We start from the raw sequence: 144,179 nt of genomic DNA, 5'->3' as shown, positions 1-144,179 counted from the left end.
AATGAGATAATTTAAGTTAAAAATAATTACATCAAGACTTCTTTTCCTTTTCATGTACTTGCATTACATTAAGCTGTAATGCAAAATTTTGGCAAAGGTGAAAAACATATTTTTTTCAGACTACTAAATTACAAATTATCTCTACCATCCTTTCATGTATTCTCTCTTCTTCTTATTAATAACTGAAATAATCCCTGCCAAATATATTAACTTCTGAATAAATGCTCATTACACTGAAAAGATTTGTCAGAATTTCACTTAAAAAATGTGATCTTTATCCTTTCATATGTTATTGCCTAAAAATTGGTAATGAATTTGGAATTACTTGCAAGACAGTTGTAGAGGCACATGGATAGACTAGCTGTAAGAAGCTATTTGATATTTAAGTAAGAGATTGGGCTCAGGCCTCTAGTACCATTTCTGTCATTAAACACCTGGGTGATTTATTTCAGGTGCTCCATTGCTCAGTGGCATTTCTTCTCTTAATGAAAGGGTTTCGATCAGAGTATCTTCACATTCCATTACATTGTAATAACACTGTGGTTAATAATTTACCTCTTGAAATTTTTGAACATTAAATTAATGAGAAATTTTTGAAAAGGATAATGACAAGTAAAGATGTCTTATTAATAATAAGGAAGACTCTCTGCTGAAATGAGAGTTATGAGATGCATTTATTTCTGTTCATCAGACTGATCATAAATGAGAAATATTCAAGTGTAAACATTTGTTTTATTATAAATACACAATATATAATATTTCAATTTTAAGACCCAGTATAATTTTCAAGTTATTTCATGAAAATGAAACACAATAGTACTATTTTGGTTGCCTGGTATTAGCTGTGCATTATCTGGGATCTTCATATAAACTATCTTTGCTCTATTAGAGTTATGCATTATTCTCCTTATTTTACAGTTTGTAAAACTAATGTTTACACAGTTTATAAACTAAAATCCAGCCAGGCATGGTGGCACAGGCCTGTAATCCTGGCTGCTCAGGAGGCTGAGCCAGGAGGATACCAAGTTTGAGGCCAGCCTGGAAAATTTAGCAAAACCCTGTCTCAAAAAGAGGAAAAAAAAATGCTGGGAAAGTAGCTCAGAATTAAAGCATATCTGGGTTAAATACCCATTAACACCCTGCAAAAGACACACAGAACAAAAACCACATTAACAAAATAAAAGGCCTATAGATTTGGCTAAATAGTGGAGAACCCTTCAAACCCCCATACTACAAACCCCCAAACACTAAAGATCACAAGGCTGTCAAGCATTTTGAACTCAGGCTTACTGATTCCACAATTCCTCTAAGATGTGTTATGTGTAAGGATTTGGAAGAAGTACAGTGGAAAGAACATACATGCAATGATGCATCCTTCTTTTGAGAATCTGCAAAAACTTACAAATCACAGTTTTAAAGATGTGGTGAGGGTAAAAGACCATAGATAGGTATATGGTATTGCACAGTTATTAAACACCTCATGACCACAGTAATCCCATTTGCAAAATAAGGATTTTAGGTTGAGAGAGTTCCATGGTTCTATACAGCTCTATAATTCAATAAGGCAGTTTCAAAGCAAGGCTGTGCATATTCACATAACAGTGAGATTTCTAAGTATAGGGAGTGTGATGGATATAGAGAAGATTTTCCAAGACTATAATTTATTGATACCAAATGTTATACCTTCATCATTTTTCCTAGGAAGATATAAAATAACAAATTTTTAGAAACTTAATTAGATTTTTTTCACACTTATTATCCACAGAAAAATACAGGTTGTTTAAATCACTAGTATATTTTTGTGTGTTTATTGGCCAATAAATTTTTAACAAAAACTCCAATCTGTCATAAAAGAAGAACAAGGAAAACAATAGCATGTAAGAGCAGTTTTAGGAATCTTTCAAGAAAAGCATCTCATATTTGAGGATAGGCTTTTTATCCACTATTTCCCAGGAATATATTTTCCACATGTTAAAGTGAATCTTACAATTTTTTATTGAGGAGAAAGCACTTAAAACTCAATCTTCAGTAAGAATTTACAAATTTTTATGTCCTTTCTGTATGTGCTAAATTGAGATGATTTGTTGGAAAGCTCACAGGTTTTAATAAATGTTAAACTTCAAGTATTCTCAATTGTCATGGGCCTGACCGTGTAGACTGCTGGCCCACCTGGTCCAGCATTTCAGGAGAAGCCCAGATCGATGAACATCAGCAGGTAGATAGGGAAAACTGGGCAAAAAATTGGCTTTCTAATCAGGCTTTATCCTCAAAGTAATTCTCAAGTTATCTCAAGTCTCAGTCCATGGTCATGGAGTACAATTACAGGGATGATTGATTTCAGAACTTGTAGCAATTTTGCATAGTCGGCACAGCATCTCAAAAGACTATGTACAGAAAATTTACACACAGGGTACTATAGTTTAGATTTTAAATGTTCACCAAAGGCCTTTGGTTAAAGATTTGGCTCTCAGCCTGGTGCTATTGGGAGGTACTAGAACCTTTAAGATGCAGGGGACTATAGGAAGTCTTTAGGTCAGCTGAAGGGTGCCTTCCAAAGAGCCCCTTCTCTCTACATCTTCCCCCCTTCCTTTGGATGAGAGGCAAGTGGTATTGCTTTGTTATAGATTTCTGCCATGATGTGCTACCTCACCACAGGTCCAAAGCAACAGGTCAAATGATCATGGTCTGGATCCTCTAAAAGTTTGAGCCACAATAAACTTTTTAGTTTTAGAAGTTTATTATCTCAGTTATTTGTTACAGTAACAGAAAACTAACAAAGAAAGAGTGCTAAGGGAGGAATTAGACCCAGAGAGAAAAAAATCATTCTGTATTCCCAACGCCTTTGTCAGGGCCTAGAAAATAACCATTGTCAGAACATGAGAAATAAGTTTGGTTTTCCAGAAGGTTTGGGTATAGCACAGTCATGTTCGAAAGTGTGGTCACAGAATCTGGTCTCAAAAAATACGAATGTAGTGTAGCTTATACTCTCAGAACAGCAAGAACTTGAATGTTACTGTCTATTTCCTAGCTCTGATTGCTCATTGCACAAACCATCATCTGTGTAATTATATTTCAGTGTCTGTGACCCTACCCCATTTCCACACCTGACTTATTATCACAAGGACAAATGCTTTGACTTCTTTTTCAGTATAGTCTGCTGTGCTTGATGAATACTGAATCTGTCTATAAGTATTTCTTGAGTAAATTGATGAATACTTGAATAAATGATGGATGAATGAATGCATGAAAGAATCAATGAGGCCCACACCAGCCCGCATGAGACTCAGGCTCTCAGTAGGCCTAGGTCCACCCCTCCACCAGCAGGACAGACCCCTGCCAGAGCCTCTGGAACAGAACTGCCCCTTCCAACCAGCAGACTACTGCAGGAGGTCAAGCCCTGTGGCCCAGATCCACCCACAACAACCTGTGCAGGACCCAGGCTCACAGTAGGCTCAGGTCCACCCCTTCACTGGCAGGGCAGACACCTGCCAGAGTCTAGCCTCTGGCACAGGACCAACCCCTTCTGACCAGCAGACTACTGTGGGAGTTCAGGCTCTGCCCAGATCTATCCACACTGACTTGCACAGAACCTCGATCCAGGAATCAATAGCATATATTGAGAGACATCAGCAGGGTCTGGAAACATAACATCAAGGTAAGGTATAGACATCTACATGGGTACTACAAGAATATAGGGAGGAAAGTGTAATATGTCAGATCCATACTGCAAGAAAGGAAGACACATAGACAACATGAAAAACAAGGGAGGAAAGTGCCCAAAACAAACCAGGACATTATAATAACAGAACCCAGAGACAGTGAAGTTGATGAAATGTCAGAGAAGGAGTTCAGAAGATTCATAATTAAAACAATCTGTGAATTAAGGAATGATGTAAATGAGCAAATACAGGCAAAAATTGATCACTCCAACAAAGACTTAAGAGAGCAAGTACAGGTAGCAAAAGATTACTTCTAAATAGAGATAGAGACTCTGAAAAAAAAAATCCTTAAAGTGAAGGATACAATAAATCAAATAAAAAACTCAATAGAAATCATAACCAACAGACTAGATTACTTAGAAGAAAAAACATCAAATAATAAAGACAAAGTATACAATCTGGAAAATAAAGTTGATCAAACAGTGAAGATAGTAAGAAACCATGAATAGAACACCCAAGAATTATAGGACAGCATCAAAAGATCAAATCTAATAGTTATTGGGATAGAGGAAGGCACAGAGTTTCAAACCAAAGGAATGCACCATCTCTTCAATGAGATAATATCAGAAAATTTCCAAAGCATGAAGAATGAATTAGAAAACCAAACATAAGAGGCTTACAGGACACCAAATGTACAAAATCACAACAGATCTACACCAAGGCACATTATAATGAAAATGCCTAGTATACAGAATAAGGATAGAATCTTAAAAGCCGCAAGAGGGAGGAATCAGATCACACATGGGGGAGACCAATTTGTATCTCAGCAGATTTTTCAACCCAGACCCTCAAAGCCAGGAGATCATGGAACAACCTGTACCAAACTCTGAAAGAAAATGGATGCCAACCAAGAATCTTATATCCAGCAAAATTAAGCTTTATATTTCATGATGCAATAAAAACCTTCTATGATAAACAAAAGTTAAAAGAATTTACGAGAAAGCCTGCACTACAGAACATCCTCAGCAAAATATTCTATGAAGAAAAAATGACAATGATGAAAATCAGCAGAGGGAGGAATTAAACTGAAGGAAAATCTAATCAGAGGAGAAACCAAGTCACATTAAATAGCAAAAATAAACAAATATGGCTGGGAATACAAATCATGTCTCAATAATAACCCTGAATGTTAATGGTCTAAACTCACCAATCAAAAGATATAGACTAGAAAATTGAATTAAAAAAAAAAACAATAATATACTTCCTCCAAGATACTTGTCTCATAGAGAAAGACATCCACAGACTGAAGGTTCAGAGTTGGGGAAAATCATACTACTCACAGGCACTGCGGAAGCAAGTAGGGGTTTCCATCATATCAAATAAAGTAGACTTCAAACTAAAGTTAATCAGAAGGTATAAAGAAGGACAGTACATACTGCTCAAGGGAACCATACACCAATAAGACTTAACAATTATAAACATATATGCCCCAAACAATGGAGCATCTACATTCATCAAACAAACTCTTTTCAAGTTCAAGAGTCAAATAGACTGAAACACAATAATTTTGGGTGACTTTAACACACCTCTTTCATTACTAGATACATCTTCCAAACAAAAGCTGAACAAAGAAACTATAGAACTCAATAATACAATTAGTAACTTAGGCTTAACTGACATATTTAGAATATCTCATCCTTCAAAAAGAGAATACACTTTCTTCTCAGCAGCACATGGATCCTGGTCTAAAATAGACCATATATTTGCCACAAAGCAACTCTTAGCAAATATAAAAACTAGAGATACTACTCTGCATTCTATCAGATCATAATGAAATTAAATTAGAAATCAATGATAAAATAATAACTAAAATCCACTCAAACACCTGGAGACTAAATATATGCTACTGAATGAAAAATGGATTACAGAAGACATCAAGGAGGAGATTAAAAAATTTTTAGAGGTGAATAAGAACACAGATACAACATATCAAAATCTCCGGGACACTATGAAAGCAGTTTTAAGAGGAAAGTTCATTGCATGGAGTTCATTCATTAAAAGAAAAAAAAAGTCAACAAATAAATGACTTAACATTACACTTCAAAACCATAGGAAAAAAAGAACAAATAACAACAAAAACAGTAGAAGGCAGGAAATAATTAAAATCAGAGCTGAAATCAATGACATTAAAACAAAAGAAACAGTTGAAAAAAATTGACAGAACAAAAAGTGTTTTTTTAAAAAAATAAATAAATTTGACAGGCTCTTAGCCATGATAAATAAAGAGAAGGAGAGAGAAAACTCAAATTACTAACATCCATGATGAAAAATGAAATATTACAATAGACACTATAGAAATGCAGACGATAATTAGAAATTATTTTGAAAACATGCACTCCAACAAAATAGAAAATATCAAATGTATCAACAAATTTCTAAAATCATATAATCTGCCCAAATTGAGTCAGGATAATATACACAATTTAAACAGATCAATTTCAAGGAACAAAACAGAAGACACCATCAAAAGTCTACCAACAAAGAAAAGCCCAGGACCAGATGGATACACAGCTGAGTTTTATAAGACCTTTAAAGAAGAACTAATACCAATACTCTTCAATTTATTTCAAGAAATAGAAAAAGAGGCTGCACTTCCAAACTAATTCTATGAGGTCATTATCACCTGGATTCCAAAACCAAGCAAAGACACATAAAGAAAGAAAACTTCAGAAAAATATTTCTAATGAACATAGATGCAAAAATTCTCAATAAAATTCTGGAAAATCAAATGCAAATCATATCAAAAAGATTGTGTACCATGATCAAGTGGGATTCATCACAAGGATGCAAGGTTGGTTCAACATACAGAAATCAATAAATGTAATTCATCAATAGACTTAAAAATAAGAATCATGTGATCATCTCAATAAATGCAGAAAAAAAAAACATTTGACAAAATACATCACCCCTTTATTTTCAAAACACTAGAAAAATTAGGAATAATAGGAACATATCTCAACATCATAAAGACTATCTATGCTAATACTCAGGCCAACATTATTCTAAATGGAGAAAAATTGGAGGCATTCCCTCTAAAAACTGGAAATAGACAGGGATGCCCTCTTTCACCACTTCTATTTAGCATAGTTCTTGAAACACTGACTAGAGCATTTTGACAGATTAAAAATTAAAGGGATACACATAGGAAAAGAAGAACTCAAATTGGCACTATTTGTTGATGATATTCTATACCTAGAAGACCCTAAAAGTTCCACCAGAAAACTTCTAGAACTAGTAAATGAATTCAGCAAAGTAGCAGTATATAAAATCAACACCCATAAATCAATTGCATTTCTGTATATCAGTGACAAATCCTCAGAAAGGGAAACAAGGAAAACTACCCCATTTACAATAGCCTCAGATAAATAAATAAATAAACAAAAAATCTTGGGAATCAACAAAACAGGTGAAAGATCTCTATGATGAAAATTACAGAACCTAAAGAAAGAAGTCAAAGAAAACCTTAGAAGATGGAAATACCTACATTGTTCTTGGCTAGGCAGAATTAATATTATTAAAATGACTATACTTTCAAAAGCACTGTACAGATTTAATGCAAATTTCAATAAAAATTCAAATGACATTCCTCATAGAAATAAAAAAGCAATCATGAAATTCATCTGGAAAAATAAGAGACCCATAATAGCTAAAGCAATCCTTAGTAAGAAGATTAAAGCAGGTGGTATCACTATACCAGACCTTAAACTACTACAGAGCAATAGTAACAAAAATAGCATGGTATTGGCACCAAAATAGACTGGTAGGCAAATGGTATAGAATAAAGGACACAGAGACTAACCCCCCCCAAAATTACAGTTATTTTATACTAGACAAAGTTACCAAAAACATACATTGGGGAAAAGATAGCTTCTTCAACAAATGGTGCTGGGAAAACTGGAAATCCATATGCAACAAAATGAAATTAAACCCCTATCTCTCACCATTCACAAAACTCAACTCAAAATGGATCAAGGATTTAGAACTGAAACCAGAAACCCTGCATCTCATAGAAGAAAAAGTAAGCCCTAGTCTTCAGCATGTGGGATTAGGCCCCAACTTGCTTAATAAAATTCCTTTGACACAAGAAATTAAAACCAAAAATCAATAAATGGGATGGACTCAAACTAAAAAGATTCTTCTCAGCAAAAGAAACAATCTGTGAGGTAAGTAGAGAGCCTACATCTTGGTAGCAAATCATTACCCCTCACCCATCACATAGAGTACTAATCTCTAGGGTATATGAAGAACTCAAAAAGCTAAGCACCAGAAAAACAAATAACCCATTCAATAAATGGGCCAAGGACCTGAACAGACACTTCTCAGAAGATGATATACAATCAATCAACAAATATATGAAAAAATGTTCATCATCACTAGGAATTAGAGAAATGCAAATCAAAACTACTCTAAGATTTCATCTCATTTCAGTCAGAATGGCAACTATTATGAAGATAAACAGCAATAAGTGTTGGGGAGAATGTGGGGAAAAAGGTACACTTATACACTGCTGCTGGGACTGCAAATTGGTGCAGCCAATATGGAAAGCAGTATGGAGAGTCCTTGGAAAACTGGGAATGGAACCACCATTTGACCCAGCTATGCCTCTCCTTGGTCTAAATCCAAAGAACTTAAAAACAGCATACTACAGGGACATAGCCACATCAATGTTTATAGAAGCACAATTCACAATAGTTAAAGTGTGGAACCAACCTAGATGATCTTCAATAGATGAATGGATAAAAAAAAAAGTGGCATACATACACAATGGAATAATACTCAGCAATAAAAGAGAATAAAATCATGGCATTTGCAGGTAAACGGATGAAGTTGGAGAAGATAATGCTAAGTGAAGTTAGCCAATCCCCAAAAAACAAATGCTGAATGTTTTCTTTGATATATGGAGGGTGATTCATAATGGAATAGGGAGAGGGAGCATGGGAGGAATAGAAGAACTCTAGATAGGGCAGAGAGGTTGGAGGGCAAAGGAGGGGGCATGGGGTTAAAAATGATGGTGGAAAGTGATAACCATTATTATCCAGAGTACATGTATGAAGACACAAATTGGTGTGAATATTCTTTGTATACATCCAGAGATATGAAAAATTGTGCTCTATATGTGTAATAAGAATTGTAATGCATTCCACTGTCATATATTAAAAAAAAAGTCAATCTGAATCAGGGGAGATGTTCAAAGAAAGCCCTAGAACCCTAGACCTAATTCCAAGTTAGAACCAATTCAGAAACTCCTGACTTCAGGCATATTATGTAGCAACACCTATGTGTGAAGAAATATATAGAGATGTTCTTAATAATAAATAAAGTAGCTTAGCATTTAAAGCACTTTAACATGTACCATGTGCTTTTATGTCTTTACTTAATTAGCATTGCTGTTCTATGGGGGTAGGTATTATTATTCCCATTTTAAAGATGAAATTACAAATAAGAACTCTGTGTGACAAAGTTTAAATGTACATTAAGTCTGTTTTCACACTTCATGATTCTTTCCCGTGCATGTGATAACCTTATTATGAAAATGTACATAGAGTTGACTGTGGTTGGGGACATATAAGAATCCAAGATTTGAACTGAGAGTGTAGGTTTCTCTTCTTTTCTAGGTCACCAGACCCCAGTGCAGATGTTTTAATAACTGTTCACTTAACAATCCCTATTTCCTAAACCTCTACTCATCCTGACCTTCTCTTTCAGAAATAATAATTCTATGTATGCTAGAATTATTTAAATGAAAAGTAAGTCATTCCCAGGTGTGATCATTTTTATGCATAAATATATGATTGACTTAAAATTGTTTCCCAACCTTCTACACCAATTTTATGTCCTGTATGTCAGGCAATAAAGCATAAGAGAAAATAATTTAGACTACCTGATGTGTGGCAGCATGTAATCATATATCCTATATAACATGTCATTGTCATTTAATGTTTAGTGATTTATACTGCCAACCACATGAAGCCCAAATTCTTGGTCATGATATATTAGGCTTTCTGAATTATAACCTTGCCCATTGTTCTGTCTTTTATCTTTCACCTCCTCATCTCACACACACACATAAGTATTCCTTTACCTCCCATAGGCTTTTCCTTGACTCAAGTCTTCCCGTCTAAATTTTTAAAGTTCTTAAAGAAAGTTTCAAAATCTTGTTTACTTTTATAACCTCAGTTTTAATGTAATACCCATAAATAATATGGATTCAGAAAATATTTACAATATCATTCATTCGTCTTTGTATAAGAATGTAGAATATTTTCTATTTGATGTACTTGGCTTAAATATTGACTATGAAAAAATGAATAGAGCATGGTTCTTGATTCAAAGATGTTTCAAATGCTTTTTATTTTTTTTTTAATTAGGAAAACAGGAAATGGAGCACATGCGTGATACAATTTATAAGGATATGTACCGGTTATTAAGAGGGTGGTGAAGTAGCCTCTATGGCGAAGGGTTCCTGAAGGAAGCGATGTCTAATTTAATTATATCAGTGGTTTTTTAGAGACAGATTTCAACAGCTAACTGAAGCCAAGTCTACCTACCCCCAGAGAAGTCACATTGGTGAATTGAAGTAAACCATATAGGGAATATGTATTGCATTGATATGGGGGGAAAAAAAAAACCCTGCATAGTGGAATTTGTGTCTCCCACCTCTTTGAGAAAGAGTGGGAACCATTTACCAGGATAGTATTGATGAAACTGTATAAGAATAAAATAAAATAGAGGAAAGACACACACACACACACACACACACACACACACACACACACACACACAAAGGGTAGGAGGGTAGGAATACAGAGGCACTGCAGACCGCTGTTGCTGGGCATTCTATTTGGACAAGAAATCTTTAGAGAAACAAATAAAGAAGCAGATGAATGTCCCACAATTAAAACTAAGCATTTTGGACTCCAATGATGAGCTATGGAGAGACATTGTTAATGTAAAAGGAATAATATAATTAGAGGAGTATTAATTGTTCTTCCTTACTTGCAATTTTACCTTTCAGTATTGTCAGTTACCATAGTAAACCATGGTGAAAAAAATGTTAAATGGAAATTCCATAAAAAATAAATCAAATTAAATTTCACTGCATTCTGAGTAGCATATTTAAATCTCACACTGTTCCACTCATCCCACAGAGGATGTGAATCATCCCTTCATTCATCATATCCACACTGTATACACTACCCTCGAATTAGTTACTTGGTGGCCATTTTGATTGGGATTGGTCATGATGGACCAACTGTTTGATATTGCAGTGACTACTTTGAAGTCATAACTATATCTGTGTATTGGATAAGGCTCAGTATGTATAGGGTTTGCCATTACCTAGTTTCAGGCATTCCCTGAAGGTCTATAAAATGTCATTTGCAGATAAGGGGGGTTAGATTTCAGATCTGTCAGCCTTGTTTTGTTTGGAAAATGTAGTAGAGAGGAGGTAGAAAAACAGGTGGTATGCTGAGGAATGTGACATATTTCATCCACTTAGGCCACGCAGGGCTGCAGTGTCATGTCCTAGGTGAAATGATAAGGAGCAGAATCAAGAAGAAAGTAGTAGCCAGACAGAAGAAGGGGTTGAGTAGAAAGAAGCAAAAAAAAAAAAAAAGGTGTTATGGGATAGACAGATGAAGATGGTGGGAACACAGATTAACACAATAATTCTATAAAATGAATTCACTGTGATGACACCCACATTCTTTCTTTTCCAAGAAGCAATTTACCTGCAGCCCTGCCTGGCCTTAATGGACAGTATATGTCACATTCCTCAGCAAACTGCCTATTAACTTCACAAGAATGCAGGACCAAGATAATATTAATAAGAAGAAACTAAGTTACCCCCCAAAAGAGGAGACATTTGTGACCAGATCCTGAAACTCTGGGAGATGAAGATAGTTTTTCCTAACCATAAAATATGTAAGAACCTGTCAGCATGGGCCAAGGTACCTAGAGTTCCCATGGCAGTGGTGAGTTAAGTCTTACGTCATCCTGCTATCAGTCAAAAGTCAAGAGGTAGACTTGGATGGGATACTCTCTGAAAATCTCTTTGGGATCTTCAATAAAACTGGAGTTCAGGAGAGGTCCATTGTCTTTCTTTTCTCTGAGAGAATCCACTCTCCCTTGAGAGTGTCCCCTTTTCCCTCATATAACAGCAGTCTCTTAAAGTATGGTATTATAGTTTATGTTTCCCTTCAGAGACTGTTTTTCTATTCTCCCAGTTGGTAATCAGGCTAGGTGGATGCAGAAAATTATTAGGCATCTCCTTTAACTCAACTGTGATTAGGTTATCTCCTGGTTATAACTTTTGAGGATGAGGCCCCCTCTGAACAAAAACAAATGAATGAAAGAGAACAGAACATGGGAACCTGCACCAAGAAAACTGTCTCTTTGTCTAGGGAATGTCTTCCCTAACCTGGAGCCTCTAGTGGTCAGCAGCTCCCACCCTCCTTCCACGACCTCAGGTTTAACTGGTGCTTTACCAGCATGGTCATAACTTCTCTGCTCCTTTATGGGTGGCCATGAAAAAGGTGCAAGCTTCCAGACTATCCACCATTACTGGTAACTCTGGGAGACCATGAAACCCTTAGACCTGATGAAACCCTTTCTGTGCTGGTCTGTCTGTGCTGAGCCTATCATTAGTTAATAAACTTTCTTGGTGGGGAGAATTGGGCCTCACTCAGAATGAAAGATACTAACTTCTTGATAACTATTTAAGTTAAGGGAGGACATCTGCCAGCTAGATGTGCCTTTAAAATTTATCTTTTATGTTCCTTTTGTCCTTTTGTGTCCTTATAGTCACTCGACCATGATTTCATATCATGCTCCTCATTTTAAAGTGAGAGGCCAGCTTGTGAATGCTCTGGCTGATATTCCTACTAGAGAAAAAGAAAATAAATAATTTGGCATCCTGAACTAGGAAAGATAGGGGGTATTTTACTCTAAGACAGAACTTCTGGTCTTTTTCCTGCCATATGAGGGGAGCACAAAAGAAAAGGTAACTTGTGAGACTGTGTTAGGCAGTCAAATTTAAAAGCAAGAGGAGAGCTATCATTGTAATTTCTCATAATGGATCCCTTTTAAAAGGTTGTCAGCAGGGACAGACTTGGCTTAGAAGCATTTCTAAGAGAGAGAGACTAGTTGGCTTATACTCTGGGGATTAATGGGTACCTCTTTCCCAAAGACACAGGTCAGACAAAGACTTCATCTCAGGATCCAAGATACATTGAGTGAGGGTGCCCTCCACCATTGGGCCAAGTTGATAGGAAACAGAGAGACAGAGAGTGGTTGGTATTTTGTACCCCTGAGGACAGATGGGGTCAGACTCAGGACATGAGACCTTTGTGCAGTGGCCATGGCCAGCAACTTCAGTTGTCTCAAGTCTTCTTCTGTCTCTTATACTAACTTTCTCCCACAGAAAAGAAATGGAAGCAAGTCAGGACCAACATTACCAACACCTGGGTGTCAGAGGATTAAACCCACCTGCCTAGCAAAACTGTCTCCTGAGTCTTAAGTCCAGTAACCATGCTAGTCACTTTTAAATGATTGACAGGTGCCCTATGTTAAAAAGAGTTTGTCCACTAAGGGAAAAAAAAAAAGCACATAGAAAAATGAGAGCTCTCTTGTCCAAAGAACTCACTCTTTTGTAGATCCCCATACAGTACAGGTTGCAGGCCCCACCAATTTTCTTCTAGATTCTTGTCTCACAAATTTGAAGAATAAAATCCATGGACAATGGTGAAAGGGAAGAGTGAACAAAGTACCAAGAACCAGGGACAGAGTTTCAGAAAAGGCTGAACAGAGAAAGCAACCAGAAAAGAATGGGGGTAAATGAAGATAACCAGTAACCACTGATAACTGATGAAAACCAGGTGGAAACACCAAATGTTACAAAGGTGGGATCTTTTGAGAAACTGAGGCAGCATGAAGATGCCCTCTTCGTATCCTGATTCTTGTGGTCAAGTGAGAAAGATTTCAGACATGTCACTCAGATAAACAGTAATGAGTTTTTGAAGGGATAAGACACGGGAGAAGTGGGGGACTCTCAAGGGAGAGAGTATATTCTCTCGGAGAAAAAAAGGGACAATGTGTCTCTCCTGTACTCCAGTTTCATTGTGGATCCCAGAAAAGTTTCCAGAGAGTAAGTTATACCACTTGACTTTTGACTGACAGCAAGATGACTCAGACTATCAAATCACCACTGTACGGCAGCTGTAGGTCATCTTGGCCCATGTCGACTGGTTTTTAGAGATTTTATGGTTAGGAGGAACTATCCTTATCTCTCAGAGTTTTAGGATCTCATCACTAAAGTCTCCCCCTTATCCTTCTATCACCATCATCTAGTTCTGCATTTCTCCTGCTGTAACAAGCAGTTTGCTGAGGAATGTGACATATCCTGTCCCCTTAGGGCAGGCAAGGCTGCAGGTAAACTGCTTCTTGGAAAAGAAAGCATGTGTGTGTCATCACAGTGGATCTATTTTATAGAATTATTCTCTTAACTTCATGTTCCCACCATCCTAAGCTGCCTGCCTCCTAACATGGATATGGGATAAATTCATCAGGACATCAATAACTTGATTCTGATGGAAGAAAAGGAAAGAGTCAAGTGAAATGAACAGGCTTTTAATTTTTGTAAAGCAGGTCATTAAATGTTATGATTTAGATATACAGGTGTGTTACAAGGAAAGAAAATTCAGAGGTGAAAAAATTGGGCTAGGTCTGGGGATGTGGCTCAAGTAGTAACATGCTCGCCTGGCATGTGCCGGGCGCAGGGTTCGATCCTCAGCACCACATAAAAATAAAAAATAAAGATGTTGTGTCCACCTAAAACTAAAAAATAAATATTAAAAAATTCTCTCTCTCTCTCTCTCTCTCTCTCTCTCTCTCTCTCTCTCTCTCTCTTAAAAAAAAATTTGGGCTACAAGAGCCTCAACCTCATCAATCCATTAATCTACTAACAGGGATTAACTAAGTAGTAAGGGCACAGATAGTGTGTGGCTGGAGGAGGTGGGTCACTATGGACATGCCTTGGGGTATATATTTTGTTTCTGATGAGGAGAGCTCTCTTTGCTTCCTTGTTTCCATGTCTTGAGCTGCTTTTGTTCACCACATCCTTCCCCCAAGATATTGTGCCTCACCTTGGCCCCAGAGCCATGGAGTAGTCCTTCAACAGAGTGAGACCTCTAAAGCTCTGAGTGTGAAACATCTTTTCTTCCTCTAATTGTTCTTGTCAGATCTTTTGGTCCCAGTGATAAAAAATTTGAGTAAAATACTAAAGAGCACAAAAAATGCCTTAAATTTATAGTAAAAAGCAAGGACTTTGTTTTTCACATGATAAATTTGAGAAATGTACAATAAGGATGCCCAGCAGAAAAATACAGCTTTTGGTGTGTCATAAACTCAAAGTAGATTTTATTAATCATTTCTTATTGTAGCAAAATAGCATTCTTATTATATAACACTTTCTACTGAGTATATATACATATAAAACGTTCCTAAGCTTCTCTACCAGTTACACATTTGCAAATCAGATACTAATTTTTCAAACCTGGACAGCAAGAGTCAGAGTATCTTAAAGTCAATAAATTAAAGACCAGGGAGTTAAACCTTGAGAAGAACACAAGGCACTCCCCATTTGGACACATTTCAAACTCACCAGGTAAAATGTCACCTCAGAAGCCGACTAGGAGATACCTTCAAGTCTATTTTATAGGGTCAAGAAAACAGAGTTATTTTTGGTTTAAATTTATTCATCCATCATCAATATAACAAGTTATGAAAATTCAATTCTAATGAAACAATGAATGTTACTATTAAAAGCAAAAAAAAAATGACATCAAAGTGGCTACAATATGAAAACATATACTACATTTTTTATAAGTTTTATAATGAACTAAAAATAAGAAAGGCAAAGTTAGGCTAACGATGTGGGGCCAGGAATGGTAATCAGGAATAGCTGTAAACTAAGTGTGTCATTTAAACAAGCTGCTGAATCTGGAGCTTCCCAAGCCACTGTGGCTACGAATTCTGCTTACCTTAAGCAAGAAAGTTAACTCTTCAAACATATTTATTCAGCTGAGAAAGCACATGCTGGCTACAATCAAGAAGGACCTGAGAAGTTTCCCTGCATCTAAGTCAATCAGTTAGACTGTCAAAGTTCTGTGGATGTTATAAGGAGACACCCAATTGCTGAGTCACACACTAAGGACTTTTCTATATAACACTGTAGGCATTGCTGAGTCCACATCCCTGCCAGTTCCCCTTCCCTGGGGTTGAACATGAGCAATGCCTGGGTAGATATTGTGCATCAACTGTTTTTTTCCTCTTAATGTAAGAAATCTCTAGCTCAGTGAGCCTAATTCTTTTACTAAATATAATTGAGTAAATTTTGTCTCAGAAAGATATGTTATTTTTTTTATTGTACTGTACACTATCAAATCTCCTCCCTTCTTCAGAAGGAGACATACTCTGTCTTCCAAGGCTATCCACTAAATAAACAACTTCCAAAAGGCTGCCAGATCCTCTGCTCAAAATATAAATAAAAATATGAGAGACCCAGGGAGAATCATGTCCAAAAATCACCACACGTTTTTACACATTCTTAGTTTCTGGTGATTTTTCCATTTTCTCTGACACTCATTCTTAGGAACAATGTAAGCTAGGACAAAAATCTAATAAATGTGTTTCATATAGTCTTCATTCAAGGAAACATGCAGCAGGGATTTGAACAGCAAGGATAAAGCCATTTTTTTTCATAATAAAAATCACTAAATAAATAGGTATAGAAAAGAACTTTCTCAAGCTGATAAGGGACATATATGAAATTTACAGCTAACATCAGAACAGCAGTCTATCAACAAACAAAAACCAAGGATAGATAGATTTCAGTTGTACAAGACCTTAAAGAAGACAGAGATATTCCTCAAATTATTCCATGAAATAGAATAGGAGGGAACCCTTCCAAACTCATTCTATGAGGCTTGTATTACCCTGATTCCAAAATCAGACAAAGGCATCAAGGAAAAAACATTTCAGAGCAATACTCCTGATGAATATAGGCACAAAAAGTCTTAATAAAATTCTGCCAAATTGCATAAAAAAATACTAAAAAGGTAGTGCACCATCATCAAGTGGGGTTCATCCCACGGATGGAAGATTGGTTCAACATATGGAAATCAAGAAATAAAATTCATCATATCAATAGACTTGAAGACAAGAATATGATCATCTCTGTCACGTCAGATGACTAAACCCATCAGGGGTCACTCAAAGTGAATTTGGGGAGTAAAGACACAGACACAAAAAGTACCTTTTCTTTGGGTTCAGTAACTGCTCCACAGTCACAGTTCCCACAAGGGGGAGCAAGAAAGAGAAAGAGGAGCACATGCTGAACCCTTATGTTGGGGAGGAGCCACTCAAATGAGGCAAAGGCCAGGTTTCAGGGGGTGGAGTCAAGCTACCTGATGTCTTGCTGACAGCATGTTGACTGACATCTAGGAAGGCCACGCCCATCTCATGTGCTGTGTGGGGATCATAGGCAGAGTGAGCAAAAAGACATTTACAAAGCCCACCCAAACAAAGGGGCAATGTCCATTCAGTCCACCCTGTGCGCTCAATGCTCATAGTTCACACACACAAAGCCCATGGCTGGCTTTCCACATCTCCACACTCTCAGAGCTAAGGGGCTCTGATTCCCACATGGCAGCTCAATAGATGCAGAAAAAGCATTTGACAAAGTATAATACCCCTTCTAAACACTAAAAGAACTAGGGATAGTAGGAACATACCTCAACATTGTAAAAGCTATATATGCTAAACCCAAGGGCAACATCATTCTAAACAGAGAAAAATTGAAAGCATTCCCTCTAAAAGCTGGAATAAGACAAGGTTGGCCTCTCCCATCACTTCTATTCAACACAGTCCTGAAAACTCTAGCCAGAGTAATTAGACAGACAAAAGAAATTAAAGGGATTAAAATAGGAAAAGAAGAACTCAAACTATCCCTATTTGCCAACGACATGATTGTGTATTTAGAAGAACAAAAAAATTCCAGTAGAAAACTTCTAGAAGTAATAAATCAATTCAGCAATTAGTAGGACATAAAATCAACACACATAAATCAAACAAATTCTTATACATCAGTAATGGATACATGGAAAGAGAAATTAAGAAAACTATCCCGTTCACAATAGTAGACTCAAAACAAAACAAACAAAAATAAACTTGGGAATCAATTCAACAAAAGAGGTGAAAGACCTCTACAATAAAAACTACAGAACACTAAGGAAAGAAAATTGAAACCTTAGAAGATTGAAAGATCTCCCATACTCTTGGATAAGCAGAATTAATATTGTCAAAATGGCCATACAGGCCGGCTGCAGTGGGACACACCAGTAATACAGCAGCTGGAGGGGGCCTAGGCAGGAGGATTGCAAGTTCAAAGCCAGCTTCAGCAAAGGGAAGGTGTTAAGCAACTCAGTGAGACCCTGTCTCTAAATAAAATACAAAATAGGGCTAGGGATGTAGCTCTGTGTTGGAGAACCTCTGAGTTCAATACCCAGTACCCCTCACCCAAAATGGCCATACTACTAAAAGCTTTATTCAGGATAAGGCCATTCTACATTATTAAGCTCTACTATGTCCTCAGGATAAATAAGTCTTCAGATCATCAAGGATCTACATTAGAAAACCAGGGGGCTTTGACTTTTGATGTCTGGAGGACATTTTCTTGTGGTCTGGGAACAGGATATACTGGTGAGTGTATAGATTCAGCCTTGGGCTCCAAGGCAATTGGTCCTCAGACTCTCGATAGTGAGGTGAGGTTGACCTCAATATTTGACAGGGCCAAAATAAAACCATTCATCACTTGTGTGACTATCATTATAGAAACAATTGTCCAGAGGCTGTGCATAAATTACCAGAAAAAAATCTGTTCCTAAAAGCCCTTCTCAACCTCATTTAACATGAAGATTTCACTTTGAATAGACCTCTGTAGATATCTGAGGACTGTATGACCTAGTGGTGGTATTTACTTAAGTATATAAACATATCTCTTACACACTGGTTCTTACACACAGAACAAATTATAAGGAGCATATTAGTCTCCCAGAAAAATCACAAGACTAATGTGCCCATCTGGGGTGGGAATAGATTCAAATATTCACTTGAGCAGCTAAATTTTAGTGTTCCCTGTTTGTTTTTAATAATTGAGGCTTGTCCTTGTCTTTGAAGGAATTAGCAGAAGGAAATTAGTCCAGTCTGTCCCATCCTGTGCACCCATGCCCTCAGCCAGGTGGCATTCACCAGCCCATAGAGTAACCAAAGGACCACTCTAGGGACAGGGTGTAAACATGCAGATATATTCACAGGTACAGGTTCTGAGGCCATTTCCTGCTGTTTCTAGTAGACTTTCCAACACAGTTAAGAGAGACATGGGTCAAACCTTGGTTAGATGCACTGTCAGGCATTGGCAGGCATGGCAAATCCAATAGTCAGTGGGGATGTACATAATAATTCAAGAGAGTAGTACAGGATATTTTCTTTTGTGAGAAAATCTCTAGAAGAAAATTATGAAATTGTGGCTCATGAGTATCTCTCCTTCCTTCAAATCTTGGGGTGAAAAGTATTCCTTCCCCTTTACCTCTGAAAACTTGGAATGGAACCACCAACTGACCCAGCTATCCCACTCCTGGGTCTATACCTAAAGGACTTAATATCATCACAATTAATGCAACCACCTCAATGTTTATAGTAGCTGAATTCACAATAGCTAACCTGTGGAAACAGCCTAGATGCCCTTCAATACATGAATGGATAAAGAAACTTCAGTATATATACATAATAGAATACTACTTAAAGAAGAATGATATTATGGCAGATAAATGGATGGAATTGGAGAATAGCATGCTAACTGAGGTAAGTAAATCCCCATAAACCAAAGGCCAAATGTTTTCTCTGATAAGTGGATGCTGATCCATAATGGGCAGGGGAGCAAGGGAAGAAGGAAGGAACTTTGGATTGAGCAGAGGAGAAGGAGGGGAGAGAGAGAATGTATGGGGGAAGATGGTAGAATGATATGGACATTATTGCCCCTGTGTATGGTTGTGATTGTATGAATGGTGTGACTCTACATCATGTACAACCAGAGGAATGAACGGTTGTGCTCCATTTGTGAAAAAAAATAAAATTAAATGTAAATAAATAAATAAATAAATAAAGTACTTCTTCCCCAGATACTGGGCTGTTACTCACTACAAACTGGAATGCCCTTTTCTAGTAGCCATTCCTTCATTATTTTTTTCCTGAATAATTCTCCAGCTCCACGTAGATCTTTCGTCTAGAAGGTTTACAGGCAAGAAGACAGGGGCATTTTTATAAGACTTAACCAGGATTAAGATCAAATATTTAAGCTCCTGTGTCCTGGTTTTATCCAAAGGGCAAACTTTTTCAGGAGAAGAAAGATGTATCACAGCTGGGAATTGTCAGGGTAGGATCCTAAATTCTTAAAATACTTCTATATAAATTTGAGATTCCTTTTATCCTGATAATTACTCAGGAAGCAACTGAAGATTAACATCTTTAATCAGCCAGTCTATGCCTTCCCAAATGTCAAGTCAAATAGCTAGGTTAAAAGGGTTGGAAGCCCAACAGTTAGTTAAACTCTAACAACATTCGTCTAGGGAAATACTGGCCAGAGCCACAAGTATGGCCTTTAGATTTGCCAATAGAGGCAGTGATGGTGTTCATTTCTGTTTATGCAAAGCTGGCACAGAGGGTTAGCTACCACAATAGGCCAGTCATAGGTGAAAACTTAACAAAAAATCAAATAAATTAAAACTATGAGTATGAAAATAATAAAGGACAATAAAAAAATAGAATGAAATGCGTTGGGGACAACACTGCAATTTTCAAAAGAGAAATCTTTCAAAAGAGAAATCTTCACTGAGAAAGGGATATTTGAGTGTCTCTGCCAAAACATACATTAAACAAAACATTAAATAATGTCTTCAGAAGCAACAAATGTTGTACATTTTGAATGTAAAAATGCTTCTATTCAGCACTTTGCTGCAGTGTGACCACAAGTCACACTGGGAGACAAAGAGAGAGAGGGTGTTGGAGGGAGATAGATATCAACAAGGCTGCTGAATTTAAAATTACTATGTGAAATTTAATTGGGAATCTTTCTACACCCAGGACATGCTAAACCCTTAGGAAAGCTTACTGTCAAAAGACTGTGAAAAAATGAAAATGTTTCTTCATTAATAATGTGTAAATAAACTGATACAATCATTTTTAAAAATAGCCTTTATTTTTAACAAGTTTATTGAGGTATAATTCCTGTAATGTACAATCATTCACATGTCCAGTTCAATGGTTTTTACTATATTCACAACTATGTGAAGCCACTACCAGTCAATTCTATAATTCATCACCACATTAAACACACACACACACACACACACACACACACACACACAAACACACATGGGCGCACGCGCGCGCGCTATTAAACATTTGCTCCCCTACCCCCTCAAACCCTCCTCCTGCTGTAGTAATCAAAATTGAATTTCTGTCTCTATGGATTTCCATTATGGACAGTTCATGAGAATTGAGTCTTTTATAATGGCTTATTTCATTTAAGAGGAACTTCAAGTTTCCTCTGTGTTGTAGCATGGTCAGTATTTCATTTCTTGCTATGGCTATACAATATTCCATTGTAGGCTATACCACGTTTCCATTATCTACTTACAAGGTGATCAACATTTTGGTTATTTCTACCTTCTGGCTACCTTGAGTGATTCGTTTAGTTTGGAGATGTGTTTTCATTTCTCTTGTGTGTATACCCAGGGGTAGATGTCGTCATTACATGTGGTGGGAAAGGAAGTGCTACATCACTTTATGAGTCTCAGGCTTTTGGTGTCTGTGTCAGAAAGGAAGGCTAGAGGGTCTAAACCTAGGTAAACCTCCTAACCTCTTAGTGAAATAGGTTCAAGTATGTAGTTTTCTACAGGACAATTGGCCCTTGTTACACAGTACACTCCAGCATTCAGAATGGTTACTTTACTCTCACTCTGCCAGAGGCGAGACAGTTTGTGTTTTACGGGTGTTTATAGCTCTTTACTCTGAGGGCCTGGTGTAGGGTCTGGAAGTAAAGCCCAGGAAGTGTGAGGATCACCTGCAGCCTCCAGCTAGTCACCAAATTGACCATTTATGGGTTGTGACCCGTTTCTGGCTTCTGTAGCTTCTCCAGGGGAGCTGATATTGGCTGTGATCCTCTGTATTTACCTTCCTCTTCAGATTTCCGGGTAGCTGTTTGCCCAGAAATCTCAATTTTCTCATAGTTGTAAGAATAGACATTGATTTTCTGTTTGTTCAGCTTTTTTTCCTTGTAAAGTTGGGAGTGAAAACTTTTAAGCCCTCTATGTGTCAGAGAAGAAACTACATACACATTTTTAAGAGACAATTGTGTTTATTCAGTCAAATTGAAATAAGCATACGCTTTTCCTCTATCATTTCATTTTATTTTTTATTATTATTTTTTAATTAATTTTTTATTATTTTTTACATAATACATCACAATAGAGGAGTGCATTGCATTCATAATTTTTGCAATGCAATCCTTAATACACCTTTATACCATAATTTATTAAATCTCTGTTTGTATATAAGGTATGTTGACACCAAATTCACAACTTCATACATGAATTTTGTATAATGATGACCATCTCCTTCCACTACCCTTGCTATTCACATTATCCCTCCCTTTCCCTCCCACCCCTATTTCCTATGTAGAGGTAACCTTCCTCCCTTGCTCTCCCTCCCAACCCCATTTTGAGTCACCCCGCTTATATCAGAGAAGACATTTGGCATTAATTTGGGGGTGACTGGCTAACTTAGCACAATCTTCTCTAATGCCATCCATTTCCCTGCAAATGCCACGATCTTATTCTTTTTTAGTGCTGAGTAATATTCCATTGTGTATAAATCCCACATTTTTTTATCCATTCATTCACTGAAAGACATCTAGGTTGGCGCCACAGTTTAGCTATTGTGAATTGTGCTGCTACAAACATTGATGTGGCTGTGTCCCTGTAGTATGCTATTTTTAGGGCCTTTGGGTATAGTCCGAGAAGAGGAATAGCTGGGTCAATGGTGGTTCCATTCCCAGCTTTCCAAGGAATCTACATACTGCTTTCCATATTGGATGCACTAATTTGCAGTCCCACCAGCAATGTATGAGTTTACCTTTTTCCCCTGCATCCTCGCCAACACTTGTTGTTGTTTATCTTCATAATGGCTGCCATTCTGACTAGAGTGAGATGGAACCTTATAGTCCTTTTGATTTGCATTTTTCTAATTGCTAGAGATGACAAGCATTTTTTTGTATATTTATTGATTCATTGATTGTATATCCTCTTCTGAGAAGTGTCTGTTCAGGTCCTTGGCCCATTTATTGATCAGATTATCTGGGGTTTTTTTTTGGTGCTTATCTTGTTGAGCCCTTTCTATTCCCAGAGATTAGAGCTCTATCTGATGTGTGAGGGGTAAAAATTTGTTCCCAGGATGTAGGCTCTCTATTCACCTCACAGATTATTTCTTTTGTTGAGAAGAAACTTTTTAGTTTGAATTCATCCCATTTGTTGATTCTTGGTTTTAATTCTTGTGCTATTGGAGTCTTATTAAGGAAGTTGGGGCCTAAACCTAAATGATGAAGATTAGGGCCTACTTTTTCTACTTTTAGACGCAGAGTCTCTGATCTAATTCCTAGGTCCTTGATCCATTTTGAGTTATCTTTTGTGCATGGTGAGAGATAGGGATTCAATTTCATTTTGTTGCATATGGATTTCCAGTTTACCCAGTACCATTTGTTGAAGATGCTATCTTTCTCCAGTACATACTTTGGCACCTTTGTCTAATATAAGATAGTTGTAATTTTGTGGGTTAGTCTCTGTGTCCTCTATTCTGTACCATTGGTCTACCAACCTGTTTTGGTGCCAGTACCATGCTGTTTTGGTTACTATTTCTTTGTAGTATAGTTTAAGGTCTGATATAGCGATATCACCTGTTTCACACTTCCTGTTTAGAATTGCTTTAGCTATTCTGGGTCTCTTTTTCTTCCAGATGAATTTCATGATTGCTTTTTCTATTTCTATGAGGAATGCAATTGGGATTTTGATCGGAATTGCATTGAATCTGTATAGTGCTTTTGGTAGTATGGTCATTTTAATAATATTAACTCTGCCTATCCATGAGCAAGGTAGATCTTTCCATCTTCTAAGGTCTTCTTCTATTTCTCTCTTTAAGATCCTTTAGTTTTCATTGTATAGATCTTTTACCTCTTTTGTTAAGTTGATTCCCAAGTATTTTATTTTGTTTTATTTTGAGGATATTGTGAATAGGGTAGTCCTTTCCTCAATTCCTTTTCAGAGGATTTGTCACTAATATACAGAAATGCTTTTGATTTATAGGTGTTGATTTTATATCCTGCCACTTTGATGAATTTATTTACTTGTTCTGGAAGTTTCCTGGTGGAGTTTTTTGGGTCTTCTAGGTATAGAATCATATTGTCAGCAAATAGTTCTAGTTTGAGTTCTTCTTTTCCTATAATTATTCCTTTAATTTCTTTCATCTATCTAATTGCTCTGGCTAGTGTCTCAAGAACTATGTTGAATAGAAGTGGTAAGAGAGGGCATCCCTGTCTTGTTCCAGATTTTAGTGGGAATGCCTTCAGTTTTTCTCCATTTAGAATGATGTTAGCCTGAGGCTTAGCATAGATTGCCTTTACGATGTTGAGGTAAGTTCCTGTTATCCCTAGTTTTTCTCCAGGGAAGCTGATATTGGCTGTGATTCTCTGTATTTACCTTCCTCTTTAGATTTCAGGGTAACTGTTTGCCCAGAAATCTTCATTTTCTTATAGTTGTAAGAATAGCCATTGATTTTCTGTTTGTTCAGCTTTTTTTTCTTGGAAAGTTGGGAGTGAAAACTTTCAAGCTCTCTATGTGTCAGAGAAGAAACTACATACACATTTTTAAGAGACAATTGTGTTGTTTAGACAAATGGAAATAAGCATACACTTTTTCTCTCTCATTTCATTTTAAATGTTTTTTAACAAATGCATTTATAAAGATGTTCATTATAGTACTATATGTAGAAACAAAAATATAGATCAGATGTTACTTGCCACTTGATATAAGTATGAAGAGTTAATTTTGTTGCCTCTGGCAATGGAAATCTACACCCAAAATAAAATGCATAAACTTGCTTTACGAATATAAACATTAATAAATTTCAAAACATAGTATCCAGGGCTGGGGATGTGGCTCAAGTGGTAGCGCGCTCGCCTGGCATGCGTGCAGCCCAGGTTTGATCCTCAGCACCACATACCAACAAAGATGTTGTGTCCACCGAGAACTAAAAAAAATAAATATTAAAAAAATCTCTCTCTCTCTCTCTCTCTCTCTCTCTCTCTCTCTATCTCTCTCCTCTCTCACTCTCTCTTTAAAAAAAAAAAAATAGTATCCAGAGAAGCAAGTTGCAAAATATCCCAATATTACTTTATTATATTCAGTGATCTTTATGTGAAAATTAAAATCCATAAAACAGTAGCTTTTTGTACAAGTTACCCATACATGGGAAAGAGAACAGTTTAAAGATGGGGATATCTATGGGGTCTAATAAGGGAATGGTGGCAAGGCCCTGGCTGGATCTGCAAAAAAATATAAAGGTTGGAAAACTGAAGCAAAATATTAAAATATTAAAAGTAAACAAGTGCTACTTAGAGAAGTGTCTGATATACAAGATTCTCTTCTATATGTTAAAGATGCCCAAAACTTTCAAAAATAGAAAGCTATGTGGACATAGTTTATGTTTTCATTATAAATACTAAAATACAAAAATAGTTTTAATTCATTATAAATACTAAAATACTTATTGTAGATATTTGTTACACCATTATATATTATGATACAAATATATTTCAAACATTGATGGCACCAACCTGAATACCTGAATTACTGATAGCCTGTGTCCTGTCAGTCAGATTTGTTTGCTTGCAAAAGTTAGAAAAAAAAAATGCTGATAACCATGTGTCCCCAGCTATGTACCAAGAACCATCACAGTCCCAACCACAGAGGGTGGGGAATTCATAGTTGCTCAGTCTGGTTCCAATGCCATGTTGACATTCCAAACAACCTTTATTTCATTATATTCTCATTATAATAATAAAAAAATATATGCTCCCTGCACAGATCTTAGGAAGAAAAGAGGTGGCCTCCTGATTCCTGATATGCCCTTTCCATCCCATGAAAGGCTGATGAAGGCATCACAACCCCTCAGAACCCAGTCCCATTAAAAATCCAAACCCCACACCCACTGGGGAGCAGGTGTCTATAGCTTGTGAGCTCCACTTCTCCATTCATTGAACATCGAATAAATTTTCCTGTTTACCTTTTCAACTGTTTGGATATTTGCAAATGGCATTGAGTAGGAAAAAAATCTATAGATTCAGTAACATTAACAAACATTCAAAGATTTTTCAATCACTTAATTTTTTTTCCAAAAGAGTAATTTCTTTAGGTTTTTATACATGATGAATGAATGAATCTGTTCTCATTTGGATCAGATCTTCCATTCTGTTGGTCTCACTCACAGTCCACTTGCTCAACAAATCTGCATAGGGCTCATTGGCCTTGCATATAGTTAGTCATATGTAGAATATCTAAGCCTTATGAACTTATTTTATTGCCAAGCCAGGGCATATCTAATGCTCTACCAGTGCTCTGTGTTTACAACCCTCACATACAGAATTAAATAGTTTTTTTTCTTTTTCTTCACTAAGACAAAGAAAGCCAGAAGAGATGGAGGGAAGGGGGGCAAATGCCTAAGTATCAGCCAAAGGTTGAATCTAACATGTATAATTGAAGATCATACTATAGAAACTCTACATGGAAGTCTCAGATGCTTCCTTATTTTATGTTCCAAAAGAAATGGTCTATACAAACTTTCATCTTAACTTTACAAATGATAAAATGGTTATTCACAGAAGCTCATTAATATGAATTTCCAATCACACAGCTAATAAGGCTGCAGTTAAAAAACAAAGACAATCTGTCTCTAAAACCCATACTCACTATTCACATTTTTTATAATTGCAATTAATATGCTTTTCAAGTGTGGATCCCCTGTTGTACATGACAGATCCCTCTGGATGAAGCATTGATATTACTGAGTTCTTTATCTTGGAATGCACATGAGTACATCTATTTCTGATGTGCAGGACAAATGCCTTTTGACTTTGCATCTCAGGTTCCTGCACAGCCTCATGGTGCTCCCGAGATGCATGAATAATTTTAACCTTGCCCTTGCCTGGAGCCCCCTTATCCTGCTGAACTCTACTCTATACCCACAGGTCTCTGTGGTCTTGTTCTCTACCTTCACTCCATTTCTCTAGAATCATGACATCTATCTTCATTCCCTGCTTTGGTTCAAAATCTCCATGTAACAAGAAACCCTTTAAGAAACAACAACTCAACAACTTACTTGGGGAAAGCCAAAATGTATTCCAACACTCCCACCACTTTTTTTTTTTCCTTTCCTCTTTTACTCTGCATACTGCACACTTAAGGTAAAAGACCTGGGGTCACATAGCTCCTGTTCTTTCCCCAGAACTGCTCCCTTTTGGAAGGAAGCCCACCTTCCCTCCTCAAATCTCCTCTCCCATCCTCCATTTGCTTTGCTGATAGCCCTGTCAGCAGCTTTGACTCAAAGACTTGGGATTCCCTTTGAAGCTTTTGTTATAGAGATATAAACAAAGAACTATAAAAACACAGAGGGATCAATTAATTCTGCTGCAGGGGATCAAGGAGGACATCAAACAGAAGGAGACTTTGAGTTTGGCCTTGAAGCATGATTAGTATTATAAAAGAAAGAGAGAGAGAGAGAGAGAGAGAGAGAGAGAGAGAGAGAGAGAGAGAGAGAGAGAGATTACTGAGAATTGAACCAGAAAGAAAATCCAATCTTTTTCTGTCCCAACTGACTGTCCTGGATGAAAACAGGTATATATGATGCTTTCTAAGTGGCTTGGGGTTTTCTAAACCATTAAGTCCTGGCTACAGTGGAACATCCACAATGCTTGGGGAAGATTCAAGGGATGTGACAGCAGCTTCTCTACCTAATGCTTTTTATGGTCCCTCCAGGTAAACTGCTGGTATCTTAAAAGCAGCTGAGTTAAGTGGAATGTGGATAAGTTCCACCTGACTAACTCATGGGTCAACTGTGGGCTCAGCTGGACCTGCGGGGTGAAAGGCACACATAATTGCTCATGTACAGAGGCTGTCTTGAATTCTAACTGCATTTTTTTTTTAAAAAATTTCCTTTCCTTTCTCAACTTCAAACTTGGAACATCACCCACCCTCCACACACACACACACACACACACACACACACACACACACACACACTGAACTCTGTATTAAAACCAAGACTCTGAACAGTGAATTCAGAGCAAAATAAGAATGATAATGCCAGACTGATTGGAAAGTAAAAAGTAGAGCCAACTCTTTGGAAATTGACTTTATGTTCAAATAAGCCAGAGTTTAAATCCCAGTTCTACCACTTATCAGAGTTTCCAAGGGAAATCACTTTAACTCTCTGCGTTTCGCTTTCTCATGTTTAAAATGGGGAATAAATGTGTCTATTTCAATGTGTCATCTCAGATTTAGAAACTATGGTTTGTCGAATAGTGGCAATAATCAGATTAAGGCATCATGAATATGAATCTCATAGTTTCAATGAGCTCAGATCCCCAACTTGATGGCTATTGAACCTTAAATTAGTTATCAATTTTTTTAAAAAAAATTTATTTTTCTACTATTTTAAATACAAGTAGAGATTTCCAGGTGTTAAAATTTGGTGTAAATTTTAAATTGAAATCAGCTAAGAAAAAATAGCTTATGAATTCAAATGAGCCTTACAAGTGTAGAGGAAAAAAAAATTATATAAATATTATTATACTAGGTAGTTTTTTACCCTCTAGCTATTTAGTTGCCTTAAATTACCATTAATCAATCTGAAAATCTCTTCAAATAAATTTAATAGTTCAGAATTGAATATTTCCCTGGATCATAAGTATATGTTTTGTTATTTATCCTAAAATTGGAAAGATAGTACAAATTAAATGGTACATTTAAAAGAGACGTGTTTTTAAAGATTATTCAATAAGGCTTGAATGAAAACACTGATTTTTTTTTGTTCTTTTTATTATACATGATAGTAGAATGTATTTTGACACACATATATAGGAAAAACACTGAATTTTTATTTTATCTGAACTCTCTTAATTTTGAAGTGATGCCTTTTACTTAGACTGTACCAGTGTCCACTTCTCCTTTTAAATATAGCTCTGAGGCTTATTTTTATAAGGGACCTGTTTTCCTTTTTCTCTTCTCCTTCTCCCCATTCCCTAATCTGGGGGAGGGGATTACTTTGCATCATCTCTGCTCCAGAGGAAGGAGATATCTAGGAAGTAAACATCTCTCAAATTAACAAGTGAATCCTAATCCACCCACAGGGTGCCCTGGGACCACCCCTTCTCAGGGCACACCTGGAACCTCGCCTTTGAATAACTCCTTTAAAATCCCTGTTCCTCTTGATAGTCAGAACCACAGTCTCTGGGACTGGAGTCCCCTGAGTTTCTCCTTTGCTAGCAAAGCAATAAAGCAACTTTTTCCTTTGTTCCCAAACTGTGTCCTCATTATTAAACTGGCGATAATTGGCATTGGGGACGGGACCAAGCTTTCCGTTACAAGATGACTTAACCTCTTTACATTTTCAAAATAAAAGTGTTTGCAGGTCACAAAAAATTACTTCAAAAATAAATTTTAAAACCATTTTCCAAAGTGAATTTTAATGGAATTGTAAGGGTCTGGCAGAGCGTCGGAGGGAGAGACCACACAAGAGACCAGCTTCATGCAATTGCAGGGGGAAGTTTTATTGAACCAGCATGCTGGGGCTCAAGGCTCACTCAGGAAGGGAGAGCAGCAGCCCAGAGCCCAGAGGAGAGGTCAAGCAGAGCTTAAGTACACTTTTGGAGAGGGTGGGGGGCTTTGCATACATCGGAACAAATCATCTTTAGGCGCGGAAAAATTGAACAACAACCCTGAGCCATGATTAGTGCATACATTGGCGGGAACAGATTGGACAGGGGTGATTGGTGCTCCTAAGTGGGGTACACATTCAAACTGATTGGTTTAGGTCCTGCAATGCCTACGTCTGAGCTATTTGGAGCCCTTAGCTAATAAACAACCAGGGAATCAATGGAAATATTTTACTGGGCAGTTCAGGTATTGTTCTAACAGCTACAGAGATTACAGGTTCCTGGGGTAGCAGAGGAATTTTAACAATACCTGGCCTATTATTATTATTTTTAGCCCAAGCCTTTCAATTTAGAAGCTTCACAATGCCCAATCTTTTACACTTTAACTCAGACTCTTGCAGCTTAGAATCAGCTTAGAAATTTTACCTTTACAGAATCACTGTGAATAAACCAGGTATGGAGAATGTTCTGGTTGAAGTGCTCACCCACTCCCTGTTATCGACACTCTTACACTAGGGATCCCCTTTTCCCAGTCCATCACATAGATACTTTATTGAATCCCTGGAGTCTTAGAGAACACTGGCTATAGAAGATTCACTTAGCTTGATAATAAACTTACTATTAAAACAATACTCACAGGCCACTACTTCTCTGAAATTTGATCTCCTATTTCTTGGTAGAATAAAGTTCTTTCTCCTTCTTGGTCCCAGAGAGCCTTCCAGAACTCTTTCTTATATAGCTATTGTTAAAAGCACCGGCTCTGGAGACAGACAGCCTGAGTGCCATGCTATCTGTGACAAAAACCTAATACTGGTACATGCCCACAGGCAAATGTTTCAATCTCTCTTTGCTTCAGTTATTTCCATAAAATGTAGAAAGTAATAGTTCTTAGAGAAGTTCTATAGAGAATAAATACATAGAATATATGGAGAGAGAAAATGGAATTATGGAAACAATGTTTTTCTAGAGAATGATCACATTCTTTTACAATTGCTGTGATTATTATATAAATTAATACAATAAAAATGCTCACACAGGCTGGAAGGGAGAGAACATTAGCTGTTATTGTCAGCTTTTTCTATGCTTGAGAGTCTGTGTTATGTGCTTTATATATATCATGTTTAGCTTTAGAATAATCCTAAATATATACATGCATATGTATAATTGATTTTTAGGTATAAATCAAGATTAGAAAGTTAATTACCTGAAAAATTAAGTATTGCCTGAAGTAATGTGGCTGAAAACTGACCCAGCCAGGAATCTAACCATCTGTCTGTTTCTCAAGGCTGTGGCTTCCCTGGACTGCCTCCCTGGGCCTCCAGCTGGGCCTTATCTATGTGTGCCATCCTGAGTAGACCAGAACCCAGAGTTGGTGCCTCCACTGCATTAGGGCCCCTTGCTTGTTCAAAGGTTCACTCAAGTGCATTTTCTTTATAGATCATTCTGCAATTATATACAAGATGAAACATAATCTGCTTCCATTAGCATAGCGAAGTCTTTTGTGTCTCTTTGCATTCAGTCTTCACCCCACTCTTACCAGAGGCATTCAGAGTTACACTTCTATCACTGTAAATTAGTTTTCTGTTGAATTTCATATAAAGAGAATTGCACAGTATGAACTCTCTTGTTCCTGACTCCTTTACCTTAGCATAATGTTTTTGACTTGCCTCCATATTGTCCTGTGAATCAGCAGCTGGCTCTTTTTTATTTCCTCCCATTGTTTAATAGACCAGAGCTGCTATTCCTTCTCCTATGAAACATTGGCTCATTTCCAGTTTGGGCTATTGTAAAGAAAGATACCATAAATATTCCTACAAATGATAGCATTTGTAAATAATCCTATCATTTCATAGAGAGAAACATCTAGGAGTAGAATTGCTTGGTCATTGGGTAAGATTATATCTAACTTTATGAGAAAATGTAATATAAATACTGTTCTCTTTACTATAACCCTTCCCTTTTTCCTAAAAAAAGTCTCATATGAACTGCTTGTACTGAAACACTTTTCTCTGTGTCTATCCTAAGCTTTTAGTGATTAGAAAAAAAAAAAAAAAAAACTTTTATGATAGTTTTCCCTGAATTTTTATATACCTGATATTTTAAAATGTAATTATATCTGGTTTTATTTCTTTATCTCTTCTATTTGAACTTCATATGCCCTTCCCATTTGATTTTTTATGTATTTTGTCCATCCTATAATTGCTTTAAAATGCATAAGATACTTCTATCTTCATTTCCTACAGCTCTGAGCTGTTCTTTCTCTGTCCTTTATCCATTACTGGTGATTTCTGTCAGAGTTTTTGACCTTGTCTATTAGCTCACTAATTTTATGTCAGTTAAAATATTTTGTGTTCAAGCCATACTCTGAGCAATTTGTTTCCATATTTCTGTGTATCCTTAATTGTTTCTTCTATATAACTGCTTATTTCTGCTTCTGTTTCTTCATGAATGTTATTTAGAATAATCTTGAAGATTTATTTTTCTGTTGCATTAGTTCATTTTCTTCCTGTGACTTGTTTGTCACATTGTCCTTTTATTCCTGAGATACCAATATTTTCTCCTGTGTTTATTTATAAAAAAAATTTCCCTATGTCCTACTGATTGCACATCCCATCCCTTTGCCATAGCAGTAATGATGTAAGCAATCATTGCCTTTGTTAAGTTCCTATTTGCCATTTATTAGTGTATTAGTCAGGGTTCTCTAGAGGAACAGAATCAACAGGAAGTATGATTATAAAAAGGGGATTTTAGGTTGGCTTAAGTGACCAGAAGCTGGATAGTCCACAATGGCCATCTGCAGGCTGGAGAACTGGAAGAACCAGTAGCTACACAGTCTAAGAGGCTGAAGCCCCAGAACAAGAGGGATCAATGGTGCTACCCTAGTCCAACACAAAAGGTTTCTGGAAAATCACTGGCAGAATCCACTTTGGAAGAGTGAAGAAGCAAGAGTCCAATAACCTCAGATGATCACAGCAGCAATCAAGAACCCATTCAAGAAATAAGCTTGCATCTGTTGCTGTTTTCTCATTCCCCCAACATTTATTCCATCCAAGCCATCATTCTATTGGATGGTTCTGTCCATGCTTAGGAAGGGTCTCCATTTCATCTCTCTATACCAAATGCCAGTCATTCTCAGACACACCCTCATTGACACCCTATCAGCCTCTTAATCATTGGCATCTCCTAATCCACTCCACTTGACAATTCGAATGAATCATTACAATTAGCTATGTCTCTAGGTTGTTTTTTTTTTTTTTTTAATATTAACAAGCCTTGATTAGTGACTCTGTACATGCAGGTAATTATACTATCCCATAAAGTTGTTTTGGGTAGTAAGTGACATAATGATACAAATTACCTTATCCAAATAAGTGTTTAAGGGGCTGTGACTGTGGCTCAGTGGTAAAGCATTTACCTAGCATGTGTGAGGCATTGGATTTGATTCTCAGCACCATACAAAAATAAATGAATAAAATAAAGGTCCATCAACATCCAAAAAAAAATTAGAAAAAGAATAAATGTTTAAAAGGTAGTTCTGATTTTTTTTTAATGGCTCTCATTTTTGACTTTCTAAATCTATTCAGACAGGCTTTGAAGGAAATGATTTTTTTTTAGATAATATTGGGTTACACACAGACATTATTTAAAAATTATTATGTTTACCCTATTTTCTTTGTAGGCTTAGTGGCCTAGAGATTATGGCCTAAAGATTAAAGGAGAGAGGCATGATTTGCTGAACATAGTGGAAGAATCCAAACATGTATTAGAATTGGCAAGAACATGTCACAGTGGCTCACAACTGTAGTTCCCAGCTACTTGCAAGAAAGAGTTGGGAGGGATGCTTGAACATAGGAGTTCAAGACTAGCCCAGGAGCTTAAGACTAGAATGGGCAAGATAGTGAGACCCCATCTCAAAAATAAATAAGTAAATAAGTGTTAGTAAAGATTTTGTGGTAAATATTAAAATTTGCAAATGAAATAAAAATTCATTTTGCATATGCTGTAAACTGAAGCAATTTGTGCAATAAAGATGATTTAGGGTTGGAATAGCATAAGATGAACATAGGAAGTTCAGCAGATAAAAGAAAAAGAGATTTGATTTGATGAAACCAGCAAACATTCCTTAGACAAAGTTACTGATAGACCCACCAGCTGTTTATTGAAAAGTAACTATAACATGTTCAAAAATTGACTTCCCAGGAAAGAACTTCTGTCACATCAGCTGCCACATGAAAAATAACACATTTCAAAGGGGGAAATTCTGCAGACAACATCCCCAAAAGCAACTCTAGCACATAAGCACATTGCATTTATCAGGACTATAATTGAAACATTAGAAATACAAGTTTCTTTGGTTCAACACTTATCTAAATGTATTTAGTCACCAAGTTATTTAAGAGTTCAATTATATTAATGCACTGGGACACAAGTGTCCTCAGGAGGACATTTGAAAAGCTAGGACTGGCTAATTCTGGACAATGGGTGTATCCAGAAGGACAGTGAGTGAATTTCAAACCTTCAGTTGAGAAGAGTGGAATAGAATGACCACTTTTAGATATGTGTGTGATGCTGAGAAATTTGCCCTTGGGTAATCATGCTGGGGATGTAGTGAGCAGAGAGCCTTTATTACATAAGCAGCAGCCACACCAGAACTTGGTGCAGACTGTAGCCAGGATGGAGCTACCACTGGAAAAAAAAAAAAAAAAAAACACACCCAGCATGGAGGGAGAGTAGTGAGACAAATGAATAGCTAACCCAATTTCACTCTCCCCAGGCCTCTGATATTGACCAGGGCATCCCATTAGCTAGATCCACCTGGAAGCCAGAGGAGAATGAAACCTACATGCAGCTCTGGGTAAAATGTACTTCCACCCTCTTGCTCCACTTTCACCCTGTGCACCTTCATATCTAATGTGGAAGGCCGGGCCAGAGGGTGAACGTACATTCCAGAACGATTCTTACCACAGAGTAGAAAGAGCTGGGTTCCAGGGTCACCCACTGACTCTGACCATATTGGATCTGAGATGAGTAAGATAGAAACTTGGCTACATTAAGCTATTAAGTTTTTAGATTATTATATTAGCTAATGACAATTGCTTTGATTCAAATACTAAGCAAGAAGTTTACAGTAAATTCCTGACAAACAGCTTTTTTTAATTATTTTATATATTTCTTTCTTTTGAAGGTTCATAATTTAATTTATTTTTATTTCTTCTTTTTAGTTATATATGACAGTAATGTCTATTTTGAAATATAGAATAAAATATAATCCATGTTTATATATTTATTTCTTAGTAATTTCTATAATATTCTATGCAGAAATTTCATTCAGTAACACAAAACTTCAATCATCTTCCTATACATCCTAGAGTTGAAATAAATAGCTATTTATCAGCCCATCACAGTGAATGAGAACAGCTAAACACCCTTAATTGAATGCCACCTGAGCCAGATATATGTGAGTTTGGAAGTGTTACATTATACAAGTGTAATTTCTGAAGAATTAATATATATTCTACAATACTAGATATGCAGTATACTATCAGCTATGTCTCATAACGTATTATTTTTAATAGAAAAATTAAACCCTATTGACTATCATGTCAGATTTTTCAAAATTAACAGTACCCTATTGTTACTTAATAAATGAAATAGCGTAGATGGAATTGCATTTAAAAAGAAAATTCTCAGAAACAAACAAGAATCTCAGACCTGCTACTGTGGAGGTACTGTGCTCATATAAAATTTAAAAGTGTCCAGTAAATGTAAGCCCTGAGGGTTAAAATAGTACAATGACTTACCTTGAGCAAACTCTAAGATACGGTGCACATTTATCTAACATAAGAGTGCACCCTGCTCTGTGGCATACTGCTCACTGCCATAGCCACTCTTGATATATTGCTTGTACTATATGGCAGACATTGGCTTGCCCAATGCAGTGTTTTCCTGCATAGTATTTCTTGTTTGATTTTTATTGTGCATTCAGAACGATTCCTCTCTGAGTGTAGTTCAATGAAATATTTATAACATTGCAGACCATTAAACAAACAAGCGATTCCATTCTGAGTTTATTTGTCTGCCCTCAGCAAACCTTTTAGTTCTGCAAAGTTCATTCCTTGGTAGACCTCATATGACCCAGAGGATGGGGTTCTGGTGACGGTGCTCTTTCTTTGCTCCTCATTCTTTATGTACATCATAGAACATATAACTTAAAGCTAAGTAAAAGAACTGAAAGCAATACAAACTACGTGAGTTGAATACATAATTTTATTTGCTATATTTGATTTAGATGTTGCTTAACAAGAAAAAACGAAGATACATTTGAAGTTTCATTCAGAATCAACCTCCATTTTCTCTTTTGACTGAGGAAATCACAAGATTTAAATTGTTTAAAGATGCATATTCATTCTCATAGATACCATCTCTTGTTAAAAGTGTACCTTTAAAATTACATCCATGTTAGCATATTCCTTCTGTCTTTTAAAAAATCAAATTATTTATTTAAGCTTTTTATAGGTTGAAGTATATGCTGATCTAGTTCATTCAATTTAGTGATTGCTTATAATTCCATAATATTAAATCTGTGGACAAATTCCTAGGGATTTTGGCTTGTGCATATGGATAAATAATGTAGCTATTCATTCAGAAGACTAACTATGGAGTTGAAAAAGGAGTATAGGTGTAGAGATCAGGAGTTTATTTGCATATGTTTTATGTCCTTATTAAATACACAAATAATGACTGGAATAGTCAGCTGCACAGGGAAGTCGAGGTGAGGGGAAGAGAAGGATTGGGGCAATAAGGGAGAGAGACATTAGCATGGAAATGGAATTTAAAGCAAGGGGACTATAAGGTGCAGAGAGTAATTATAGATAAAGAACAAAAGATGTATAGGCATTTAGGTCTTGAAGAATTTAACATTTAGACAGAAATAAAAGAGAAGAACTCTGAGAAGGATATGGTTAAAGAGTAGGTTGAGAGGATGGTGAGGCATTTGAGTACGTGCATCTGTGTATGTTTCTGGGGTTTTATGTTTCATTATCTATCATATCATCTCTGTGCCAGCTGCATATGGTCTAAATTATTGTGGCTTCACTGTAAATCCTGAAATCGTTACCTCCTTTTGCAGCCACATCCCTCTCCCTTACTTTGCTTCACAACTGCTTTGGCTGTAATTTGGAATTTAGATCACATTGACTCTTTTGATCTAATGCATCTGTGTCTTTCCTTATAGTTTCACAGCTCTGTTTTACTGTCCTGCATTATGATGACTCTCTGCCATTTACAAAGGACTGTACAGTTCCTCACACTGCTGGATAATCTTTGGGTTCTCTGAGCAAATTATGATACCGTTCTCAGGCTTTGGGTACCACTATACTCTGATTTGTTGCAAGAAGAGGTTTAAATGCAATATTCATGTTATTATGTAGTCACTAAATGTATGATTTAAACTCTTTATAATAACCCATTTTTTGGTTAATGAAAAATAATTAATTATTGTCTTATTGGTTATAAAATAGTATTTTATTAGTATTTACTACTATAAAGTATATAAAATATATAACTACTATAAAATATATTTTAAAATAAGAGATAATATAGCTGATAATTTTAGACAGGGATTATAATAAATGTCTTCACCAAATGCACAAGTATCCCTCTCTTTCTCTGCTTTTAGTGTTTTTTTCCCCCTTCTGTAACTATTTTCAGATCATATATTTGTTGGTAAATTGTGAGTGGCTTTTATTTAGTGAGACACTGAAAGTTTGATGACAAAAATTAATCAGTGTGGTGTCTCAGCCATAATTTTCTTAAATGTCACTCTCTTCATTTTTCATGTTTGTAATGTGAAAAATTAAAACTAGATGATAAAGCAAACTGATATTTCAAAACATCATTGTCAGTTAATCATAAAGCAAGAACATGACAATATTATGAAAATATTTTAAAATCAAAAGATTAAAATATTCAAGTGCAAAAAATTCCAAAGTTAAAAAGAAAACACACTTCCACAAAACATAAGACCACTATCTTTCAAGAAGAGCATATAATTGTTTTAAACCATTAGATTTTAGGAAGACTAATTATTAAGAAACTAAATCCTTAGATGGACTCTTCTTCAGAAGAATTGACTGTAGATGAATTATTAAAAAAATGCTGAACTAGCACAGAAATCCCCAAAGGAAAATATTTTATACAATATCTGATTTAGTGAACTACAAGGCTAAACCCTTTGACCAATCTCAGACTCTGGAAGTGAAGAACAATGCAATTAGTCATAACATTGATCTCCTGCCTTCAAAAGAGCTAAAATATTTTAATCAAGAGCCACAATAATCTAATGAACATGTTTTTCAACTATGATATTGGTCAAAAATAAAAGTAGTTCATTAATGAATGAAAAACAAAGACCTGGTATATGCAAAAAATACAACAGTTCTAAGCAGAGATTGTTAGTGATGCAGGGATCAGTCAGATATATAGAAAATAACATATCATGAAGGCTTTAGTGAAGAATTTGGCTGAAATGTTGCAATATGGTACCCAATGTGCTGGTCTCCTGGTTGGGAGCTGGTCTTCTGGGCTACCTATGACTGAAAAAGAACATTTCTGCCTCAGGAGATTCCTCAAAAGTTACATGTTTCTGCCCTGAACCCACAATATTCTTTCAAATAAAGCAAAAATTACCTTAATAAAGATACAGTTAAAGCTAAAGTCACTCTTGAAGACAAGTTTTCAACTGGGTGATTTTGCATATCTCCCAATATATGGCAACATGTAGAGACATACTTGGGGACCACTACAGACATGTAGTGTTTAAGGCTAAGGATGCTGCAGAGTATCCTCTAATGCTAAGGATAGCCACCACAGCACAGAATTATCAAGCCCAATATTCCATGGAGTTGAGGTGGGGAAACATTGCTCTAGAGAAATCTTTCCACAAAGACTCCTACAAAAACCAAATGCAAAAATGAGTAACTGAAGAATAGATGAATAAAAATCTTTATATTGTGCCATAAAATTCTGTTATCAACAGGATTAAAGACGATATTGTATTTCTTCATAAAAAGAGGAGAAAGCTCTCTTCATAAAAAGAGGGAATTTGAAAAGTTAAAAAACAAACAAACAAAAACAATGTTCTTAGTAAAATCATCCCCCCCCCAAAAAACAAGGTCACCAGTGAAATTACATAATGGTATCAATGATGACCTGGTTAGACATTGAAGAAATTCTATTCAATATGTGAAAATAGATGCTTCAAAACTTGCTGAAGAAAATTAAATAACAAAGTATGAAAGTAAACAGATATAGCAGATATATATTATAGAGATACATATCTGAAGCAAAGCAGAGAGAAGAAATACTTAAAGATATAGTAGGAGGTAAAGATTGAAAAGTAAGTTTTAAATATTTAAATCAAGAGTTAAAATATTACTAAGTGAAATTGTTTTGAAAAAAAATTGGGTTTTCAAATTCTATAGCCATTCAGTCAACAAATTAGGAGTTACTCTACAAAGGAAAAATAATTGGACTTCTTCAATTAATCATTTATTACAGAGAAACAATTCCAGGATAACAATTGTATCTTTTCCATATGGTGGTTGTGATAAGTCCTGAGAAAATAACATTCAAAACACCTTGCCCACTTCCTGCCAATGACTAGCATATTGGGATACTGACAAGAATTGCTGGTGTTTCAGTTAAAATGCTAGTGAGTCTGGAAGGACTTTGAACTTTATTCCAAAGTCAGTGAGGTCTTACAAAATCACTGTCTTTCTAGAACATAATTCTAATGGTAGAATTATGTTGTTACTCTGAAAAATCATTCCAGTAGCAGAAATGGAAATGGGAAAATTTGAGTTTAAAGGCTAATTTGGGGGCATTTTAGGAGAAAACGAAAAGAGGTTCCAAGCTCTTTTATCAAATCTGTGTTGTAAAAATGGAGAGGAGAGTATAAATGTGAGATATTTCATGAGTGTAATCAAAAGGACATGACAAGTAATATAAGGTGCAGGGTGGTATTTGCCAACAAGATCTACTTTATATTCTGAAGGTTGGAGAGTATTTTTAGGTTAAAAAAATAAATAAATAAAAGTGTGGTGTCTGTAGAAATAAAATTATGACTTCAATTAGAAAATAGTAAAATGGTCTTCACTTTGTGTTAATAGCTAAGCACTTAAAACAATTGCTACAATGAATATCTAGTGTGATTATTTGCTGAATTATACACTAAGGATAAAGAGGCAAAAATACACCTCTCTAACCTTTTCAAAATACGTGTAAGGACAGCAGGGTAGACAAATACATAGGTGAAGTTTCAATATGCAAAATTTAGCACAGATTTAGAGGCAAGTGTAGCAGTTGTGGGCATGGGCAGGGGAATGACTTTAGTTAGTGTAAGAGGAGTATCCGGAATTTGAATGCAGTCTGCATCCTGACATTGAATGGAAATTCAGAAAGTAAACTGAATGGGGAAGTGGATTTAGGCAGATGGAACACCAGGGAAAAGACTGAGGGCCTTGAAATCATATCCCTGTTTTTTTTTCCAAAATAAATTATCTTTACCAAATCATATAAAAGATTCCATTGATCATTGATAGCATGGGATCTTCTAAGTCAAGAAAGTGAGGCTTTATTTTATTTTTTTACAATTAATAGGAAGACGGTTTATGGCAACTACTCAGCACCAGTTCCAAATTGGAAATGAGACACAAAGGATACTTTATGTCTTTTGCTGAAGCCCTGCCAGAGCAAAATAACCAGGGGGGGGGGGGTGATGAGCAACTTGTGTAGATTGATACAGCAGGAGTGGGAGCCGTTTATTGTAGGACAGGAGGGGTATATATACATTCCACACAGCTTATCTTAATTAACATAAACTAGATACAGCAGTCAACCAATAAGAAATCTCCACATTTAATGGCTAGCTGGCGCCACCTCACAAACCACTCCCCCTGGCAAAATGCCAGGCACCATCCTGACTTGTTTACAGACTCTAACAGTCTTTTCTCCAAGTTTGCTAACATTAACATTTCTCCAATGTTTGCTAACATTATGATAGAATGCTGACTGTGATGGTGGTGGTGTTGATGGTAGTGATAATGATGATGGTGATGGTGATGATAGTGATGATGATGATGGTGGTGGTAGTGTTGATGATATCGACAGTGATTATGGTGGTACTGAGGAATGTAGTGATGGCAATGATAATAACGACAAAGACAATGATGATGACAGCAGTTCTGGTAGTGGTGGTAATAATGAAATTAATCACTTCTGTTGATTGTCTCAGCATAAAGGCCACTGTTCTTAAATCATCATTTAAATCTAAAAATAAAAACATCTGTTGAACCATTTTTTATTACAAAGATGTTTTAGTTGTAGATGACTTCATCCTGATAAATAAAATGGATTTTGTCTTTCAACAAAAATTTATTTGGTGAATCTCTTCCACTAATTTTTCAGAGAGTGGAAGTTTGACAACATGCATCAAAATTCTAATTGATATGATTGATTACTTTCTGAAATCTTATTTTGTATAGTAGTAAAATTTTAAAAAAATTCATGGCCATTTCATAGCCCAAATGTAATATTCGTATAGATATTTGAATGACTTTCCATAACTATTATAGACAAAACTGCATTTCTTCTAAATTAGTCTCATTGTTCCCCCTGTGTTTTCAATCTGGCAATAAACATGTTTATTGGATCTAGCAGTTTTATATGAGTGAATATATTTTAAGTTCCTGTGTGAACATTTTGGTTTCTTATTCCCTGGCTTTATTTCAGTCTACTTGAACCCCAAACCCATTTTAAAACCTTTTATTCACACTGTCCCTCTCCAATTTGTTCCCTGTTCAGTCTCCTGTGTCTTATGAGCACTGAGGGTGGATCATTCATAAGATTGGTTTTAGGTATTTGCCTTAGGCTATATTTTATTTCCAACTTTAAATCAACCTAATGTATGAAGAAAGTATATCATTAAATTAATGCCTATGCAACCTGGAGGTATGGTTATAGTTTTGTTTTTAGGAAATTGCCTTAAGGTCAGCAATCATTAAATCAGATGTCAATAGACATATTCCAACACAGGCTCAGGGTAATGCAGTCTTCTGGACATATTGCAGAAATCACATCTATGATTGTATTCTCTCACAGTACACTTAAGAAATCTTGTGGTTAAAAAACATATATATCTATAATTTCTTTACACAGACTGCATCACATTTATTTTTTAACCTAAGTTGAAAATTTGCCATAAGAGTGCAGATGGTGCTCATGGCATTAAGAGTCTCTGTATGTGTGTGCTAAAGTGTGAGTGTGTGTGAGTACTCTCATTTATATATGTGTATGGAAATGGTGTGTGCCTCTGTGTTGAGGAGAGTCTTTGTTTCAAATCTACTTATGATATCCTTCAGAAATAAATCGTGTTGTTATAAAGTCTCTGAGATTTGGAACTTTTTGTATCACAACATTCCCCCACCTATTCTGACTGATATGCACATTGGGTTGTTGGATGACTCATTAAGTAACACATAAAGTGGACTTAGAGAAGTATCTATTAGCTATTGCTATTTTTATTCTTCTTATTCCTATTTTTTAGTCCATAGTGTCCTTTATAGGTTTTGGCTAAGAAATGTGTATTACATCAACTAATGAATTAATGAATACATGGCAATTCAATTCATTACCAGAGGTATCAGGACTCTGCCGGGAAAGAGAAAGCACACTTGTAAATGGAGAGGGTGTCAATGAAAACAGGATTTAGCAAGGTCAGGAGCATGAGACACCAACAGTAGATGACAAAGTACACAGGGAAAAGCTACGGTAGAAACCTTTATGTTCTTCAGGAGTGAAGATCCAAAGAAAAGAGCTGGTTACCAGAACAGGGCAGGAGCTGTAGCTATAAGCAAGAAATACCTTTCAAGTGTGCTGACTTTTGTAGAGGAAAGAAGACTGCTTAGTATCCTTCTATTGGGAAGGTGACCAGTAGATTAATATCCCTCACTCTCCTCCTGTTTCCTCCCTCCAGTCTCATGCCCATGCTCAGTAACAGTCCTTCCTTCTAGGAGGCTTGGTTTATGCAGCCCATAAGTATCAGCCTCTTCTTTACAGAGCAAAGCATGATTCTGAAGGGACAAACTGAGAATAAAAGACCAACAGATCCACACTTCACTAGGGTGCCCTTAAACACTGGCTGAGCCTTGTGTAAGCCACAAAGCAAAGTTTTGATTCTCAGCACAATGGCCTCTTAGGATTTTGATTTCCCTTCCTAGGCTCAGAGAATATATCTCTTTTGCAGTGAGAATAGGCATGCAAAGATGAAATCAGAGTCCTTAAAGGAAATGAAACACCTTTTCCTGAGATTTGATGAAACTGACAAAGCTCATTCCACTCTAAATTCCCCACTGTGTCCCAGACCATGCTAAGAGAAGGGTATTTCATTTGTAGAGGTCATCTTCTGTTTTCCTACGTTCTGTCATTGTGTTATGAAAAAAAAAAAAAAAAGGTCTTTTAAAAGGAGAGCATGTGCATTGGATGAAGTAAACAAGTTTTCATTTGTATGATCACAAATAAAGGGTGATCATCTAATAATTACACAGAACATCCTTGCTTTCAACCTACTTTTTTTTAGTTTGGGATAAAGTTTTGCTACTAAGTTCCTATTAAGATTCCTTTAATATAAAGTGTTTATATTTATATTGGTGTTGTTTTCAAGCCCTTATATTTCAGTTATACTTTAACTCATTCATATTCATTATTATAGCTTGAAATTTTGACTACTTCTAATTATTCAATTATTTATATTTTTACAAATCCTCATTCTTTGCTATGTCTTTTGTTCTTTTTTGGCTTTGTTTACAATGATTGTAAATTTCTACTCTACAACAATTATTCCAAAGTTTTACCTTTTTCTGTTGCCAAACATACTTTTATCTTGCTTTTCCAATATGCCCAAATTGCTGTTTCTTTTATTAACAGATCACAGGTATCTCAGGAATTCCTATTATTTTGAAAAACATAACTTAAAAAATATTTTTACTATTTATTTTCTGAAACACCCCCCCCACCATGTACTCTTCATTATTTTCCCTTCTCTTCTCCCAGTATAATATTCAATAAATCATTTGTTATCTCCTCTTAGGAGAGGGATGCAGGAGGGAACTCAAACATTCACTTCAGATAATAAGAGGTTTGTATTTAAATTATACAATTATTAAGTAACATTTTTTAAATGTATTTATTTCCTTGCATCTTATTTTGCTGATCAGTTAAAATGGAGAAAACATTTTTAGTTGGCTTGTTATGGGGATTACGCTTAACAAATGGTAGCCCTATTTTCACTTAAAATTGTTTCTCTCTTAAATTTCTCTCACTGGTGATCATTCTAGAAGAATGAGTGAGGAGATGAAACTGAATATTTTTAGTGGATGAATATAAAACAATGGGTTAGTACATCTTTGAAAGAGGCCTGTTCTTTTCAGAGAAGTGTCACTGAAATAGTCTTATTTTTTATCTAAATATTAGGTGTGGCTTGCTGTGGGGGAGTTGTATAGCAGAGAGTGGAAGTGTATGAATATAGCTATTGTTTTGTGGAAACAAAGCAGAGACGGTGAGTGTAGATGTTCCTTTAATGATCAAGAAACTCCCATGAGGACAGGGTCAGTTATATGTCACCTGCACTGCCAATATGGCCATGTTGTCTTGCTTGATGGAGGTGAATGCAACTATCATCAATCACTACCAGCAGAAAGGATGCCTGAGGAAGCATTTGGTGTAAATACTCCTGGCATGGAAAGCTGACTCCAGTATAGGTGGAAGCTATGCCATGATGCTTCCTGTTCCTGGCTGACAGGAAGATGGACACGGGAAGATGGACATGGATTGGATAGAGGATATAGTCTAACATTGACTTGAACAGATTACATCTGTTCAAGTCAATGTTAGACTATATTTGAGATTGCTTTTGAAAGGAAAGGTTATTTGGGGGAAAATTCCAAATAATTACATTGACTCAATCTCAAATGCCAAATAGTTTAATCTATCCTTGCAATAGAAGTTTTCCAGTAGAAAGCATTGGCATAGGAAATAGGCAGAAATATTTTGAGTTTTCTATTTATAGGAAGTTTGGCAGGAGCAAAGGAGAGAATATATTACTTAAAATATGCTGATTTTTTTCAATAACAACTTAGTGGAAATAGGAAGTAGTTAAGATTTTTAAAACCACATAATGTTACTGTAAGAATTACTCTGTAATGAGCACTATGAAACCATCTCTCAAAATTTTTATTTTTAACACATAGTGGACTTTTATTTCCAAACAGCCGGATGAGAACTTAGTGATACATAATTGGAGGAAAATTCACTGAGGAAAATTGAGGAAACTGGTTGTCACATTTGACAAGTGTTATCAGAAATCTAAAAACATCTCCTCATCAATAAATCTCAAACATATTCTCACTGAACATCTTCTATTTGCTCATATCTACTGTCTGTGCATCACCTATATGTGAAATAGGTGATAGAGGAGAAATGTAAGTCAAGGACCATATCTTCTGGTAGCCTTCCATCCTTGAGGAGATAAGGATAGATGTTGAAAAGTGACCCATGCAAGACCTTACATAATGAAGACCCTTCCCTAGGGTATCACTCATAGGATGAAGACAAATATTATAGGTCTTAGAAGTGAGTGATGTACTTAACATGAATGCTGTACTGGAATAGAGAGGAGATGTTTCATGGAAAGAGTTTGTTGTAATATTGAATAATGAGTGGGTATATTTCAGAAGAGAGGAATTACCATAGGCAGTGTGACTCCCTTGTTGCCTGAAGAAATGAAACAAAACTTCGTAACTTTGTGACAAAGCTAGTAGAGGCAAAGCTCAACATGTTGACAGCTCTTGAGAATCATGGTTTGTTCCAAATTCAGGGAGGGTGAGGGTAGTGGAACCTAAATGGACAAAGGGTGGTGTCTGCTGATGCTTTCTCAGCAATTTCCATTGTGTGTGTGTGTGTGTGTGTGTGTGTGTGTGTGTAAATCATGGGGCATTCTGATATTTATACAGCGTTTCACTGAAAACCAAGTGAAATCCTTACCAGCTCCCCAAACCTCCTCCAAGTGAAAAACTCCATACAAGATTTTTATACTTGTGTTTAACTTTACAGAATATAATATTAAGTTAAATTATCATGAGGAAACAAATATTTTGTGGACACCATCTAGTAAAAAAAAGTATCATTTGTGCTCCTTCCAAATGTAGCCACACTATCTCATGGCTAACACCTCAACCTGTTTTGAAGTAGTATAATTAGAATAGCTCAGCATGTATTGATTTTTGTACAGCTCCTTTAACTCAAAATTGTGAGATTGTTCTAGTTTTCAAGCTCTCTATTGCTTAGTCTTCATTACTACATAATATTCTATTAATGAATGCATCTGTTGATGCCTATCTGGGTTTCTTGAGGGTTTTTAAAGCTGGTAATATAATATGATTTAATTACTATTCATAGTCATACGTATGCATATATTTTTATGTGAAGATATTATAAGCATTTCTGTTCAAAAAATACTTGTTCAAAAAATATTAGTTGAAATTATTGGGTAAATGCTAATAGATAATGACCACTATTCAAAGTCATTGTGAGAGTCCCAGTCCTAAAAATAGTATTCTGGGTTCTTATTGTTCCAAGTACTTGGCAAACATTTGCTACTGTCAGGTTATTTTTTCTTAATCATGTCAGAAAACCTTATAGTGTCATCTTAATTTTAATTTTCTATATCAGTAAAAAAATGAAGCAAAAGTTTTCTAGAAAAATTTGGATATGTGGATGTTCTTACTTATGAAATGTCTCTTTTCTAGTCCCCTCTTTCATTATCTGTTTTTTGTTGTTGTAAGTATTGATTATTTTTATATTCTGGACCCCAGTCCTCAGACTGGTCTATATTTTGCAAATATCTTTAACCATGTTGTGTCTTGATTTTTTGTCTCTTGTGCTCATTACTAAATAAAGGGTCATACTTTTAACGTAGCCATCCATCAGTTTGTTTCCTTCTGAGTTATCCTTTTTTGTACCCCATTTAAGAAATCTTGTTTTTCCAAAATTTATGACCATTTTAAAAAACTTTATCTTCTAAAACTCACTTCTTTTCCACCACTGAATATGCAATCCACCTAGAATTATTTTCTGACTTAGGCTAAGAAAACAATCACACTTTATTAGAATTCCATATAGCCATCTAAAGAGATAAGGGAGAAATTACTAGAATCTGATTAGAACCCACAGGGAGAGAGCTGAGAGAATCACCTGTGTTTCCTCTTCCCTTACTTACCCTTTGAGCACTTTTGAAGACTTTCATTGGCTGAGACAAATGGTGATACACTTCACATGGGCCAGCCTCTTGAGACAGAGAACAAGTGGGGGAGGATTGCAGAGTGGGTCTACTAGAGTTGGAATGAACATAGTCAGTGCCTTGGATCCTTTTTGTTCTGGGTAGTAAAGGAAGACCTATCCTATATATTCTTCTGCCTGTAGGCATGGTGCAGACCTCCACTGTATCTTGGTCTGATGTCACCAAGCAGCACATGATTAAGAAAATATACAAGATCCCTCCATTGAGTCCTCTAAGTGTTTTTTTTTTGGCAGGGGGAAGTGGTGGTGGGGAATTGGTAAACAGCATACTGGAGCCTTTATGGCCCTGAGCTTGAACAGCTGGGATAAATCAAAGATATTTGGCACACCAGGAATAACACATTCTATATCAATCATTAAATCATCTTTTAAGTGAATTGTATTGGAATAATAAAACAAAAAAAATATGAAACAGGCAACATACCACCAGGTTAAAAATGATCCATTAAATTATTAGGCTTAATAAAATCAAGAATGAACTGCTTAATTATGTACTACACTATGATGTCTTGTGATTTCTCCACTGGAATCAACATATTGCCCATTAGATTGAGCTTTTCACTTTAGATCAAGCTTCTGTGAAAGAAAGCTTAATTTATTTTCTCAACATTTTATCACCCTCACCTAACATAAAGTCAAAGCCATAAAATGTCAATAGTTGTTTATTGACTAAATTAATGAATATATGATGACTACCTTAGCCAAGGAACTATGATTCAGTCTCTAATATTAGGGGAGAAAATAACTCAGAATTATGTGTTCAAATTCAGTTGACTTAGGTGCCGTGGCAAAGCTGTTGTAACTTAGCATTCCAGGTGGTCTTGGCATAATTATGCAGGGGCACCATAGTGGTACTTGATTCCACAAGTCTATTTAGGAGCATAGTTGTAACAAAGCTCTTGATACAGTTTTGTATCCAGTTAGGAACTAGAATAGAACTAGAATTCCACTAGATTATGTGGCTGCCTCCCCGAATCTATGCTCCTGACTGAAATCATCCCTGGAGAAGCTCAGATAGGAGCCCCTCGGTGCTCCAAGGGCAGATGCTGCTACACATCCTCATTCCAGAGACCATTCCTTGGTCCCTCACATTGTCATGGATCCTCCAATCGATTTTTTTTCTCTGCTTTTTCTTGTCTTCTTGATATTCTTATGAGCATACAGTTCAGAGTACCCCGTCCCCAATTCACATACTTATAACAAGCTGAAGGGAGAGAGAGAAATGACAGGTCATGCGACAAGGTTTCACTGAAACTTATACCCCAGATATAAACCTCTTCCTGGGTCAGAAGGTGTATAAATATCCTGACACTCCTTCAGTCATGTAAGAGGTCCTGCCTGTTAGAATACACCTCATTCCCAATACAATGCCTCACCCTCACCCTGCTCCAGCATGACAACTAAGTACCTTGTATGCTTCAGGGTGTGTGGAAAAGTCAGTGAACAGAACAAAGATACTAAATCAGTAACCAGACTTTTGAGGAAAACAGAGATTAGGAACATCAGGTTAGGCACAGTCTGTTAAATCAATTTTCTACTGCTGAACAAATTTCTCTTTCTTGCAACATCATGATTATGCTGAAGTTAATTGTTCTTTTGTTTAACTCTATCTGCCTCAATAGAAAATGCAATTGGATCTGTAACATGATTCAGATAATGACTCAGTTTTATTTCCCTCCTTAGAGTAACATTTTAAGATGGCTGTTCAGTAGGAGCCAGAAGAAAATAGTATAGAGGAAGGAAGGAGGGAAAATACATGTGCTGCAGTTTTAGCCATAAGGTTCACTAGCTCAAGTGGGTAAACATACAAGTCCATGCATACATTTACAATGGACAGACACAATTGAGAAATATTCCATGTAACTTTCCCTAGTGTGACCTCCAGATCCCCACTCTGGTACCCTCCAGGTTAAGTGGAAACCCTGGGTGTCTCAAAATATGTTTGTTAAAGCTGTGTGCCTATTAACCATATACTTCACAGGCAAGTTCAGCAGTTCCTGACCATTGTCACTTAAGATCTATAGTGCCACCAAGTCCTGTGATACCCTAAGCTCTGGGGTGATGCTCCAGAGTCCCTGTTTCTGATGGTCCTAATTCTCATGACCCTATTTCTCATGGCTCATTGCAGCAATTACCTGGCACCAAGAGTACTAATCCCAATATATAACCAACCAAATGTGTCCAGCAGGAGGAGAAATGTGGCACTTCACCCTCTGCACTGTTGGGCTTCACTGGGACCCATCCCATGCACCTCACCCAAACCACCGCCCCTGGAGAAGCCTGGTTAGAAGCCCCTCTCACCACTCCAGGGACAGCCACTGCTGCACATAATTTGCCCAAAGCTCCATCCTTGTTCCCTCAGACTTTCTGTAATGAATTTTCTCCATTCTATTTTCTCTCTGTTTGCTCTTGTTTTCTAGATATTCTTATGAGCATGATACCAGGCAGAGTATATTCTTGAAAGTTTTGTTTTTTACCTATTTTTGTATTATTCCTGAATTCTATTCCATAGAGTGGCCAACATTGCCTTTTGAGGAGAGTGGCATGCTGTGATGTCCAGGCAGATGCTGGCACTATGTGCATAAGCATGCATGCCCTCTGCTTCTCCCTGGGCACCCAGCCTCTTGCCCTGCCTGACCTGCCTTCTCCACCTTGCTGGAGCTCTGGTGCCAATGGCTCCCAAGATTTTCCTCTCTCCTTGTATATCACCCACAGAAAGCTGACTTTGATGGTCTGTGTTTCTAATAACAACAAAACCAATAAACAAAGAAATAGAAATAAAAGCAAGAGAAAGCCACTGGTCCCACCAATACCAGCTATACACTGGTCCAACAAAGCTGCAGGGGCAGCAGGTAATGGAGAGAGGGTTGCCACAACACCCAGCCACTCCATGACTCTCATGTTGCCCAGACCAGAGGGGATTGTTCTCTCAGAAGCGGAACTCAAAAGACACAACTAGTATAGAAGATTCATCAGAAAATTAGATTTAGAAGATTCATCAGAAAATACAGTTAATGTTAATTGTCTTTTCCTAAAATTCCCATACCAATGAAGAAGAAAAATATAAATTTTGTATCTAGGTACTTTAATATAGCTGAAATTTAAATGAATCTTTAATCCAATAAATAAAATTCAGGGATTCTACTTCTAAATTTACCTCAAAACTCTCACTTGCAGAGGGGAAAAACAAATGACCTTTCTCTTATTAACTCTGTGCAAAATTAAACTGACTCACAAGCTAATTGGGGCAATACAGATGTCCAGATAAGCTCCCAGTTCAATAGTCAATGTATCTAGTGTACAAACAAGACTTCCCTCTTTCAAGCACCTGTGAAAATGCCACCTGTTATTGTCTGGTCTTCATCACCCATCACATCTGGAAGCTGAAGAGGTACTTTTAATTGCTCTGCTAAAGCTTCTTATGGAGACAGAAATTACTTAGTCTCACAATATAGGGCAAAGCATTAGAAGATGAAGCATGAAGTAGAGTATCTGTCCATAACTAGCTCTCTCAAGAAATTTATAAATTATTCAAACATGCAAGTATCCAATTTAACTAGAACACTTAATGATGTACTTTTATCTGGCTCATAACCACATGCAGTGCTCTCAGCTGAAACTATCCTTAATTGTGAAAACATGATAAAATCTGGAAACCCTTCCTGCTACAGGCACATTTCAATGCCTGGGAGGGTTTTCATGGGAAGATTACAGATCTTTTTATGTATAGATGTTTTTGTGCATAACCTCTCACAATTAAGTATTCTTTAGAAACATTGGTCTTCCCCAAACCTGGTATGATTTGGCGCTATTCTTCTTCCCTTTAAATTAATACTGGTCCACTAGCATATGAATAAGATGATAATAGCACCAAAACTACCAACTTCAGTTTTATATAATTTTGTTAGGAGAACAATGCAACAGAAGCATTTTAGCAAGTGGACAAGTCTTAAGATGGTACCACTGTGCGGCAGAGCTGGGCCAAAAAAAGAGTCAGATGAGCAGGATTTTCTCAGAACCATGCCTGGGTGAGATTCTCCTCTTGCCTCCTGACCTTGTCCTGGCCAGCCAAGGATAGGGAAGCCCTTAAGATGTGTTGGTAGGCATCTCTGCCTACCTTTCAGTTTCTCAGTGTTGGAGAATAATATAGTCAGGGCTAGAAGCAATCATGATGATCACAAACACCATGAGTCCAAAAATAAAAAGCCGGCTGGGAAGGATGCCATGTGTCTATTGCCAGCTACTATGAAAGTTGAGACAGGGATCACTGAGCTTGAGCTCAGGAGTTTGAGGCCAGCATAAATAATATAGGAAACCATTCCTAAATAAATAAAAACAATGCTGTGAGGTGTAGTTCAGTGGTAGAGCACTTGCCTGGAATACACAATGTCCTGGGATCAATTCCCGGAATTTAAAAAAGAATATGTGTGTGTGTGTGTGTATGTATATGTATACATATGTTAAACTTTTTAGCCACAAATAAATACAGATGAAATCAGAAGCAGTATTTGTTTAAAAAAACAAAACAAAACATAAAAAAAGAAAAACAAGGTGAGAGGGCATTTCTAAACGCAGATTGATACTATTGTATTTCAAGTTTCTCCTACAGAAAATACAAATGCAAAGAACAATATTGACTTGGAAATGTCACCTTTGGATCAGCCATTAGTAGACTGGTCCAAATTCTAGAGGAGGTTATAAAATCAGAAACTAAAGTTAACATATTAATGTCTACAAATATACAGTAGGAGCAAGTTCCATGTCACTAGAGAAGGTAGATAATCAGAGGCAGGAAAATTATAGTATGTGAGATAATGTGGACAAAAGGCTAGAAAGTGCTGCCCCCCTTCCCACTTGTAAATTTAAGAGTGCCATTTAATCTTATCCTGAGCACAAAATAAGGATGGCTGTTTTTTAAAACCACTGCCAATGCAGTGTGTGCATGTCCACTAGTTCTTCAAGGTGTGCCCAAACTTGAAGAGACAATATTTCTTTTCTTTTTTTCTATTTCAGCAAATGTTTATTTCTAGGTATTCCCAGGACCTGACGAAAAATTAAATTTCCTAAATAAAAGTATACAAGGCCAGCTGCAGCTTTCTTTTGAAAACTTTTTATTATGTGTTTATGTTCATGCTTCATTAGTTAAAGTTTTTCTTTTTTCTCTGGGTCTCAACTTATTTTTTATGGTAGAGAGTTTAAAGCTTTTTATTTTTTTAATATATGACAGTGGAATGCATCACAATTCTTATTACACATATAGAAAAATTTTCATATCTCTGTATATAAAGTATGTTGACATCAATTCATGTCTTTATACATGTACTTAGATAATGATGTCCATTACATTTCACCATCATTGCTAACCTCCTGCCCCCTCCCTTTCCCTCCCACCCCTCTTCCCTATCTAGATTTGTCAATTCCTCCCATTCTCCCTTTCCCTGACTATGAGTCAGTTCACCTTATATCACACAAAACATTCGCCATTAGTTTTTTTTTGTAAATTGGCTTACTTCACTTAGCATTATCTTCTTCAGTTGCATCCATTTACCTGCAAATGCCATGATTTTATTCTCTTCTATTGCTGAATAATATTCCCTGGTGTATATATGCCACATTCTTTTAATCCATTCATCTACTGAAGGGCATTTAGGTTGGTTCCACAGTTTAGCTACTGGGAATTGTACTGCTATAAACAGTGATATGGCTGTGTCCCTTTAGTATGCTGCTTTTAAGTCCTTTGGGTATAGACCAAGGAGAGGGATAGCTGAGTCAAATGGTGGTTCCATTCCCAATTTTCCAAGAAATCTCCATAATGCTTTCCATATTGGCTGAACCAATTTGTAGTTCCACCAACAATGTACAAGTGTTCCTTTTTATCCACATCCTCACCAACATTTGTTGTTGTTTGTCCTCATAATAGCTGCCATTCTGACTGGAATTAGATGGTATCTTAGACTAGTTTTGATTTGCATTTCTCTACTTTCTAGAGATGATGAACATTTTTTCATATATTTGTTGATTGATTGAATATCCTCTTCTGAGAAATGTCAAAAATGGTATTGGCACCAAAAACAGACTGGTAGACCAATGGTACAGAAAAGAGGACACAGAGATTAACCCACAAAATTATAATTATTTTATATTAGACAAAGGCTCCAAAAACATGCATTGGATAAAAGATAGCCTCTTCAACAAACGGTGCAGGAAAAACTGGAAACCCATATGCAACAAAATGAAATTAAACCTCTATCTCTCACATGCACAAAACTCAACTCAAAATGGATTAAGGACTTAGGAATACAACCAGAGGCCATGCATCTAATAGAAGAAAAAGTAGGTCCTAATCTCCATCATGTGGAATTATGCCCAAACTTCCTTAATAAGACTCTTATAGCATAAGAATTAAAACCAAGAATCAATAAATGGGATGGACTCAAACTAAAAAGGTTCTTCTCAGCAAAAGAAACAATCTGTGAGGTGAATAGAGAGCCTACATCTTGGGAGCAAATTTTTACCCCTCACACATCAGATAGAGCACTAATCTCTAGGGTATATCAAGAACTCAAAAAGCTAAACACTAAAAAATCAAATAACCCAATCAATAAATGGGCCAAGGAAGAGATAATATTTCAACTAGCATCTGCATTCAGTCACAGAGTTCTCAATTAATAGCTATGGAGGAGGAAGGGGATCATTACAACTACTAGATAGTTAGGTAGTCAAATAGAGGCAAAACATTATAAATTTCCACATAAATTTCCTAAAACTATTTGCATATATAGTGGAGGATAAAGATTAGACCCAAAACAACAAATATAATGTATTGTTATTGCAAAACTTAGAGGAGTTAATGACCTGAAAATGTCTGTGTTAACATTATAAGCTTAACCCTCTCTTGGTTTTCAACCATGCAGTTAAAATATATAAAGAGGTTTTAAGCCCCTGATGTAGATTTTATTAGATATACATCTAATTAGGCTTATAATTATGGTACCTGCAAACTGACATGATGTTTCCTACTTACATGATTTTCATATTATATAGCTTGCAATGTATTTTCTTTTAGAGATCCTATGACTGTAAACTCAATTAATCAAAGGTATTTATCACCACAAAAGGAGATAAAGATCTCTGATCCAAGTCTTTTTAGATGGAATATCTAGAATATTTTTCAAAGTCATTATCTGGTTTGTTCATAGAAAAGTGATTGCTGATGACTTATCAAGTGCCCTGAGAATTTGAGGTGCCATAGCACAACAAAAGCAGTGGTTGGGAATGAACTTTAAAGAACTTTCACACAGGAGCAAGCAAGGATAGTGATTGCTACTGACTTAGTATCCTGAAAGCTTGCTGTGAGTGACAGCAGGGGATGATCAATTTTTTTTTGTTTTTGTTTTTTACTCAGATGTTGCTTTGTTTTACTTTATTGTTTGTTTTATTTCCACAGGAAGAATCATCCCTGGATGATACATATAGCTATGTAATGATCACTTTACTAATTGTTAAATAATAAATAATGGAGGATAACTGCAAATAGCAATTACTTTAAAGCTCTACAATACTTGAGGCTATATGAGGACACATAGTAACAACCCAAGAAGGCTATCAGTAATAATTTTGACTATCACAAGAATAGTCACTTGTGGATCACTTCACATAATATATGGCTTGAGTGTGTCTCCAAGGGGTCATGCCTTGGAAGGTTGGTCCTCAGTGTGTGGTATTCAGCAGTGGTGTGGAACCTTCAACAGATAAGGACTGCCTTTCCCACTGCTCTCTGGATTCCTGTTTCATCTTTTGATTTCTCCTTCTCATATCTATTCCCAACATTGTGATGCCATCCACTTTGGGATCCTTGCTAGAAGCAAGCCAACAGGTACCATGTGCTTCAACCAACAGAACTTTGAGCTAAGTAAATCATTTTCCTTTATAAAGTACCAAGCCTTATATATGTTATTGCATCAATGGAAAATTGATTAATACAAGTCATTTAACCTCTCTGAGCTTAGTTTACTCATCTATGAGTATTAATAATTACCGCATGAAATCATTCTAATAAATGATTATGAAGGACATTGCAAAGTGCATGGAACATAAAGGGATGTCCAATGATTATAGATTCCCTTTTCTCTCATATTTCCCTCAAAAATGTGTTTGTTATACTCTATCAAAGAAACTGTTTGTCAAACCGTATAACTGATAATCTAATCACACCAGAACTAAAAATGCTAAAGAAAAATCACCACTCAGCTTCTGATTGATAATCCTTGTTGTATTCACAAATTGTGTTCATATAGATGCATTTGTGTGCACACATATCTGTTGTATGAAGGTCAGTTTTTATTTACAAGATTGGCAAATACACAGGGAAGAACCATATAGAGGAAAAGCACATTAAAACAGAGACAATTTCAGCTATGCTTTAAATGGAAGTTCTTTAATAGTTTAAAAGACACCATTTTTGACAAATGTAGGGATGCTGCATACTGTGAAGTTCACACAATAGTAGGCAATGCATGACAGGAGAACTTTGATTTCTCATATTGATATCCTTCAGCACCAGTGTGTTAACACCAGTGGAAAATAAGCATGTATTAGCTGTATAGGCTTCAAATTGAAACTATGTTGCCAAATCTCAGGTTGCTTATTTCATACAAAGTCCACAAAGTTCTTTATTAAATCTTTACATAGTTATTAAAATAATGCTTCATTTAGAATGATTACTTGCCTTATACTGCCAATCCCAATATGACAGAAATGACATATTTTCCATATTTCTCTTCCATTTATCTTTTTCTCAATGTTATGATTAGAAAAAAATTATGATTACTATTGAATCAATCATACTGTTCTGTAATAATATTAAAGTTTCTGTTTTGGTTGCTAAGTATTCAATCATCATTATATTATATTTTTATTTTATTTTTACTTAGTAATGCTGTTTAGTAACAATATTGCAATCACATCCTATAATATAGTATTATACTAGTATCTAGCATTTATTATTATAATAATTGATAGTTACTATGAGTTATATCATCCTCCAATAAGATATTTGAGAAATTTAATTTTCCCTTATTGATAATTATTTTATTGACACTTCATAAGATGATTAAAGCAGAATAAAGACGTAAGCCTAAAGTTCTACCTTCTTAACATTATAATCTTTAGAGGAAACATGTGATTTGGAATTAAATCTGTTTAGAATTAATTTTTTCTGTACCAAAATGCATGGATATTTGTTAATTCACTAATCCTATAATATAAACAAATCTCAAATATTTAAACTATACAAAACAAGGAGGAATTGAAGGACATTTAAACAAAAGAGAATATTTAAATGAAAAAACTTCCTGAGACTTCATTAAGAAATCAAACCTTCTCTTGCCTTCTATTTGGTCAGTGAGTCATGGAAACAATAAATACTGTATTTTAAAATAAAATACCATCAGGAAATTTAACAAATATAAATCAGAAACAAGAATTATATTAAAAAATACCATTTTCACGAATAAATGCTCTTTTTTCAACCTGCAAGTGTATTTGTTCTAGACAGTGAGCTAAATTGAATGATTTCTCAGCTCTGAAGTTGCCAATTGACAAAAGTTTTATAGAAACTTTTCAACCTTCTAGAGCTACTGCTACAAATAAATGCCAGGTATTTCTACCTCATATTTTAAAGACTACTGTTTCCAATGGCAGACTTTTCCAAAATCACTCTCGCATCCAAGTGAAACCCTCTATTACAAGCTACGTGATATGATGAAATCATTTTCCTCTTTTTGAACTACACCAACCTACAAGAGGGAAATAGTCATTTCTACCTGGTGAAGTTATCATCAGATGAGGTGAGACAGCATGACTCATAGCAGATGTTCAGCATGTAAGTCACGTCCCATGGATTTGGAATCCAGGAGGGACACACTATGTATTCTCCTTAGCATCGAGGTAGAAGATGCAAATGTCTCCTCAGATTCTTATGGCAGAGACATGGTTATTTAGGTTAAACATAAACCAGGGGAAAAGGTGATTTTTTTCTTTTTTGCAACCCTTACTCCAAGATCAGTCTCTGACAAGTACTAGGTTTTCAATTAACATTCAGTGACTTACCTGTATACTATTTTAATGAATATTATTCTCAAAGGAATTGTCACATCTTATGAAGTGTCAATCACTTCAGAGTTCTCTATTTAGATATTAAAAAACAGGAAATCTATGCTTTATTCCATGGCCTGACATTTATCTTACCTGGAAATAGAAAACCCACTCTGAACTCAACCCATTAGCTCTTTCCAAGGTAAATTAGCCTTCTTATCAGACTAGATAAAACATGATTTAAGGAGTTGGAACAATAACAGCATACATTTTCCTTTTGGAGCATGTTATCTTGAATGATTTCCTCTATCAGTTACCATTTCAAGTACTAGATGAAGATGCAATTCTTGGAAGTATATAAAAGGCACAATAAAATGAATCACAGCCAAGCTTAAAAGCATTTCTGAAGGCAGAAATTAAAATGAAGAGTAGATTTTTCACCAGAAGTAAAGAATAAATTCAGGGGTATTTGCATTATATGGTTTTCAACTAAATTAACTTTACATATTAGGTGTGTCATAGTCTACTTTTCACTGTCATTAATACTAAAGCAACAATACGATATTGTGAAATGGCTGAATAAAAGTATTGAAATGAGCAAAGGAAGAGAAAATAGGTTTAGGGTCTTGTCTTTTATCTGTATACTAATTGTAATATATTTTTTCTATACATATGGTTCAAGTATTACTGTTTGGAGGTTAAGGCTTGTTATAGAATAAGACAATCTGCCACAGATATTTAATCTGTTCATTTCTAGGGAAACTATGTTTAGATAAATAGGCAGGAATCAATCCTGACTTTCTTACTTCCAAACAGTAAATTTGTCCTCCTTAGTTAGATTCTATCATTCATTCTGTCCCCACCTCTTTCTTTCTGCTTTTCCAGAATAAATTCTATCTTTGGGGAACTCAGAATACCAGTTCAGTGACAGCAAACTTGAAAAATCTACACAGATGGAAACACAGAAGAAAGAACAGTGTGAATGGTTCACAAGTCCAGTGGAGAATAAGTGGCCACAGTAAGTCTGGGAGCCCTCAGCCAGAACTCAGCTGAGCTGAATGATGGCCATCTTCTTGCTGTTCACTTCCTCTTGCCTGGACCACTCACTGAGGTTTTCCCCGAAACCAGAACTGAGGCAGAGCCATGGGGGTACTGGTAAAAAGACAGGTTCACCAGCCCAGGAGCCATATTTTTGGGAGGGTCTACTCAGACCTCATCCCACACCTCTGCTGAGAGTAATGCTGAAACCAGGCTATTAGGTCTGATATGAAATGCTGTGCCATTTTTCTTTGCTGTTGTTTTTTAAAAAAATTCATTTGTCTCTTTTATTTCCATTGCATGTTAGACTAATAGTTTGTGAAATACAGTATAAATAATTTACTAGACTAAAATAGAGGAAAGTTTTAAATCCTAAACACATATAAACTATATACAGTCAGTTTAATGACTTCATTTAACAAAAATATGTTTACTTTTTGTTAAATGTAATGTGTCCCAACTATGAAAACTTTTTGGAATTACAAAAAGGCACATACTTTTTTCTTTGACGTATGCTAAGTGATCAATATATGGAAGTGTATAGATATCTGAAACTTTTTAGAGTTATTGTGAAATATTAACTAAACAAAAATTATAACACGTTTTGATCATTTATTTCAAAGCATATATATGGATTTTAAATAAACACTGATATGTCAATATATAAAGTTTTTCATATGGTCAATTAACTTCTCACTTGTTAATCAATATAGTCTGGATTTGATTCGAATGTATTAACACAAAGTAAATTATACCAAATCTCTTTGTGTTTTATTTTTAATAAATTGGTACAGAAAAGTTTGTCATGATTTTTCAGGAGTATGTTGAGAGCAATGGAAAAGGAGCTAAAATCTAAAACAATTGCTGCAAGACCAGGATCTTTATTTTTAATTTCTATTCAAAATAAATTTTAAAATGCTGAAATTTAAAATTTTATTTTAATATATTAATAGTAATTTGTTAAAACAAATTATTCTGCAAAATTATTCTTAAATTTAAATGATCTTGCAATGAAAGAAATGGATTCTGCATCCATAAATTTCCTGCCCATGGAGTTTCTTCTGATGGAAAAGTATTTTCAAAGCAGTCTATAAAATTAATGTTTTCCATAGACATGTAACATCAAGATCATCACTTAGTTGATCTAAAATTTTTATTAAATTATAAAACTTGTCATAAAAATCTGTAGAAACATTATTATTCAAAGGTTTTAAAATTTATTGTATTTTATTATAAACTTTAAACTTCTATTGTATTTTTAATTACAAAATTTTAGTTCTTTCTGTGCATGGATATATATATATAGATAGATAGATACACACACATATATACATATACACACATATATACATATATTTATATTTAAAAATAATATATATGTATATATATATTATTTTTAAACATAAATACCAATGATATCAGATAATATCTTGCACGCAATATTCATTTTTACATTTGTTATCTTACAGGAACTCTGAGAAATCAGTTGCAGTTTAAATATTCTAGACAGAATTTTTCCCAGTGATAACTATCATGCCTTAGCATTCAATAATGATTGTTTAAATAAGTTTCTACATTATCAAAGGATGATAAGGATAATCTCAAATTAAAGGTAGTAGACTTCACAAAATTTATAAATTTTACTGTGATGCAATTCACACTCCTTAGCTCTGCTCATTTTGGGGTGTGGTCCAAGACTTTCTTAATAAGCAACTTCTATTTTTATTTACATTTTGATATATACTCTGTAATCTGCACCCTTTAATCTCTAATATAGATTCTGTAATCAAAATATTGATTTAGGTTATTTGAACATATACCTCCATAATACTTAAAATCTAAATTTGATAATATGATACTTTGTAGTTTTATGCATTTCAGAGTTTGTAGTGTTCCTCAGAATCAAAGCTGGAGAAAAATAAATTTCCTTCATTTCACCACCGTGTTAAAATAACACATACTCCCAAACAGCTAGACGAGCATATCTATACTTTCAGAAAGTTGCAGTAAACATGTAGAGTTACCCAGCTTTTCTAGATGGCCTCTCTGATGCAGCCTGTCAGGAATGTTTTGCAATTGTGCATGCTTAGCAACTACATTATACAAAAAATGCTAATGTATGAGAATCTTTAAAGCACCAATGGTTATATCTGAAAAACCGAACATCTGTTCTGTTAACTCTTTCCAATCAATTTTAATTTTGCACTTATTTATGTCTGCTGTGATTATAAATGCTGCCTTCATTTTAATAGTTCACTGTTTCATTAAACAGTATATCTCCAAAAATAACACTCTCTGGTTTTATCTTTTGACCCTCAATTTTGGTTTCAAATCAACACTCAAAAGTCATGAGGAATCACAGCCACAAACAAAACTAAAAGCAATGGTGAAAATATTAACAACTTTATTACAAAATAATAGATTAGCTAGACTGAAGGGCAGAGAAAAGGAACTAGCCTAAGTAACTGCAAAACAAAATTTCTACATGTGTACTCTGAATCTGAAGTAAAAAAGATCTACATAGAAATATTGTACTCTGACCTCTAAAGTTATTTGTTAAAAGGGTAAAATTAAGGATTGAAAAACTACATGTGTGCCAGGATGGAACACATGAATGAGAATGCATAGGTATAGTAAATGCACATGATTAAGGGAAAGACATGAACAAGAATTCATCATAGTCACAGGTCTTGGCCAACACTTCAGGGGAATATGGCATGCTTTTCTATTATAGGGTAATAATTTGTGGGCTGGGGGTGGGGGATCCTGGAAACCTACCTGCCACAAAGATAGTTATTAAAAATATTTTTGAATTACTGTAAGTAATGGTTGAGTATGGGTAGCTTGATCCTTGAAGTCAGGAATGAGATACTAAAATTTATTATAAGCATAATTTAAACATTTTACTGAAAATCTTAGTGCTATAAGAAATTCAAACTAAGTTGATAAGGATTTTAATTAAAGAAATAAAATTGTTAGTTAATTATAATCAAATAATATGAAGCCACCTCATTAAATATGTATGGGTAAACTATGAGAATCAATAAATATAGTTATTGATATAACTAGAAGCACTGATATTAAATATTGGCAATTACAAAATAAGTTTTATATGTATTTACAATTATGTCAAGAAACATCATATGGGGCTGGGGATGTGGCTCAAGCAGTATCGCGCTCGCCTGTCACGCATGCGGCCCGGGTTTGATCCTCAGCACCACATACAAACAAAGATGTTGTGTCTGCCGAAAACTGAAAAATAAATATTAAAAGAAATTTAAAAAATAAAATAAAGTTGGACACAGTATTTAAAAAAAAAAAAAAAAAGAAACGTATGCCTAGAAGTAACTCTACAGAAGAGTACAATATTTCTCTACAGAAACTGGGCATGGTGGTGCACACCCGTAACCCCAGTGCCTGGGAAGGCTGAGACAGGAGAATCATGAGTTCAAAGCCAGCATCAGCAAAAGCGAGGTGCTAAGCAACTCAGTGAGACCCTGTCTCTAAATAAAATACAAAATAGGGCTGGGGATGTGGCTCAGTGGTTGAGTACCCCTGAGTTCAATACCTAGTATCTCCCTTCCCTAAAAAATTTCTATACAGAAAAATATATGACATTTTATTAAATATTATATACATTAATGTATTTTATTCTATGAAAGTATTTTGAATTATATAATAAACTATGTTAAATCATATTAAATATATTGCTTATTGTACATTAATATATTTATAATATTAACAGAATTATATAATACAGTATATATATTCTACATAATCATATATAATATTACTATATTTAAAGTCCTAAAGTAAAGGATGTGCCATTTTCATAAATTGGATGACTGATATTACAAAGATATCAGTTGTCTCCTTTCAATGGATATTTTCAGTAAAATCCTAATAAAGAACTTCTTAGATATTTTTGTTTTGGGGTAATGAAAAGCATATTCTAAAATCAAATGAAATAGCCAAATTCTTGCTGAAGAAAAGTGAAGCTCAAGTATAGATACTTCTTAATACCAAAACATATTACAAAATGACCTTCATCAAAACATTGCCTATTGAACTATGTTTAGCAAATGGACTCATAAAATTGCCAAAACAGATCTACCCTGTGGACATTTTTATTATTGACATACATGATACTTTAGAGAAGAAGGAGGAAAGAGAATTTGTTTAATAAATGGTAGTGGATCAAGCAGCAAAAGAAATTTAATCCTGACTTCTCTTACAAAATACACAAATCAGTTAGGTGGAGAGATCATATCTAGATATTCATTTTCTGAATAATCATGTTTCCTAGACAGCCAGGTAGAGATTATCATCTTGGGCTCTTGTACTGCAGGCTTTGTTAACTCTTGTTATTCTTTTTTTTTTTTAATTTTATTTTTTTATTGATTGTTCACAACATTACAAAGCTCTAGACATATCATATTTCATACATTAGACTGAAGTGGGTTATGAACTCCCAATTTTACCCCAAATGCAGATTGCAGAATCACGTGGGTTACACATTCACAATTTTACATAATTCCCAATTAGTAATTGTTGTATTCTGCTACCTTTCCTATCTCTTACTATCCCCCCTCCCCTCCCCTCCCATCTTCTCTCTCTGCCCCATCTACTGTAATTCATTTCTCTCCTTGTTTATTTTCCCATTCCCCTCACAACCTCTTATATGTAATTTTGTATAGCAATGAGGGTCTCCCTTCATTTCCATGCAATTTCCCTTTTCTCTCCCTTTCCCTCCCATCTCATGTCTCTGTTTAATGTTAATCTTTTCTTCCTGCTCTTCCTCCCTGCTCTGTTCATAGTTGCTCTCATTATATCAAAGAAGACATTTGGTATTTGTTTTTTAGGGATTGACTAGCTTCACTAAGCATAATCTGCTCTAGTGCCATCCATTTCCCTGAAAATTCGATGATTTTGTCATTTTTTATTGCTGCATAGTACTCCATTGTGTATAGATGCCACATTTTTTTTATCCATTCATCTATTGAAGGGCATCTGGGTTGGTTCCACAGTCTAGCTATTGTGAATTGTGCTGCTATGAACATCGATGTGGCAGCATCCCTGTAGCATGCTCTTTTAAGGTCTTCAGGGAATAGTCCGAGAAGGGCAATAGCAGGGTCAAATGGTGGTTCCATTCCCAGCTTTCCCAGGAATCTCCAAACTGCTTTCCAAATTGGCCACACCAATTTGCAGTCCCACCAGCAATGTACAAGAGTACCCTTTTCTCCACATCCTCGCCAGCACTTGTTGTTGTTTGACTTCATAGTGGCTGCCAATCTTACTGGAGTAAGATGGTATCTTAGGGTGGTTTTGATTTGCATTTCTCTGACTGCTAGAGATGGTGAGCATTTTTTCATGTACTTGTTGATTGATTGTATGTCCTCCTCTGAGAAGTGTCGGTTCAGGTCCTTGGCCCATTTGTTGATTGGGTTATTTGTTATCTTATTGTCTAATTCTTTGAGTTCTTTGTATACTCTGGATATTAGGGCTCTATCTGAAGTGTGAGGAGTAAAAATTTGTTCTCAGGATGTAGGCTCCCTATTTACCTCTCTTATTGTTTCTCTTGCTGAGAAAAAACTTTTTAGTTTAAGTAAGTCCCATTTGTTGATTCTTGTTATTAACTCTTGTGCTATGGGTGTCCTATTAAGGAATTTGGAGCCTGACCCCACAATATGTAGATCCTAGCCAACTTTTTCTTCTATCAGGCAAAGAGTCTCTGATTTGATATCAAGCTCCTTGATCCATTTTGAGTTAACTTTTGTGCGAGAGAAAGGGATTCAGTTATATTTTGTTGCATATGGATTTCCAGTTTTCCCAACACCATTTGTTGAAGATGCTATCCTTCCTCCATTACATGCTTTTAGCCCCTTTATCAAATATAAGATAGTTGTAACTTTGTGGATTAGTCTCTGTGTCCTCTATTCTATACCATTGGTCCACCTGCCTGTTTTGGTACCAGTACCATGCTGTTTTTGTCACTATTGCTCTGTAATATAGTTTGAAATCTGGTATCGCTATACCGCCTGATTCACACTTCCTGCTTAGAATTGCTTTTGCTATTCTGGGTCTTTTATTTTTCCATATGAATTTCATGATTGCTTTATCTATTTCTACAAGAAATGCCTTTGGGATTTTGATTGGCATTGCATTAAACCTATAGAGAACTTTTGGTAATATCGCCATTTTGATAATGTTAGTTCTGCCTATCCATGAACAGGGTATATTTTTCCATCTTCTAAGATCTTCTTCTACTTCTCTCTTTAGGGTTCTGTAGTTTTCATTGTATAAATCTTTCACCTCTTTTGTTAGGTTGATTCCCAAGTATTTTATTTTTTTGGAGGATATTGTGAATTGAATGTTTTTCCTCATTTCCATTTCAGAAGTTTTGTCACTAATATACAGAAATGCCTTTGATTTATGCATGTTGATTTTATATCCTGCCACTTTGCTGAATTCATTTATTAGTTCTAGTAGTTTCTTTGTAGACCCTTTTGGGTCTTCTAGGTATAGAATCATGTCACCTGCAAATAGTGATAATTTAAATTCTTCTTTCCCTATTTTTATGCCTTTAATTTCTTTCGCCTGTCTAATTGCTCTGGCCAGTGTTTCGAGAACTATATTGAATGGAAGTGGTGATAGAGGGCATCCCTGTCTTGTTCCAGATTTTAGAGGGAATGCCTTCAACTTTTGTCCATTCAGAATGATGCTAGCCTGAGGCTTAGCATAGATAGCTTTTACAATGTCAAGGTAAGTTCCTGTTATCCCTAGTTTTTCAAGTGTTTTGAACATAAAGGGATGCTGTACTTTGTCGAATGCTTTCTCTGCGTCTATCGAGATGATCATATGGTTCTTATCTTTAAGTCTATTGATGTGATGAATAACGTTTATTGATTTCCATATATTGAACCAGCCTTGCATCCCAGGGATGAATCCTACTTGATCATGGTGCACAATTTTTTTGATGTGTTTTTGTATTCAATTCGCCAGAATTTTATTGAGGATTTTTGCATCTAGGTTCATTAGAGATATTGGTCTGTAGTTTTCTTTCTTTGAGGTGTCTTTGTCTGGTTTCAGAATCAGGGTGATGTTGGCCTCATAGAATGAATTTGGAAGAGCTCCCTCTTTTTCTATTTCCTGAAATAACTTGAAAAGTATTGGTATTAATTCTTCTTTAAAGGTTTTGTAAAAGTCCGCTGTATACCCATCGGGTCCTGGGCTTTTCTTGGTTGGTAGTCTTTTGATGGCTTCTTCAAATTCATCCATTGATATTGGTCTGTTCAAATTTTGTGTATCCTCCTGACTAAGTCTGGGCAAATCATATGACTTAAGAAATTTATCAATGTCTTCACTATCTTCTATTTTATTGGAATGTAAGTTTTCAAAATAATTTCTAATTGTCTTCTGTATTTCTGTAGCATCTGTTGTGATATTGCCTTTTTCATCCCATATGTTAGTAATTTGAGTTCTCTCTCTTCTTCTCTTCATTAGCATGGCTAAAGGTCTGTCGATCTTATTTATTTTTTCAAAGAACCAACTTTTAGTTTTGTTAATTTTTTCAATAGTTTCTTTTGTTTCAATTTCATTGATTTCTGCTCTGATTTTAATTATTTCTTGCCTTCTGCTACATTTGCTGTTGTTTTGCTCTTCCTTTCCTAGGGCTTTGAGATGAAGTGTGAGCTCATTTATTTGTTGGTTTTTTTCTTTTTTTGAGGAATGACCACCAGGCGATGAATTTTCCTCTTAAAACTGCTTTCATTGTGTCCCATAGATTCCGATATGTGTGTCTGTATTTTCATTTATCTCTAAGAATTTTTGGATTTCCTCCTTTATGTCTTCTGTAACCCATTGATCATTCAGTAACATATTGTTCATTTTCCATGTGATGTAGGATTTTTCCTTCCTTCTTTTATCATTGATTTCCAGTTTCATTCCATTATGATCAGATAAAATGCATGGTATTATCTCCACCCCTTTATATTTACTGAGGGTTGCCCTATGACATAATATATGGTCTATTTTTGAGAAGGATCCATGTGCTGCTGAGAAAAAAGTATATCCACTTGATGATGGTTGATATATTCTACATATGTCAGTTAAGTCTAGGTTATTGATTGTGGTATTGAGTTCTATAGTTTCTTTATTCAACTTTTGTTTGGAGGATCTGTCCAATGGTGAGAGAGGTGTGTTGAAGTCACCCATAATTATTGTGTTGTGGTCTATTTGATTCTTGAACTTGAGGAGAATTTGTTTTATGAATGTCGCAGCACCATTATTTGGTTCATAAATATTGATAATTGTTATGTCTTGTTGGTGAATGGTTCCTTTTAACAGTATATAAGGTCCTTCTTTATCCCTTTTGATTAACTTAGTCTTGAAGTCGATTTTATTCGATATGAGGATGGCCACCCCTGCTTGCTTACGAGGACCGTGTGCGTGGTATATTTTTTCCCATCCTTTCACCTTCAGCCTGTGTATGTCTTTTCCAATCAGATGTGTCTCCTGGAGGCAGCATATTGTTGGGTTTGTTTTTTAAATCCATGATACCAGCCTATGTCGCTTTATTGGAGAGTTTAAGCCATTAACATTCAGAGTTACTATTGATATATGCTTTGTACTTCCATCCATGTTTTATTATTTATACTTTTTTTAAAAAATTTAGTTTGTTTCTCCATGATTATCTTTCCCCTCGCCCTCTGTCTTTACCGAGGCGCTTCACTCTGACGGTTTTGGTTAATTTTTTTCATTTCTTCCTCGTATAGTGTTTTGCTCAAAATGCTTTGCAATGCTGGTTTTCTGGCTGCAAATTCTTTTAACTTTTGTTTATCCTGAAAGATTTTTATTTCGTTGTCATACCTGAAGCTTAATTTTGCTGGATACAGAATTCTTGGTTGGCATCCATTGTCTTTCAGTGTTTGAAATACATTGTTCCATGTCCTTCTTGCTTTCAGTGTCTGTGATGAAAAATCCGTTGTTAACCTTATTGGTTTACCCCTGAATGTAATCTGTCTCCTTTCTCTTGTAGCTTTTAATATTTTCTCTTTGTTCTGTAAATTGTATATCTTCATAACAATGTGTCTTGGCGTTGGTCTACTGTGATTTTGTGTGCTCGGTGTCCTGTATGCATCTACAATTTGTATATCTGTTTCCTTTTTTATTTCTGGAAAGTTTTCTGTAATTATTTCATTTAGCAGGTTACTCATTCCCTTGGTTTGAATCTCTGTACCTTCTTCTATCCCGATGACTCGTAAGTTTGTTTTTTTATGTTATCCCATAACTCTTGGATCTTTTTCTCGTGATTTTTTACCAGCCTTTCTGAGTTGGCTAGACTCTTTTCAAGATGATATATTTTGTCTTCATTATCTGACGTTCTGGCTTCTACTTGCTCCACTCTGTTAGTGATACTCTCAATTGAGTTTTTAATTTGGTTTATCGTTTCCTTCATTTCTAGAATTATTGTTTGATTATTTTTTATAATCTCTATCTCCTGATAAAGATGCTTAACTTCTTCTTTTATCTGTTTATGTAATTCATTCTCAATGTGTTCTTTCACTGCTTGAATTTGCTGTCTTGTATCCTCTTTAAGGTTCCATTCCATCTGTCTAAGGTGTTCTTTGAGTTCTTTATATGACCATTTTTCGGATGACTCTAGGTCCTCCTGAATATTTAGGCTGTCCTGCATTGTATGTACTCCTTTTCTTCCTTGCTTTTTCAAGCTGCTCATGTTACTTCTTGTTCTGTTTGACTGCTGAGTTACTGTTTACTCCTATAAATTTATTTGATGCTTGGGAGGAAAGGTATTAGAAGGGAAGGGAAGAAGTCACTAAAGAGAATGAGAGTAAGCAGGTAGAATTCAAGGAAGGGGGGATAAGATAATTGAAAAGAAATGAAAAGACAAAAAAAGAAAAAATAGGAAATAAAACAAGAAAAAAAATTTTAAAAAAATAATAAAAAAAATTAAAATTGGAAGAAAAAAAATTTTAAAAAAATTGTAAAAAAAATTAAAAACAAGAAAGAAAAATGAAAATGAAAGAAAAAACCAAATCAAAAAAAAAAGAGAGAAAAGAAAAAAAATACTAATAAATGCAGTCTTAGAGTTTGATTAACTTCTCTTCCAGTAGGTGGTGCTGTGCCCACCAGGCCAAGTTTCTCCTGTCAATAAGCGGGAATCAATCACTGTGCAGCAGCTCCTCCTCCCAGACTGGGCGAGTCTCCAATCCTGAGTGCCTAGGGCCTCCTCTTGTGTCTAGTCACTTCCCCACTTTTCCTCTAGCCAGGCCCCTCTCACGGGTGCAGCTCACCACAATATTGGGTACATGCCAGGTCTGCTGCTCCTGGGAGCCGTGTTTTCATGAATGACTGGGCACACTCTTCCAGATTGCCATTCCCTCAGACCCTAAGTTTGTAGAGCTTGGGGCTGAGAATCCTCAGCGAATTTTACTTGCCCTCCGGTAGCCACGCCCCCGGTAGCTGGTGCAAGAGACCTCATCTGTCAGCACTGGTGGGAGCAGTAGTTCCGCGCCGCGGGTCCCGCGCCACCTCTAATTCCCTCGGTCTGGCTACCGCACTCACGGGAGAGCTGGGAGGGGCCCTTAAGGTTTCCCCGATGTGTGGAGAGGGAAGGCTAGGGAATTACACACCTGTAGCCACAGGTTTCAATGAAGTTATCTCCTCCTCCGCAGTCTGATGACGTCAGTTCTCTGCCATGGTGGTATCTCTTGCAAATGGCGACAGTTCGTTTCCCTTTGCCCGGTGACCAATGCAACGGGTGGGTCCTTACTGTCTCTCCCAAGCCCCGTTTCAAACCTGTGGCCACTACCTATGAAGGCTCGGTAGGCATTTACCTCCGTAGGATCAGAAGGGCTGACCAGTTGTTTCAGCCGGATGGTTTAGTGCTGAGTCACAGCTGTTTGTCTGTGGGAAGCAGGCGAACGGGAGCTTGAATTCAGCCGATCCAGGCTCAGTGTGTGTTCTGAGAGGCCCAGACTGTTCAACCCAGATCCACGTCAGCTCAGCATTGCCTAGTGATCCTGAGCAAACAGATTTAGGCTGTTTACGACTCCCTATGCCTGCACAGCTGAAGAGGTCAGAGACTTGATCTCTCCGCACCCGCCGCCATGTTCTCAATCCCGACCTTTAGGATTTTGCTAATTTAATCCTGACTTCTCTTACCAAATGCACAAATCAGTTAGGTGGAGAGATCATATCTAGATATTCATTTTCTGAATAATCATGTTTCCTAGACAGCCAGGTAGAGATTATCATCTTGGGCTCTTGTACTGCAGGCTTTGTTAACTCTTGTTATTCTTAAAAAAAAAAAAAAAAAAATGAATCCCAGTTCAGCAAAGGCAAGAGCTTGAAGGCTATTTTTTTGACTATTTTGAGTTTAACTGACAAGGACTGCTACTACTGAGAAACATTTTTGCTAGTGCTTTGAATCACTAATTAAATTTGAGGTTGAGGCACATTGGTGTCTGTTAGTTTACTTTGACACTTCAACCATTTATGGTGATAATGGGTACCTGAGGTGTCCATCAGTTGTGCAAAGAAGAGGCAGAGGAACATTTTGTTAAAGTTATGAGGAAGAGGGAAAAGCATCATGAAAGTCTAATGGTGCTGCGAATGATTCCTATGTGTCCTTGCTATGAGATGATGAAAACCTTGGGGTTGAGGATAGTGCCCAGTCTTAACTAATGGAATTGGGAAGAAATAAAGCCTAAGAGGTCTGAACCAGAGGATGGAGACAGAATTCTAAGCATAGGACTTAGTAATAAGTAAGTAATACTTCCTAAATGCTTTTGGCATCCTCAGGAACAGTCTAAATGAGGAAATTAGATGGGAACTAAATCTAAAGGAGGACAGTAGAAAAAAGTAGAAGAGAATAAAGCAATTCCATTCCTTCCCAACTGTGGAAGGTGTGGTGTTGCCTCTCTAGGTATTACAGCAGAAAAACATTCATTTGCAAAATAATTCACAGCTAGTTATCATCTGAGGTACCCAAAGCTGCAGGAAGATTACCATTTGAAGTAGAGGTTGCTGTTGTTAAATGGTCCATTTTCTGAGAAAGGTCAGTGAAAACCTGTTACGTTCATTGCACAATAAATTCTTAGAGTAAATTACCAGGTGATACATGGCCTACTTATTTTAAAACTAGTGAGCAGAAGTGATAATTTGAGTTTATAACAGATTTTCAAGTTGAAACAAACTTTTTCAAATGCTGCAATAACTAACTCATTGAAGTGGGTAAGGATGAAATTTAGCAGACTACACTAAAAGATGAACTGTGAAGCTCCCATCAGAACTAACAGATGGAATGCTCCTTCTGAAACACAGGGTTGCTAACAATACAGCAAACCCAATATTGTGTCTAGGATTATAAGGGGACACAGTAAATTTAATTCCATTGATACTGTCCATGGCAGATGCTTTGATCACTCCACATTTTGGGTGTCTTATATAGCTTTGATCTTTGAAGAACTTCAAAATATTCAGGAGCCAGCAACTGATTTGATTGGTCAATTATCATTAATAGGGCTAAAGAATGGGAGAAGATTTGCTTTATCCAAAAGATAAATGGCACACAAAGATATGCAAAAAAAAAAAAAATAGGGAAAAGGAAAGATAATCAGCTTAGTTAGGTATAGTAGCTTAGATGACCTTCTGGAAAATGGATAGAAAGTGAGTTATGTAGACTAGACATAATCATAGAGAACATAAGTAGAATAGAGGAAACTAGGGATCTGGGGAGAAAAGGGACTAGAAAGTTATGGCTTATTGGGTACAGAGTTCCATTTGGGTGACAGAAAGTTCTAGAATAATGAGCATGGTTGTTTACACAACATTGTGAGTGTACTTGGGGCCACTATTTCATATACTTAAAATGGTTAGGAAAAGTTGAATTGGAACTTTTTATATTATATGTTTTTTTTTTTTACTACAAAATACTTTTAAGGAAAATATGAAGGAAGTGAATGGAATTCTGCTAAAGAAATGGTATTTATTACTGATAGTGAGGGTTGGGAGAGAGAAAGAGCTTTCAACACTGGACACAACACTTGTGCCTCTTAAAGAATTCAGCAAGCTTGCATCATATAACCCAGTTTATGTGAATTCATATCCTTTTATGGAAAAACTATAATCTAAAAAGGAAGATATTTGAAGAGGGGCTAGAATTTTCTCCCTCAGTTTAATTCATGGAGTCTTAAAATTATTGATAGAGTATTAAATAACTGCTTGCCTAAACCTTGTTGGGGGACCCAAGGCTGGCTACAATGATATGCATTAGAAAACAGAAGTATGGAAAGAAAAAAATTTGGTCGCTTTCTAGATAAGGTATAGGGGATAAAACAGGCATTCTGAGTGACCCAAATGTGATACTTGAACAGTACAATGATATGATTGAGGGCAAAAAGGTCATGATTCAAGAGAAAAATAGAAAATAAACTAAAAGTGTAGTTGATTCACTATTTCCTGAAAACAGTTTGAATTAATATCCTGGAGCTCTACATCTACAGTTCTGTCAACATGGGTAATAACAAGTGAACCCTTTTCCCAGTACCTGGGGACCTTTAGAATTGTCTATGTTTTCTTCTGTTGAAAAACTAAGCAAAATAGAAGTTTAGGATGGAAACAAGAAATAAGATATCACTTTTGTGCTGAAAAAAATATGGTTGCATGTGGAGGATTGGTTTCCACAGATTTCATGTTTATAAAACTATTTTTTTTAGGGATTAATGTAGAGATATCACTAAAATTGACAGTTGAATACAGATGATGGATAACTCTGAATGCTCGACCAGCTCAGCTGCATGTCCAATATGAAGAATACAAGAGGTCAAGTGTTACAGCAAATCACAGCAGACTTAGCTAATTGCTTCTATATCATCCTATTTTGAAACCATCCAAGAACAATTTGGATTCATACAATGTGGTCTCCAGTTCACTTTTAAAGCTTTATCATGAGTATATTTAAATACATAAGCATTGTTTCAGAGGCTAGTGTGCTGAGTATCAATCAGTGTGCTCCATTTGTCTCTATAAGCCGCCTCCTTGGAGAAAAAAGAACAGGAGTACATAAGAACCATAGTCATCTATGTGATAAATAGAGGCTTCAGGATAGACCCTGGCACAACTCAAATGTGCAGTGTAGTCTGAGTGATCTGGGGAATTCTTTGGGACAAAAACAATCAGAACTATTTTTCCAACTGTAAGAAGTAAATTGATTTTCTTCCAAACAGGAAGTCAGTAGACTTGTTGGCTTGTTTGGGTTTGGGCATAACCACATCATGGCCATCAGGAGTCCTTACTGGGCCCCATTCACAAAGAGTGAAGAAAGAAATCTAAATTTACTTTAAGCCCTGAGCAAATACACAACTCGATGTTTGCAAAGAGCTGCTGAGGAGGCCATGTGACAGTGACGTAAATATCCCATTACTCAGATGCTTTCTGAATCGTCTGTAACTGGAATGCATGCTGACGGGAGCCTCTGGCAGAGATCCAATAAGACTTCTCAGCAAAGCCACTGCCTTAGCCTGGTGCAGATGCTTTATACTGCACTACTGGAAGACAATTGGGGGTTTGCTCCTGGGTGTTAGGAACCATTCCTTAACAGAAAGACATTAGAGAATTTTTGACACCAGAAGTGACTATCCGGTTAGAAAAACATTTGCATAGAGAGGGGGGAGCTTAGAAGATATCACCTCACTGATAAAATAGAAATGGTTTATTCAAAATCTCAGACAAGGGAAGCATTGTGGAGTCTGTCTCATATATGAATGTGAGAAGCCCCCCTCGTGAATTACATGAGGATCTTCTCAGTCTGGTAGCCAGGGATATTTAGGTTTGGCATTGCAAACTATCCATGGCTGTCCCCTGGCAATAGATTGCTCAATGCATGTGACCTTTATATCTGCTCCACTAGGAAGATACCTCACATTAGCTCCAGAGATGAACGTAACTCTTTGGGAACTGGACAGTCCACCTTTAACCTTTTTTGGTGAGGAACATTCTATGGAAGGCCTTTGATGTTTCCCAATATAAATAAAGAAGGTGCAGGCTCCATTTTGCCATAGTCTAGAAGCTCAATCCGTTTGATCAGTTTCCCTGTTCTGTCCCCACTCTTGAAATTACTTTCTGTGTTCTGTTCTGTGACTTTTTCGTCTCTCTATTTTTCCTAGCTTTTGTTTCTCGTCCAGTCCATTCTACCAAGGGGAACCCCCATTTCTACCGCCTGCTGGGGACATAGGCGAGACATGAACAAGGAGATTCATGGCTTGCAGAGACAATAGTAGAGCTGTACATAGATCCCCTGACCTACTGACAGCTGGAATGATGCGCTAATGCTTTCTTGTTGAGACAAACCAGCGTACTTGTTTTTTATATGAGAGATTTTGGATTGAAGATTATGTTGCTCTAAAAATCAGCCAGCAGAAATTTGCTTCACACACTTTTAATTCCAGTTGATGAAGGTAGTGATTTATCTGTACAATACATGGAAGTGAACACCATGCATTTAATGATAGAGAAAAAAAAGGACTTAGAACCCCAGGAAGTGTTTGCTCATGTACAGATGGTAGCCCAAAGATGTGCCAGTATGATGGACTAAAAAATTTAGCAATAAAATATGCCTAAAGCAAATTCTACAGGAATTTAGAAGAAAAATTAAATTATTCATGTACAAAATCCAAAGAGGATTGGAATGCTAAAGCAGATAAATTAGTCAAAACATACAACAAGACTCATTAAGTGAGTATGTGTGTATGTGCTCAAAGAGTGCAGAGATGGAAAATTGATGGTACAGCTCTCTTCTATATACCAAAACAGCTAATTTACCAAGAAATTGAATTAAATGTCAATGGAAAATAAATTAACTGTAGATGGTGTTAGGTATAATTCCCCTAAGGATAAAGAGCTATGCATGCTAGCAAGAGAATTCAAATGAACACAGAAGTGTGTGTGTGTGTGTGTGCGCGTGTGTGTGTATGCGCGCACACATGCACAAGCATGTGCACACTTATGTGCATGAATAGGGCAGTTTTGCTACAAAAGTTTTTTGCTCAAATTGACACACTGTAACCTAGATTTCCTCATTTTGCAACCAAAACAGAAGCAACTACAGAAAATATGAGAATAAAATATAAATACATCTATAGCAGTTACAATTTCATCAATTAGATTACTTGGGTATAACTCTTCTCACCAAAGCATGTACTTTGATGCTACTAATGTATAAACATCGGCAAGAAAACATTAAGAATATATCAGATTATCCCCTTTACAAAAGTAGTCCTATGAAATTTGTAGTGGAGAATTAAATGGGTGACAAGAAAGGATTGAGAGACTTGTTGACAACACAGATACATTCTCAGAATGAAGGAAGTTCTCGATATTTCCTCTTTTCCATTTCATAGTGCTATTTTTCTTTTCTCTTGATCCATTCTTCGCTCAGGGCATTATAAGGCATAAAGTATGTTATCTATGCTACTATCCTACCCCTACTACTAAATGTGGGTATATTCTTAACAATAATAACTCTCAGCCATGTAGCTAAATTAGGATTAACTATAATTCTTTACCTAAAATACTATGACATCTTCCTTGGGATGGAGTCAACCACAAGTAAAGGCATTATTATTATTGTGCAAGGAGGATTGTCAAACTTTAACATATTACAATAGTTAAACTTTAAGAATATAAGTTGTAAGAATTGTCAAAAAGAAAGTAAATTTTGATGTCCACAGATGAAATTTAATAAATATAGGAAACCCCTACACATATGAAAGAACTTTAGAATTAATAAGATAACTTTGCTTAAAATTAGAATACTACAGTGTTGCAGCCACATCAATGTTTATAGCAGCTCAATTCACACAGCTAAGCTATGGAACCAACCTAGGTGCCCTTCAACAGATGAATGGATAAATAAAATATGTTATATATACACAATGAAATATTACTCAGTCTTCAAGAAGAATGAAATTATGGCATTTGCTGGTAAATGGATGGAACTGAAGACTATTATGCCAAGTGGAATAAGCCAATCCCCCAAAACCAAAGGCTAAATATTCTCTCTGATATGCAGATGCTAACACACAATAAGAAGGCTGGAAGAGAACATAAATCCACTGGATTTGACAAAAGGGAATAAGGAGAGTTGTTGAGAGCCACAGCCCAAGCGGCCCCAGCAAACTTCCAGCTGATTGGCTCACTGTGGCCCCAGCAAACTTCCAGCTAATTGGCTCACTGTGGGCCCAGCAAATTTCCAGCTGATTGGCTCACTGTGGCCCCAGCAAACTTCCAGCTGCCAGCTGATTGGCTCCTCTGTGGTGATGCTCATTGGGCTGTTTCCCTGCCCTTTCAGACCATGGAGCTGCTCATTGGGGGACTCTTTTGGCTCCGCCCACGGGACCCAGTCAATCGGCCTCAAGAGCGGGAGGAGTGGGGGTTGAGAGGCTTGTGGGAAGCCGGTGGTGGCAGTTGTGCTCTGAGGGAATTCCTGAAGAGCTCCTGTGGTGCTGCGTGTGTGTTCTAAAAATAAAGTTCATTTCTGCTTGACAAGTGGCTCCTGAATTATGCCCAGCCAGACTGTGGCAGAGAATGGAGAAAATGGTAATAGCAACGACAGTAGAATGAATTGAACATAACTTTCCTATGTTTATATATGAACATATGACCAGCATTAACTGCACAGCATGTTCAACCACAAGAATGGTATACTAATTAGAATAAGTTATACTACATGTATATATAATATGTCAAAATACACTCAACACATGAAATATATTTGTAGTATTATGTTTAAAGATATTAAAATAGACTTAAGTAAATTAAATATATTATATTCACACACAGGGAAATTATATCATGGTGTAGATTTGTCTAGATTTATTGGTAGTTTCAATTAAAAATTGCAAAGTTTTGTTCATGAAAGTTGATTGTTCTAAAATGTATACAGAAGATCAAATAATAAAGAAATCTTGAAGAGAAAATTAAGAAGGAAGAAGAGGAAAAGAAAAAAAAGAAGGAGGAGGAGGAGGGAAAGAAAAAGAACAAGGATGAAAATTATGGCAATAACAACAATGTGAAGGAATCTAGCTTTGCCATGTATGAAAGTTATCATAAATCCAAAAGAATTTCCACAATGGAGATAGATGCAGGGAATAGAAAAACAGCCCAGTGGAACTAGTGACAGAATAAGTATAAAAAACAGTGTGAAATATAACAGAATGGACAACCGAAATCATTAAATTGAGATTTAAAGCATACCACTAAATTCCTATTTCTGCCTTCAAGAACTGGAGTGTAATTTGTCTACCATCAAATGTAGGCTAGACTTAACAACTTGCTTCCAACAAGTCATACTCCTATTAGGTCAAAAAAGACACTTTTCACTTCCTAAAGACAGTGATGATGGCCATGCTCCAACAGAGAGCAAGAAACTCCTACCAGGTATCTGGAAGAAAAGAGATAATCAGATATTTGCAAGAAGCCCTGGTTGCTAGAACAGTTAGAATTTATTTATTGGAAGAAGCATCAATCAACAGATTACCCAAGGTTGACTACCTTACATAAGGACCATTGCTTTCCTGTTCTCTCTTTTGGATGACTTTCCTTAAGGGAAGCTATCTGCCATGTTGTAAGAACACTCATGCAGTCTTTTGGAGAGGCCCATGTGGGGAGGAACAAGCATCCTGCCCATAGCCAACTGTGAAAACTTGGGTTGATTGCTGCTTTATCCAATAAATAAATTCTAACTGTGCTAGTTAACCAATTCTTCTTGCAAATATTTGATGATCTCTTTTCTTCCAGGTATCCGGTAGGAGTTAATTGCTTTCTGTTGGAGCAAGGTCATCATGATTGTCGTTAGGCGAGTGAGGTATGAATATTAATGGTGAAGTGTCTATTCTGTGCAGGAGCTTGAAGATCATGAATGGACTTGGCCATATTCTCTTTACCTTATTCTCAGTGCATGCCACATTCTACAGGGTCAGACTTTGATCATCCCACATCCTAAAATGAGAAGGAGGACCATGTGGGGAAAGCTCCCTGTTAACACTTTGAAGGACATATAGTGTGTAATATGACATAAAGAATGTATGACAGGATCAAGAAATAATATTTTAAATTATTTAAAATTAGATTGGATTGTAGATTTGCTTGTCACCGGAGCATAAACATGCCTTTCCTGACCACCATAATATTTTATTTTCAAAAATTATGATTTGCCTTTCCCACAGAAAAGCATCATATGGAAAGAAATTTCGTATGTTGCTCCTCCTCACTCCAACTTCAGTGCCTAAGTGAACAATTCTCAAGACTAAATGGTTGAATTGAAATTGAAAAAAATATCCTATGATCTACCAGTTTTATATCCTGAAGAAATTCTTTTATATCTTTATTAGAGATACATTGAAGAAGCTTATGACATTGCTTTTAATAGAAAAAATAAACTAAGAGTGAAAATGACAAAATATATCATTTGAAGAAAGAATAAACTTATGGTGCTATTTTAAAGTGCTATTTTCTAACAATGGAATGGTATAAAGCCATAAAAATAGAATGAATTTTCATTTTTGATAATACCACTTACTTAAAATTTCAAAATGGCAAAATGAAATAATATAACTTTGAAGATAAAAACAAATATATGAAAACTACTTATATCCAAAATTCAATTTATTATAAACACATATTTGAGAATCGTGGTCTTTCTTGGGGTAATGGAGAAGGACATGCAACTTTGGGAAAAAGCTTATGGGGAACAATTTAACAATGATTACAATCTCTTTCCTAAACTGGATAGTGGATGCATGATTATTTCTGCTATTTGTACTATTAGGCTTTAGATCTTACAGAGTTTTTAAAATATAATTTTTAATGTGTAAAAGGATCAAAACAGTCCTCCACATTCATGTGGGGATGTACATACAATTTTTTTTTAGAAAAATGTTCTTGTATAATTATATTTAAGAGAAGGCATTCTGGAATAGGTGTTTGAATATAGAATTTGACTTTATGTTCTTCTGCAGAGAAACATTTCTGCATTGTACTGTATCTCCAACAACTGTAACACCTGACCCTCTGACCTACTAAAGTAGATGTAAGTATAGATGAGGTAATTATGACTGCTACTGATTTTGTATTGATAATTTCCTTCAAGGCAGAAATTATGCTAGATGTTTATTACACTGAATCTCATAATTCTCTCAACCCACATCAAGGCCATGTCCAGAGCATCATTTAATAAGAAAACTGACGGTCAAAAAGACACTATTTCCAGGCTTCCTGATTGGTTAATGGGGCAGGACTCGAATTAAGACCTTTTCCTCTCAAAAACCTGGTGTTTGCTCCACTCCAACCAGCAGTTCATTCAGCCAGTGTGGAAGAATTCTGAAATATTTGGCATATTTGAAGGATTTTTTTCTATTATATGTCTCTTCCAAGCTATCTTGTGCTATAGGTAGGACTTAAAATCACCACATAACCTACAAAGGTTATAAAATAATAATCTATAAAATAACAAAGGCTATAAAATAATATTCTTTGCCATCAGGTGGTTCATAGTAAGTTTACAGACAAAAGGTAGTCTTACTTTTAGAACCATCATAGATAAATTATATAGTATTGCCCTTTTCAGACCAAGTACTGAGTACTATCAAGGGTTAGGAGACAGTCCATCACATTGCGTAGACACAACAATCTGTCACTTCACAGACCCTGTTGTAAGCAGCCACGGGGGCTTCAGGGGTTGATAAGAAAGAACTTTGATTTTTTTTTTTTTGTAGTTTGTACTGGTGAAGGAGAGAAGTACATTCACACATAAGCAAACAAATAGATGAGACAGATCCAGACACCACATACACCTCCTAGAAAATAAAACAGCAGGAAGCACAGTGTTAACAAAGGTAAGAGGAGGAAAAAAGGGTAGGTTCAGATCCAGGTCAGAGTGAAGCTTTAAAAGGAGGTGTCCTTTGACCTGTGCCTCTGTGGGGAGAGTCCCAGAGATGAAGGCTGAGAGCAGCCTGTGCCATGTTGGAAGTGGTGGGGTCACTGGAGTCCAGTAAGCAGAGGTCTGGACTGTGGTCACTGTACCTCTGGGCTACGAGGAAATGAAGAAGGCCATAAATCTCATACTCATTTCTGATATTAGAGCAGTTTTAGGTTCACAGCAATAGTGCGAAGAAGGTTCAGAAAGCTGATTAAACAATAGAAATTAATTTCTCAAAGTTCTGAAGACTTGGAAGTTCAAAATAAAGGTGTTATCAGAGAGTGTCCAATGGGAGCTTACCTTCTCGTGAAAGGTGCCTTTTACTGTGTTCCCACATGGTGGAAGGGGTGAGGGATTTCTCTGGGTCCTCTTTTATGAGGGCACCAATATCACAATGAGAACCCCATCTCCTGATCTAAGCACCTACCAAAGGCCCCGCCTCCTAATAGCATCATTTTGGGGATCAGGATCTCAGCATATGACTTTTGGAGGGGACATAACATTCAGACCATGTTAAATACGTAGTTATAGAACAGTAAAAGGAAGGGACATTACTGTATGGGTATTATCTAAGAGTGCTGTTTTAAAATTGGAAGTATTGGTGCAAGTATAAGCATGTTTTTAAAAAAGGCAGTAGATGCAAAGGTTTTGAAATGCTCATAAGGATGGAGCAAGTGGAGTATGGTTCAGAAGGGGATACTAAACCCAGGTGAGGACCTGGCCATAGATAGTATCTATAGCATTCTTTAACAGGAAGGAAGGGAAAGACAGATGTAGCTATTTTCTTGCAAACTATTGGATATGAGTGTTTGTGAGATACTCATTTGTGCTTTCTCCCTGAATTTGTCCCTTCATTTTCTCTGTTTATTCAGGTAACACTGACTGTTTCCAAACTCAGAAGAAAGTTGTTTCTGGTTTTATTTTATAAAGTCTCTAATCGTTGAGGAAAGAAGAGTTGAGAAAATATGGAGTTCCTAATAATTGTAAGAGCTATTGCAAGGATGGGGAAATGGAAGACCTTGGAGAACCCCATGAGCAGAGAAGCTATAATTTAGGACCTCTAGAAAATATCCAGTGACCACCAGGAACTCATGTCCTCTACTGGCATGAGAAGTTGCATCAAGCCTCCACTTACTACAAGCATACTACGTAGTGCATACCACTGGGTAAGCAAACCAAACGGAAGACCTGTGGCTGTCTAGCGTTAGACAGCATGGGGAGTGACAAACCCAATAGAGACCTTGCTGACATCCTTGAACATGAGACCAAAAGAATGAGATAAGAAGCCTCAAAATGATTGAGAATGATGTTCTTTCTCACCCAGTTACACAAAATTTGATTTATAAAGAAAAAAATAATGCTTTCTGCACATATTTCTTAAAATTAAGATAACACTTGCCATGTAAATTTGTAGCTACTGAGTTTAGAAATTTTGGCCAAATCGTTGTTTTTTTTTTTGTTTGTTTGTTTGTTTGTTTTTCAGTATAATGAGGAAGATAGTTCATCTTTCTAAAATTGTGTGAGTGTGGGTTTAGGAGAAAATGGTAAAATTTTAGAAGAACTATTAAAATAATCTTTATTCAATTAGCTGATAGATTCACCTAGTACACATGAGTCATTGTTCTAGGTATTGGGTATATTGAAAAGAAAAACACCACAGCCCTGACCTTGATCAAACTCCACTCTGGTGTGGGAAGTGAGCCAAGTGGCTGGCTGTGGACTTAGAACTGATGTGTAGCTTCCACACCTTGTTAGATTTTCGCACTCTACAAAACTGTGATCATATCATCCTTGCTGCAGTCCATCTGTGGAGTCCAAGTGATGGAATGTTGGAAAGAGCCTCGATCTGAAGTGTTATGAAGTATTTTGGAAGTACACTAAGTTAAAATGTTCAGGAAACTGGTGTGGTGTGATGGAACAGCATAGTCAAAACTAGAATAAGATAGCAACTAAGTTGGAATTAAATTAAAATGAGGAAGAAAAAAAAAAAGATTCCAGAGAGAAAATATTTTCACAAAATAAAGCAGAGGCAAACTGGGCAAAAGAGTAAAAGATATGGCATGATGGATGATGTTGGTCAAAGATTAGCGCCCCGAAAGATTTCCCCGTTGGAGACCTCTTGAAATATGAGAAATCCTCACCATTGTGAGATTGTGGCCAATCAATGCATAGATAAGATATCTTTTGGATTTTAGAGAATGGAGAAGTAAATTTATAGGGTCTTGAATACGTGCCCCAAATGACTTATATTTTAGAATGAGGGTTTATATAGCTATAGATTATGGGGATTAATTTCCTGGTGACAAGAGTAAAGAGAAGGAAGAGTAGATCATGAAAACACTTGGCAGTTTTACTTTTCAAAGTTAGGTTGAGAAGAAAATGATCTAGAAGCAAAAGGAAATACAAGCCCCCCACTAAGCCTTTCGGAAAACGAGTTCTAATGGAATCCTTACTCTTCCTGAAGGGATTGCGAATAACCTAGTGAATTCACCAATGGTCCAATGTTCTGCACATGTAGAAAATTCTCAATGAATAGTTTAGCTGTGAGGGGAGATTGTGTTGAGGGAGCTCAAGATAAATTGCAAGAGGGACAGAGGAAAAAATCGTAGAGCATCATGAGTCTCAGAAATGTTCTGATTTTACTTGATGGCAAAAGTCAGTGTCATTGGCTGAACTCCAAGATCTGATGGAGGGTTGGGGGCAAAAATATCCCCATGCTAACATACACAGAAGCACTATGGTTCTAAGTTTAGATGATGGCAATTGTGGTCTAATCAGGTTTGTTCAGGGAAACAGAAGCTACTTGTGGACTTGGAGTCAAGGTATATGAGAGGTGGCTAGTTTTATTACAGAGAAATAGCAATGTACGCCGTGCTGGAAGAGTTGGAAGAGTACAGATCAGGTACTCTGCTAAGGAATACCTAAGTTAGGATTATAAATATGAGCCTGTCTCAGGAAGCCATTTCAACTTTTAAGAATCTCAGTGTAGTTTCTATCAAACCTGTCAGTCTGCAGTAGCAAAGAGTAATTCTCAGGAGCATGTGGGAAGCCAACAGTCTGGCTGTTAACTGTCTCAGAGAAAAACAGTCACGCCTTTCTTTCAGCCTCCAAAATAATATGCAGTTCCTCACACTTGCAAATTTGGACCCAATATTATGTTGGAAATGTAGTTGCTGGCTTCTTTTTTGCAACACAGATACAGTCTTCAAAGTGTGGGAGCATAACCCTGAATTGACAGCAGAAAATTCAGCACAAATTGTCCACAATAAATTCAACAAACTGCAGGCTTTGCTAGGAATTAGTGAGACCTATTTTACAGATTGTGTGTCTATATTAAAGATTTATTATGATATCATTAACATAAAAAGTACATATATTTAAGATATACAACTTAATGTTTTCATATAAGTATGCATTGTGAAATGATGACCATATTCCAGAAAATTAACATGTCTATCACTTTTACATAGTTACCATGTGTGAATATGTGTGCATGGTGAGAAGAATGAAGATCCATCTTTTTAGCACGTTTCAAGTACACAATACCATATTGTTAACTACCATCTTTATGTTATACAATATACATCCAAAATTATTCATCTTGTATAACTAAAACTTTGTTCCCTTTGACAAATATTGCCTTATTTTCCCCTTCTCCCATTCCCCCAAAACATGAAAAACCTGTTCCTAACAGTTTGACTGTTTTAGATTTGACATATAAGTGAGATTAAAGATTATAAATATCACTATGTTTTGCTTGTCTCATATAGCATAATGTCCCTTGGTTCAAACAATGGTGTCAAAAATAGTGAGATTGTTTTCATTTTTTAGCGTACATAAATCATTTGCATACATAAATCATTCACACACACACACATATGCCAATACCTTCTTCACACACATTTTTAGTTATCCATTGAAGATGAATTTTTCAATAAAAATCTGTTCACTGTTTTCCTTTGCTGTACAGTACTTTTTAGTTCAATGTAGTACTATTTGTTTATTTTTTCATTTGTCACTTGTGTTTGGGGGACCAAATAAAAAAATATTGTCAAGAGTAATATCAATTCTAAGTGGATCAAAGACCAGAATCTCTGCATCTGCTAGACGAAAATGCAGGCTTCACGCTCCATTATATGGGAACAGGCATTAACTTCCTTAACAAAACTCCTAAAACTCAATAAATAAAGCTAAAAATGAATAAGTGGGATGACATTAAATTAAAAAGCAAAGGAAACAAGAGCATAAAGAGACAGCCTACAGATTGGAAGTTCTTTGCTACCTGCTTCTCAGATATTGAATTGATAGAATATAAAAAGAACTCAAAAACCTTAACACCCCCCCCAAAAAAAACTTAATAAATGCACAGAACTAAGCAGACACTTTTCAAAAAAGAAAGGACAATAAATACATGAGAAAAAATATTCAACTTTCTAGCACACAGATCAAAACTACATTGAGTTATCATCTCACTCCACACAAAATGGCAATTATCAGGATTAAAAATAATGATCAATGTTGGTGAGGATGTGGGGAAAAATGTACACTCATACATTGTTGGTGATGCTGCAAATTTGTACAACTACTTTGGAAAATGGCTTGGAGGTACCTCAAAATATTAGAATTGGAACCATCGTATGACCCAACTCACTCCCTGGTATGAATTTAAAAGATCTCAAATAGGCATACTATAGGAATGCAGCCACATCAATTATAGCAGCACAATTCACAATAGGCAAGTTATGAAACCAGTGTAGGTGCCCATCCACAAATGAATAAATAAACAAAATGAGGTATACACACACACACACACACTGAATTTTACTCAGTCATAAAGAAGAATAAAATTATGGCATTTGCCTGTAAATGGATGGAATTGGAGAATATTATGCCAAATGAATGGAACTGGAGAATATTATGCCAAATGAAATAAACCAGACCCTGAAAGTGAAGGGTAGAAGTTAGACCAAAATGAGGGGTTGGGGGAAGGGAGAGAAAAGGAACTAAAGAAAGGTTTGCAGGGGATTCCATGAAAATAAAAGATTGTTTAGTGAAGTAGAGGAAAAAGATTGAGGGGAAGGGAGAAGGGATAGGAAAAGGAAGAATGGTGGAATGAATCTGACCTAATTTTCCTATATACATATGTGAATATACTATAGTAAATTTTATGTTTATGTATATCCACAAGGCATGAATTAAAGAGACTATAATAAATTGAAGAAAAATCAGTAAATTTATAGGAACAGGTAGAGGGAAGAGGGAAGGGAAAGGAGGAGTACTGGGGACTTAAAAGGGGAAAATTATATTCCATACTTACATAATTTTGGAAAAATGAACCTCAATACTATGTATATCTATAATAAATTAATAAAAATAAAAGTAATTTTGAAAAAGCTTTTCCTCTGTTTTTATTTCTTTTTCTATGAATATCATGGTTTAATTTTTACATTTAAGTCATTATGCCATTTTGATTGATTTTGTGTAGGTGTGAGATGGGATCTGATTTCGTTTTTTTCCAAGTGGATATACAGTTTCCTGAACACCTAACTTTTATTGAAGAAACCAACCTTTCTCTTGCTTTTTATTTGCATCTTGTTGAATATCAGTTGACCATAAATTTGTTAATTTCTATATTATCCAGTCTCTTCAATTGATATATGTATTCATTTTTATTCCAGCATCATACTGTCTCCAGTACTAAGCTTTGTATAATACTATAAAGTTAGTAAGTTTGATACCTCCAGTTTTGTTCTTATTCAGTATCATTTTGGCTACTCATGGTCTATTCTAATTGCATATGAATAGTAGAATTGTTCTGTAAAAAATGCTATTGAAATCTTAATAGGGATTCCAGCACCACATCTGTAATCCCAGAGACTAGACAAGCTGAGGAAGGAGAATTGTAATTTCAAGCACAGACCAAAGAATTTATTAATACCCTCTGGAACTTAACTCTGTCTCAAAATTAAAAAATGGAATGTGATTTGGCTCAATAGTAAAGTGCCTCTGGTTTCAATCCCTAATAATAATAATAATAATAAATGAAAAAGAAAAAGAAAAGATTATAGGGATAGTATTAAATGTATTGATCACTTTGGCTAATACAGGCATATTAATAATACTAATGATTCCAATCTATAAATACCAGATGTCTTTCCATGTATCTATAGATTATTTAATTTCCTTTACCAATGTTTACTAATTTTTAGTTCATAGTTAATTTGGTTAATTTCTAAGTTTTTTTTTTACTTGGTTTTTGTTACAAATGTAAGTGGAATTGTTTTGTTAATTTCTCTTTTAGTTACTTGTATAGAAATGCCAGCTTTTTGTATATTGATTTTGTATTCTGTGATTTTGCAGAATTTATTATTTCTAACAGTTTAAGAAATCTTTAGGATTTCTTATGGATATGATTATATTATCGGTAAATACTAATAAATTCAGTTTTCCTTTCCAATTTAGATATGTTTTATTTCCTTTTCTTGTCCAATTGCTCTGGTAGGGACTTGTACTACTATGTTGAATAGCACTGATTATAGTGAACACCTTTGCCTTATTGGAGATCTTATAGGAAGTACTGTTGGTTTCTGCCATGAATTATGATTTTATAATGGATTTTTCCTATAGGGTCTCTTTTTGCGTTGAGGTAATTTCCATGCATACCTATTTTGTTAATGGTTTTTAATGATGAAAACATGTTGAATTTTGTCAAATTCTTTCTCTGCATAAGTTAAATGATCATGTCATTTTCAACTTTCATCTGTTAATGTGGTACATCATTGATTCACTTTCACATTTTGCATCAATCGTTCATCCCAGGGTTTAATCCCACTTGCATATGATATGTGATAATTTAAATGTACTATTAAATTTTAGTGAGAATTTCTTTCTTCTGCTTAAGCTTCCTGTTGAAGTTCTCTTTTGATTTTTCCCAGCTATCAATGGGTTCTTAAACTCCAAAACTTATGTTTGACTCTATTTTATGTTTTTTTTTATCTTTGTTAAATTTCTCATTTTGTCCAATATTGCTTTCCCAATTTCATTATTGATCTCAGTTCTCTTATAGTTCATTTTCTTTAAAAAATATTTTGTCAGACAACTTATTGCTCCATTTCTTTCTTTCTTTTTTGATTAAATTACTAAGCATTTATTGTCACTTGAAGAAATAATTTTTATACGTATTTTGGATTTGCTTTGTTAAGGAAAGACCCACAATATTGAGTGATGAAATGTGTATGGAAGCATCAACTGGAATTGCAGGTTGAAGTGTATTGTGACACTAAGAATTATTTCAGAGGGTGCCATTTTTTTTTTGGTTCATGAGATGGTTTAGAGACAGAAAACATTAGCTTTGTGACTTAGGTAGTGAGGGTGTACGTGATCAACAACTAGGTAGCTCCTGGTGATAGAAGCTATAAGAGTTCCATTGTGGCTGAAAAGGTTGTTAGAGTTCCCTGAGGCCCCTCTGCATTCAACAGTAGTATGCCTAAAAGAGTGGGTGACATGACTAGTGGAAATATCTATAGAGGTTGACTTTACTTATGTGCTGAACTCTAGGCGGAATCATCTGCAATATTGCCGATTGGGGTAGGTCTGCTGCAGAGGTGCAGCTCAGGCAGGTGGGGTACATAAATGCAGAAAAAGCAGGGCACTTGCTTGTAAAAACTGAAGAAAGTCCATAATGGGCAAAAGGTCTTTGAAATCCTCATTGGTGAAGGATCCTGGGGTTCTTTGAAGAGTAGGTCAATGGAGACCACAGTAGCCCCTGCTTTTTTTTTTTTTTTTTTTTCTTCTCTAGCTACTGTCAGATGTCTTGGCTATACAAGTAGTCTCAGAGATCTGGGTGGAGAAAAACTAATGCAAGTCTTTCAGGTAATGCCCTAAAACCCTGGATAAGCTGGAAACTCATTCATGAGTTATAAATTCAGCAGTAGAATTTTCCTATATGACCTATTGGGTTGTTGTTGTTGTTATTATTATTATTATTTGGTATTTTCTTAGTTCTTCATATATTCTGGATATTAAGGCCTTAGCTGAGGAGCTGGTAAATAAGATCTTCTCCCATTCTATGGGCTTTGTCTTCATGCTCTTAATTATTTCCTTTTTGGTGCAGAAGCTTTTTAATTTGATGCCATTCCACTTATTGATTTTTGGTTTTATTTCTTGTACTTTAGGAGTCTTAAGGAAGTTGGTTACTGGGCCTATGTTTTCTCTGTTGCAGTTTTTCTTATCTTATTCCTAGATTTTTGATACACTTTGAGTTCACTTTTGTGCAGGGAGAGAGAGGTAAAGTTTCATTTTCTACATAGTGATATCCCATTTTCCCAGAGCCATTTGTTGAAAAGGCTATCTTTCCCCAATGAATGTTTTTGACACTTCCATCTAGTATTAGATAATTGTATTTATGTAGGTTTATCTCTATATCTCCTATTCTATTCCATTGGTCTTCATTTCTGTTTTGGTGCCAATACAATGCTGTTTTCGTTACTATAGCTCTGTACTATATTTTGAGGTCTGGTATTGTGATGCCTCCAGCATTACTTTTTTTTGCTCAGGATTGCTTTGGCTATTCTGGATCTCTTTTGTTTTTCCAAATGAACTTTAGAACTGATTTTTCTAGTTCTTTGAAGAATATCATTGGTATTTTGATGAGAATTGCATTGAATCTATATAATGCTTTTGGTAGTGTGAATATTTTAATAATATTAATACTGCCTATCCAAGAACATGAGAGGTCTTTCCATGTTCTATGGTCTTCTTCAATTTCTCCCTTCAGTGCTCTATAGTTTTCATCACAGCAATCCTTGATATCCTTTGTTAGATTTGCAAGGTTTTTTTTTGAGACTATTATGAATGAGATAATTTCTCAAATTTTCTTTTCAATAGGTCTGTTATTGAAATATAGGAAATCAATCAATTTATGTTGATCTTTTATCCTGCTACTTTACTAAATTTATCAGCTCTAAAAGTCTTCCAGTGAATTTTTTTTTTTTTTACCTTCTATATATAGGATCATGTCAGCAGCAAACAGAGATAATTTGAGCTCTTTTTTTTTCCTATTTGTATTCTTGAATTTTCTTTTCTTGCCTGATTGCTCTGGTTAGAATTTCCACTGTTGAATAGAAGTGGTGAGAGTAGGTATCCTTGTCTTATTCCTGTATGTAGAGAAAATGCTTTCAATTTTTCTCCACTCAGTATAATGTTGATTTTGTTTGTAATAAACAGCTTTTACAATGCTAAGGTAAGTCCCTTCTATTCCTAGTTTCTCTAGTGGTTCAGACATGATTGGGAAATACACTTTGTCAAATGCTTTTTTGCATCTATTGAGAAAATTATGTGATTCCTGTTCTTAAGTCTTTTTATGTGATGAATTACACTTACTGATTTGTATGCTAAACCATCCTTGCATCCCTGCAATGAAACCCACTTTTGTGTGTTTTCTTTTTTTTGTTTATGGTTTGCAAATATTTTATTAAGAACTTTTGTGTCTATATTCACTAAGGACATTGACCTAATTTTTTTTTTCTTTTTAGTACTAGGGATTGAACTCAGGGCTGCTTAGCCACTAAGCCACATCTCCAGACCTTTTAAAATATATTTTATTTAAAGATAGGGTATTGCTAAATTGCTTAGAGCCTCACTAAATTGCTGAGACTGGCTTTGAACTTGGGATTGTCCTGCCTCAGCCTCCCTAGCAACTGGGATTACAAGCATGAGCTACCATGCCCAGCTGGCCTGAAGTTTTCTTTTCTTCATGTGTATTTGGTTTTGGTAACAGGGTGATTCTGGTTTCACAGAATGAATTTGGTGATGACTCATCCTTTTCTATTTCACAGAAGAATTTGAGGAGGAATTGTATTAGTTCTTATGTAAATGTCTGGTGCAACTCAGCTGACAATTCATCTTGTCCTGGATATTTTTGTTGTTGGAAGATTTTTAATAGCTGCTTCAATTTCATTAGTTGACGTTGATTAATTTAAGGTTTTCTAAAACTTCACAGTTCAATTTGGATACGTCATACATATCTGGGAATATGTCAACATCATTAAGATTTTATAATTTGAGTATAAATTTTCAAAATAGTTTCTGAGGATCCTTTATATTTCAGTGCTGTCTATGATGATATTTCCTCTTTGAACTCTAACTTGATTTATTTAATTATTTTCTTTATTTTGGTTAATTTGATTAGTGGTTTATCAATCTTGTTTATCCTTTCAAAAAAACAACTGTTTCATTGACCCTTTTGCATTTTTTTAAATTTTCCATTCATTTATTTTAGTTCTGCTTTTAATTAGTACCTTAGTACCAGTCTTGATGTTGGTTTGTTATTTTTATAAATCCTTGAGGTATACTGTTAGATTAATTATTTGGCATCTAATTTTTTAATGTATGAACTCAGTACTATAAATTTTTCTCTTAGAACTGTCTTCATACCACCCCAGAGATTTTGATATGTTGTATTCTCAATTATTTGTAAGAATTTTTTAATTTCCTCTCTGATTTTGTTCTATCCATTAATTATTCAAAAATGTATTATTTAGTCTCCATATGTTAGAGTGTTTTTTAAAATATTGTCATTGATTTCTAACTAAACTTCATTATGATAGAAAAAGAGAGAATTCCTTGTATCCTATTTGCTAAGATTTATTTTGTTATCTAAAATATGATTTCTTTTAGAAAATATTCCATGTACTACTGAGAAGAATGTGAATTCAGTCATTGATAAATGAAAGTTCTGTAGACAGATATCTATTAACTGTTCTTTAGATATCTATTAATATTTGGTTAATAGAATTTTTTAAATATGAAGAATATTTACTTAGTTTACATATGGATGATCTATCAAGTGGTCAGAGAGGTAAGTTAAAGTCATCTGATATTATTGTATTTTGGTCTACTTGACTTTTAATATTGAGAAAGGAAGAGTTTGATTTATATAATTAAATGCATCATTGCTTGGAGCACAAATATTTACAACCATTACCTCTTCTTTTTGGATAATTTCCTTAACCAGAATGAAATGACCATTTTTTCATATCTTTTGATTATTTTTGCCTTGAAGTCCATTCTTTCTGGTATAAGAATTGCTATCCTTACTTGTTTTCCATTACAATTTGCATACTTCCCATACTTTCACATTCAGTCTGTGAATGTTCTTGCCTGTAAAGTGAGTGTCTTGCAAACAATATATTATTTGGTCTTGTTTTTTAATCCACCTGTCAATTTATGTCTTTTGATCAAAGATTATAGATCATTTACATTCAATGTTATTATAGAGAGATTTTTTTTTAATTTTCTGTCACTTTGAAATGTTTCTGAAGTTTAATATAGTCTTCATTCTCTTTTAATTAACTACTTTTCTACTATAATGATCCTTAGCTTGGCTTTCATTTTTATTTTTAGTTTATTCATCATGAGTATATGTGTAGTGCAGGCTTTGTGGTTATGAAACCCTTTAGTTTCTGTTTATTATGTAAGTTTTTATTTCATTTTCAATTCTTAACCTTAATTTTTCTGGGAATATTAATCTTGGTTGGCACTCATCATTTTCTTTCAGAGCTTGGCATGCATTATCCCAAGCCTTCCTGGTTTTTAGGGTCGGTCTGGTTTGAAAAGTTAGTTGAAATCTGAATTGCTTTATTTCTAAATGTGACCAGCCATTTTTCTAAGCTATTCTATAGCTTTTAGAATTCTGTCTTTACTCTGTATGTTAGGCATTTTCATTAAAATTTGTCATAAATTAGATCTATTGTGATTTTGTATATTTGGGGTCCTATAGGCCTGTTGTATTTGAATTTCTATGTTAATGCTAAAGTTTGGAACACTTTCTAATATTATTTCATGGAAAAGATTGTGCATCCCTTTATTTTGTATTCCAAAGCCTTTATCTATTCCAATGATTCTTAAATTTGGCCTCTTGATTTTATACCAGATTTTGTGAATATTGTGTTCAAAGTCTCTTAAAGTGTTTTCTTTATGGTCAATGTTATTTTTAAGATTTCAGATGCCAGGATTCAGCCCCAGCAGGGATCCAGTGGTCCTGAAGGAGGAATGGTGTTGGTGAAAGAAAAAGAGATGGGATGACAGGTTGCAAGTTATGAGCAGCCTCCAGAAAAAATCTGCTGTCCCTAGAGGGGCCTTTGTTTTTGTACCATTTTTAAAGGTGTTTTTTCAGGTAGTTAATGGATAGCCTCAAAACCAAAAACTTCTTTGATTTACATGATTTTCAAGAGTTGCAATCTTTTTTGACACACATTGATTGCCTAAAATATTGAGTACATTTAAAAAAATATTTTTTCTATAACCTTAGCCAATCACAATTAAGCTCTTATATTTTCACCTCAATTACTAGGTGCTGAGCTATGCAACTAGACTACATGTCTCTGGACCTATTATTAACTTCTAACTTTAAAGCATACCTGTAATTATTTCATTAACCTTTAACTTTAAAGCATACCTATGATTATTGGTAAACTTTCTTAATTTTAAACTAAAGTCCCAATAAAACACACTTAAAATAGTGAAAGTCTATTACTTAAAAGCCTACTATTCTGAAGTGCCTCTAAAATACATCTATATTAATTTTACATTATTCTCTTTTTAATTTCCAAGGACATTTCCTTTTTTCATATGATTGACCCATTTAACTTCTTTCTTAAAGAGTTTCCTTGATCCTTGGTCAAAGCACACCAATTCTTATGTCTTTGTAATCTTTAACTAAAGGGAAGGCTTTGCACCTTAACCCATTTGTCATTTATATTAACTATGTGTTTCCCATTCTCAAGAATTCCTGTGTAAGGCAAAGAAGGATCTGTTAGTGGGGGGATGTACTTTGCACAGTTAATGGCTTTAGAATGGGAGACTTAGTGAAAATTGTTAAGCTTTTCTCAGGAACCTCAATTTGCAATCTTTTTCCCATGAATTTCTTGAGGAATAACACTATTATTTGTTTCCTGAGACATATTGAAACACACCTTGGAGCATGTCTTATCCTTGGAGCATGTCTCATTCTGGGAATTTTCCTGCCATCTCAGGCTACACGTATTTTTATTATTGATTGACATATGCCCTCTTATCCATATCATAAGAATCATAAACAAAATACTTAATATTCTCCATAGTTCCAGTTTCCAGATGGTGCAGCCCTGCCACAGAATTCCCCACGCTGTGACCCTGTCAGACAGCCGGTGCAGTAACGCCTTCACCATAACATATTTTGTTTTTGAGATCTGAAAAATCTATCTTCAAAGTAGTCTAATATTTTAATGGTGCTTTTCATTAAATTTTTAATTTAATTTGAGTCTTTCTAAGATTTTCTTTTGGTCCTTTCCCAGAATTTCTCTGTCTTTATTAAAGTGATCTTTTACTTCCTATATTTTCTCTATAATTTCACTCTTTCATTTTCATTGAATATTTTAACTATGTATGAACTTTCTAAATTCTTTTTCTGACATTCTCCAACAATGTGGTGTTGAAGGACTCAGATGCTGAAGTGTGGTGGGCTATTTGAGGTGGTTTGTTTCCTTCGTTTCTCATATTGCTTGTACAGCTATCCAGCTCTTTGAATAGTTATTGCTTCTTTCTTTTAAGCAAGGAATGAGTTTGTAAACTTCTTTCTCATATTAGTCCTGCACTGGGTGAATATTTTGGTATTAATAGCTTAAGTCTGTGTATGGCCTCTCTTGATTCCAATTTCAATTCCACTTTGTGAGGTGCCACTGAGCCCCATCTACTACTTTCACTTTAGAACCCAGCTACATATTATTTAACCTCATGAAAAGTGAAAAAAAAACGTTGATATTGTTCTTCACAGTTCCTCTAATACATGTATAAACTTGTAGTAAGATTTTGAAACAGGTTGAAGAATTACTTATTAAATATAATGCAATTGCCATAACATTATATGAGGGTTAAAGAGGGAAATAAAAGAGACTGGTAAAAAGAGTAACAGGGAAAAAAAGGAAAGAAAAGATTGAATATAATGTTACAGATCCAAGATAAAAAGGTGAAAAGATGGATGGAAAGTATTTGAGGTAGTGACAGTACAAGAGGGAGAATAGGAGGAAAAACAAGCAAGTATAATGATTCCAATTAATTTTTTAAAGAAATACATTCAAATAGGTTGTAGGTATGATGTTGAATATTAGGGTAACAACTGATAATCAAAATAAAGAATAATATATATGCTCAAAGTTGATATTAGAGTTATTTAGACTAAACCATGCCAAAGTGAAGAAATTTCTTGTTGAATCTTAGTTTGGATTTCATTAGGGTTTTAGACAATTAGATAAAATCCATCATTCTTCTGGTTTTGATCCCTCTAGAGGTGATGGAACACAGGTGATTCTGCCTTAGCTCCTATGGACCTCCCACTGGTTCTAAATTGTAAGCTCAGGGTCACACACAGTAAATTTCAATTTTTAAATCAACATTAAAAAAAATAGTTTCTATAAGGAACAAACATTGTGTGAAAATCTGACATTGGAAAGGTGAATATATAAGCATTACTGACTTCAAGGAGACACAGAATAGAGATGGTGCCAATTTTTCTATATATTTCTTCTTTTAGAATTTATGCACACATAATTATTAGGAGTAGAAATTTGAAAACTTACAGATATTTTTTTTTTTAAAAAAAGATGCATGTAAAGATTACTGATTCTTCTTTATGTTAAGATTATAAAAAATTGCAGGGTTTCTGTTCTCGAGACTAAAAGGCTCAGGGGTCACTCTAGTTAAACTGGGCTGCATGAAATAACCACACAAGAGACACAAATACCTTTTTCTTTGGGGTCGCTGTGACGGCTCTTCTGACCTTAAGGGTCCGCAGAAAGAGAGAGAGCAAGAGCACGCGCTGACCCCTTTTATTGAGGAGAAGCTATTCAAAAGAGGCAAGGGGTCAGGTTTCAGGGGGCTGAGTCTGTCTTCATGATGTCCACTATCAGCAAGTTGACTGACACCTGGGTAGGCCACACCCAAGGGCACAGTAAGAGAAGGGGACACACACAAGGCACTTCCATGGAAGATTCTATCCTAAACAGGGCAAGGGGTTATATTACAAAGGAACAGGTGAGCATAGCTTCACCCATAGGGCTGTAGCAAGACACACCCATTTCTCTGAATCAGCGCCTCAGCACCCAGCTGAGGAGTGTAACTCAGTCACCCATAAGGTTGGCCTCCCACATATTCCCCCTTTCTTAATATAAAAAAAGAATGTAACTGGGAAATTTTCTTTCAGTCACTTGGCTCTTGGTCTAAGGTCATCACAATCTGCTATTGAAACACAAAAAGAATTAGTAGAAAACATATTATCTTCATAACAGTCAACACAATAATCTGGATTATTATTACCTTGCCAAACACTCATCAGAAGATTTTTAATCTTTTCCCAATTTTATTGGGATGCATTGTTTTTGGCCATAGTAACAGACATTTTCATTGCCATGGCATTTAGGCCTCTCCATAAACCATAGAGCAAAGGGCTCACTCACATTATTTATTACATTGTCTTCTAGAACATCATTACTTAGTTCTCATCCTTCCATCAGTACTTATCTGACCATGAAGGAAGTTGGATGTAATTTAAATCAAACATTAAGAAAATCCATACATTGTAAGTTTTAAGTCGTAGCCACAAAGGCCGAAATTGAATAAGCAAGGAATAATATTTAAAGTAGTTACTTTAGGTATTATGAGACCAGCAGTTTGTCTAGGTCTGGTTAATAGACATACACCTGTTTTAAAGCCTGAATATTAACTTTAGCATATTATAGTTCTGAAATATTAGCTGGCAATAATTAATGAGGCAATAGGTTGTATTTTTATAGGCTACAGGATATTTATCATTTTTTCTCTTCACTCTCATATTTAAGGAGTTAATTAGGTCTGTCAGTAATACAAATAACCTTGGAAAAATTTATTTTAATAATCTTTCCAACAATTGTCCATAAAGGTAAATGTAGTCTTAGTCACTAAAGTCCAGCATAATTGGCTGGCTTGAGTTTTTTATCTGCTGTTTAGCATAAGTTTCTGTCACTGGTGTGGTCAATTTGGCTACCTCAGTCACGGGAGCTGGTGATAACTGGCTCGTGACAAACCTCAAGTCAATGTCCAGTAGCTCAGTTTCTTTTTGGAATGTACACAACTGTTACAGGGTTTGAGTGGGGCATGCCTGTCCACCTACATAAGCAAGATAATATCCATAAGCCAATCATCTTCTGCCTAGTGCAACCATACTGTGAGGAAACTCTATATGCTCGTAGCTGTTAGTGGCAACTGAAGGCTATACTAACATTTTCTCTTCTTCTATTAAATTCATTGTCAAAGGATAACCCTGATGAGAAAAGAAAGGAAAAGGAAAAGCATAGAAAAAAAATGGGAACCAAGAAAGAGAAAAGCATCCAGACATGGCCCATTCCTGTAGTTGCATTTGTCTCCTGCTGTGGTGAGCAGGCAGTCACTGTTGACTAGTTTCTGTCATTAGGGTTCTGATCTGAGCTGGATGTGGGGAGCAAAGCAGCCATGGGGCAGGAGACCTCTCTCAGAAGGGGAGAAGAATTAGGCCTTTGCACCAGTGGGGGGGTGAGGTTCTTTGCCTCACATCTGTTGGCTCCCATTTTCTCCTGATGGCCCCTCTGCGACTGTGCCTGGCTTAGGTTGTCCCTCCCTTGAGGAATCTTACCCGTCACTGGCTAACCAGCCATTCTCCGGGGCCAAACAGGGTGAGGTGGAGTGTGCATGGCATCGTCCCCAAGAGGGCTCTCTGTCTCTTTGATAGATGATGCCCCCATTGCCTCCACGCCAGCATTTACCCTAGGATCAGCAAACTCAGGTTTCTTCTCCCTGGAGGGCCCAGTTCACAGCACTGGGCTGGCGGGGATGGGTTCAGGAAGGAAGGAGACAGGCCATAGAAAGACAAACTGTAATATAGTGACAAAGCTGAAAGAGACAGATGAAGAGATCCCTCATACAGAACTGGCCCTAATTGGTGTTACTCACATCTGGTCCATAGCTGCTATCCATACGGATGCAGAACAATCCATTATTTCAACACTGTCTTTTTCTCAAAAGATACTTCCAGACAGTCTGTTTACCATAAAATCAATATATAGGTATAACTGACCATTACAGTCAGAACAATTAATTTAGTTTCATGGGTGGACTTTCCAGTCTACACTGCAAGACACATTAAGGTGGACCTGGAAAATGGGTCCATACAAGTCTTTTTATAATTTTTATTTACCTGACAAGCTCGTGAAGCTGCATGGCTATAAGCTCTGTAGCTGGAAATTGACCTTCCTGGGCCAGGTTTCTCAGTCATTATCATGATGATTGGTTTAAACTCTCCAAACTCTCCTTTGATATCTGATTTAATTTACTGAATCATGTTTAGTAATATTAAGACTCTCAATATTACAATTTAAGAAAAAACTTTTAAGGTATTTTGTAAAATCTAGTGTCTCTCTGGGATCCTGTATTTCCCCTTTTTCTTATTTAATAAAATTGAGTAAAGGCTTGGCATAAGTCATAGTATTATTAGTTTAAGTTATAGATAATAGTACAAGTATTTAAATGACTAAGAATAGATTTACCTTTTATTGATTATTAATTTTTTTATATAGACTAGTCGATCCATCCTGACAATTTAGAAAGAATCCTCAATCTTTTTGAGAGAACGTCTCAAAATCTCTATATTTTAGAATATTATCCTTTAAATAGGTATCTCTTAATTGCCTTTAAAAAATATGATGAAGGTTATTTTCTGTGTAGGGAGCAGTATATAAATCTTACTGTATTTTTTATGGACAATAGATCTAGTTAGAGAATTTATATAATATGAATGAATTTTTTTTTAAGTTTGTAACCTTTATTGTTTAAAATTAATATATAACTTTAATTTGGAGAACATTAGTCTTAATAAAATGTTTTTTTTAGTTTTATAATTATCTAACAAACAAAATATGTAAAAATTAGTATCTCAGTGTCTTAGAATTAATCAATTTTAGTCTCTAAGGGCAATTGTTAAAATTGGGATTTAAGTTAGTAGTTCAATATACTTAATGTTTAATCAACAATGTGAATTTATTTACCAAAATTAATCTTTATCTTAAACAGTAAGAATTATTAGGCAATAAGGATCTTTCTTTAAAGAAATAAACTTACATTTTAATAGGTGTTTATCATGTCAAAATATGAACAAAATTTTAGCTCACATTAGTGTAGTTAAATTAGGAAAATAACCTGAAATATCCTTAAATTAATTATAGTCAGTTTAGTATATATAAATCTCTCTTTTAATTGTTCTAACTTTTTACATCATCTGTTTAAATAACAATATAAAAATCTTTTTTTTTTTTACTTAGGAAAATGAATTTAAAGACCTTGTTTTACCCAAAGATGATTTCTTTCTTCTTTTTAGGATCCATGTGTGCTTTTTCTTTGTTGAAGCATCTTTTTCTTTTGGAAAATGTTTTTGGTTATATTTTGGAACAATTTCTGAAAACCTTAGAATCGATAAACAAATTATTATACTTTGATAAGAAATATCAATGAAAATAGTTAAAATCCTTAGATATTTTGTAGACATAATTATAATTATTTATTATCTTATGAGTTTGAACAGTAACTTTGAGAATTAGAAACTACTTGAAGATTGTATTTTCACTTAAAAGTAAATTTATAGTAAACACATTTATCTCAAATATCTGTAACTGAAAAGGCAGAGTATCTGATAAATGTAAATATAAAACATAAATTATAGGTTTTCTGTTGAAGAAAAACAATTAGGCAAATATATATTAACTAATCAATTAGGCATGTGCTAATTAATTTATAGATTAACAAATATATATTATCTAAATATCTAAAAAATATATATATTAAGAATAAGAACATAACTTATAATTGTATTAACTTTATGTAACCATGTGGTCTTAAAATATTTGGATCCATTTTAATTTATTTTTAACTAGGAGTGCACTCTTCTATGTGATGTCACTTGATGTAACTGAAATAAGATCCTTGAATATACATATTTATTTTTTTATAGTTAGGAATGAGAATAAGGATTTTTTTGGTCATCATAGGAACATTGCCGGCTTTGTTCCTGTGGTGAGCAAATGCATCCTCATAACTTCCAAAATTAAAAGTAAAATATAAAGAAGCATGTTTGATATCTCTCATCAATAGAACATTATTTAGTAACACAACTATAGAGAAAAGTCAGGTTATTTAACTCAGAACTAACTTAAATTTAGGACTGCAACATAGAAACCTGTGGAATTAAATTTTGTCTGAAAAAGATATCTTTCGTTAGCATTTACAGGTAGGCATTTTTAAAATACACGCTCTGAGCAGCTCTGGTAGAAATCTGAAACACAGTAGTACAGGTTAGTGGCTGGAAGGCGGGACTAGAAGTCCTGTCTGAGTGACTATGGAAGAACCAATCGGAAGCCCACAAAAGTGTGGGAGGTGGGACCAGGAAGCCGCTCTTCCGGCCAGGCACCCCATGGTTACCATGGTGATGCAAACCACATGGAGTCCGCTGCCCATTTTTGGGGCAAAAGTTCCCCAAGTTTTCCTAGCTGATTGCATTTTGTTTGATTTTGTCTGCATTTCCCCCCCCCCCCCCGGCCAAGATCTTACTGCGGTAGCAGCTTGTTCTGTCTCTGCGACCTGTGGTTGCAGCTCGTGTACATCCTGCACTTTTTTCTGTGGCACATGGGTGCTCCAAAGGTTTTTTAGCAGCAAACGCTAGCATTACCATCAGATCTTAAGTTAGTCTGTGTTTGGCATTTAGGTAAAGTAATTCAAGGGTTAAAAGCACTGCTGGCTGCAGGGGCTAGAACCCCATAGCGAACAGCAAGCAGCAGCAGCTAAAGTCTCTTGTCCCCAGCGGCTGAGTTACAGCCATTCTGATTCACAGGACAATCAAGTAGTAAAAAGGTCCGTACATACTTTCTGAGTAATGACAAAAACAATAGAAAATTGAAACTTATTTCTCTCCAGGTAAACATCACATTTTCTCTCCCTTTTTCTCACTCTCCTAGCACAAACTTCTAGAACATAAAGGCCAAAAAATCTCCTCTTTTTTTTTTTTTTTTAATATGATGCTGAGGATCGAACTCAGGTTCCTCCCATGCTAGGCAAGCACTCTACCGCTGAGCAACAATCTGAGCCCCAAAAAAATCTTTTATAAAGATTTATAAAAACAATTTTTAAAAATCCACAAAAGTGCACTTTCCATGGAGAGGACTCAACTCAACAACATAGCCCATCAATCATCTTAATAACTATATTTATTTAGAGTCTCTACAATTATACCCCAGTATTAAAAATTTTAACGTCACAGATTTTCCTTTTGTCTAATTCACTTACATTCTACAATTCTGCCCACAATACTCTGCAATCCTAAGCATGCTTAACTTCTGGAGAGAACTTTCAACTTCACTAACTTTCTTTAATATTTAAATTGGAGTCCCCTTAGGAGCCAGCATTTGTCGCTTTTGTCCCGGCGGCTTAAAGACCTTTCGCCCCACGTTGGGCGCCAATTGCTGGGTTTCTGTTCTTGCGACTAAAGGGCTCAGAGGTCACACTAGTTAAACTGGGCTAACTGGGCTGCACGAAATAACCACACAAGAGACACAAATACCTTTTTCTTTGGGGTCGCTGTGACGGCTCTTCTGACCTTAAGGGTCCGCAGAAAGAGAGAGAGCAAGAGCACACGCTGACCCCTTTTATTGAGAAGAAGCTATTCAAATGAGGCAAGGGGTCAGGTTTCAGGGGGCTGAGTCTATCTTCATGTTGTCCACTGTCAGCAGGTTGACTGACACCTGGGTAGGCCACACCCAAGGGCACAGTAAGAGAAGGGGGCACACACAAGGCACTTTCATGGAAGATTCTATCCTAAACAGGGCAAGGGGTTATATTACAAAGCAACAGATGAGCATAGCTGCACCCATAGGGCTGTAGGAAGATACACCCATTTCTGTGACTGAGCGGCTCAGCACCTAGCTGGGGAGTGTAACTCAGTCACCCGTAAGGTTGGCTTCCCACAGTTTATATGCATGATGTTTTTGAATGTGCCATTCTATGGAATTTTAGCATGCTTGTAGGCTGGAGTAAGCATTGTCATAATCAGGACACAAAGTTATTCTATTATCACAAATAATCTTTAATACAGGCAATATTTCCTTATATCTACAGTGGTCCCATGACATTATATCATCTAGAAACTTTGTAACTGTCTTAGTTTGTGTTCACATGTTGTATTATATTTGTACAAGGATATGATCACCTAACAACACATTTTTCAGAGTACATTTCTGCCTTAAAGTGGTACATGACTTTAGTTGCATTCTTACTCAACTTACCCCAGCAACCACTGATGGGTTGTCCATCACTATTAACTTCTCCCTTTGAGAAAGTTACCCAAAATGAGTCATATGATGTGTGATACTTTGACTTCTTTAAAAATTACTAATTTAGTGTATGTAATTATAGTTGTACATAATTATAGTTGTACATAATAGCAGGGTTCATTTTGATATTTTTCTAAATACATATAGCATAGTTCTTCCCATTTTGCTTTCTGTTCAAAGTAATACCCTTTAGATCTATCTTATTGTTGCTTGAACAATAGTTCATTCTATTTTTTTGTTGTTGTGTAGTATTCCATTGTTTAGATATACCATGTTGTTGTTGTTGTTGTTGTTTTTGGGGGGGGACCAGGAATTGAATTCAAGGGCACTTAACCACTGAGCCACATCCCCAGCCCTATTTTGTTTTTTATTTAGAGACAAGGTCTCACTGAGTTGCTTAGCAAGTCAATTTTACTGAGGCTGGCTTTGAATTCATAATCCTCCTGCCTCAGCCTCTTGAGCTGCTGGGATTACAAGCATGGGCCACCACGCCTGGCATTCCATGTTATTTTAATCCATTCACTCGCTGAAGAATTTTTGAGTTGATTTCAATTTGGTGTTACTTCAAAAAAAGCTTGTGTATAAGAGCATTTGTATATAATTTTTTTTATATTTTTGTTTTTAGCTGTAGATAGATATAACACCTTTATTTATTTTTATATGATGGTGAGGATTGAACCCAGTGCTTCACACGTGCAAGGCAAGTGCTCTGCCACTGAGCTATAACCCCAGCCCTTTGTATAAATTTTATTCAAACTGAGTTTTTATTTATATAGAATAAATGTTCAACAGTGGGGGTAGGTGCTGGGTGATGTAATAAGTATATGTTTAAATTTATTTTTTAATAAACGTCCAATTGTTTCACAAACTGGTTTATCATTTTTAAAAAGCAAATTTATAATCTGAAGAGAAACCAGAGGAGAGTAGTTCAACAATGCATTATCTCCAGCATTGCATAAAAGAATCAGTTTCTCCATGTGTTTGCCAGCTTTTGACTCTCTCAGGTATAGTTTTAGTCATTTTCATAGGTTTAGCAAGGTATCTTATCATGTTTATCATTTGTAATTCTCTTATTACTGATGATATTTATCACTGTTCCATGCTTTGTTTTTTTCTTTTGTTTTTTTTTTTTGGTACATATTCTTTAGAAAAGTGCATAGCAAAGGTTTGGGCAGAGGATATAAATCAGTGCCAGAGTTCTTGCCCTGGGTTTGATCCCCAGTACTACACAAATATATACACATTTTCAAAAAATTAAAACTCTTGTTGATTTTCTCATTAGTGGTTCATTTTCTTATCATGTATTTTAGAGGGATATGAATATATTCTGAATATGAATTCTTTGATTAATATGTGATTTGTCAACATATTTCAAGTTGATAACTTGCCCATCTTCTAAATGGGATCTTTTGCTGAATAAAGATTTTTAATTTTGATAAAATTGAACTTATCATTTTAAAAATTTTATTAGTTATGCCTATGCTATCATGCTTAAGAAATCTTCACCTAGCCTTATGTTACAGAGATTTAATACTATATATTCTGCTAAAACAATATATAGTTAATACAAGTCTATAATTTGAATTTGTTATTGAAAGTGTAGGTATAATGATTACTGTGAGGAAGGTTTTCATTTTTTTCTGTGAATGTCCAATTATTCCAACACAATTTTTGAAAAGACTATTTTTCTGTCACTGATTTACTTTAGTGTCTAGTCAAAAATCAGTTGACCCTCTTTATGCATGTCTACTCCTGCTTTCTCTTTTCTGTACTATTGATCTATTTGTCTAACCTCTGAAATGCAGTGTCTTAAAATTGAATAATGTAATTCCTCAATATTTTTCCCCTTTATACATTATCATGTTTTTTAAATATCATTGTACTTTAAATACAGTGGAAGATATTAAGAGCTCATCTTATATGCAATATTTTTTTTTCATATCTAAACACTACTTTATGTTGATACATTCTCTGGATTTGATTTGGTAACATGTATTCATGCATTTGTTGTTATGTGCAAACAAAATTTGACTTCAGTTACTGTTTATTCTGTTAAACAGATATTGCTATCAGATTATATTAAACTCTTTCAAATGCTTTGGGAAGGTTTCTGTCAAGCAAATGACACATGTGGCCCATCCCTGGAGTGGCAGTCCCAGAATGTCAACTCACTGAATAGTTTGCAGGCATTGGTGACAAGAGGTAAGAGGTGGCTTATATAAACACTAGACAGAACAATGTTTTGCTCATACACAGACAAAATAGAGAAATCTCAGCTTGAGTAGGGATTGTTAGTCTCTGAAGACCAGTGAACTTCACCTGCTAGCCAATGCAGGAAAATGGTCCATATGATCCCTTCTAGTGTTGTAGGCAAAGGACCAGTTTACTTAGTCTCAGCTAAGAAGAAATGTATCCAGGGAGTTGGCCACTAGATATTGTATGATGAACATAACTAAAGGGAGAAGAGAAATAAAAATTAAGCCTGTATCAAGAAAAGATATCCCTAAACAAAAAAATTAGGTTAGAGGTGTTTCTTATTTCCTTGTAGGCACACATTCCAGGCCCAAGGTTGTCAGGCTCTGCATAAATGCTTTTATCAGCTCTTTCTTTTCCAAAACAGCTCTCCTGTTGTTTTCTGGTAATTAGAACTTTCTGATAAAGTTTCAGGGAATAATTGGACCTTTTAAAAATGTACCTTATTTTTTTTAAATATGTTGCTTCCTAAATTTTGTTATTTTAATAATCTCTAAGGAGATGAATGGTACTTGAAAGATGATAGAGTAGGAGACAACAGAACATCCCTCATTCACAGGTATCTGTGAATGAAAATAGCCTTGGAGTGGGGAGAGGGGGCTGGCTTACCTTTTCAGTTAAGGACTTGCAGCAGCACACTAGAAAAAAACACTGGACATAACTATACAGAAGGCATCACCTGGGAGAATGGCACACCTGGCAACCAAGAAGGTTATAAGCTGTCAGTATTAGTCACATGGAAGATGCCACCATTGTCTCTGGTGATCTTCTCTACAGAAGACACTGACAACTTTTACAACTGAGATAACCAACAGTCATTGACACTGTGAGCCCCATGAAGGGGAACATTCTACTTACTCTCACCAAAAAAATGAGAGATCATTGTCTGTTGTCACCATCACCCCAACTGCAATGCATACCCCAGAATCTGGAGTAGAGGCTGGCATAGTCCAGACTTTATGCCACACTATACCCTATCTTTGACCTAAAGCCATTGTTATTGATAGCTAACCCACTCCAATTCCTGGAGCCAGGTAACTCTGTCCAAGCCAATATTACAGACCCTCATTCTTGATGCCATCCATTGAAGTGTCTTAGTCGTCTGGTCCAATGCCCTGAGTTCATGTACATTCTGAACCATGTATTTGCTGTTTCTTATGCACATTCCTGACCCTTAAACTGTGGCTACTCTAGACCTTCACTGCAGACAACAGGTCCACTGGTATAGCAAATGTGTTCATCCCATGGTATATAGAATACTAGGATCCCTGAACTCCTAAACTCTGACTCTGGGGCTCTTCTGTGTGCCTCTGCATATAACATTACCATCATCAATATAGCAGCATGAGCACTTGAACCAAGGAGATTGGTGTCATTAACTCCTTGGTCTGTTCCCATGTAACTGTCTCATGGTCCTTAGCTCCATGGACACACCACATTTATCATGGAGCAGTCATCAGTTCTAACTCCACTTAAGTGGGCTCAAGAGTGAGATAAGGTGACAGGAGTGATTCTCTTTGCAGAAAAAAGTTCAGGAACACTTCAAGGGCACTTGTCAATGAAGATCCCAACAGGTCTCAATGCTGTTGCATAAACCCAAAAGCTTTGGCCACTAAGGACCCCTGAAATCTTCATTGCTGCTTACCTTAGCCAACAGAGCTATATGGAAACTATATTACTGTGTCTAAATGAGCAGTAATGACAATACCCCACCTAAGATCACCATTACATTTGTCTGTTGCCGAAGACCCCATTACAAAAAAAAAAAAAAAAAGAACAAGTCTAGAAAGACTGGAAAGATAATTTCCCTAACAAATATACAGATATCAATGAAAGGCAAAAAGAAGCATGTCACCACCAGAGAATTTCCATTTTCCAGTAACTGATCACAAAGAAATGGAAATTTCTGAATTATCTAACAAAGAGTTCAAATGAACTGCTTTAAGGAAGTTTATCAAACTACCAGAAAACATTAATATACAACATAACAATTAAAAAATACTAAAGATATAAAAGAAGAAATTCAACAAAGTGGCAAAACATTAAAATGTTGGAACTGAAGAATACAATGAATAAAAACTTCCAAAATGTAGTAGAAAACACCAACAGCAGACTTGATGAAACAGAAGAATCTGAAGTCAATAACAGTATGTGAAAATGTACAGTTACAGGAGTAAGATGAAATGTATGAGATATAGGGGACACAAAAAAGAGAGACTACCATTTATATTAGAAATGTGAAGAAGGAGGAGAATAAAAGAAAGAGACTCAAAACTTATTAAATAAATAGCAGCTGAAACTTTCCAAATATGGGAAAAAATAACATCATCCCAGTACATAGCTCAAGGTCTTCAGTCAGCTTCACCCCAAGGAAGACTTCATTGACACATAATCAAACTGTCAAAAATCCAATAAAAAGACGGACACTTGAAAGGAGAAACATAAAAGAATTTTCTCATATACAAAGAAACATTTATAAGGATATCATAAGTTTAGTTTGTTTCAGCTGAAGCTTTACAGGTTAAGAAAGAGTGGGATGATATTTTCTAATCTAAAAAATAAAGAAAGCAAGCAAGCAAGAAAGAAAGAAAGAAGAAGGGAGGGAGGGAGGAAGAAAGGTAGATCTCAAACAACCTAATGTCAAAGCTGAAGCTATTAGGGAAAAACAAAACAAATCATATCCTAGTAATATAGAAGGAAGGAAATAATAGAGGACAATAAATAAAATTTACACTAGAAAAGCAATAGAAAGTTTCAGTGAAACTGTGCTGGTTTTTAAAAAGTTAAACCAAAATGGTAAAACTTCAGGTAGACTAACACAAAAGAGAGAGAGTCTAAAATAAATAAAATCAGAAGATACATGAAAACTGATACCACAGAAATACAAAAGGCCATATGTGACTTCTACAAACAATTGCCAGCAACAAATGAATACTCTGAAATAAATGTATGTAAAGAATAAAAGTATTTAAACCAACAAAGCTCATATATCTCAAAACCACAATTAACTTGAAAAGTTGAAAGATTTTCCTTTAATATAAGGAATGAGACAAGGGACAAGAGTTCCACGCCTATAGCTGCCACTTACCATTGTGCTGGAAGTCCTAGCCTGAACAAACGAGCAAGGAAAAAAATAAATAAATAAAAAGACACCCAAGTAATAAAAATAAATAAAACGGTTTCTATTAATATGTGAGGTGTTCTCATGTATAGAAAATGCTAAAAAAGAACTCTTAAAACTAATTTAAAATTCAGTAAAGTTGCAAGATACAAAATCGACATACAAAAAGCAGTTGCTTTTGTACTCAATAACAAGAAAATAATGTTACAGTGAAATCAAGAAGAAAATCACATTTAAAATAGCTACTGAAACACATATTTTTAAACAAATTCAAACAGAGATGAAAATCTCTAACCTGAAATTATAATCATCAAAAGACATTGAGGAACACAAAAGGATAATGGAGAGATAGTCCATGTTAATAGATTGGAAGAAGGCCAAAGAAGTTTAGACTCAATGAATCCTAACCAAAATTTCACTGATATTTTTCACACACACACACACACACACACACACACACACACACACACAAATCAAATCCTAAAATGTGTGTACAACTATAATAGAACCTTCAGATCTACAGTAACCTTGAGCACAAGGGACAAACCTGAATCATCACACTTCCTATTTTCAGATTATGTTCCTAAGCTCTAGTAAGCAAAACATTTTAGTACTGGCATAAAAACAGACACACAGAACTGAAGAACAGAATATAAGGCTTATAGAAATAACCTCGTGCAAACGGTGGCCAAATAATCTTTGTTGAAGTTACCAAGAATGCACTCTGGGGAAACAGTGGTGTCTTCCTTCAGTAAGTGGTACTGTGAAAATTAGATATCCACATGTCAAATAAAGAGAAAAAAATTATTTTTCCTTCCTCATACTGTATTTAAAAATAAGCTAAGAACTAATTAAAGGTTTAAACATAAGACCTGAAAACATAACAATTTTAGAAAAAATATAGGGAATGTACTCTTTGACATTGGTTTTGGAAAGCATTATGGGGCATAACACAAAACCACAAGGTCAAAAGCAAAAATAGACATGGCAGGACTATACCAAATGAAAAAAGTATAGACATGGCAAAGTGTATGAGTTACCTTTTCATTACTGTGACTAAAATACATGACACACAAAAAAAAGGAGGAAAGAATTATTTTGCCTCAAGGTTTCAGTCCATGGTTGGTTGCCTCCATTGCTTTGGGACTGAAAGTGAGGCTGAACATCATGGCAGAAGGACACCCCAGAGGAAAGCTGCTGAATTCATGGCAACCAGGAAACACAACACACTTCCAGTGATATACTCCCTACCAAAATGCCCACCTGCCTACAGTTTCTACCACCTCTCAGTAGTCCATTCAAATTTCAAGTCCATCAAATGGATTAATCCACTAATGAAGTTATAACCCTCAGGATTCAATCACTTCCTAAAAGTTCCACCTCTTATTATTTCTGCATTTGGGACCAGGTCTTTAACAAATAAGCCTTTGGGGGACATTCCTGATCCAAACCATAATACAAAGAAAGAAAGAAATGAAATATTATCCTATATAATTGGATAAAACTTTTCCAAATCATATATCCAATAATGAGTTAATATGCAAAATATAGAAGGGGCTCAATAGCAAACATATACATAAAATAAAAAAAAATAATCTGAATGAAAATGAACAAAGACCTACATAGATATTTCACAGGGAAGCACAGGTAGTATAAAAATAGCTAACAGGTACTGATAAGGTGCTCTCTATCATTAATCATCAGGGAAATGATGCCCAAATGAGATATGTCATATCTACTGAGATTACTATTCTCAGAATGTGAAAATGCAACTTGTGTTGGAGAACTTGTAGGACCTTATGTGCATGGAGCACTTATACATTATTGAAGGGGATGTAATCTGGTATAGCATTATAGAAAGTAGCATGGTAGCATGGTGGTTCCTTAAAAAATTAAAACTGCCATCATAGAATCTCACATCAAAGGATATAAAAAAATAATCACAGGAACTGGAATCAGGATCACAAAAGTATCTCTGTACTACTATGTTTGTTGCAATAGTATTTACCACAGGCAAAATGTGAAAACAAACTTGTGTTCATCTGTGAATGAATGGGTGAAGAAACTCTCTCACCCACACATACCCACCCACACACACCTACACACATACACACTGGACTATAATTCAGACTTAATAAAGAATGAATATCCTGCAATTTTGTAAAAACGTGGATGAATATGGTAATGCTGCTCTGTGATACAAAGTAAGTCAGGAACAAATAAACAACTATTTCATGATCTTACATGTGGAATTTTAAAATAGTCACACTCACAGTAGCATAATAGAAAAATGGTTCACAAAGGTTGAAAGTCAGGGGAATTACAGAGATACTGGTCAAAGAGTACAAAACTGCAATTATAAGTAAGTTCTTGAACCTAACAAACAACGTGGGGAATATAGTTAATAGTAAGGTCTCATATCCTTGAAATTCACTAAGATAATATATATATATGGACATGTTAATTAGTTTGATTAGGGAACCATCTCACAATGTGTGTAAATATCCAAACCTCATGAACATTTTGAATGTATATAATTTTTATTTGTTAATCAAATAAAATCAATGAAAAAGAAAAAAAATTCTACCTGTTATAGTTGAATCATTGCTTTGATTTTACTCAAGTGTATTTTTTAATAGCAAATAACTTTTCCTTGATGAATGCTATTTGCATTGAAATTTATACTTTTCAATATTATCATCAGTTCTTTCATTTATTTTTTTGTTTTTATCTTTATTTACTATCTTCAGTATTTATATTATTTTAACTGGATATATAGCCCATATGAGGTATGTGGCTTTGAGTGAAAGCCAGGAAACATCTTCTGTTATGGATTGGAATTCAACACAGGTGCCTGCAGAAAAGGCTGACCCTGTGGGAGCCTGGCTTCTGCTGAGCTCTTTGCAAAGATCTTGCATTATGCAGCACACACAAGGAGGGGCTTCCTGAGCCTGTTTTGACAGCAGGCAGCATAAGCTCATGTGCCCATGCTCTAAAGGAGTGCTGGGAACACTATTGGCCTGGCCTCTGTGGGACCAGTCAGCTCCCTGCCTAGTATAAGCTCCCAGGGTAAATCCTCTTCATCTACAGGGTCTTTGAATATCCCACTTACATGATTTTTAGAAAATAGTATCTGAGAATCTTTGTGTTACAATAAGAAAACTTGACCATTTAATACTTTTTGTTGATGTTTTGATTTGAAATCTGTCAAACTATTGCATATTTTCTGCATCTTTAAGATTATTTAGTTGCATTTTTCTTTCTCATTGCTTCTTATTTCTGATAAAATAAAAATTCTACTCAAATACATTGTTGCATTTAGAATTTTCTCGATATAATTGAATGTATATTTCTGGGCATTTTCAAAAGAGATGGTATGTATTTTTAAAAAATAAATAAGACTTATTCACGCTTTACTGGTTGCCAGATAACATCCAAAATGCTTGCTTTGTATCAAAGATGATATACACAACATCTCCACATTGTCAATATTGTTATTCCACTCAGAAATACAATATAGGTGTGGCTACTACAGTGTTTTTTTAAGTAGTACTTTGTGATACAGCACCCCAATATTTTATTTTCAAACCTTTTATGTACATAAACTATCTTTGGTGGACAGCACATATTTTCACTTTTAAAAATTAGGTCAAATAATATTACTATTTCACTGAAATACTTATTTTATTCACCATATAATTTTGCACTAGTCTTTTTGTTTTCTGTGAGGAGAAATTATTTTATGGTTCATTTTTTCTGTGTTTCTATTTTCTTTTGAAATAATAAAATATTTACTTATTTACTCATTACCATGTTAGTTATATATCTATTCTCTATTATTTTATTGTTGATTAGAGACTACAAATTGCATCTTTGGTATATTTTTTATCAAGCTAGAATTTTAGAAGACTTAAACTCTACTCATTGCTTTCCCACTTTGGGGAATGCAGTATTATTGCTTGCATATCTAATTCTATATGCATTAAGATTTCTACAATGGCCATTTATAATTGCCAGCTTTTTTAAAACATATTTTGGTATTCTCCTCTCTTTCAGGTATTTCTGTGTACCAATCTTCAAAAGTCATTTCACTCCTTACAGAATGATCATATACCCCTTTAAAGACAAGCCTACTGGCAATACATTCTTTTTTACATTTTATCTGGTATTATTTGTATTACATATTTAACTTAAAGAATATTTCACTGGCTCCAGAACTCTAGACTGGCAGTTTCTTTTTTTTCCTGCAAATATACAAAGTATATTATACTATTATTTTCTTACATCTATATTTTTTGTAAGAAATCAGCCATCAGTTTTATAGTTGTATCTCTGAGGCTAATGTTTATTTTCTACCTTCTCTTGGTGTATCTTGTCTTTCTTTAGTAGTCAGTATACTTGATTACAATTTCAGATTTTACTCTTCAAGTGAACTCAGGAAATATGATTTTATTATCCATATTTCCCCCATTATTAAGGTGAGAAAACATTTCCTGTAGCTTTTTGCATTCAGGGCAGAGGCAGAAGTTTCTATAAAGTAGGTTAATAAATCAGCTATACATCAAAGAAGGAATTGGAAGGGAAACAAAATATTTCCAGCTAAATGATAATAACAACACACAATAGTAAAGCAGTGTTTTGAGGGAATGTATAGCTCCAAATATATCCTTTAGAAAATAAGTGATCACATTAAATATAAATTGATAAAAATCATAGATCTGTAGAATAACAAAAAAAGCTTTTATAAGATAAATATCAGACACAGAATGCACAAAAGATATACAAAATTAAAGCCAATTACACAATAATCAGGCATGGTGGTACATGCCTATAGTCTCATTTACTCTGAGGCTGAGGCAGGAGGGTTCAGTAAGTCCAGGAATTTAGGGACCAGCCTGCTTAACATAGTGAGACCCCATCACTTAAAAAATGATTACACAATTGAATGAACAATATAATAATTAAACTCAAATGTTAAATGTTTGTTTTCTGGTTGTTGATGTTCTAGGGATTGAAGACAGAGGTCCATTATTACCCCAGTTTTTTTTTTTTTGGGGGGGGGTGCAGTGTGGGGAGGACTAAGTTGATCACATCTTACGAGATCTAATCAATCTTGCTAGATTGCTGAGGCTGGATTCCAACTTATGATCTACCTGTTTAAGATTTCTGAGTTTCAGGGAAAACTTGCAATGTTCTTTGAACATTATAATTTATTTCAATTGTTTTCCCTATCAACGACATCTTTGTTTTCTAGCTCTGATTCCCATAAATCTTATCTTTCTTCTCATTACCAGCTGGAGGAGGTACAGCATCTCAAACTTAGCATGTCTAAAAGTAAGCTACTGATCATGTTTTACCACCTTGGGTCCACATTATCTTCTTCTTGTGTATCCCCTTTGAAAATGAATATTCCTCTCTTCAAGTGGACCACACCCCCAAACTCAGTCATCCTTGAATATTTTCTTGCTTTTACACACCCTAGCAAATACAAACTAGCAGATTCCATTGACTTTAACCTCCAAATACAGCAAAGTTCTCACCATTGCTTAATGCCTTTCCTGCTACCACCCAGTGGTTTGCATGATTGACAGTTACCTGGTTTCCCTACCTCACCCTTTGCATATTGTTATCAATCAGCTAGAGTGATTACATTGAAGGTTATCAAGTCAGGTCTTTCTCGTTTTTTTTTGTTTGTTTGTTTGTTTTTGTTGTTGTTGTTTTTGTTTGTTTTGTTTTTAGCTACATCCCCAGCAAACTGTTTATTTTTTTTATTTTGAGATAGGTTCTCACTAAGTTGGTTAGGTCTTTGCTAAATTGATGATAATGGCCTCAAACTTGCAATTCTCCTGCCTCAATTTCCCAGTTCCTGCAATTATAGGCAAGTGCCACCATAATCAACTAAGTAAGTCTCTTTAGCACTCTTCAGTGGCTTCTCATTACATGGAGAATAAACCTCAAAAGCTCATGTATTTTCATGCTCATGAGAATCCTCATCCTGTTTCCCATATCACCTCATTAACCACGTTTTCTGCTACAGACCCACTACCTATCCATTCCAGTAACTAAGACCCTCCTGCAACCCTGGGGCAAAACAGTCACCTGTCCTTCACATATGCTCTTCCCCTCTGCCCAAATAACTGACTGCTGACTTTCAACAATGCATAGCACATTTCTTCATGGCTGTCAGATACTATTAATATTGGGAATTTTTCTATCTTATCTCAAATGACAATGCCCCACCTCCACTTGCCACAGTATGTCTCCAGTCCTCATTTTTTCGTTACTTCTTATTGCTCAGAATAATTTACCAGTTTGTTTTCTGTATTTTGTCTTCTTATAATCAGTTTCTTACATAGAATGTGAACTGCTCACAGACAGGCATTTAAGTTTGTTTTGTACACTGCTCTGTTCTAGTTTCTCTGCACACTAATGGGCATGTTGTTGGAATTCAGGTTAACTGGCTGATGGGCTGAATAAACACCTGGTATTGTTTTGGGCCAGCATAGAGATTTAGCGTACTTCATTGCATGGATTTTGTGAATTATGACACAGTCTGAGGTCAAATACCTGGTGTGTGTAGAGCCAGTCCTTAGTTATAAGTAGTTCAGAAGAAACTCATGTATGTCAGACGTGGTATTCTCCATATTACCCTGTTTTACCTAGTGAGGAGGAGAACGGGATTGGATAGGCTGTAGCCTTTTGTGTTAGAGGAAGGTAGATTTCCCTCAGTCTTTTCATTTGCTCCATAAGCACCATTCTTGCACTCTAACATGGTGTGTGGCCACTACTGTATTGTCACAGCAAAATGCAGATGACACCAGCGTGGCAGTGTGACAGGTAAAATGGTTTTAAATAAGTTGTAGTATACAGTCCATCAGGAGCTTAAATGTAATTCTCTGTGGGAACTCCACCCATCCCTGAAGGAAAGAAGAGCAGCTTCCTGACCTCTGTGCCCAGGTCAAGGATGTGAAAGAAGTAAAGGATATTCCTCCCCCTTCCAGAAGTCTTGCTTCCTTCCCTTCTAACCTATGAGGTCAAGGCAAACCTCACCGGCCCCAGGCTCCATTATTTCTTCTCCTTCTAATTTTACAGCTTTGATACGATTAAATGAGCTAATAATTTAAGAGTCAGCAGACCCAACTTGGAATCTTATTTTTTTATTTTTCTTCTGTATAATCTCTTATTAAAATTTTTGGCTAGAAATATTGGAGTCAAAGGCTATAATATGTCCTCATAGAGTTAAGAATTACTGAAGAGAAAGGAGAGTGAAACAGGAATCACATTATAAGAATCAGGATAGTTATAAAGCACATCTGTGGTTATAAACACATCTGAAAGCACTCTTGTGAATTAGGCTTGAGGAGAGGTGAGTTAAAGATTTCTACAGATGAAATAAATAATGCAAATCCACAGAAATCAGAGATAAAGAAAAAAATCATGAACGTTATATTTTCATATGATCAGGTTGTGAATTTCAGAACAAATTATTAGTGTATTCAACTTTTACATGTGAAACTAAATGTAGATTTCATTTTTAGTAATATCAAGACAAGATTAAACAGACTTTCACTACAGAATCTTATAGATTCCTATAGCAAAGGAAGCACTGGATACCTTTAAGTTATAGGTATTTGTAGTTATATTAAAGTCCCAGGTTTATACAATACTAGAAGAAGGCATTTCTGGTCATCAATTCTTTCTCCTGAAAAATATTAGAATATGTACAATACAATTTGACAACAGTTATCCAGGCTTCAAGTTGACCTGTAAGTTCTTCATACTTTTGTGGTTAGTCTCGGGGGAATCAAGGAATTTATTCCTGTTGGAGAATCTCCAATTACAATGACTATACTGAATGACTATAATGAATACAGACTTTACTGCCCTATCTCAAGAGTGTGTGATAATCTGCTACAGTGCCTTGATTGGCTGTGCATATGACTGGATGCATTCCACAATAATGAGTATGAAGAACACAGATGTCACATCTGTCAAATAACCATGATGGTGGGACACTTGTGAAATAAAAAATAATAATAATAACAAAGGATTTTTAAATAGCTTTTGATGCTACTTGTGGTGGCCCAAACCTTTGTTAAATATGTTTCCTTTGGGAAAAGTGCTTCTTTAAAAAGGGCAGGTGGAAAATATAAAGATCTCTGCAACAGTTACCTGTTTTTTTCTTGAAGTCGAAAAATGGGTGGGATCCACAGAACAAAAGCAGTAAATGGACAAAGCAGGAGCATCTCCCAAATCGTTTTCAGGAAACAAAGCATCAAAGTGCAAAAGTCAACATTCCAATCAAGAAATTCTTCTGATAACTGAATGTCAGCTTGCCTTGTGATGATTATACCCTCCCTTTAGTGTAAAAGTGTGACTTATTACTGTAAACCAATTATTCCACTACAATGAACACCTTATAACATAGTTTTGAATGACATCTGTCTACCTGCAAAGCTCAGAGATAGGAAGAGGCCACACCCACAAAAACCTGACCACTGAAGCCCTCAAAAAAGACAAAGTGAAATGTCAGAACTCTGGAAAACCTAAACCATGAAACATTCAACTGTTCATCCAAGACCAGTCTGTTCTGTGTTAAGATATGGTATAACCAGTGATTTAACCTCTATGGCTGATCCCATTTCTCTCTCACATAGACAGAGATAGCACTGCTATTGTAACTACCACCAGTATACTTCTTGGCCCTTTAAGATCTGTTCTTGTCAGATTTTTTGCTGCTGTGACTAAAAGGACCCTACCAGCACAATTATAGAGGAAAAAATGTTTATTTGAAGTCTCACCATTTCAGAGGTCTTAGTCCATAGAAGACCATCTGCATTCCTCCAGGTTTGAGGTGAGGCAGAACATCTTGGTGGAAGAGTGTGGCAGAGGCAGGCAGCTCACATAATGATCAGAGGCAGAGAAAGAGAGACTCCACTCTACAGATACAAATAAATACCCCAAAGCCACACCCCCAATGACCCACCTGCTCCAGCTACACCCCACCTGCCTCCAGTTACCACTCAGTTAATCCCATCGGGGATCAGTTAACTGATTAGGTTAACACAATCATTTCTCCTTCAAGCCTTCTTGCATTGTCTCACACATGAGATTCTGGGGGACACCTTACATCCAAACCATAACAAGATCTGTCTAACACATGAGTCTGAAACCATTAAACCAAGTTTTTCCACTAAGGCTAAGAATACTGCATCTATTTAGGGATAGAAAGTTTCCCATGTACCCACTTAAACCCAACACAGCAAGCTCTTGGGAGTCAACTGCCAATCCTGCACCAATGGTATGCTATTATATCTTCACAGGTGTTCTTTCAAAAATCTTCCTAGCATGCTACAGTCAGCCCATTCACACCTAGTTCTCCTTACCCAGTAGTACTCCTTGTGTGCAGATTAACAAGAGACCAAAACCACAGGAGAAGCGTTGTTGTTGTTGTTGTTGGTGGTGGTGTGTGTGTGTGTGTGTGTATGGGTGAGAGGGGTGGGTTATAGGAGAGAAAACAGTTACAAATCAGAATGTGCAGATTTTACCAAATACCTTGAGGATCCACCTCCCATTTCTGCAGCAGAAAGCTACTTGCCAACAACATTAGGTCCCTTCACCCATCACCCCTACTCTTGGACCTCAAAGCACAGCTGGTGCTTTTGCTTTTGAACTGATGGTCCTAGAAATGTGTGCAGAAAGTCCATAAATACAACCTGGCTGAAAACAGATGACACAACAAACATACACCAACCATCTGACAGTTAAATTCATCTTACAAAAAACTTTAAAAAACAAAACAAAACAAAACAGAGAAAAGAGACACTCCATGGGGGAAGGGGAGAGGGAGCAGCAGGCTCTGGGTGAGTGATCCCAACAGCACCTGGAGTGGAGAGGCCTGCCTAGGAGAGCAAGTGCACTGCCACACAGCTCAGGGGACAGCTACTGCAGAGGCTCACAGACTCCAGATCATCAGGAAGCAAGTTCCACTCATCTTGAGACTGTCAGCAACCTGTAGCCAAAGCATAAGCAACATCTCACCCAGTGAAAAGGTGACAATTTCCTCTTCATCTTGTCAAAGGAATTGCTGTTCTCTCTTTCTTCAATGACTTCCCAAAAGTGGCTCCTTCCCTGGGCCCCATACCTGCCAGTACTTCCCACTGTCTGTGGCTCCTCTCTACTGACATCAAGGTACATACGCTTGTAAAAATAGGTCTTTCCAAATGAGTGACTCCCACATCCTTCATCAAAATAACCTGCACACTTTGCTGTTCATTACCTTCTTGTATTTTTGAATGAGCTGTTGCTTCTTTCTGCTCCACCCATTACTCACATGGAATGACAAAATTAGATGTGATCCAGCATTCTGGACAGGACTTTATGATCTTGCTCTCAAAGTGCTTAGCACTTCTTCACTTGTAAAAACACTTGAGAAAGTGGGTATGGCTGCAGTCAGAGAAGATCCCAGAGCAGTGCTCATAGACCACCTTCATGCAGATCCCACACACCATGTCCTTACTTCACTGCACGGTCAAAGATAGCTCCATATCCTCCTCATGGGCCTCAATGCAAGATTTGATGTGCTGTGAGTTCTGGGTCATTGGGGGGAGGACCTGCAGCCCATGCATAACATAGGACTATCTGGGACAATACACACCCTTCTCCCCATAGTGGCACTCTCCCGGTGCAGTATAGGGGCAGCATAGGGACAAAGCTGTTTCTTACTTTCCACTGCAGTTTGCTCTTTCTCTGATTATTCCTTCCTCACTGATCCCTGCAGGGGTGCTTCAGTGCAGAAAGGGTCAGTGCAACTAGAGTATCCTGGAACAAATTCAGTGACATTCACCCAGTGCTTGGGATCTGCTCCTATCCTTGAATAGTTGGATTTTTTTTTTTTGACCCACCTTTCGCCTGTATTCATTTCGACAAGCAGTCCAACCAAGGTTGAGAGACTTGAGGAAGGGATGGTTTTGTAGTTTTTGAAGTCTGTTTTGTAGGCTTTGAAGCCTGTTTCAACGGCTCTCTATGTTCATTTCTGCAGTGGTCTTCATAAATATAGCATTCTTGTTGAAAATGTTTGCACACCATATGGACTGTCAGAGTGATCATGCTAGTAGTGACAATTATGTCCTTCTTTACAAACCCATGCATCGAATAACTGCAGGTGATCTGTTTAATCCAGCTGCCTTCACTGCCATTACTGATTCCCCATCCCATGGTGGGGGAGCAACAACTGTGAGGATGGGGATGGCGATAGGGGAGGTCACTGCCACTTCCCTGGCTACAGCTCCTGCTCCTGATATGGTGGCTATTGTTGCAAGCAAAAACCTTTTCATGAAATAACATATGGCAAGCCATTTATAAAGCAAAAATCTAAGTATATTTTAAATATATGTAAGTATTTTCAATATTTTATCAACCATCCTTATGATGATTGCTTTTAATACATATTTAGTTTAATGCTACCAATGTATTAGGAGAGAAATGTTGCAAGGGAAGCAGACAAACTCTGTCCTCATGGAACATATAGACTACTAATGGAGACAGAAAACAAACAGGTTAATAAAGAGGTAAAGATGTGACTTCAAAATCTAAGTCTAAAGAGGAGAAGAGATTTTTTTTTAAGTATCCTAAAAGAAAATTACAATATATGGATGCTCCTCCTTCCCAGTTACAGAATGTAGAAATTTCTTTCCCTTTGAATGTAGGCTGGATTTAGGGACTTATTTTCATGGAGTAAAGTATGAGAAAATAAAAAGCAGTAACTTTATAGTGGAGAAAACTGGCAGCCGTCTTAACTGAGAGATCAAGACTAAGGTCACCAGAGATGAGTCCTGCTGATCTGGCTCAGAACATTGTATGATTAGAGTATTGCACTGCGTGGTTTCTTTCCCCAGATAAATAGCCACAGTTTAATTATGAGGAGACATGAGGTAAATGCATATGTAGGAGGTATTTTGGAGGCAGGTTTGACAAAACTTGGCTATGTGTAGTAGGTAGAGAGCTATGAGTGACAAAGTCTACCTCATTGGTTTCCAAACTAAACAATTGGATATTGTTGGTTTTATTATTCTATAGAAAAAAATTGTTTTGAGACTGTTTTGGTTTGGAAATTTAGAGTTGAAATACTCATATTGCATGCAGGATCATGAAGCACCATAAGGATACATCAGTTTGTTATGGCCGGGTGGTAGCTGTTAGAACAGAAGAGGTATTTGAATACAAATAACCTCAGGAAGGAATGAAAGGTGCATGTGGGTACAGGTAGAGAAGGAATCAATGAGCAAAGGAGGTAGGGAAGGAAAGGAGGAGAGTGAAAGAGAATCAGAAAAGAAGGAAACCAAGAGATAACAGAACTAGCTTTTGGGATAACAGAACTAGCAACAGTGTTGAGAGCTCCTGAGAGATGGCATAAGAACAATGGTTCTTGAGGGTTGGTAGGGTGCAGAACAAGATGGCATTCATCAGGGCAGTTTCAGGGAGTGATATGGGAAGAAGCCACCCTGTTATCTAGGGGAGGTGAAAATGTGGATGCAGGGATCAGAGACAACTCTGAGGATGAAAGGGAGGATTGAAAAGGGGCTGGATGGGGATGAGGCCATGGAGGCTCCTACTGTGGTGGTGGTTTTATGTGTGGCTTTTGTGTTGCCTTGTTTCTGTTTATAAGATGAGAAGTACAGGGCAGGCTTACAGTTGATGAGCCTAAACCAATGATGAGAAGGTATTTCCACACACCTCACCAGGATCAGGTACCACAGGTTCAAATGCATTTTATTGGGGCATATATTGTGATTCCCCTTAACGATAAAAGAAATATTCATAAAATTGGCAATATTGACAAAGAAATTAATTTTAAAATTAGTTTTCAGAAAAAAATTGTTGCCTATTATTAATGTTGAAGGCCTTTAATGATATATAGTAACTCATTTTGTTTTGTATTATTTTTAGTTTTATATTTGCTGCCAGGAAACTCTAATATGATAATTTTTCATGCATGTTAATTTTCTTGATTATTTTATGCTTCTTCTTTCTTTCTTTGGACTTTTAATTTTAAGTCTATTACCATATTATTAAATATTGGATATACATATTTCATGTTAAAATTGCCCTAATATAGTTGAAAAGAGCAGGATATAAATAAATTAAGTAGTTCAAACTGGTAGGGACTCTTTTAATCATGAAGTCATTTAAATACTCCTGATTCATAGCCATTATGATAAATCACTTGCAATTTACAATTGAATGTAAAATAATTATAAATTATTTCAAAGAAGAGAAAAATCTTAATGGTGCAATTAATTTACAGTATTTATTTTTCTTAAAGATTTCACTTGGGGAAGGGATGAGCTCCTGATGGCATAGCTGTTTCTCACCATGTCAGGGAATTTTAATGACATTAACTTCTAACTTTTTATACCAGACAGGAAAAAAAAAAACATGCTATACTTAACATGATTAAGGAAAAAAACACATTAATCAAATTTAATTATGTTTTCACTCATTTGATATATGATTATAAAATGCTATGGTTGTTTCTGATTTGGAAAGGACTAGAATTAGTTGAGAAAAATATATTTCTTCCCTATGAAAAATTAATGTGCACCTTGTAATGGAAAATTTCAAAGTTATGGTAGTTCCTGTGAAAATAAATAAGATAATGTACTAATAATACCATTAGCTGACATCTAGTAACTACTTACTGTGTATCAGGAGCCATGCTAGGTGATAAATGAGGGTTTTTATCTAATCTAATCCTCACAACAGCTCTATCAAGTTAGTGCTATTCTTATTTCTACATCATCAGTGAGAAAACTAGGAAAATAATTATCCTGTTCAGATTTACATAGTTAATACATTCTGAAAGTAAACTTGAAATCTGGCAGCCTAATGGAACATAAAAGAAAGTTTTCTACAAACTGAAAACATGTGGCCTGCCCCTTGTTCTTTTTCTCCATTGATCTTACCCTAAATGAGATTGTTTCATCATTAACATCTAGTCTATGGCTTTAACATTTAAACCAGTGATCCTGAGACTTCATCGTACATCAGAGGTGACTGTAGCAAAGTTATCTTTATTATCTACACTACTGAAATTTAACCTTCAGGTAGTCCTTAGTTAACTACACTAGTTGACATTGTACCTACTTGTTGTGGTAGCTAATGTTCTTCACCTTGTTTCTGATTCCCTTTGTAGTCCTGAAGTCCTGCTATGTAACTATCTAGTAACTACTTACTATATATCAGCAGCCATGCTCGGAGATAAATGAGGGTTTTTATATAATCTAATCCCCTGTCTTGGAGAGCCAAGGATCAGACTGATTGAATTGTCTTTCAAGCAGGAATAAATAAGTGGAAAAGCAGAAGTAAGTTTGGATGTATCACCCCTTCTCCTGATTGCCACAATGCACATAGCTGCCTTCCTCCATTTCTGTACTTTTCTTCCTGAAGTCTTCTTCTACCCATGCAAACAGACTCAAGCCAAGCAGTGGGGAGGCTGGGAGTACCTGCATACTAGTGCTCCAGGGAGTAAGCCTGGACCAATGCAGCATCAAAGCTCAGGCTCCATGGCCTCCTAGGTTGGATAACTGATGATTGTTTTGCACAGGTCCCTGTGAGATCCTCGATATTAATTAACACATGTGAGTGCACTCTGCCATTCACTTTCCTTTTTATTCCTGCCTCACTTCTCCATTATAAGGATCCCCTCCTATTTAGATTATTGGACTTTAAATCCTTACCTAATGATCAGCTTCTGCAGGAGCCCAAATAGACCAAGTGCTTTAACAAATACACTGAGTTATAAAACTAACTTGCCATGGCATGCCAATCTATAAAGCTATGCATTTTTGTTAGGGTCAATGTATGGGATAAAAGTTCAAAGCTGATGAGCAAAGAAAAAGCAATATCAATGAGATCTAAAGATACCAGCAACTAGTTAGTTGGTTATAATACTACCTTATGACACCAAAACGATACATCTGGTAATACTACCATGTAAAAACAAACTGTGCTCCAGAGATCCTGAGGACTCAGCCACTCATTTACAATTTTTCTTAATAGCCACTTACAGACCTTTCTAATACCATTATTACAGTAAGCACTAAGAAATGGTTGATGATTAATTTAAAAGCAGCTAAATAATTAAATTAGAAATATCTCTATGACCATTTTTACAGTCCTTAACCAGCTAAATTCTGCCAAGTCAATCAATCTCAGTAGGGTTAGTTTCCATATGTGAAAGTTGGATACTGCCAGATGCTTAGAAATGTACCAAGATCATTATCTGTAACAAATGTTCAAAAAATGTTTGTTGAAATATATTGACTTTCATTATTTCTGAAGACTAAATGGCAATGTTTCTTGTGAATGTCTTGGTAGGTAGTAATATTACTTTTTAGAAATCATGGGTTATGATACATGTATTCCCTTTGGTTATAGCTTTTGTAATATTAGAAACTCATATTTGTATTTTCTGTGTTGTTCAGGTAGCTCTGAAGAGAAAAACTTTTGCCCTTATTCAATCATATGAAGAAGTCTTTTCATTCATCACTGAAGCTTTTTGCCAGGTAGAAATCAGCAGATGTTCACCCCATATCCAGTAATTGAGAGAAGAACAGAAAAAAAAAATATATGTAGGACACATGGGGAAACTGTAATTGTGGTTTAATTTATTTCACATTTCCAAGTCATTGTTATCTCTAGATATTTTTTCTATTATCTCTTAATTATTTTCTCATATATCAATATTAAGTCACTTATTTGTGAATACTTTATAAGCACTTCTGTTTGATACTGTTAATGAGAGAGAGAAAGAGAGAGAGAGAAATAGAATCAAAAGGACCTTACCTTAAGTATTATATTGTTTATATATTACCTAAATTATTAAGTAACATAATATCGGGGAGTTTTAAACAGAACTAGCCATATCAGGGAATAGATAAAACACATTACCACTATTTTAGTTTGCGTGGTTATGGAAGGTCACTCTAAAAATATCATTTTAGTAGATAAGTAAATGAAGGAATATAAAGTATTAATAGATTTAAGATCCTGGACATGGCATGTATGAAGGTGAAGGTTTGCTAAATTCAATGGAAGAGACATTGAATAGACATGGTTAATTTTAAGGTTTTTTTTCTTTGTTGTGAGGCTCTATACATAGAAATTTATAAGTGCAATAGCAAGTGAAATCTGATAGGTGATATGAGACGTGGAAATACAGTAGAGGAAGAGAAAATTTCCAGCTTGAAGAAGATGTTGGAAAAGCTTCATGGAAAGCTTCATGAAACTGGAGGTCTGAAGAATCAAAGGTCACATCTTGGTTTCAAGAGTAACCGGGTTAGAGAAGGGTATTAGAAAATAAGCTCCAGTTAGCAGGCTAAATAAAGTGCAGGACACAGAAGGTGAGCAATGATTCATTTTAGTTGAAGGGAAGGATAAATGAAAGATAACACAGGAAGAACACTTCTATCTCTATTATTATACTGTGAAATTCTCTGTAGCAGACAAATGCCTTTGTTAATCTTGGTAATAATAAAACCCGGAGGATAATTGATGTTCAACAATTGCCAACTGACTAAAAGAATGACAGCTTCATGAATCAATTAAAGAGTAGACTTTAGATCTGTCTGTAGAATCCACTGGTTTTCACTTGAGTGACCAGGAGTAGGTACTTTTACTTCTCAGAGTCTCGGGCTCTATATAAAACAGCCATCAAGAAAGAATGTCTGCCATTTTCTAAGGCAGACTCACCAATCGCTCCAGTGAGTGAAAGCAAAAGCAAGACATTGTCAGACATTAAAAGGTAGGAAACATTTCCTTTTATACAACCTTCATAAAGAAGCAATGTGGATACTCTCTACAACAACTGTAGGAAAATATCAGTTTGCTGTGTCCTGGATATCCATCTGCAAGGAAAGACAGAGCAGGGATGTTCAACATAAACTGTTACCTGTAGAAAAAACATTCCATCATGTAAAATTAAACACACCTCCATATTTAAGCCTTCTTTCTATAATGTAAAATAACATAAAAATTTATATCTATGTCTATTTCTGAATGTACATCTGCATCTACATTTTCTGATTTTTCTAATTGCCTACAAAAATTCTCATTTTCTTTCACTTTTGAAAAGCTTAGTTTTTGTGCTATCATAAGATCAGAAGTAATTAAAGTGATAGTTCATGTATTGTGAGGACGTTAGACGTGTGGAGGTTATTATTCATGCGATCAAGCCAATTAAACCAAGAAAAGGCAGAGTGGAGAATTCAGCCTAAAAACCTGAAGGGAGGTAGAAAATAGTGGGTGCCCAGATGCATAAAACCCAGCTGAGCATTAAAATTAATTTATTTGTTTGATACTTTTGGCAGATTCCTAGGTTCAGTAGTGTTGAAGATAGAAGGTTCTATTTGCCATCTTTACTTAGAAAGTCAAAAAACATGCAATCCAAATTATTAACCTTAGCATTCGTGTGAAATATTTTGGGATGGTAATCTCTCCAAGTATACTCAGTGATCTAGCTACCAGGGAGTCACTTGCAATTACAAATAAAATGCAGACAATTAAACTTATTGTGACAGAATTCTTGACATAAGCCCCTGGGAATCTGCATAAGGTTCCCAGGTAATTCGTAGGTACACAGAGGTTTAAGAACAACAACCCTAGACCTTCTATCAGCTAAAATTTGTAATTATATGGATTTGTTTTAATTCCCTCATGTAGATGTTGAAATCATAATAATCACAATTAAGCTACAATTTCCTTCATTTTGAAATCTCTTTAATGTCTATTTGTCTTTCCATTTTCATCACATATTGTGTTTCAGTTAGGTTAATCTAACAGATAGCTCTCAGGCTTCAGAATGTGGAAAGCTGAATTCTTCAGCATAACACCTGGGTACTATTTTAAAATTTTTCTGACAGCAAAACAATATCACAGAAGTTCAACTATTTAGTTTAGTGTTGATTACAGAGAATTGCAGATCCCACTGATGCTATAATGTTCCTAGCCTTCATTTAGAAAATATGCACATATTTGCTTACACAATGTACTCAACACCAATGTCCTCATAGGACAGTGCATAGCCAAAATAGGAAATATTTGAAATGAGGTAAAGGAAGTAACCATAGTAGTAAAACCTTCAAGTATTCTGGGAAAAGAGGCTGGATTGCCATTCTACAAATCTTTGCAAAGTGTGGAAAGCTTTGAAAATCCCCTTAACAAAATCTACATCATGCAAGTCTAATGTAATGTACTGTAGATGCCATGTTGAAAAGGGAGAGAAAGGGAGAAAAAAAGAGGGTTGTTTTTTCAGGTGCCAGGCATGTGCCATATCAGCATAGCCTTCTGCAGAGCACTCTGTAAACAGAACTTCTTTACCCCAATTTAGTAGCAAACAGAAATATAAACAACTAAAATAATTTTTAAAATTCCAAAAAAAACGATTCTGCCAGGTAGAAATTACGATTTGAAATGTATTTTGGATCAAAGGCAAAATGCAAAATTTAATAGAAGAATTTCTAGGGAAAAAAACAATAAAAGCTAAACAAACACATTTTTGGTATTACATCTAATTTCTTAGAGGAAATTTCATATAATCAAAACACTAATACCAAATAAGAATTTTTAAAATAAAAATTCAATTCAAATAATCTTTAAAATAAAAAGATTAATGAAGTGAACAAAGAGAAATCAAAACTTAGTGAATATCTCCTACAGGACAATAAATGAACATCACCTACAGAACAATGGATGAACATCACCTACAGGACAATGGATGAACTGGAATAGACAGGGCAGGGATGGCATGCAGAGTTGAATTGTGTCAAAGGAATATATATATTCAAACTCTAACTGCAGTAGGCATAATAGCGCACACCTGTAATTCCAGTGGCTTGGAGGCTGGGGCAGGAGAATTGCAAGTTCAAAGCCAGTCTCAGCAACTTAGCAAGACCTTAAGCAACTTAGTAAGACCCTCTCTCAAAATAAAAACTAGAAAGGGTTAGGTATGTGGCACATTAGTACTCTAGGATTCAGTCCCAGAAAAACAAAACAAAAAATCACGTAGACATCAGTACTACACAATGTGACCTCATTTGGAAGCATGGTCTTTGCCAACATTTATTCATAGAACCCCTGGAAGGGAAGATATGTGTAGAGACCCAAAGAGAGCTTCACAGAAACAGAAGGTTTGGAATGAAACTTATACAAGCAAAGGAAAGCCACTGCAGGCAGATTCTCAGAATTTGTAAAGAGGCAAGGAAGCCGAATTTGCAGGTTTTGTAACAGTAGACCACTTTGTGCTTTGAATATGGCCCTTGCTATTCTGCCACTGCTGCTTAACCACATATCTTAAAATGGACATGTTTTCTCCACTCTCCCTCTATCAAATTAACAAGTCCCCCTCCAGGGAACACCTGGAATGTAGTCTTTGAATAGTTTCTTTAAAAAACCCACTGTTCTCCCTGATGGAGAGAATCGATGCTTCTGGGAACGGAGTCCCCTGTGCTTCTCCTTTGCTAGCAGAGCAATTAAACTTCTTTTTCTTTTTTCTCAAAACCATGTTCTCATTATTGGATTGGGACTGGGGACGAGGACCAAGCTTTCAGTAACAAATTGGTCACCCAGATGGGACTCCAGAGCAGCCCCTCCTCCCGCTTTCTTGGGCAGGCCTGGCACTCCGAGCAACACCACTTCCATGCTGAGGATGCAAGGTGGCCAACAAACTTGTTACCTCCATTGTGCAAGGATAGCAGGACACCAGAAGAAAGGCTTTAAAAAAATGTAAATCCTTTCAACACAGTGCTGGCTGTTCCAGCACTGCTTCTCAGCCTGGCCCCAGGCAGCTGTAAATCATCTTGCTGTGGGTCAGAGACACTAGTTCTGGGGCTGAGGGGAAAAAAAAAATCCCAGGAAATCTGTCTGGGATCCAAAGAAATGGGCAAAGAGGACCTAACCTCTGTCTGGCCTTCCAGCCTCTTTTGCCCAAGGGAATAAAACCGGAGTTTGAGAACAGGACTCATTTGGCCACTTTAGCTGGCTGGTAAGGTCTGTGTGCGCTGTAGGTTTCACTGATCTCTTTCTGGGTTCCTGTCTCATGGATTCAAAGAATGAAATCCACGGATGGTGGCAGAGGGCCTAAATGGAAGGAATAAGTTTTGTTTGAATGAGAGAAGGAAAGATAGAGTTCGTGTGATGTGAGGAGAACCTAGCAGAAGCTTTTTCCATTTGGGTTTACTAGTCTAGGAATATATGGCTTCTGGATAAAGCTATTGATCAGAGTCCATGTTAATGGATATTAAAAAGGAATTGGGGCTAATGGTTGAAATCTATGTTGTACAGGAATTAGGAGAGTACCAAGGCTATTGTCTTGGCCCATGACTTTCTAATTGACTATGCTCCTTTAGTCCTTGAGTCTGAATTTTTTCTGTGACTCCATTTGGGTCCACCCCATCTCCATTTTCCCTCACTGCTCTGGGTCAAAGGAATTAACTAGAATGTTTAACTTCATGGGGTGGCCTTTATATTTGAAAAAGAGAACCTTAATTGGGGCCCATTACCCTGACTTTCCTCTGTTGTTCAAGGGCATATGCTGCCAGTCACAAAGGACATAGCAATGACTTTCAGCACTGTTAGATTATAACCTTGTGACAAAATGACCTCCCCTTTTAAGATCTGACAGGATGCTCCTTTGGCAGGGGGACATTTCTGGCTACAGCCCTGCCTGTTGCCCATAGAGCTAAAATACAAAGTGCCCCCTGTAGTCCCCTTGTATGCCGGTGCCTGTGTCTTAGCCCTGCTGATTTCTGCAGTGAGAGGTCCCTAAGAGTCTCTGTATGGTCAATGTGGCTTAATTAGACAGAGAGCCCTAGATTAAAAAAAAAAAAAAAAAAAAAGTCCCTGGGTACAATGTACAATTGACAGTGGGGAATTTGCTCAAAGTTGGTGGCATTGTGATAATAAGGGAGACATTTCAAGCTCCACAATATCTGTGCTCCAACCCCTTGAAATAAAACTGAAAAGAAAAAAAAAAAAAGATTAAGGCACATTGTTTAGTATATGACAGACTGTCCATTCCCTCTCCTGGGATAAAATTTGTTGTGTGAATTAAATGTACAGATACATTCTCACCAAAAAGCAGTAACTTCATTTATGAGTGCCCCCCAGGAAAAGGAAACAAAGTCTACTCTGCTGGTGTTTCTTCTTTGCTAGCAAAGCAAGAAAACTTCTTTTTCTTTTTTTCTCAAAACATGCCCTCATTATTGAACTGGCATAGGGGACAAGGACCAGGCTTTTGGTAACAATTTCAGAAGGAAGATGGCCCTGCCAATACCATGATTTTGGACTTCTAAAACTGTGAGACAATACATTTCTGCCTTTTTAAGACATGCATTTCTGGTGCCTGGTTACAGCAGCCCTAAGAAGTGAATAAAGTTCCTAATGGTAAGAGGTCCATTTGTCAGGAGAATATAGAAATTCTTATTCAATCAACAGCAAATAATGAGGCTTCAAAATGAAGCAAAAATAATCCCAGAAGCTAGAGAGGCAGAGACAGGAGGATTGAGTGTTTAAAGCCAGCCTCAGAAATGGAAAGAGACTAAGCAACTCAGTGAGACCCTGTCTCTAAATAAAATACAAAATAGGGCTGGGGATATAGCTCAGTGGTAGAGTGTTCCTGGGTTCAATCTCTAATGCCAATAAATAAATAAATACATGCATACATAATAAAGCAGAAAATTATAATTGATAGAAATTTAAAAAATGACAAATCACAAATTAGAAATTTCAACTGTATAATTCAATAATTGTGGAAAAGTATGTAGAAATGTGAAAGCATATTAAATGCCTATAAACAACACTATGAATTAGGCAGATTGTCATTTATAATCCCTTTAACACAAAGTGTACAATAAACTATAAGAATAAATTGAATGTATTAGTCTTCTCAATTGTACTAAAAAGTTATTAAACAATGGAATTTTTCTCATGTATATTTTGTCTATAATTTTGTTTTAAATTCTGTCTTCTGTTGCCATTTTCTCTTTCAAAGTGCCACAAATACAAGTCTAACATATCAACAGTGAATATTGATAAAAAAACTCATAATTTCATACTTATGACAGAAGAACTAGCCATATATATATATATATATATATATACACTGAAAAAGTAAATTATGACATGTTGCTTTTATATTTTGATGTAAATATAAATTTAGATTATAATATAAAAATACATATTCAAACTTTCTAAGCAAAATCTCTTCAATGATTTTTATAGATAGGTATTTTGACTGAGTTTGAACTGAAAATTTTGTTTAAAAATTTGATATTGAGTAAGAAGAGTTAATGAGGTATGTCTCTTTTATTTTTACTAGAAGTAACTGAATAAGACTTATTTTCAGATAATAATAATGTTGGTAATACATATGTTGAAGTGTATGTATGACAAACATTATTCTCCAAAATTTGTTGACCATGAAAAAAAATCATCAGATAAGGTATTTCTCTATATGTAAATATATATCTACCTACCCATCTATTTATACACATATGTGTGTATATATATGCATGTATATATACACACACATACATATACACATATCTATCTATCTATCTATCTATCTACATATATATTTATTTATACTTTTTTTTGGAGGGGGAGCTAGGGTCACCTTGCAAGTTCCATGTTCTGTTGAAATTTTCATGGCAGGATAGAGTGCTCCATTTTCCATAAGGACCCCTAGCCCCCGACAAACACTCATCCTTAACTATAGGCCATTTTTCCCCTAAGAATTTTTGGTAAAATACAAAAAGACAGCTGCTGCTAAAATAGAAATGCACTAGAATAAAAAAGTAAGGGGCTGGGGTTATGGCTCAGCGGTAGAGCACTCGCCTCGCATGTGCAGGGCCCTGGGTTCAATCCTCGGCAACACATAAAATTAAATAAATAAAAAAGTTATTGTGTTCAACTACAAAAAAAAATATATTTTTTATAAAAGTAAATCTTCACCTTTGGCCCCTCTGCCTGTCTCTGGAAGGCCGGATCACTGTCTGGGTGTTCCTTCACGACCCTGGAAAAGTCTCAAATGAGGATCCCCAGGACGGACAGCATTCAAATGTATCTGAGCCAAGGACCTTGGGCTGAAAGCTTTCCTATTCAAACCCAAAGAAGGTATGTGCAGATTACTCATGGTTCTTCTAATCAGGGGTGCATGCCTCCTGAGCAGCAAAGTGAGGGGAATGGTACTTGGAAGAGGAAAGCAGAGGTGGATAGATAAGAAACAACAAAATTCAGGCCCTTCATGATGAATTTGTTGTAGTTAAATTCTCTCTAAATAAAAGGAAAGTTCTAAACATCTATTCAAAAGCTTATTTTTCTCATGTCTGTAAGTGAGAAAAAGAATGAAGAAGTTGAGTTCTCCTAACAATTTTTTTTTTAAATTACACAGCATTCTGGAATGTTCCCACATTTTCTGTCTCCAACAGTGAAAAAAGAATTAAAAAAAATAGATTTAAACAAAACACACATACACACAAATAATTCATCTAAATCACAAAAGGGAGTTAAGAGTTTAGCAGATATAGAATGAAACATTTCAGCAATCCACATTATCTAAATTATTTTGTGATTGAACTTTCAATATTTCTATATAAGAAGAAATTTCTGAAAGTTTATTCTGTTCTCATGTTTTGTTCTGAGCTCCATGGTCTACATATGATTGCTATTCTATTCCAGAATTGTAGAGAAGAGGGAAGACTGTATGTACTGCCTGAGAAAGGGAGCGCATGCTTAGGGAATTGGAGAAGGCATGTAGATTCCAGGATATGTTGAATCAAAAAGGTAAAGAATGCTTAACCTCTCCCTTGCCTAAGCAGTCAGATGGAATGCGTGATTTGGAGAGGGTGGAGATGAAGATGTGGGAGTCAGGGGAAATCCTGGGCAACAGTCTTTGAAGCACACTCTACTTTTCTAAAAATCACTTTGGAAATCAAAGGCTTCTTTCTAAGCATTATATATCAGAGATGACTAAGTTCAGATTCACACAGTGCCAAATGACTTACCCCTGTCATTTCTGTGTCCCATTCATTCATGAATCCATTTCACTGTGACTTTCTGTAGTCATACTTTCATTTCTTGTTCTATTTTCTTTCCTGGTTTGGTTTTGCAGTTTGGTATTTGCAATTTCTCCTGTGTGTCTATTCATGTGCTTGGTTCCTGTGCTGTCTGCCTCACCTCAAAATTCACATTTCTCCTGGCCATTACCATTGAGGTTTCCTTATTTTTAGCTTTGTGCATTCAGGCTCCTCCATCAGGCCCTATCTCAGAGGTTGATCTCAGACCCAAGGTACCCAGGAGGCATCACATCTGCTTCAAGAATGGGCTGTGGTTTGTTCACAAGGTGATCAAGTAGCCTGAGGAATGTTCCTAGGCTGGACCTCAGAAGAGGAACAAAGCTATCAGTGATTTTGCTTTGTTAGAGTTTGCTGTTTAGATATAATGAAACCAAGGGAGACAAAATACTTTGGTTAAATGATTCTGACACATACATTTTCTAACTGATAGTTTATAGTCTTAACAAAATCACACAGACTCATCAATAAAGATGAAAATCAGTGACATCAATCTAGGCTTTCCACACAATTCTGCCCCTGAAATGATTTCGCCCCCAAAGACTAGTTCCAGGCTTTGATCTCACACAGACCAGTGCGTTTCCATCCTGACTCTGTGACCCCTTCCTCTTGTTAAATTTGAGCTTGGAGTTCCATTTATAAAAGGATTTCTAGAAGTCTGAGCTCTACTTAAAAATATCTTAGTTAATAACTACAATGTGTACTCTATCTCTAGTAGTATTCATAAATACAAAATAAATTGGTGCAGAAAAGCAATGGAGTCCTATGTTTGCTAACAAAATATCTGAAATAACTAATATGAAAAATACTACAGTTAATTATTATAGGTATTCTCAGCAATACCCACCAAGACAATGTTTGCCAATGATTTGCAAAATGTAGTCTATTTTTTACAAAAGAAGAAAATAAATACAATGAAATATACAAAAGTTTTACAGTCGAGTGAAATGTGCATAGAGAAGAATGAATGAGAGAATCAAGGACTTGATAGAATTATTGATGACATTTTTGTTGTTATTTTATTCCTAAAATGTTTTACATAAAATAAATTTTGCTTCGAAAATGAAAATAATATAACATTAAAGTAGAAAGGGAATTGTACCAGGGACTCTGAGAGGCTGACTTTATTAAAACCATGATTATCTAGACTTGAAGATGCTCCATGGGTAAGTAAAAACAGGATAAAGCTTGGCATGTTTGTCTTTGTTTTGTCTCCTTTATTATGTTAAACTTTGTGACACTGCACAGCTCTGTGTGTGGACATGTTAATCATTTAAGGCACGTTCATATAAAAACTAGTGACACAAGGCTTATTAACCCTAATTTTCCCTAACCTATCTCATCCTCTTTGAAGACTGAGGCAAGAATTGCAGCATCTTCTTTCAGACCCCAGAGTGGTGACTCCGAGTCTCCAATCCTGGCCCCCTTTCAGGATCACAGGTCTGAGAGACAAACATTCTGAGCAGCATGTGGAAATTGCCTCTTCCGAGTGATCAAGACTTCTCTAGAGCTATCTCACAGAACACAGTTTGACCCAGACAGCTTTATCAGGCATACGTTCCACCCTAGCCCCAATGCTTCCTCTATTTAAACTTAAAGCTTAGAAGCCCTATGATGCCTTAGAAGCCTTAGAAGCCCTGATGATCTCAGGCCTGAGATGCTGGATCTCACTTTGCTTTCTCAATATGGTCATATTGATGAAAGTCCTTTTCCTGTTTGTCACCATTACTTTTTTGTGTGATTTTTGGTGGCATATGACCAGAGCTGGAACTAGTTACTTGTGTCCCCTAGTGACATATTTCTGGTCTAAGATATTAGTAATAATGTATTCAAAAATAAAAAATGAATCACCCTGAGGAAAAAAAAATTCTGGTCTCTATCTTCTAATCTGTAAAATAATTGCTAAAGCAAAATAATAATAATAATAATAATAATAATAATAAAATAAGATAAATAAATAAATTAAAACTCTAATATTTATTTATTTATTTATTTATTTTTTTTTTTATTGGTCGTTCATAACATTACATAGTTCTTAATACATCATATTACACGGTTTGATTCACGTGGATTATGAACTCCCCCTTTTACCCCGTATACAAATTGCTGTATCACATCAGTTTCCCTTCCATTGATTGACATATTGCCTTTCTAGTGTCTGATGTATTCTGATGTCTGTCCTATTCTCTACTATCCCCCCTCCCCTCCCCTCCCCTCCCCTCCCCTCCCCTTTTCTCTCTCTACCCCTTCTACTGTAAATCATTTCTTCCATTTGTATTATCTTGTCTTACCCCTCCTTTCCTCTTGTATGACATTTTGTATATCCCTGAGGATCGCCTTCCATTTCCATGCAATTTCCCTTCTCACTCCCTTTCCCTCCCACCTCTCATCCCTGTTTAATGTAAATCTTCTTCTCAAGCTCTTCGTCCCTACCCTGTCCTTGTTTACTCCCCTTATATCAAAGGAGTCATTTGGTATTTGTTTTTTAAAGATTGACTAGCTTCACTTAGCATAATCTGCTCTAATGCCATCCATTTCCCTCCAAATTCTATGATTTTGTCATTTTTTAATGCAGAATAATACTCCATAGTATATAAATGCCACATTTTTTTTTATCCATTCATCTATTGAAGGGCATCTAGGCTGGTTCCACAGTCTTGCTATCGTGAATTGAGCTGCTATGAACATCGATGTAGCAGTGTCCCTGTAGCATGCTCTTGTTAGGGCTTTAGGGAATAGACCGAGAAGGGGAATAGCTGGGTCGAATGGTGGTTCCATTCCCAGCTTTCCGAGAAATCTCCATACTGCTTTCCAAATTGGCTGCACCAATTTGCAGTCCCACCAGCAATGAACAAGAGTGCCCTTTTCCCCGCATGCTCTCCAGCACTTATTGTTGTTTGATTTCCTAATGGCTGCCAGTCTTACTGGAGTGAGATGGTATCTTAGGGTAGTTTTGATTTGCATTTCTCTGACTGCTAGCGATGGTGAGCATTTTTTCATGTACGTGTTGATTGATTGTATGTCCTCCTCTGAGAAGTGTCTGTTCAGGTCCTTGGCCCATTTATTGATTGGGTTATTTGTTATCTTATTGTCTAGTTTTTTGAGTTCTTTGTATATTCTGGTTATTAGGGCTCTATCTGAAGTGTGTGGAGTAAAGATTTGTTCCCAGGATGTAGGCTCCCTGTTTATCTCTCTTATTGTTTCTTTTGCTGAGAAAAAACTTTTTAGTTTGAGTAAGTCCCATTTGTTGATTCTAGTTGTTAACTCTAGCGCTATGGGTGTCCTATTGAGGAATTTGGAGCCCGATCCCACAGCGTGTAGATCATAACCAACTTTTTCTTCTATCAGATGCCATGTCTCTGATTTAATATCAAGCTCCTTGATCCATTTTGAGTTAACTTTTGTGCACGGCGAGAGATAGGGATTCAGATTCATTTTGGTGCAAATGGATTTCCAGTTTTCCCAGCACCATTTGTTGAAGATGCTATCCTTCCTCCATTGCATGCTTTTAGCCCCTTTATCAAAAATAAGACAGTTGTAGTTTTGTGGATTGGTTACTGTGTCCTCTATTCTGTACCATTGGTCCACCCGCCTGTTTTGGTACCAGTACCATGCTGTTTTTGTTACTATTGCTCTGTAGTATAGTTTGAAGTCTGGTATCGCTATACCGCCTGATTCACACTTCCTGCTTAGTATTGTTTTTGCTATTCTGGGTCTTTTATTATTCCATATGAATTTCATGATTCTTTTATCAATTTCTATAAGATATGCTGTTGGGATTTTGATTGGCATTGCATTGAACTTATATTGGACTTTAGGTAATATCGCCATTTTGATGATGTTAGTTCTGCCTATCCATGAGCAGGGTATATTTTTCCATCTTCTAAGGTCTTCTTCTATGTCTTTCTTTAGGGTTCTGTAATTTTCATTGTATAAATCTTTCACCTCTTTTGTTAGGTTGATTCCCAAGTATTTTATTTTTTGGGGGGATATTGTGAATGGAGTAGTTGTCCTCATATCCATTTCAGAGGATTTGTCGCTCATATACAGGAATGCCTTTGATTTATGCGTGTTGATCTTATATCCTGCCACTTTGCTGAATTCGTTTATTAGCTCTAGTAGCTTCTTTGTGGACCCTTTTGGGTCTGCTAGGTATAGAATCATATCATCTGCAAATAGTGATAATTTAAGTTCTTCTTTTCCTATTTTTATGCCTTTAATTTCTTTCGTCTGCCTAATTGCTCTGGCCAGTGTTTCGAGGACTATGTTGAACAGAAGTGGCGAGAGAGGGCATCCCTGTCTTGTACCAGATCTTAGAGGGAATGCCTTCAATTTTTCTCCATTCAGAATGATGCTGGCCTGTGGCTTATCATAGATTGCTTTTACAATGTTGAGGTATGATCCAGTTATCCCTAATTTTTCTAGCGTTTTGAACATAAAGGGATGCTGTACTTTGTCGAAAGCTTTTTCTGCATCTATCGAGATGATCATATGGTTCTTGTTTTTAAGTCTATTGATGTGGTGGATAACATTTATTGATTTCCGTATATTGAACCAACCTTGCATACCAGGGATGAATCCTACTTGATCATGGTGTATAATTTTTTTGATATGTATTTGAATCCGATTCGCCAGAATTTTATTGAGGATTTTTGCATCAAGGTTCATTAGAGATATTGGTCTGTAGTTTTCTTTCTTTGAAGTGTCTTTGTCTGGTTTCGGAATCAGGGTGATGTTGGCCTCGTAGAATGAATTTGGAAGTTCTCCCTCTTTTTCTATTTCCTGAAATAGCTTGAAAAGTATTGGTGTTAGTTCCTCTTTAAAGGTTTTGTAAAACTCTGCTGTATACCCATCCGGTCCTGGGCTTTTCTTAGTTGGTAGTCTTTTGATGGTTTCTTCTATTTCCTCTATTGTTATTGGTCTGTTTAGGTTGTCTATATCCTCCTGGCTCAATCTGGGCAAATCATAAGACTCAAGGAATTTATCAATGCCTTCACTATCTTCTATTTTATTGGAGTATAAGGATTCAAAGTACTTTCTTATTATCTTCTGTATTTCTGAAGTGTCTGTTGTGATATTGCCTTTTTCATCCCGTATGCTAGTAATTTGGGTTCTCTCTCTTCTTCTCTTCGTTAGCATGGCTAAGGGTCTGTCAATTTTATTTATTTTTTCAAAGAACCAGCTTTTAGTTTTGTCAATTTTTTCAATTGTTTCTTTTGTTTCAATTTCATTAATTTCAGCTCTGATTTTAGTTATTTCTTGCCTTCTACTTCTTTTGCTGTTGTTTTGCTCTTCTTTTTCTAGGATTTTGAGATGAAATATGAGATCATTTATTTGTTGGTTTTTTCTTTTTTTGAGGAATGAACTCCAAGCAATGAATTTTCCTCTTAGAACTGCTTTCAATGTGTCCCATAGATTCCGATATGTTGTGTCTGTGTTTTCATTTAACTCTAGGAATTTTTTAATTTCCTCCTTGATGTCTTCTAAAACCCATTGATCACTCAGCAACCTATTGTTCATTCTCCAGGTGATGCTTGATTTTTCCTTTCTTCTTTTATCATTGATTTTCAGTTTCATTCCATTATGATCAGACAAGATTCATGGTATTATCTCTACCTCTTTGTATTGTCTAAGAGTTGCCCTGTGACATAGTATATGATCTATTTTTGAGAAGGTTCCATGTGCTGCTGAGAAAAAAGTGTAGCAACTTGATGTTGGGTGGTATAGTCTATATATGTCAATTAAGTCTAGGTTGTTAATTGTGTTATTGAGTTCTATAGTTTCCTTATTTAACTTTTGTTTGGAAGATCTGTCCAGTGGTGAGAGAGGTGTGTTGAAGTCTCCCATGATTATTGTATGGTGGTCTATTAGACTCTTGAACTTGAGAAGAGTTTGCTTGATAAACACGGCTGCACCATTATTTGGGGCATATATATTTATGATTGTTATGTCTTGTTGGTGTATGGTTCCCTTGAGCAGTATGAAGTGTCCTTCTTTATCCCTTTTGATTAGCTTTGGCTTGAAATCTATTTTACTAGATATGAGTATGGACACTCCTGCTTGTTTCCGTGGTCCATATGAGTGATATGATTTTTCCCAACCTTTCACCTTCAGTCTATGTACATCTTTTCCTATCAAATGCGTCTCCTGTAGACAGCATATTGTTGGGTCTTGTTTTGTGATCCATTCTACTAGCCTGTGTCTCTTAATTGGTGAGTTTAAGCCATTAACATTTAGGGTTATTATTGAGATATGGTTTGTTCTTCTATCCATATTTGTTTATTGATGTTACTATACCTGATTTGTTATCCTCTTTGACTACTTTCCCCCCTTTACTGTCCTACCTCCCATTGTTGGTTATCAATGTTATTTTCCATTTCCTCTTCCTGTAATGTTTTGCCAAGGATTTTTTGAAGAGATGGTTTTCTAGCTGCGAATTCTTTTAACTTTTGTTTATCGTGGAAGGTTTTAATTTCATCTTCTAATCTGAAGCTTAATTTCGCCGGATACACGATTCTTGGTTGGAATCCATTTTCTTTAAGCGTTTGAAATATGTTATTCCAGGATCTTCTAGCTTTTAGAGTCTGTGTTGAGAGATCAGCTGTTATCCTGATTGGTTTACCCCTAAATGTAATCTGCTTCCTTTCCCTTGTAGCTTTTAAAATTCTCTCCTTATTCTGTATGTTGGACATCTTCATTATAATGTGTCTAGGTGTGGATCTCTTATGATTTTGCACATTCGGCGTCCTGTAGGCTTCTAGGATTTGGGATTCTGTCTCATTCTTCAAGTCTGGGAAGTTTTCTTGTATTATTTCACTGAATAGATTGCTTAATCCTTTGGATTGGAGCTCTGTGCCTTCCTGTATCCCAATGACTCTTAAGTTTGGTCTTTTGATATTATCCCATAGCTCTTGAATGTTCTGCTCATGGTTTCTTAGTAGACTTGCTGAGCTATCTATGTTCTTTTCAAGTTGAAATATTCTGTCTTCATTGTCTGATGTTCTATCTTCTAAGTGATCAACTCTGCTGGTAGTATTCTCAATTGAGTTTTTAAGTTGGTTTATTGATTCCTGCATCTCTAGTATTTCTATTTGTTTGTTTTTTATTACCTCTATCTCCCTGTGAAATTGATCTTTTATTTCCTGGATTTGCTTGTCAATATGATCTTTCATTGTCTGATTTTGCTGTCTCATGTCTTCCTTGAGACTCCAGATCATCTGAAGCATGTATGTCCTGTGCTCTCTATCTGACATTCCATCTGTTGCAGCTATTACCTCTTCTAAAGTTGAGTTGACCTGCATTGCCTGTGGTCCTTTCTTTCCTTGTCGTTTCATACTGCTGGCGTTTCTTTCTGCTTGGTGAAATTGTTGTGTCTTTGATATTTTCCCCCTCTATTTAATTATATTGCTCTTGTATAGTTGAAAAATCACCCTTTCAGGGCAGGTAGTGGCTGTGATCCTCCTCCAATTAGTGTGATACTGGGGAGGAGAGATATTAGAAGGGGAGGGAAGAAGTCACTAAAGAGAATGAGTGTAGGCAGGTAGAATTCAAGGAAGGTGGAATAGGAAAATTGAAAGAAGTGAGAAGACAAAAGAAAAAAAAAGTGAAAAGAAAGAAAGAAGAAACGAAAAAAAATAAAAATTTAAAACCAACAAAAAAAAAAAGAAAAAAAGAAAAAATTTTATAATGATAGTAAAAAAATGGAAATTAAAGTCTAAAAAATAATAGTAATACTAATAAAATAAAAAGAATTTAAAAAAATTGAAACCATTAATAGGAACGTTAAAGAACAACAACTACATCAACAACAAAAAGTGAAAATAAAAAAAGAAATACTAATAATAATCATTAAAAAAAAATAATAATAATAATAAATGCAGTCATATAGCTCGATTAACTTCTCATCCAGTTGGTGGAGCTATGCCCACTGGGCCAGGCTTCTCTTCTTGATAGGTGGGAGCCAATCACTGTGCCTCAGCTCTTCTTCCCAGACTGTTTGGGTCTCTAATCCTGAGTGCCTAGGGCCTTCTCTTGTGGTTCCTCAAGCCAGGCCCCGCTCACCTGTGACACTCACCACAATACTGACTACACGCCAGGTCTGCTGCTCCTGGGAGCCCTGTTTTCATGGGTGCCTGGGCACACCCTTTCTGTTTGCCTCCCTCAGACCCTAAGTTTGTAGGGCTTGGGGCTGAGGGCCCCCAGCGAATTTGTTTGCCCTCAGGTAGCAGCAACTCCCCTGATAGCTGGTGCAAGGGACCTGTTGTCAGCACTGGTGATAGCAATAGCTGGGAGTCCTGCGCCGCTAGTCCTGCGTCACTCCTGATTCCCTGGGTCTGGCTGTGGTGCTTAGTTGGCTTTTACCTCTTTGAGTTCAGGCGGGCCGACTAGTTATTTCAGTGGGATCATTAGTGTTGAGTCCATGAAGCAGGCGAACCTGAGCTAGAATGCAGCCAATTCGGGCTCGGTGTGTTCTGAGAAGGCTAGACCGTTCGCCCAGGGTCCACTTCAGCTCAACCGTGCCTAGTGGTCCTGAGCGAACAGTATTTTGACAGTTTACTTCTCCCTATGCCCGTGCAGCTGAAGGGGTTAGAGACTTGATCTCTCCGCGTCCGCCGCCATGTTGGATCATTTAGATTTTAAATTGTCACTCATCTTATCAGCTGTTCCATTTTACTCGGTTAAGAGTCTGTTCTAAGGTGCTCCGCGGAAAGCGGTGGCGGCAGCGGCGGTGGCTACAGCGGCGGCAGTGGTGGCGGCAAAGCTGTGGCCTTCGGGACCCCCGTGGAGGGGGTGCGGGCTGGGGGAGGGGAGGCAGCGCCTCGGGGCCCGCGCGGGCCGGGTACTGGGCACGCGAGAGAGCGGGTGGGGTGGGGGAAAGAGATTGAGATCTAGATTTAGGGAGTGAGCGTGGGAGGAGAGATGGCGGGGGAGAAGCGAAGCGGAGAGGCGGAGAGGGGAGTGAGAAGGGGCCCAGGGAGCCCGGCAGCTCGGGGGCTGCAGCCTTACTGCTCGAGCTGAAGTCGTGGCGGATTCACTCCATCTAGGCCCTTTTCTTGACACGGTGCTGAATCCTTGTCGACAGATGTCCTTTGATGATCTTTACTTCTTCTTTTAAGAAGCAGCAACATACGCTGCGGCGGCGGTGGCGCGGAGCACAGAGTGGCTCACTCATTCCCAGCCTCCATCTTCCAAAACTCTAATATTTAAAACTACTGTTTGCAGTTCTTCCAAGCATCAGACTGACATAATTATAAGTGTATGATTCTGTTCTCATTGAGGCTTTTTAAAAAAGGTATTCTATTCTTTTAGATATAGCCACAATAAAATTGTTTAAATAATCTCTTATTTCTTTTCTTTCTGGGGGGTCATAATAGTTACTGGGGATTAAACCTTTAGGCACTTTACCCCTGTACCACATCCCAGCCCTTTTTATTTTTATTTTTTATTTTTAGACAGAGTGTCAATAAGTTGCTTACAGCCTTTCTAAATTGCTAAAGCTGGCCTCAAACTTGTAATCAGTCTGCCTCAGCTTTCTAAATTGCTGGGATTACAGGCATGCACCATTGTGCCTGACCTATAGATTTCTTCTTAAGAAAATAGGAATCACCTATAGTGGAAGTTATCTGAATAATTACAGTATATAAGCTTTAACAATACAAAATACAGCAACTATCACATGACTTAAATACCATGTTCTATACATCCCAATGACCTTTGATAAGAGTTAGAAAGTCAACCCAAGTCAATACTACTGCTAGGGCTACAGACAAATGAATACTCAATTCATTTTCTTGCCATTGTCTGACCTCTTGAAAAGAAAATCTCACCTTGGCTGACCTCTACTGGGATGGTAGAAGACTAAGAGGCAATGAGTTCAATCCATAAAATTAATACAGTCCATGCAATTAGTGTAACATACTCCAACATGATGTATAGAGAGTTATTTTTAAGGGACAAATGGGAGGTTTCCTTCAGAATTACTAATACTCTTCCTTGGAATATCTGGTGCAATATGTTGCCCAAGGTTCCTGTCTGTATTGCATTCCAATTTTGATTGACTCATTCACCATGCAGACTGCAGAGAAACCTCTGGACAACCTCTTCTGAAATGGAGACTTCCTGTTGAGGGGCATCTTAATATGGAGAAACATAGGTAGGTGTTTCCCACAGGTGAAGAAGGAAAAGGCTCAGCTTCTTTTCCTAGAAACCCCAAATTTAGAATATTTTCTTCCCTGAGGATTAAGTTCAGGAAAACTGAGACTATCTAAATCATGAATAATATTGGAGACACAAAAAGCCTGCATTCTGTAGAAATGTATAGTCCTTGGGACTATATTATAATCCATAGGTGATCTTCATATACCATGCAAATATTCAATTTGATATCCTCCTTCACTTGATGGTTTTAACATCCCTTGATAATCCTTGCCATAATGAAATATTTCCTTAAGGATCCCAAAATCCTACTATTCCACTGTTATCCTGTGCTGCCTATACACCCTCACTAGCCTCCATTCGTATCAACTGGTGCTATTGGATTTTTCAGATGAAGAACTTTCTCCTCCCTTTAATTATCAACTTTCAGATTAAAGTGTTAGAATAAAAGCCATCTTCAACAATAGCAATTTGTTGCTTTTTGCTTTCTGTTTTTAAAATAACATTACTATTTGAATACTTATTTCTATGGGCAAAAGGTTAATGAAACCCTTCCCACATGTGCCTGAGAATTTGACCTTCAGTTAACTTCTTCACTTTGTTTCCCTGGAAACAGATAAAGACGGTAAATTACTAAGCGGCATTGCTTGTGGTGCAAATTACTACTCATTAGTAAGTTGCATGTGGACTGAAAGAATCATACCTGATATGAAGTCATCGGTGTTGTTTTCCCTGAGTGCAATAACTCTGGGGACAGAACCCATTAGAAGGATGTCTAAGGAGCTGTTCAAGAGATGAGGTTTCTAAGACAGAGCATTTCTCACACCCTCCTGTGGTGACCTCCCCTTCTTGCACTTGAGTTGTCTGGTGTATGTATGGCTCTTAGGCTTGGATTGAAGGGGAACATCCACTGGCAAGTTCTGATGCCTTTCCTATATTCGCCCACACAGATTTGTCTGTGCATGACCTTTCTTAACCCACAGAGTCTGAAGGTCTAGTTGATCCTTTGATGGCAATGAAGAGCTTCCTTCTATTGTGATATAATACGATTTCCAAGTACCACCTTCTGCTTTCTCTGTCCAGATGACAACTGGATTTATCTGAGAAGTGCTGTTTGTTTGTTTGTTTAATTTGTTCCTTTTAGTTATCCATGACAGTAGAATGTATTTTAACATACATACAAGGAGCATAATTCATCCTTTCGGTTGTACATGATGTGGAATTACACTGGTCATGTATTCATAAACGAACATAGGAAAGTTATGTCTGATTCATTCTACTGTCTTTCCTATTCCCATCCTCCCTCCCTTCCCTCCATTTTCCTTTGTCTAATTCAATGAACTTCTATTCTTCCCCAGCCCCCGCCCCCCATTATGTGTTACTATTCGCACATCAGAGAGAACATTCAGCCTTTGTTTTTTGGGGACTGGCTTATTTCACTTAGCATGATAGTCTCCAGTTTCATCCATTTGCCAGCAAATGCCATAATTTCATTATTCTTTATGGCTAAGTAATATTCCATTGTGTATATATATCACATTTTCTTCATCCTTTCATCTGTTGAAGGGCACCTAGGTTGGTTCCATGGTTTAGTTATTGTATGTTGAGGTGCTATAAACATTGATGTGGCCATGTCACTATAGTCCTTTGAGAATATACCCAGGAGTGGGATAACTGGGTCAAATAGTGGTTCCATTCCAAGTGTTCTGAGAAATCTCCAGACTGCCTTCCAGAGTGGTTGCACTAATTTCTTTCTGGTGAAGAAATATAATCAAAATATGAAAAATGGGCCTGTAAGAACTTCAGAATAAGAGTTTCTAGGCTTCTTCTGTAAGTAGAAATATATGACTTTAAAATAATATGATTCCAAATAAAATTTGGCATTGGGAGAACTTGACATAGCCTTTCAGTGTTATAGTTGAAGCTCTCCTCTCTTTTACTGATAGCATTGGCAGGATGACTTATTTGCTGCATTCTCCTGCACTATAAAAATAATTTATAATTAATGATACCAATAATTCTATTGATACTAATTTCAGGTTTTTCTATCCTCTGAATAGAGCCCACTAAGTTGTTGTGGACCTTATGCTATTTTCTAGATTACTAAAGAAACCATTATTTTCTCTTGTAGTTATCACATTTATTTGATAGAGAATTATGTTATTTTTTCCATTTATGTTCAAGTTTTGCTTTCTCTATTGATTCATTTGTGTTATGTAGTTAAAATACTTAAGTGGTTCAAAATAAAAACTATGTTAAATATCTATATTCAAAGTGTGACCCACTCTTTCAGGAGTACATTATTTCATAGGCAAGAGAAAATTAGGGTAATTAGGCATATTAAGTCTGAAATCAGGCTGACAGGCATTTCATTCTCAGCTGTTCTATGTCCTGGGTGATTATTTAATAAGTCTATTTTATTTTCTTATTTTGTCAATTAGGATAGTAATGCTCAAAAACTACTGAGCACAATTATGTGCACTATATTAATGTAGATGTTATAAATAGTGTTATATAAATTATATTGTAAATTTATATGTAATGCAGATATCATACAGTAAATGCTGCATGTAAAAAAACTCAAGAAATGACAGAAAATGTTGCAAAAAAACCCTCCAATTTATTGATCATATTATTATTAAATCATTCAGAAAGTTGATGTAGCTGGTGAGTTCGGTGTTGTGAAAGAAGTTCTTAAAAAATAGATATTATTGCTGGTAAATAACTCTGAGTTAAGGAAGTTCTTTCCACAAAGGGGAGTAATGGAAAATAAGGATTAAAATAGAAGAAAGACCAAGCTTTTACTTCTAACATGTTGTTGGTGAATGGCCATAGTAATTCTCTCTATACTCATTTTTAGTCTGTTGGTCTGCACTGGTTCAACTAAGGTTCAGCAAGATTTCTGACTGATTTGACAGCATTGGCTGCAGGATACCTCTCTCCTCTCTCCCTGAAAATGAGAGAATTTCCCCTGTGAGGGAGTGTTTGGTCCTTCAATGTTGTCCACATTGCAGATTTCATTGCTTGGTACTTTGACCTCAAAGCATTACTTTACTCCCAAACAGACGGCTAGAATGTGTCAGAATTCCCATGATTCTTAAGGATGTGATGGAAGGAAATAAGAAAGACCTTGAGTTTAAAAATTTAGAAAAGTTTTTTTGCCATTAAGGCTTGTGTTTGTTTGTTTTCTGATCAAAGGATTGGGCCAAAGAGAGAACAGAGGTGAAACAGCCCAAGGGAGGGAGCGATTTTCAGAGAAAACAAAAAATGAAAGCAGAATTCTTCCAAACCTGCCCGTGTTAGGGCACAGTTAGAGAACCAGACATCCCCTCCAGCTAGGGTCACATGGGTGTTACCAGAATTACAATTGCTCATTTCTATGCCTTTTGGGGATTTAAGCTTAGTGTGTTCTTAGAGGGGCTCACCTTGGTCACCCTACAAAGTTACACCAATGTGAATATTATTTTCATACTGTAAACATATTTCACACATTTTCCCCTAATACATTGTGCTTTCTAAAGCAAACAACCTCCTATTCCCACCCTACTTTATCCATTTAATATTCTTTTGTTGTACCTAACTCAAGTGATAGAATTAACAAATCCTCCAAGTTTAGAATCTCCACTCTGCCAAAGTACAGGGCAACAAAAATAATATGAAATAGGGAAGAAAAGAAGGACAGAGAAAGAATGACTTGAGAGAGACAGATGGGAGGAAACAGGGAAGGACAGAAAGGAAGAGAA

The 144,179-nt window shown here is 36.0% G+C and overlaps 1 pseudogene; it reads right to left on the bottom strand.

The window, feature by feature from the left end:
- Positions 1-116,105: 116,105 nt before the first annotated feature.
- LOC113193247 (E3 ubiquitin-protein ligase makorin-1 pseudogene) lies at positions 116,106-117,367 on the bottom strand (annotated as a pseudogene).
- Positions 117,368-144,179: the final 26,812 nt, after the last annotated feature.

This window comes from Urocitellus parryii, chromosome 3 (genome assembly GCF_045843805.1).
Source record: "Urocitellus parryii isolate mUroPar1 chromosome 3, mUroPar1.hap1, whole genome shotgun sequence".
In the NCBI taxonomy this organism is placed as follows: Eukaryota; Metazoa; Chordata; class Mammalia; order Rodentia; family Sciuridae; genus Urocitellus; species Urocitellus parryii.
The sequence above is the reverse complement of the archived record's forward strand: the minus strand, read 5'-3'. Positions and strand labels throughout refer to the sequence as shown.